We start from the raw sequence: 121,896 nt of genomic DNA on the forward strand, positions 1-121,896 counted from the left end.
CCCTCAAGGCATCATTAACTGGCCAGGATTATTGCCATCATCTATAACTAATAATGCAAAGATGATTAGTTTTGTTTCTCAAAGTCATAAGGCTTGACAGCAACACACGCAGCCTGCAAGGTACGGCTCAAGTCGGGATTTTTCTCGACAGTTTGGGTGACGTTTCTTTTTTGTTTTAAAATGGAGATCATCAACACAGCAATTTAAACTATGTGCTTGTATGATCACTAGCAGTCTGGATCGCAAAAAAAAAACCAAACCAAAACAAAAAACCACCCAAAAATTCACAGTATCATTTACTTCAGACTGTTTGTACTGTTGACTTCCTCTTGCTTCTGTCGAAGTGCGTGCCTTTCGTTTTTCCCTTCCGCAGAAGCCCCAGGCGTGTTTCGCCCCCGCCCCCTCCCCGGCTGCCACCCACAGCCGCATCCTGCCAGCGCCGGGGCTGCAGACCGACCGGGGCGAGGTCTGGCTTCGACATCCCAGCGCAAAGCCCTTCGGCTGCTTTAAAAACGTTAAGGGAAGCTTGTTGGGTACAGGCCTAAGCTTAATGATGACAGTGGGATCGGGGCATTGCTATTTTTTTTAACCCTTCGTTTGCTGGGCTGCATGTTGTTATGCTTTTTAAGAGATGTGATCGTCATCAAACGATGCATACACATCAAACGATGCGTAACATCAACAAAGCTGTCAAGACCCTTTCTAGGGTGCACATCTCTGAGTGGGGTCCCAGGCATGATTGGGAGCTCTTTTTCTCACTGCGCAAGGTATTTGAGAGGGAACCAAGCTGGTGCTACGAAGTTACGGGTGCCTTCCCACTTGAGATATCCTATGATTCTATCAACTGCCAAACGTGTTTATAGAGAAGAAAACAATTCTGAGAAGTCCCACCACGGCAGTTCCCCGCTCTTGGGCCAGCTGGCTGGGCTTGCTTGAGTGTAAAATACAATAGAAATGTAAGCAGACAGACCGTGCCTCGTTTTACAGGACACAGACACAGGTTAGGGAATCCCGCTCCTGGCCCTGAGCAAACCCTTCAACGTCGGTGTTGCTAACATCAAAGCCGAGACCAGCATCCCGAGGAGCCCGAGGCACAGGTTTTTTACACAGTGATTTCTTTTCATCTGCTGACCTGTTTTCCAGCGCACCAGGTGCCACACAGGGGGTGAGGACACAGGGCCCAGCAGCAACCTGCCCTCACCCACTGCAGGTGCTCTCACCCCCCTTCCAGCCAGAATCCAGCCAAGATAACCAAAAGCCTCTTAGCAGACTCTAAGAAGAAAATTACAGACATTTTTGTATAGGGCTGAGGACTACTCAGTGTCCATGCTTCCCAGCACGGATCCTGGGGGAGTTCAGGCGTCAGTGTGTGCTGATCCCCTGTGGACATAAGGCTGGGACAAAGACTTTGGTGTTCAGCGTAGACAAGGTGGGTACATGGAGGCTCACACAATTTTACATTCCCAGCAAAGTTTTCCACTCAACCCTTAGATGCCTGTGGACTTGGAGCTACTCAAGTACCTTGCAGATGTTACGAATCACATACTTGAATTTAGGTACTCGAATGCCACCGAAGGTACCTGTAATGCAATCATTTCCATCTTTGGATCTTGACTTCTGTGTCAGCTGCCTCATAGCGTTGAACTCCTGCTGAATGGTGGTGAGTGTCTTCAACTGCTGTTGCCTTTATGCCTTTTTTTTTCCCCTAAGAAAACTGAAAGCAGATTTCCAGGAAAATAATACTGTGCTCCAAAATAAAACTTTATAAAGGAAGCTTTTTAGACCATTAGCTACAGAGGGAGACCAAGGCCTCCAGACTAATAAAGACCTGTCAATAAAATATGTCTTCTATAACCAAAGCTTGACAAAAGACCTAATTCTGCAAGATACAAACTCGCAGCTATTCTAATGTGATCTCCTGTGGCATTTAGCAGACTTAGCGAAGACCAGAAAATGCAGCTCACTATATTCCCATTCAAACATAATTATAATTTACTGAGTGTTTCCCCACTGGGAAAAAATAGTCAGGTTTTGAGTACACGTTGTACAAATACATACACATAATATGCATATACAAATACATGGTACATATTGTCCTCCCTGGAAAACAGCTTTAAGGGTGGCAAGGTGGCAGTAAGACTCTTAGTGTCACTCAGCTTGCAATGGTTGTGCTGGAATGAGCTCCAAAAAGGAGCAAAGTCATGGACAAAATGCTGCTATATTTGTGAAAATGCTGTACTCGGAGATGCCCAGGTCTGACTCCAAGCATTTCTCCGACAGGAAGTTTGATCTGGATCTGATCTGACAAGACTCTGGAGCGCGTTTGTAGATCGCACTACTCCCTCCCCAGGTACCAGCCTGGTATTTAACCTCCCCGAGCCACTCAGGTGCTCTGGCGGAGATAAGCATAATTTGTGATGACATCTAGGCTACACCACAAGATAATGCTTCTTCTGGTGCGTTATTCAAAATACCTGCCAGGAGACTTGCTTCAGCTGCTTAAATATGCATCTACAGTGCGTCTGTGGCTAAAGCTCTACTCAGAGTGGCAGAACTAAACTGAACTGCCACCCTCAGGAAAACTTTATTAGAACCATTTCACATTAAGCAGTTTATGTAACTAGATCTTAAATAGACTGGCTTTCTAGAAATGTTGTCAATCCTTATCTGTAACAAACTTATCCTTAACAAACCCATTCAACTTTTTTTTTTTTTAAAAAAGGAGTACCTAGAAATATTGACCATGCAGATTTCTTGAAATCATTGCACTGGAGCAACTCTTCAACCTGCTACAGATTTTCTTTGAGAATGCCATTTCAGATCAAAATGCTAAAGACATCTTGCCTTGAAAATCAAATCCTTAGATCTAAGTTGTTATGGGTGCTGGAACTTTGAGCAAAGGCAGACTGTATATTTTTAGTGTCACCTGTAACATTAAGTCTTGACTTGAATCCTGTCTGCATGTTTTGGAGAGCACTAAGCGGTTCTTTTGTCCTTGTCTTTTTCTCTGGTACGTAACAAATGCACCGAAGGGGGCAGTTTGGGTCTTTATCATAAGCTTAATGGACAGTTTTCAAAGTAAAAATTGACTGGTCTGTAGGGAAGCAGAAAAAAAAACCCAAACCAGGGTACTTTGGCATATATCATCATCTTTTGGGCTGTAAAACAAAGCGTGTCATACTGACTTTCGTCCTGACAGGTATTCAGGCTTAAATATGTCACTGGGTCATCAAACTCATATTCTTCAACCCAGACAAATCATCTGCTCCAAATAGCTGTCAGAACACTGAAACATATTTTTTGGTCTAGGTGTTCATTTTCCTTCAAATTGCTTTGTTCGTATCTAGTCCTACCCTTTGTGGCTGACTTTGAACTGAATCGCTTTCTTACATATCAGAAAAAAAAAGATCCATTACAGAGCAAACACCCCATATTCGCTTGAGAAGGACGTGAACAAGAACATGAGTTTTGCAAAATTATTGACTTTGCCAGCTTCCAAAAGAAATGCTTGTTTGTTTTTTTTCCTTTTTTTAAAGTCCTTGAAACCACGATTCCCATCATACAGAGGAATTCCAGGCAATGTCAGATTTCCACCAGACAGAGGAATTCCAGGCAACACTGAACATGCATTATGCTGCAGGGTGTACACCAATCCTTTAGGACTGTTCTTTTATAGGAGGCAGAGGTGACACCAAGATATCGTTAATGGTTAGTGTTTTGATATGGAGCCACAAGGCCAGTCCTGTGGCATTCACTGGTTCACGCTGTGTCGCCTTAGCAAAAGCTCTGCAACTGTCTAAACACGCTTAATAGTCACTTTGTGCTGCTGGAGTAGAAGAGAATCTCAGCCTATTTCTGAAACATCCAACTATTTTTAAATAAAACTGCTAAGTATCAGTAGCAACATAATCCGTTTTCAGCATGTAAGAACTTCCTGCTCCTCTTACTCTTGTTTTTTCCTTAAAGTGTTTTTTTTTTTTGTGAGGAAGAAACCAAGTAAAGATAACCAACTTTACACAGATATGAATGGCAAAAGTGACATTGCTGTCACTGAGAGAAATCTCTTGAAGCGGAAAGAACACCTCCAGCAAAGCTTTGGAGGGGAGATAAGAAATAAGCAAAACACAACATGTGCTTTCAAAAATCATTCCAACATGAGAGGGGCATGGAAAAGATAATATCACATACATTTCAACCCTTCCTTTGCTCACGTTCCCAGCAAAAACCTACGCTCATAAGAGAAATAGCTGTGAAGTTTAAGACGTTACCACTCCTCGCCAGAGGTTACTCAAACCTGCACCTCAGTGCATTCACCGCTTAGTCAAGACCGCTTTGAAAAGCATGTTTCTCTCCAGTCACTGGATTTTGCATAGAAACAGCTGAGGTGAAGTGAGTATGTACGCTCCACTCCATCGGTTACTGCACCTGAAGTTACTCCTGCTGAAGACATACAGCGGTGACATCTTAAATTGTACCAGCTAGATTTGCCTGGAGCCCATCTAACCTCTCTTCGAGGTTCCACCATGCTCTTACGTAGATGGAGACTGAATTAGCTAAGCTGCTCTTTCACTAATTTCCCAGCATTACCATAGGCAGATAACCGCCCTACTGACAACTCTTTTATGCTGTTGTCAAGGACCTCTGTATCTTCCTACTTCCCAGCAGTCAGGAGAATGACTTGCTATTCTGGAATCACTGGTGCTCCTGGCTGACCTACAAACTTCCTTCAGACCCATGGCTGGCGAGTTCATGAACACATCACATGGGAGTTCTGATTGTCCTACGGTTTCCAAAAATAGGTAAAATGCCTTCCCCATAGTTGGCTTTTCTATTATCGTGTCAAGTGCTCCAGGAACTACACCTTCTGTCCAGGCCTTGGTTGTAGAAATTATTTCCTTCACAGAGGCGTGGTCCCAGGCGTGTGAAGCAATGTTAGTATTCAATTTTCTTTGAAAAAAAATAAATTTGAAATTAAGCCAACAGTGCTTGCATATAACCTGAAGTGAAGAAGCCTACACAACTCTGGGGCCAACAGACACATTAAGCATTGCACTAAGGGCAGGTTCTTAGATATACATCCTTGTTCATGTTGTTCCTCTTCTGCTTTCAGAAACAACAGGGAAAACGAATCTCAACTCCTCTGGGCAGTACAGTCACACTCGCCTCTGGTTGTTACGGATTTGTTTTAGTGCCAAGTTTCTCTGTCTCCTTCTACATGGTGTTCCCAGAAGCTCTGCATACATTTATTAGCATGGTTAAGAGGATAAATCCAAAATGAGAGAGACTTAAAGGTCTCTTCGCAGTCGTGTCTCTGCTCCAACTCAGCACTGAGCCTTAAATTTACTGGTGGTTTTTTGGGTTTGTTTTTGTTTTTTGACTAGATTTTCAAAATTGAGGCCCCTTCAGTCCTTAAAGGGCTGTCATGAACACGCACAGAGAACTATACCCTAGCTGGGGCAGGCTGGTGCCCTCCCGTACCAAAACCAGCATCTCAGACAATCACAAAGCACTCGGTATCCGTCAGCATACTCAGGCTGTCCTGTGAACCCAGACAATGACTCAGGCTTTCACCAAAATAGAGGCAGAGGAAAAAACAACTGTGGTTATCTGGTAACGCAGAGCTGTCTGGTCTCACCCCTAACGCAGAAGGCCTGGGTCTCAGTCCCTCTCCTCTCCACCTGTGGAGCACAGGGGTGCAGGCACTTGTCAGCTCAGGGCTGGAAGCAGAACAGCAGCACTGGAGCGACAGTGCACCGGAGCCAGTAAGCTCTGCCGAGCCCCTACCCTGCTTCTCCGCTCTTGCTGGCTTGGACCCAGACAGCTCAAGTTTCTCTGCATATCACTTCCCTGCTCTCCAGATTCTGGGGCCAGCACAGGCAGAGGCAGCCCAGATCTGTTTGCACACAGGATTTAAGCCGTTTTCCTGTTGCGCGAAGTAGAGCAAACAAAGATGAAAGGGGCAGCAGCTGGAATTACACAGCTTTGCGGAGATTCCATAACCATGCATGCATTTCCTGTATCGGGAAATAAGGAGACACTTTTCAAGCATTTTGCACTTGTAAAAGGCTGCTAAGTGCAGGGAAATTCACCCATCCTGCAACTTCAAGAGCTGCGGCTGCAGAGTGGAGGCACAGAGCAGTAAGCAGTTTGCTTACCCACTCCCACTTTCCTCATGCAGCAACTCTTTCTCCCTACTGGAGGAAGCATTTTCATCCGCTAAGAAGAATTAGCAGCAAGCTAGAAAACAATCAAAAGGGCTTTTTTTCCCCCCCACATTCTGCCTGGAGTGATGTAGAGAAAGTATGATTTCTGTGAGGAAAATAATCACAACCTGAAGCTACTATACCATGTTCTAGTTAACTCTGCATGAAAGCATTCAAGTAGCTCCTTGCCCACTTCCTTCAAAAATCTAGAAGACTGAAAAATGAAAGAATATTACACTGCCAGAGATGAATGAGGTACATCTACCATTCGTGGCTTTTTGTGCGCAATCTGGTCACTCCAAAGGACAGTCGTTCGTCAGTTGAATCATGCTGCAAAATTATTTCCACCTCATTGTCATGCTGTCTGTACAGTTACTTAACTATGTTCTTTACAGGAATTCAGTTTACTTTCATTTCAGATTGCAAATAAAAAGAGAAACAACAGAAATAAGAATTATATAAATTTGAGTATGTGCTTTTATTTTATACTTTCATGGCACACTTTGATTTGTAAACGTTAAATTACCGGTCCCCTTCTTCATATGTTGAAAATAACCACCAGGCATTTGAGAGCATTACCTGAGATTTTTTTAAAAAAAAAAAAAAAAAAAAGATCTGGCATCTTTCACCTTACTCACATACAGTACCATTTCATGAAGAATTACAAAAGGGAATGTTTTCCAAAATAGGACAGTTTCCTTTTGACTATAAAGATATAGAAAATACACCAAGACACCTTAGAATGATCAGCCTTATTCAGAGGATGTTGCAAGTCACTGTCTCAAACAATTCTATTAATGCATAGCTGAAACACTGCCATCAGTCCTGCAGCAGCATGATATCAACATTGTCATGAACACCTTGTAAAAGTAGCTCCCCTTGATAAGTGACAATTTTCCGTCGTTTTGCAGCCTTAAGAGTTCCCACTAGGGCTTCAAAGAGGTTGGCACACTTTTCGTCAGCAAAGAGCACACCAAATTTCACGCTCACTTGGCCATCAGCATCTAAATCAAAGATATAACATGAAAACACATGCAGATTTTCTTTCAGTTAGGAGATCAATGGGAAACAAAGTAACAAGCAGCGAAACCATTGAAAGTAAACCCCATGGTGTGTCCCAACTTACTGGGGAACGTATTACGAATGCCTATGATAAACACCAGGCAAAATTCCTGCCTGGTATGACTTTCCCTTTTTTCCAGAGACTCATATCAAGGATCAAACATCTGCTATGTTTATTTTTACTGATGACTTTGTGAAACCTATGACCAGCATAGGCTACTGAACCTCTTCAAAGCGTAAGGAGGAAATTAGTTTTATATCATTAAAATGTTAAAAATTATTTTTTTTTTTTTTTTACTTATTAATATTTAAAGTTCACATTGCAAAAGGTGGAATGTGAATTCATTTCTCTCACAAAGCAAGAATTTTAAGATACATGTTAAGGTTATCTAGGTTATTCCTAAAAGGCAGATGTAGTCATACAAATGCAAGACACAGGCATTCGGCTTAGGCTTTGAAAAATCAACTGAACTGAACTAAATTGCATTGGAACCAAAATATACGAGCAGGCAACACATCCACAAACTGCATAAATATTTGTAAAGAAAGAGGAGTTTTAACAATCTTCAGAGAAAAGGCTACCTTCTAAGCAAGTTCAAGGAAGGTTGGGACTACACCTGTAACTCCTGGGCTAGTTTTAGGCATACAGATCAATTCCTTCCAAATAATACTATGATGAACAGAATTGAAGTATATGAATTCTGAAGTTCAGAAGTTACCAAGGAAGGAAGTGGAAGGAAAAGATGAAACTTTCTTCTTTGATGGCTGTAGGAAGCATTGAAAGTCTAAAGAAAAAGGTAATTTTGCAGTTGATTTTAATGGGAGCAGGATTTCAGGCCTACATCCTCTGTGCTGCAGAGGCTTTAACTTCGTAACAGAACTACTTTAAAGGATGGGATGCAGGGAGTAGCATACAGTCCAACATTAAGGCTATATGCAAGTTTTCAGGTTACCTGAGCCTCTTTAATTAAATTTGCCACGTTCATAGGTTAATATAACATGACTATATCTATGACATGTATGTCATACACATACATGTATGTATAACATGACTACATCTGTATGGTAGGAGATATTACAATACTTACTTTTGGTTCCCAAGCGCCGAATCTCCTCAACTAAGAGGCTAATTTCATGTTCCACGTTCATTGTGGTCTAAAAAGTAAAATAAATTTTGACAAAGTTATTAGGAGACCCGTAAATCCTTTGCACTGTCCTGGGCTGTTCACAGTTCACCAGGAATGTCACAGCACTTGGCAAATCCCAGTAGCCTGGAGACACACGGCTACGGGATAATCTAAAATTTCAGTCCTGAACGGATAAAGAGCCTCCACACCTTCACATTTGAGAGTAAGTGAACAGAAACTACAACCTAAGTATCTCCTTATATTTGTGTTTAGAATGTAATCTCAAAATATGAAAAATGTGTGAAGGGCAGGGCAGGGGGGTTTGTTTGTTTTAAAGAATGAGCTCAGACTGCCACAGAATCAGAGCATCCTGGTAACATCACAGGTCTTTAGGGGTTTTGCAACTTTTTATCAATGCCCTCAATAAAAATGGAACATCTTCCTTTGAATTCCTCTCCGGGATACATGGTAATTTGGCTTTTTAAGCCACACCACAGCTTTCTGTTTATCCTGGCAAGATACCACAGACATGCAGCTGGTTACAGCAGGTCTGGGCACACGGTGCCTGAAAGGACAGCAGCTACCACACGCCTGCTACTGACAGCGGAACTGAACCAGAGATGAACTATGCAAGCACCCCAAGAAGGCCAACATTTATTTCCATTCGTAGTGACCCCAAAGAACTACTACACTGACAAACTTACCCTGTGAACCTCTTTGCTGTGAAACACATCAATTTTCACCAATGCACAGCAATGCCTTGCAACACTTTAGCCATACGCAACTTTGGAAATGGCAGCACCACAATCACACAAAAAAATATCGCGCTACAGAGCATCCAGGTTAATAACTGCAGGCACCTGAAGGGAGTTTTGGGATCTATGCCAGGCAAAACAGCATCGACACAATGAAACCTTTAGATGAGGAACTCCTTAGGCAAAAACTGGCATCCAGGTAGTCACAAGAAACTGGGCCTCACAGACAAAGCAAAGCAATGCAACAAATACAGCTTCCGCAGGTGCTAACGATGCAGCCTGGAGCAGAAGCTGTAGAGAGAGCTCCTGGGGCTGAGCACTCAGTGAGCACCGAGACCCTCTCTATCGCTCAAGAAACCAGGATTTCTGCACAGACCTGGTAAGTAAGTAGAGTTCAAAAAAACAGTATCTGAATGGATCATGAACTCTTCCTAAGGGAAAATCTTCCCCTCATTTTTTTTTTTTTTCCTCAGTTCACATAGGTAAGAGTGACATAGTTCCACCTCCTGACCCCTCATGAGGGAAGAGGCAAAAAAAGAGGCAAAAAACCCCTTGGTAACAGAGTCTCATTTTCAGATCCCGAATTCACTTGCAAAAATCTGTCTTTTTGACATACAATAGTGAGCAAGCTTAGTATCAAGCATGGGCTTCAGGCAAAGCCCATCCAAACCAGCGTTTCACCCCTAACGCGTGGCATCAATCCAGGCTCAAACAGTGGATGTTAACGGGCTAACATATATGTGTGTAATACCCACAAGAGGATGCGGTGAGGCGGTCCCAGCTCTAAAAAGCTGCCTAAAAAGGGCATGGCAGCAGGGCCGCGGAGCGTTAATTGCCTCGCATGCTTGCTACAAACTTTTAGATTTTGTTTAACTGAGCGCTAAATATATTGTTACAAGTCACAGAGGAAAAGATGACCCATCTACCGAAAAGCTTATGCTATCATTATTAATTTGTCAAGCTGCCAGTTTTAATATTGCTCATTACAATGGCATTATTAGCTTCTCTTTAAAGATGCTCTTTTAAGTTTGAAGGCTTTTTTACTTTAAATTCACGTTAATTTAAAATTATTTTCCCTCATACACATGCACTGCCAATTTAAGCAGCAACATTTAGAATTTTTTGAAAAATAATTCATTATTATGCAACACTTTTGAGATCAGAGAACCACGGCTGTGTAAGGACTGAGGAAGAAGGGATTCCAGGTATTTTAAGCGTACTTAAATATTTACTTTATATTGTCATATATTCGACACGCCAGCTATTAAACTCTAGTATTTCTGATGCCAACACACTGCTGGAAGCCGGCGTAATTTTTCAGTACGCGGCAGGAAAACGAAACTTTATCTGCTGGAAATCCACCTCACGGCTGCTGAGCACCGTCACATCTTCCAAACCAACCGCACCGACCCCTGCCGCTGCGGCTCCCGCAGTCCCCCGCGATAGATGGCTCCCCGGCGGAGCCGCCGTCGGAGGCAGAGCGCGGTCCTCCTCACACCGAGCTCCCCCCGCAACGCCTCCCCGGGCTCTGCCGGGGCCCGGCGGGGCCGAGGCTCCCCCCGCCGCCTGCGCGCCGGGAAACGGGCCCGGCCGACAGGCAGCCGCCGCCCGCTGCCCGGGCAGCGCCTCTCTCTCCCCGGAGCGGAGGAAAGCCCGGCTCCCCCCGGCCCGCTCCCCGCCGCCGCCACTCACCCGCTGCCGCCGCCGCTCTCGCCGCGAGGGGCCGCCGCCGGCGGGAGCCGCCTGAGGCAACACAGGGGCCAGGCGAGGGGCGGGCGGCGGTTACCCGCCCTCCGCCGGGACCTTGCCCCGCCCCGGCTCGGCCCCGGCGCTCCCCGCCGCCCCGCTGCGGCCATTTTGGGTTCTGCCGTTGCTTCCGCGGCGGGAGCGGCGCTGCCCCGCCGGGGGTCCTCTCCCCGTGGTGTGCCAGGGCCGGCGGGCACCCCGCCTCGGGCACCGAGCCCGGCCCTCCCTCGGCCCTCCCTCGGCCCCTCGCAGGCCGAGCGCTGGCCCTGCATTCCCAGTTGAAGGGCTGTGCCGTTCTCCCCCCTCCCTGGGGAGGGCCTCGCTCCTTTCCACATCAGTGACTCCTGGCTTGGTGCCATCTACAGCTTTCACCTCGTTTTCTCCGTGAGTGTGTTCGGTAAAACGCCTGCCAAGGCCAGCCCTTCCCGAACGGCCTCCTTTCCAGTGGGTCTGCTCTCAACGTAATATGCTGTGTTGCTTCAGTCGCTTTCTGTCACTGTACCATGCCTCGTACCCTTCATTTCCACCCGCTTCCTCCGAGGGACACTACAGAATCATAGAACTGTTAGGCTGGAAGGGACCTTTCAGATCATTGAGTCCAACCATTAACCTAACACTGACAAAAAACACCACTAAACCACATCTACCCACCTTTTAAATACCTCCAGGGATGGCGATTGAACCACTTCCCTGGGCAACCTGTTCCAGTGCTTGATAACCCGTTCGGTGAAGAACTTTTTCCTAATATCCAGTCTAAACCTCCCCTGGCACAACTTGAGGCCATTTCCTCTTGTCCTATCGCCTGTTACTTGGGAGACCGATCCCCACCTCTCTACAACTGTGCCACGTTCTTTTCTGATGCCCCTCACATTTGTTTTCTCCTAGAAAGACGGTTCTCTTTCTAGAGAAAGCGAACGAGCTGTGTTATTTACCTTCAATAAATTCACGTCGTGGTTTATCTAATTTTTCATTCAGCGCCACGTCCTTGCACTCTGCACCATGGAGAGTAGGCAATTTAATTTCTTCCGTCTTGTATCTCGGTATTCGTTACTGCTCTTGTCTCTCTTACTTCCTCTTCACCTCACTGAAATGTTTACATCTTCTCTCAAGGACACAGGCACTAAACCCAAGAGCTGCATTAACTCCTACAGAGCAATGAGTCTGCCGCCAACCCGTTCGTCAGGGGCAAGACTCACACCAAACATCTCCGGAAAATTCTCACCAGCAGAGCTCAAGGCATTGCCGTTCCCGGCTGTCTCTCCCACCTCCTTGTCAGGCATGACTGCCCCTGAAACAGAGCTGGTATGAGAAGCTATTTCCAGCCCTCGCCATTCACATTCTCATCTGTTAGCTTCTGAAGGTGAGACCGAGATACTTTCTCAGACTGTGAGCTGCGCCAGTTAGGTCTGGTCCCTTACTACAGCCTCCCATCCCTGGTGTAAGGATGAATAAATAGCTAGCGGCACCTGAAACCACTACAGCAAGCTCTGCTAGGGCTCGTTTGGCAGAACCTGCAGCTAGATAAATCGATTTGCACAGTGGAAATGATGCCAAGAAGATCACATTTTTATCACTGCAGGGACGTATAACTAGAGTTCAAGCCCTTTCCTTTTCCGAGGGATTTTTCTGATGTTGGTGTTTTTGTTAAAAGATTAACTTTTCCTTAGAATAATCACTGTTTATCAGTAACAGAATCTTTGGTTAGTCAAAAAAAACCCATGCTGCTTTCTGCTCAAGGAGCTATGTATTCAGCAGGTGATAGCGTAGCAAAACATTTTCCCGAACAGATTGGCTGCATTGAACATCAGTAAGGGGTGCTCTTTTGAAAAAAGCAAACCCTGATAGTTAGGAAAACAAGTTAAGATTGAAAGGGCTACATTCCGAAATCGATAATGAAATTAACGAAATTTGAATCTGTTTAAACTGAATCAAGAGACAGTGGAGAATTCTCAGAAAAATGTAGTGTGTGAAGAGTATTGATGCTCTGTGCACATGATGGCATATGTGCTCGTATTAAGGCATACTGCTTTTCCTAAGATCGTCATTTTGTTGGCCAGCACAATGCTAAATACTACAGCAAAAAGGATAGACTTTTAAGGAAAATTTGAGATAAACTTTTTAAAAGAGAATCTAATTAGTATGGTAGCAAATATGGCAAATATTCCAGTTATTTAGCAGTATAGAATAACAGTGCTTTTTTTTCTGGTTTTTTTTTTGTTAATAATATGCCTTCATTTGCATAACTCACAATCTCTAGATTTCTTAATCATTGGAACACCATTACATTTGCACAAATAATGTAGGCCTTTGCTCTGCATAATGTGATTGTTATTATGGATAATTTATGTTTGATCAAGTAATAGTTCAGACCAAAGGTATTATTACGAAATCTATGTTAGAATTTCTGTTCTAAGTCTGTTTTGAATCATAGCCCCTAATTTATAAGTAGATGAACTATACATCTGAGAAAGATGAACATAAATTTGTAATTCCTTATCATTTTCTTTTAGCCCCTTTTTTTTGGAGGAAGTACAATTTATTTTTTTTAAATTCTGTCTTTTGAAACGAAAGTGTCACATACTCAAGTGTTGGTCCTTAGGAACACATGGGGAGATTATCGAAATGTGGTATGCTTTCATTACTGTTTCTTTCATGGGCCTTCCCTGTCATGTAATATAAAGTAATTCTAGGTAAATCAGTACTCAAACCCATCTGTTACCATGACAATTAAGGGAACAGTGATGCTGCCAAAGTACGAAAATGAGCTGGGCAGCATCGGGACTAAGTGACCGATTATATCCTTACAGGTGCTGCAGCAGAGAGCAGGAAATGTGAAAATTATGGAGATGGTGAGTTTCAGTCATTCTGCTTCCACAGAATGATACTTTAAAAAAAAAAAAAAAAAAGAAGTGCAAAGCAGTCTTTTACAAGCACAGAGGACAGACATGGAAATATTGCTCATACATATTTCATATCACTCGTTATGATCATCACCAGACTCACAATTCATATTCTCTTTTCTGCATTTACTAAGAGTGCTCCCCAAAAGTCATGAGATTCTGCCTTAAAACAGACTATTGTAAGTTGACCTTCCTTGGCATCTCACTGTACTGTTACTGTTTCGCCCCATGCACAGTTTTACATGAAGGCAGACAAACACAGGAATTACGCAAGGTTTAAAAAACATAGCTTGAAAACACCACAGTAGACGTACTGGATCTGATCAAGGAATCAATTTAACCCAACATTTTGCCTCTAGCAGTGACGAACCGCAGGCATTTGGAAAACAGTATAATCAATGAAAACTATCAGTTGATCCCCTGGCTTCTCTCCTGTCTCCTGGCACTCATTGGAGCAAGTAATTTTCCATCTTCTCCCTTCTCCATCATGTTCATGCCTATAGCTCATCTTATTTTCAAGCTGAAGAGCCCTAGTTTTATGTAATCTCATGTAAAATGAATGCCTTTCCATGTTGCTGATCCTTCTTGTTGTTCTTTATAATTTTTCAAATAATTCCACGTTCTGTTTTGGGATTGAATGAGTAGAACTGTTAGCATTATTCAGCATATGGATATAGTACATAAAATGACATCGTGATGTTTTCTGTTTTGTTCTCACTCTAATAATTCTCAACATTTTACTTGCCTTTTTGAAGAGCATTGAGCACTATCCACACTGGTTTCAAAAAGTGTTTCCAAAGTGGTAGTAATTAATTGTTGTTATAGATAATTAGGATTATTTTCCCCCAGAACATTACTTTGCATTTTTCAGCACCATCAGCTGTTTTACTGGGTGATTTGAAACAGGATCACACAAACTTTGTCACGTCTTTTCCCATGTCATCAATGACAGCTTTGAACAACACAGGTTCAAACGGAGATGGTACTCAGAGCATACTAGTAACCTCTCTCCCTCATGAAAGTTGACCATCATCTCCTCCTACGTTTCAAGCTGTTTATTGATTCCGAATGGAGCCTGTCTTCTTACCTCATGAGAAATTAGTTTTGTAAAAGTATTTAACATTTACAGTAAACATGTTGTAAACGTATCTGTTGTAACATGTTTCTCCTGAGACAGATGCATAGAAGCATAGACCAAGCCTGAAAAATGTAGGAGAAGGTTAAAAGGTCATTTGCTCAGTAATGGCCATCTTTTTCTGTTTTCCAGCATATATTAACTAAATATTCTCACTTTACCAGTATTTCTTGATAACCCATGCTGTTCTTGTTTTGCACAATACTGTTTTCTTGAATTTTTGTTGCATTATATGTGCTTGTGGATAGGCAGACACGTGCACCACACGTGCATATATGCAGTTTTCTGTTGATACCCTCACCAGCTAAAAACTGGGGAACTGACACCGTGATTTGCATATTTCACTGATAGAAGAGATCATCTTATCTGTCTTCTTACATAGTCTGGGTCTTACTTTGTTCTTTCAACACATTTTTGTTTGACTTGTTGATTTAGTAGAGACATGAGTTCCTGCCACATGTGCCTGTGTCCAGCCCCTTTGCTTTAACATCAGCAACTTATACCTGTGCAAATGCCCGAGATTCTTCTTCCCGTCTCCAAAGCTGGACGGAAACTACAGTGCTGTGATTCAACCAGGAGTGTGCGTATGTGTCTTGCCTTAGCCCAGCCCCATCACGTATCTGTACCGTTGACCTGCTGTGAGTCACTGCTCCACATGGGTGTGCCGTATGATGCAACCCACAGTAGGGTTACGACTCAACATGAAGTTGTAAAGCCACTTCAGCCCAGGCTAAAACAGGTCTTTAAAAATACGTCTTCGCATGATTTAAAGATTTCAAGTGGTAGAGGATCTACTGCATTCCTTATCCCTGCGGACTTTGTAACACCACAGAAAAAGTAAGATACCTTTTTCCTAGAACAAGACATGGTCTTTGGCTGCAGTAAGAAATTAAAAACCAGAGCAAGTCAATGCTGTTATAGAAATCTGAGGTGAGTAAGCAATATTCAGTTGTTAGAGATAGTCAGAACAACAACTATATTGTTGGAGACAAGCCAATCAACCAGGAAAATAGCACTCTATTCTCTTACGAACTCCATATCCAAAGCATCTCCATCACTTTTGGTCCAATCATTAGTCTTACTTGGCCACTCTTTCTGTCTTAAGTCAGCAGTTGTTTCAAGGGAGAAAATTATTTTACCAAAATGAAAAGCATAGTGATGCTCTGGAAAACGTTCCAAGAATTTTCCTGTAAAGTCATCTTTTAAAATGTTAATTGTATGGGCTGTTAGCTTTACTTTTCCTATAATGACCAAAAAAGCCCAAACCACAACCAAAAGAGAACAACAAAACCCCCCACTTTCTCTTTTTTCTCTCTCTCAGTGAGTTGAAAAAGTAACCTAACAAAACATAAGCATTTCTTTTAACGTAATAGCAAACACGACAGACCAGCCTCAGAACAAGAGAGACTACAAATACAAACGCTGTGACTGCTGACAGTCTTGGCACTTGAATGAGCACTTCCACTGAGGTAAATGGAATGATTCACTTATATCGTTACTCCCCTGTGTCTGTCCAGGAGAGGGGACTTATTTCAGAAATGGCCTCAGGGCATCACACCCTTCTTGTTATCCACTACGCTTCTTCCTAAATTAAGCATGTAAATCTTTACTACAGTTGAACACAAAAGAGAAGGACTACTTAAAATCTTGATGTAAATCACCAAAATTACTTGCTCTACACCTAGGCCAAGAGTAAACTTCTGTATGGAATGACAGAAAGATGCTGTATCAAGTACAGGCTAAAAGAGGGGGCCCGTAATGTTAGTGATACAGCACACACTGTAAAAAGAACTATGAGGTGACCCTAACCACGTGTCTGAGAGTAGTTACTTGAAAACTGTAAGACTGAACTCAAAACCTCCCTAAATATGCACAAAGTCAGAATTAGCAGGGGGCTTATTTTGAGCTTGGGTGATGCTTTCCTGCACAAGAGGATGTGAAGTAAAGAGGATGTGCAGTAATGTCTTTGGACATTCCTGTGTTACGTGTACTATGCATACTATGTAATCTGTGAACATTAAAGTGTTTGGAGACAGTTTACAAAGTGAAAAAGAAATATATATAATATATACAGCTGATATATATATCTGAATCAGCTGAAATAGCTGATTGTATTCAATGTGTTTTATGGTGCTTCTTGCTACAACAGCTGAATATTTGAGAGAGAGGAACATGAAGACTAATTTCTTTCTCAGATTCCTGGTATCAAAAAATCTCTTGTAGCAAGGAAACAGCAGTACATCTCCTGATCTCCAGACAGTGTGGTAACAGCTGAATCATCCAGTCCTTCTGTCCTCTGGTATGCGTCATGAAAAAAAAAATCAGCTTCCCTTCTCCCTTTCCCTCTACACTTATACGTACACGTACTGACATTTTGGGGACTTTTTCAGAAAACCAAAAATACTGGCTTTGCATAAAGATGTCAAATAATGGTAGCAGAGATGACAGTTACACTAACACAGAATTACTGTTCACATCCACATCAAATACAGCTCTAGGTGTAATATCTTTATTTATTAGTTTCATATAAATTTCCTTCCTAAAGCTCAAGCATTTATAATGACTCACGACAGAAGTACATCAAATCTTTTCCCAAAGGAAATCTTATTGAAATGGAACTGTGGATTGACATTTGTCAGAATGCATTTACTTAATATATGAAATCTTGTCATGGCAAAAGTCATTACATTAAATTATTTTTTTTTAGTGAAACGTCAAAACCTCCTGCTGGCTGTGCAAGCATCGTTCACAGAAGTTCACAGTTTGCTAAAAACCATAAGAACACTTTCTTTATCACTGGATTAATGACAGGTAATAATCATTTAATGCAAAAATCCTGTTTACAAGCATTTTCAGGGATAAACCTGTAATTTTGCTAGCCCACATCCCAGGTTCTTAGCTGAAAAACTGTGTTTAAGGTGCACATTGGATCATTTCAATCTGATAATCTTCACAACTACACTGAATTTATACTATATTTTGAAGTCAAGTATAGGAGCACTTTATTGGTTCCTGCAAATGGGGAAGTGTATTTTTAGGGTCAAATTTATATATAACCAGCTTTTTAAGAATTCTTTTCTGGTTCCAAGATACAATGCCAGCTCTGAAATCCAAATGAGATTCAAATTCGTAACTGATCAAACTTTATTAATAATCTCACTGGCACTGCAGCCATGAGTCTTTTGATCCTAAATAATTTGATTTCCTGCTGTTTGAAATTGCAACACAGAACAACGATCAGACTCCCAACGGAGCTTCCCATAGAGCACTGCTAATGGCCTCACCTACTGACCTAATAGCCTAGCAGGAATTTCTGTCATGGTGTAGAACGTCAACCTGTATGCTGATTTCAAATAGTAGACAAATATCTACCAGGGAAGTACTATGAGAACATCACATTAATTTATGCTTTTAAACAGACCATATGGTTTGATAACAAATGATATGCCAGTTTTCTCCTTCATCTAACACCTAAGTTTTATGAATTTTCATGAATTTTTAATCTGCATAGTTAATTGTAATTGTGAATCCCAAACTTCTGGGATAAGTCTTACCCTTTTAAATTTTTCCTCGAGGAAATTTTGTCCAAGCATCTCTGATGTGTTGGAGAAGCTTAGATTTAAAAACATAGCTAAGAAAATTAAGTATAACCATCTTCTTGTTTGGCTCATAGTTATGCTATGTAATTGTATTACATGTATATAAATAATATTTGCTTCTCAAGGCGTTTTGATGTCACATTTTGAAGCAAATATTATTTGTTCTCTGTCAGATGAATAGCACAAATGAATCTCACTTCCCTTGTGTTTACTGAAGGAAGCACAAAAGCTGTCTTGCACACAGGCAAGTGTTTTTGTGAACTGTTACAGAAAATTCCCAATGCACTTCCTCTGAATCCAAGCCTTCCTTACGTAAGTGTAGACCAGCTTCAACTTCCTTCCGCTATTAGGAACCAGCACATTACTCCATTTCATAAAGTTCACCTCCATTTTGAATTTAATGGAAGTTTATAAAACAATATTAGATGACACGGAAGAGTGCTACTGATGGTCTGCAAATTTGGCAGAAACAAAGGTGGGGGGAGGCCTGATGATTCCAGAATTTCTATATGTATTTCTGCTCTAAAAACCATAAATAGCTGTAATTACAGTGCAAACAGGAAACAGAAATGGGAGGAGTAGTTTTATTTTTTCTTTAGACAATCAGTTGCATCATAGACTAAGGAAAGTAAAACAGCGTAGCATGAGGACTTCCCAGCTACATAAACCAGGTATGGATGTCCATCAGAGGGAAAAGGTACATGTGGTCACAGGTAGAGTACTTGGGATAAGGAACAGAGGAAATACTGGCCATTTTCCCCAGAAGTACATTCTGGAGAGGTGGGGTCTTAAAATGGAAATAAAAAACAAAACAGGGACTTATTCTCAATTATTTCACAGAGTCACATGACTGAAGCTGTATGACAACACTTGACAAGTCCTCTGGGAGGAGGAAAACTGGAGAAACAGTCTCCAAACAAAGGCAACTGATCATTAGGTCAATCACTGGATCAGTTCTGTCTAGTACTAGGGAGGCATGCAATGCCAAAAACTCCAGTCAGCCAACTTTCCCTCTTTCCTCCTATTGAATTGTTTCACTTGGCAGTGAAATAAAGGAGAAAAGAGATCTGATGGGAAAATGTAGTCAGAGCCTAACCTCTTGTTTTTTTCTTAAAAGGGTGTGTTGTGACCTTTCATGCTCTAATCCTTTAGAAGATTTGCCTTGACCTCAGCTGGCGTTTTCTCAGGGCACCTTTCAGAAGAGAGACTGACTATGATGAACACTGTTAAAATGGCTGATGTCGCACTAGGATGTACATCAGCCACGGAAAACTAGCAAAGTAAGACTGCTGTGAACTGCATAGAGAAAAATTAACAATCTCCCTGAAAATCATTGGGTAAAGTGCAGTGGCTAAGATTTTGGGTAGGAGTTGAAAGATCCCTAATCTTCAGTCAGGATTTTAAATTGTATTACGTGTGCATACATCTTACACCAGTATTTACCTCATCAGACTTTAGCTACCTGAAAGTGAGGTGTCTATTTTAAGTTGGTTACTTGACTAACTCTCTGCATGTATACATTGCTATGTCTCTATAGTAAAGGAGAGAGAGAAATACCTCACCTTCCAAAAAGCACCGCTATAGAGAGAGCTTCAATAAGCAGGTCAGAGATGATGACTAACTTTTAGATAGCTGAAGAGACATGGAACAAATAATAGTTCTTTTGTCACAGCTGTAGGCTAAGAGACGTATAAACTAAAGTACCAAGGCTGTATTGTTGACCCCATTCTGTCAATTAACCAAAGATTCTCTAAGCAAACACACAAATTATCGTTAGCATTAACAGCTTCTCACAATAGCAAATAGTCATCAATAAAGACTTGCTACATCGGTTAACTGATTACTACAGATGAGAATGTTTCCACCACAGAGTCTTTGCACAAGGTGGAAAGACTAGTATCTCATCTTTTCACAAGGTGGAAAGAGTAGTATCCCACCCCAGAAGAAATGCAGGCATTTTTTCATTCACTTACTTTCTAAGGAATACACCTCCTTCATTTCATTACTGGGAAATAGAGTCTGTATGTGTTCCCAAGCTACAAACTGACTGCACAGGCTGTTTTTCTCACAGGTCAGATGTGAGGAAACAGAGCCATTTCACTTCCTTCAAAATCTCTATATAAAGAGAAGAGGAAAATGGGACCAGACCTATTGTTCTTACAGTTTCCTGCCTCCTTTTTCACTATACTTCATTTGAAAAAGCAAGGGTCTGCCACTTTGAGTGCATCATCTCTATTCAGTGTATTTGGATATATAGCAATATATAATTGGCTCTTGTAGTACACAGAAAATATCAGAAAAGCCTTTGTTTGATAAGAAGGTTGTACGTCAAAGGTAGCTGTTGCCTCTGTTTTTCTTTTATATAAAATATAGCAGCTCTTCATTCAACGTGTTCTCTCTCTTCCAAGACATTAAGATCAAACTATACAAATAAATAACCTGCCCACAAAATCTCAATAAACTAGTTTTGTGTTTCTTTTTCTCAGATATTTTTCCTAAGTCTTCAGTCATTTGAATGGCTGGAGTATGATGATCAAATATAAACAAGAGAAAGGTTTGAGTTATGAAGTACATTTGGCCCACTCTTGGCTACCCTAGTCCCAGGCTTTTTGCCAGGGTTGCAGCAATTCTCAGTGGAATGAACTGGGAAGCGGTACAAGAAGTTTCTCCTCTCTCTCAGTGACGAGATGTAACTGGAGATCTGGGTAAGCAAGCATGAGCCCACTGTATGCTCCCAGCAAGCCCCGCTTTGCTGTCCAGTGCTATTTCTTCTATCTGTACTAGATCCTCCGCAATGGAATTACAGGGATCGTGCCCAAGGCTTGTCCTGTCTGTCTCTCAGCCACCTATAAATACAAGCACTACCCAGACATTACCCAAAGCTGGCCACGAGGTAACCTACTAGGACATCTCTGGATCAGGTGAGGAAGAGAAGGATGTGATAGCCTGCTACCTTTTAGCACCTGTTCAAGCTAGGAGATGCAGGCTGCCACCACAGCTAGGTAACAGCAGTGCTTGGGTTCCCGCAAAGAATCAGCGTTGCCTTTTATCACAACTGTTGTTTGATCTATTGGGGAGTACAGAAGAGACACAACAAGGGCACACACAAGTTAACAGTTACATGAAAAAATGCATGAACAGCAAAAGATGCAATTGTCTCTCTGTATTTATGCACATATATATTCATTCCAGCCTGCTAGTTTCTAATACGCTCATTTTATGATTAATTTAAAGAACTGTAAGATATGAACCTTCTTCTAGAAGGAACAGGGAGAAATAAAGTACTTGGCAATGATTTCACTTAAATTCAGAGCCATAGCATTATGTAGGCTTAGCCCCAATTCTACCAAATATAGTCCCTCTGAAATGACTGGAACAGAACATGATGTTTCAAAAATAATGTAATTTCTTTAGAACATTTGAATGTGTGTTAATTAAGTATATTTCCACTCTGCTCAAATAATAGGTTTAGTTCAAATAACATTTATTGATTTTACATTACAGGACTGTCATTAGCATTTGCTAACTGAGTCAAGTTTAGCAGGAAGTTATCATGGTAAGAGCTTTCCTTCAGGAATTATTTATACACTAACAGGAAGACTACATCTTTCTTCTCTGACATCTTGCGTCTTAATGCAAACATAAGAAGTTCCAGTTCTGTGGATGTTGTATATATCTTATTGTTGAACTCAAAAAATGGGGTTTCTGTGAATAGGAATGCTACCATATTTCAAAATCAATTTCTGTTCCCAAGTACACTAATGTAAATGCAAATTTATACTCCTCAGTGCGATAGAATTATTCTAGTTTTTACAACAACATATGTAAGCTGGGGACATGGCAGTGAGGTCAATGACCTAAAGGTTAGTGGGGGTCTGGCTGTAGTGGTCAGGGCCAGACACCAGACGGCTGCTGGAGGGGCAGCCGCAGCCAGGGCCAACCTCATCCCATGGGAGCTGCAGCCCCACCGCATCACAGCCCTGCCTGTCCCTGGCCCTGGGACGCTGGTCCAGACCTCCCAGCCCTGCCTGGTGCCCTGGCTGGGGGCGGCAGGATGGGACTTTTGTTGGCAAAGATGGACATTGCCTGTCTTGTCATCACTCTTGGCTCCCACCTTCCCTTGCTAATGCCTGACAATAAATGTGGATAAAGAGATGTAACTTGAAATAGATCTTCAAAATAAGTCAAGATGTTCAGAAAGAAAAAAAAGAAAAACACAGGGGACAGAAAAAAATAACACAAAAACATAAAAATTAGAAAGTGTGAAGAAATGAGAGTCTGTAAAATGTATTAAAGCAAAGCTAGAGAGAGAGACCTTTAATTATTAGACTCCTTCCTACAGCCACCACAGATAGAACGTGCAGCATTCTTAATATCCCTCCTATACCTGACTCAAACAGCAGAGAAATGTCATAACAGTGTCGTTTTTAACAAAAGAAGCAGATTTGAAAGCACACTGGGGTGTTTTTGATCTGGAGGACTCTAAGAAAAAGAAATAAACTAGATTATTGCTATCTTAAACAAATATAAGACACAGAGGGAGTTTTACATTTTATTTATCTTAACATATCAAGAGCAGCCCACATCATCGTAGAGAAAAAGGAAGGGATTAAAATCCTTGGGAAACTGATCTTAATGGAAAACAGCTAAAAGAACAGGCTGAGTCAAATTCTGAACAAGAGGCAGAATCACACCGTGAAATAACAAACTGGTGAATCCAGAACAGATAAAGTACCACAGCATAAGGAAAAGGTGAGCTGGAGTACAAATCCCAAGACTATCAATATTGTGGAGGATTGTATTGCTAGTGTGAGGAATAAATATGTAGAAAGAAAGGTTAAAAGGGGGAATTGAAATCCTTCAGTAACTGAAGATAACTGAAAACTGTAAAGGAAAAAATAGTAAGATGGAAACAAAAATATAAGTGAAATGGAAACGGAAAGATACATTTATACATACAGCTAAAAGCAGAGAGTAAGAAAAGGGAGGGTTGAGTATGTGTGTAATATGGGAGAGAGAGATGTGAAATTTGCTTTCAGGACTTCTTCCCACCTCGTAACCAATTTCTGACAAAATCAGTAACGTGCCAGAAGTTTCCTGAACTAGCCATTAACAAGCCTCCCAGATGGAGATCATTATTCAATGGAATAATGATCCATTAGGAGGGGATAACATCCTTCTCCATCAGCAAGTTATAGTGCACTTCCATGTTCAGGAAGCAAGAGGAAAGAGTAATAAGTACGAGAACAATGAGAACTGCTCAAGAATCCAGGGAGACGGGAGCTGAGTAAATAAAGGTAGTGAAGGAGGTATGATCTTTTCAGACTACCAGGGGCTTCAGTAATGTAAATTCTAGGACTTGAAAAAAAAGAAAGATACTGAAGGACTACAAAGGTAACCCAAATCATTAAGAAAAAGTAATTTTAATATAACCTTATTGTACAAGGCAATTGTTATCAATGTGTAAATAATTTTATGAAGAATTATGTATGTTAGTGCCAAAAGTACAAAGAAAAGTTAAACTACCTTATCCCTCCTGACTCTACAAAATTATAGAGAATATATTTATAAAAGAGGATGTAGGCACTGTCATGCATGATCTGTAAATAAATATGGCAGCAAGACCAGATGGATTTATAGTTAAACGTTGAAAAGGCTTTAAAAGGAGTTTTAATTTCTATAAGAAGAGAGTTATTTGATAGTATCATGCAAGCAGGAGACATCCTCTCCTTTTGGAAGAAACAAGGATAGTTTTAAACTTTAAAAAGAGGTGGGATTTGACCAGCTGCTCAGGCTTTTGAGGTGCTGAGGTAAATATGAAAAGTCACTCTCCCTTCAATTCATTCTCTGGAACCTACCAAACACATATAGTTGTGCTGGGGTGAGAGTAGATGCCTCCCACCTTCTGAGATGCAGAAATGAAATCTCATGTAGAAATCTGCCAAAATCATACAGAAGTAAAGGTTTCTCCTTTCCAGTATCTCTCACTTTTATTTTTTTAATCAAAAAAGTTTTCCTTTAGAGGTTTTCATTTGACTGCTTACTCCTTTCAATCAATTGATGTATTTGGATGAAAGAGAAAAGGGGACAATTTTTGAAATATGTGCAACTTTTACAAGGACCATGATAGAAATATTTACAAATTAAAAGCTTAAAGGAGAGCCTGAGGAAAACTGAGCAGGCACAATGGTGAATGATATGGAAAATATATTATTCATTCTCCATTGAAGAAATTTACACAGATAAATATTATTAAATACTCCACATATAGTAGATATCTCCAGCCAGGATCCCATACATATTTCAGTGGTGACACAGCACGCTAGGGAGGCTGCTTAGAAAGAAGCTATTATTTTCCCTTCCGGGATGTGCCTGCACAGAGGTGCAGGAGGGACCAGAATGACCACATTGTGGTGAGTAACAACATCGCTTTAGATCCATCATTTGCTTGCTGAACGCTCCTTGCAAATGCGCTCTCCTTGTACAGAAGGAAAAAACCAACACCCCCCTCATCGTTACTGTCTGCTACATGGCTCTGTGTGGAAAGGATTTTTTCGTCCACCACAGAAAATCTCATAGCCTTAAATATGGGACGCCCTTTTGATGGAGAAACAATCCCAGTGGGACTAGTAGAAGAGAGGGTTGCTTCTTTGAAACATGGATGCCATTTCGTAGAAGGTAAAATCAGCAGCAGGTGAAACCCGACCATGTGACAAAACTGGTGTTTTTCAAAATTGCAAGAATGTAAACACGAAGGTTGGAAAGAGGTTGTAAACTGTAACACACAGAATATACATGCAGAAATTTACAAAAGTATGGGTACAAACATCTGTAAAGTGGCTATATTTGCATTAAAGCGTTGCTTCTATACAAAGGAAATAAGGATGCTTTTAGAAAAGCATAACAGGGACTTCTTTCATTTGTAAGTGTTAACACCATCAAAACATTCTTCTGTATGGGAATAAAGTACCCTACCTCCAAGGGTATCTTCTTTTTTTAAAAGATCAGGCAGCAACAATAAAACAGCTCTAAAGTCTGAGGCTGCAGGTATTTTTAAACATCTCCCATTCATTTCTAGTCTTAATCTACTTGTCTTCCCACTAAAGAATCAGAATAGAACAAGTTCCCATAACTCCTGATGCAAGTAAAGGAGTATAGTGACAGAGACTGTAAAACCTGCTCCACAGCATTATGTATGCGGAAGAATTTAGAAAGGCAATGACAAATATCCTCCGGCCATTTTTCTAAACTTGGGGAACGAGGTGCAAGATGGAAAGTGGACCCAAATACATACTTAATAAGGCTGAAAGTTATTTGAACATGTTTTAATAAAAAAAAATTTAAAATCTGAGCCTATAGCTTACTTTAGTGCAAATAAGGTAGTACAGTGAGACCCACTAACTGTGGTAAGAACTCAGAGATTCAGAGACCCATCAAAAGGAGATAGATGCTAGGCGTGGCACTCCCATGACACTTGATGAAGACTAGACCCTGCATATGTGTATGAGTTTATTTTTAGAAATAAGTCTCAGCATGTGTAAAAACTAGTTTTTAGAAACCAATATTAATTTCACAGCTGATAAAAGATACTGAAACCTCAGCAGTGTTTTAACTAGCATTTGCCTTAAATGAATAAAACATTGCTTTTTTTTTTTTTAGTAGCAATAGGTATACATATTTCTGGTCACATATCAAGTTGTAAAGTATTCCTTTTCTAAAAAAACATAATGTTTTATTGATGTACAATTTGGCTCTGATTCTAAGAGTTTTTATGGGCAGCAAAACAACCTTTCACTTCCTTCCATCTGGGTCATCAGACTTGGCCGTCCTATGACAATGATGATTTTATCTGACTTTGATCTCTCAAAAGGATAACTGCTTTGATATCAAGATATGTCATCTAAGAGTTACTTCACAGAAAATAAAATGCAATAAAATTAGGCGCCATGTGGAGAACAGCTTAACTCTTAGCTATTCAGAGCTCTGAATTCTATGATACATTAAAAAGAGAGAATGAAAGGTACAATGCCTAAAAAGCCAAGAAAAGTTCCTCTTCTTGCTCTGTTTAAATCATAATTCAAGGCAGTTAAATCAAGTTTTTCACGTACCAAAGTCTGAATCCACTATATCAAAAATGTATCACTAATGATACATTTTGGTGGGTATTTTGCCATAAACCTTCTTCTTTGAGTACATAATTTGAGCTCTGAGAAATGCTGTGATAGAAATCTTTCCAAACAAAAAGAACTAAAAATAGAGATATGGTTTCATTGTTTGGGTCAGTTCCACTGAAAAGTGAATACAGAGAAGTTAATATATCTTACAAACATTCAGGAATGCTATTTTCCTCAGTTTGTTCTGTAGCAAACAGGTAAGTTTATGGTACAGGAGTTGGAAATGAAACTCAAAAACCTGTTTTTCAAAATAGCTACCTAAGCAGCTTCAGAGTGGTGCTATACACAGTGAAAAGCCTGGCATATTCCCCCAAAACATACAACTCTCCAGTAAGCAGTGGTGTGACTTTTTCACATGACACATCATGTGTCATGTTGTAGTTGTAGTGAAATATACAGTTATTAAACTTACTTCAGAATTGTCTGGCATTTGGACATGTGTGAATAGTCCATTCTAGGGAACCTCCTCCCTGTATCATTCCTTGTGTCTTGTACAAACTGTTGCAGCCAAGTGATCACCATTAATGTCAAAAGAGTGCACCCACTGCAAAAATGAAAATAATAAAATAGCAACTCAATTAAAATAATAAGATGTTCAGATTACTTTTAGACATAACTCAAAACTATTTTGACAATAGAAGTATTTTGTGGTCCTTATGCTAACTTACGAAGAACTTTATAGCTACAGATATATACATATATTAATCTTTCAAACTCCAGTGCCCAAACTAGCATACTGAACCTGTAAGAAGCAAAGGCACTTGAACCCAATCATCTGCTAATAAGTGATTTAAAATCCTCTTCTACAAATGGCTCTGTATAACTAATAGAATTGCAGTATGCAATTTAGCAGTGGAGGAAAGGTTATATTCGTTTTACTTGCAGAAATACTGATGTGACAATAGCTCAATTAAGTGACCTACTTAACCGACCTAAGTTGTCCTTATCTAAGTCTATAAAATCATAATAACTAGACATAATATTTAAAAAGTTAATTATTTCTTCAGTATAGGCTATTTTGAGGAATTTAAACTAACTGAGAAATGTGATCAATCCGTGTGGTTTCATCATTAATATAATTTGGGGTTGCAAAAGCTCGATAATGGTATGTTTCTGGGAAGATCCTTTCACCTGCTATTTTAACTACAAGTGAACATATCAGTGGTTTTCAGAAACTTTAGTTAGCAGAAAAGGATATACTGTGTATTTCAAGAGGCAAAGAAGATGAATCTCCACTATAAGTTCAGAACATAACTATCTTAAGAGGCAGAAAAAAAGGAGATGCTTAAGAGAAGTAGAGCAGTTGTCAACAGCGCTCTGGAAAGACAAAAACTGTAAGAGCTGTGAAAGAAAGTAAAAGGAAAAAGGGAAAAGATAAATTAAAAATGAGAGGATGCCTCTAAGTGTGAAGTACTTGACTGCCACCTTAGTGGGATTTAAATCAGATCAGGTAGTCAAAAGGGTCTAGCAGGAGATCGTGGCATTCTACATCGGCCAAGTTACTCTGCCAGGGATGTTACACTCCCTGCAGAGACCAAAGTAGCTTGGAGGGAAGTAACTTTGTTGGTATAGTGCAGTGAGAGCACAAATTTAGCCAGAGAAACACACAAAATCCAGGAAAACGCAGCCAAGAGACACACAGAGCGAGAGCTCTGGCTGAAGAGGTAAGTGAGCTCCTCTGTTCTTTCTTGGAAGACTGATGTACCGAGTTACTGTCCAGGCCACTTCTTGTTGCATGTTAGGTGGTGCTGCTGCATAAGCCATTGATGGTGGGGAGGGACAGCATACTGAGAGAAGTAATCATTTATAGCAGGGCCTATGCAGCAGAATGGGTAATTCTTCACTGGTTACCAGGAAAACCTATGCTCCCAGCCGCGCAGAGGACAGCAGGCTGGGGCTGGGGCAGCCGCTCTCGCCTGATTTCCAGATCCCAAGACCTGAACGCTGTGGAGCTTCTTTTGCAAGCACGGCAGGCGACCCGCAGAGCCAAGGCCGCTATCCGGAGGAAGGCGGAGTCTCCCCCGACAAGAGCCCGGGGTCCCCCTGAGGCGAGCTGCTGCTGCTGCCGCCGGACCCGGCCCGCTTCCCCGCACCGCCATGCCCACAGGGGGCGCTGTGGCCCACCGCACATCCGGGCACCCGCAGCGGCTGGTGGCCCTCTTTCCCCGCTAACCCCGCCCGCCGGGGCCCGCCGCTTCCGCCGCCGCCGGGCGCAGGCGCTGTGAGGGGGAGGGAGGCGCGCGCAGGCGCGCGGCCGGGTGGGCGGAGCGGGTGGGCGGTTGGTGAAGGAGGAGGGCGGGCGCGCGGGGGGAGGGAAGGAAGGAAGGTGTGAGCAGCCGCTCGCGCGCGGCGGTTGGCTGGGGTGCGCGGCGGCCGGCGGCGGCGTCCCCCACCTTCCCCCCCCGCCCCGGCCCCGCGCGACGGGCCGGGCGGCGCGAGGCGGCCCCGCGCGCTCTCTCCCCCCCCGCCCCTCTCCTCCCCCGCCCGCTGGGCCGCCGCCGTTGGATGCGGGGCGGCGGCGGCAGCGCGGAGCGGAGCCGGGGTGTAAGATGGAGGGCCTGACGCTAAGCGAGGCGGAGCAGCGCTACTACTGCGACCTCTTCTCCTACTGCGACACCGAGAGCACCAAGAAGGTGGCGTCCAACGGGCGGGTCCTGGAGCTCTTCCGCGCCGCCCAGCTGCCCAACGACGTGGTCATGCAGGTATAGCCGCCGTGGGCCATCCCGGGGGGCTGGGGGGGCTGCGGGCCCGGGCACCGCCCCGCCCCGCCGTGACTGCCGGCGGGGAGATGGCCCCGTCCGGGGCTGCCGCCCCTCCCCTCCGCAGCGCTCGCCCCGGCCGTCGCCCCCTTACCCGGCCCAGCAGCCCTTTGGGCAGGGGTTGTCCCGCCGGCGGCGGGGAGAATGGAGCGGGAGCCGCCAGCACGCTCGGGAGCTTTGTCCGGCCACCTGAGCCCCGGCGGGAGAGGAAGGCTGAGCCTCTCCGGCGGAGAGGGAAGGGCGGGGGGTGCAGCTCAGTTGCTGCGCCGAGCATGGCTGTAGCAGGCCCCCGCTTGTGTGCTTGTGGGGCCTCTGGCTACGAGGCTAGGAAGGGGCTGTTGGTAATGTCTGCTGGCGACCTCCAGCAACTGGTGGGGAAGTGTGTTGTTTGCCTCGTGTCGGCAGAGGCCATCCAAAGCACGAGAACCCCAAAGCATTTTGGGGATGCAGGGGAGGTTCGTCCCACAGTCTGCTGATGAAAAGCACCGCAGGAGGAAATCTGGGTTTGTATCGTTGAGGGCTACTGACACTGATCCACTTCACCTAAGCCACGCAGTCTTTTTTGGACATCAGTTCCCAGCAGGTATTAACTTATCTGTAGTCATCAAAACATTTCTAACAATGAAAGATGTGGTGTTGAGAATGACACGGGCCCATACTTGCAATACGTATGTGTACAGTTTTAGCACTTATTTTCTTGGCCAGGTTATGTCTAAAAGGTGTAGCAGTATTGCAGAGCTACCGACATAGAAAAGGAAGAGTCTGCTCTATTCTGTCTGTGTAATTATCTGAGGAAAGTATTCCCAGTGAATCTTCTTATGAACAGCTATTTGTAATAATTTGCTGCTTCTGCAGTTCCCTCTGTTATTGTTCAGTGCTTTAAAGTTTATGCAGTGTTTTGAGCTGCTGTGGGTAAAAGCGTGTCTAAAGAGCCCTACTGCCTTTTATGTAGTTTCATCCTCAGTCTAGTGAGATAAGCAGCACTTTTAACAAAGCATTAAAGTTACTGTAGCCAGAAATACAGTACACGAATTTCGGCGTTCTGCAGTTTGGTACCAGATTTCATGAGAGTACTTATACTCAATTAGGGCTACTGTTGATGTCCTTTGGGCTCCTAAGAGCAACTTGGTTAGTTAAAATGAGTTTAAGATGCAAAAAAGTGGAAGAGGGCTGAATAAGAAATGATTCTTACTGGTAAAACTAGTAATCTTATTTGATGACTTGCTAGACTGGGCTTAATGGTAAGAGAGTCTGTGCGCTCAGTATTATGAGTGAGGTTTCTTGAGGGTCGCCCACTGCTGCTTTTCACGTGTGGCCAACCAATTTCAGAAAAATCATCTCAGGAAAGTTCAATGTTTGCATGTTTGTTGTATTTAAAATCTATTTTCCATCAAACTTGTCTGGATCACTGTAAAGATAAAGTAGTCTAGTGCTAAAAGATTTTATTTTATGCAGGGATTTAGTGCAAGAACTTGGAAAGACTTGGAATCTTGAATACAAGTGGCCACGGATTATATCCTTATCTGTTGCAGAGGAGGTCAGATATTTTCTTGCAAAGTAGATTGCATCTGAAGACAAGAAACTACTCAGGCATCATTCCATGGGTTCTAAATAAATTAACTCAAGCAGCAGACCTGGCTTATCACTGTAGTGATCTTAAGGAAAGCCTTGCAGTTAAAACAGCAAACAAGATATTAGATTGCCTGAGGAATGAGACTGTAAATAATACAAAGAAAGTCAAAATGCCCTTAGCAGCCTGACCCATTACAAATGTCTTGTGCAATCACTGTTGGTCACCTGTAAAGTACCCTGTACTCGTGAGGGAGAGAATCTAGTTGTCTAGTTACATTATGTTCTCTTCGAAGTGTGTCTGTACCTCAGGTTAACACAGGCATGAATACGTTGGATGGGGGCTCTTCCAAGGGAAATAGCATCTGATGCTTTGGAAGCTGCGACTATGTCACTAACACCCCTAGGTGATACAGTTTAAGAAATAAGGAAACTCTGTGAAGGAGGTGTAATTTTCTTTGGACCATGTGGTGCTATGTTCTTACCTCTTCATTTGAAGCACCTGATGCTTGTGGGGAAAGGAACTTGATTCAGTTACACAATTCTTATATAATCCTGGAATGCAAGTGTTGTACTAGTCACATGAATGCTAAGTCCCTTCGTAGGTGTGCAAAGCATAGTACAAAATTACCGCTCTTGAAACTCACAGGGTCTAAGTAGTCCCAAGGAGCTACCTTGAAGTTTTTCTTCTTCAGTAGTACAGGTCTGTAGATTCCTTTGAATGATTCAGAACTAATTCTGTTGGAAATGAAAGTGTGTGCATTTTAAGACCCACAACTTGTTTTGCTTGCAAATCTGTTGTTTAAAGGCTGGACGCACATGCAACCTTTCCTGCAAAGAGTTATGTTTATGTGAGATATCTGTCTTGGCAGCAGGAAAAATTAATCCATGTGGCTAATTGTTCCTAATCATTCTCATTTCTGCCTCTAAGGGACACTGTCAGCTGCCTGTTAAATGGGAACAAATGAATGTACAGAAGACTGAAACAGTTATGGTTGCTGTATACAAATCATATGCTCACAAAGCGACAAGACCCTGGAAAATAAAAGCTGTGTGTCCACTCAGTGTACACATCTATAAAAGAACAGCTTTCTTACCTGAACAAAAATACTACAAATTGTCTTATGTCCTTAATTGCACATGTGAGGACACCAACCTTTATTAACCCATATTTCTGCCTTTTTGTGCACATCCTTGAAATTAGCATTAAGGTAGAAGATTTGCATAGAACAGTGAGTAGAAGTAGTATGTTTGTTGGGAAAACAAGTCCATCTACTTCACAAAAGTTATATGAGTCTTTAAATTGCTTGCAGGGTGTGGTTTCACATTGCAGCTAAACCGATCTAATGGTGAGTTGCTACTGAAGAAGGTGGTTCAACCTTCCTTCTTCCCCCAGCCATGTGCTCCTGTTGCTGCTTTGCCTTGCAAAGGCATTAGTCCTTGTCCGATGCTGTTGTACACTGTCATCAGGGGCTATGCAGGTAGAAAATGAATCACAATTTTTTGTTGATTTTAACTCTGCATCAGCTAACAGTGGGATTGAATGAATGTCAGTACTGGCATGAGGAGGGAGGCAGAAAAACCATTTGCTGATGGAGGGGAAGAGGAGAACTTTCCTCTTTCTAGAGCAATTCAGCTGTGACCTGGCATGGGTTTTATGGTAGCTTAATCCACAAGAAGCTGGAGGTGCCTGATGCTGGCACAGACATTCATTTGACAGTGAGCTGGTTCAGGGAACTTGTTCAGCCAAAAGTTAGGGGGTTTTGTCAAGTTATTTTTCACTTGATTCAGCTGCCTGAGCTCGTGCCTCAGTTGCTTGTTCATCAGTGTTTGTATTTGCAAGCAGTGTGACACAACACAAGTGATCCCAAGGAGCTGCCATCCACTCTGTGTATTTATTTCAGAAGCATTTCTTTGATAAAGTTCTTGGTCCTGTAGACTGAATGCTAGCTGAGATTCATTAGGTGCACTCCTAGGGTGTATCTTATAGGTTAGCTTCATGCAAAAGAAATCTAGTTGCCTGTTCTGGAGTGGCTGCACAGTATGAACCAGAGCAGTGAGGGTGATCAGGAAATTGACTTCAGAAGCATGTTTTGCTTCTGACCTAAAATGCTAATGTAGGTATGCTGTTGAAATCAGTTGTTGGTGCCTCTGTACTGGTGGTGAAGTTGCTTGTAAAAGCTACAGTCAGCCAAAAAACGTATTGTGAAGTTCATTACTTGTGCATGGGATTAATATAATAGCTGTGACATTTTTTCAGTTTGTAGAATTCTTATTTAGGTGATTTAATCACAGAACATTTTATGAACTTGCACTTATTTCTTTGATTATGAATCAGAGAAGCTTTACAAGATAAGAAGCAAATCAGTTGTGCATATGATACTCATCTGAAATTGAGTCAAAGCATCTTGCTTCAAAATACATCACTAAAAAACACCAAATACGCAAGTATTTTAATGTACTTTCTCTAAAATGAATGAATTGTCATCTTCAGTGTTGACATTGTACAGTAACATTAACTGACTTATAATTTAGTGTTAGAAAGTCTTTGAAATGACAGATGAATTGTACAGTTATGCCCAGTTTCTTCAATTAACAATATGCTTGCATTAGCCCATTAAAAACCTAGTCTAAAGCTTATTTTTGAGTCTTGTTAGCCAATTTCAAGCTTTTTTTTTTTCATTTCTAAGAAGTCTTTACAGACAGATTAGTTTTGATTGTTCTTGTGTCATTGATGAAAAAAAATTACTGTCTCTGGTTGTCTACCTCAACTCTCTGTTAGAGTTTGCTGCCTTCGCATCAAAAGTTGTAAGAAAGTGCATACCTGTGATGTAGATGCTTCATTGTAAAGTTCAGACTCTTAGTGTAAAGCCTTATTCATCAGGTACAATTTCTGCACTGTGCAGAAAACTATCTGAGGTGCAGGCATATGCTGTCGTCTGCTGTTCTTGGAGTGACAGCTTTTGGCAAACGCAGGGAAATGGATAACATGGAATGGTAGTTTCCTCAGATGTCAGAGCTCATCTGTGTCAAGTGGCGCAATTATAATTGGAATTATAATCCATAGGCAGAACATGGCAAAAAAAAATTGCAGGTTCTTGATTTAAAATATTGGCCTCTCTGTTGGAGAATGAATGTAGAGAGAAAGGGATCTAAGAAAAGAAAAACTTGTTCACAGTGATTTTATTGTTGCAGTTAGTGTTTCAGTGAATTTTCCTACACAAAGAGTACCTTTTTATCAAATCAGTAGAATTTACTAAATGCCAACTGCAAATGGAAACTGAGCCATGCTCAGGATTACCTGTGTGGTAGAGACATGCAGAAGACTCAGCCTTGTTCTGATTAATTTGCTGAATTTATTATCTTTTCAGAACTGGTGGGGTAAGAAGTTATAATTCCTTATACACTGCAAATCTCATGCCTTCTTTTCAGTGTATATTTAAAAATACATGGCACTTTCAGATCTTTAAAAAAAAAAAAGTACGCTGTGTAAAAAGCTTTTCTCTCCTAATACTGATCTCTACCTAATCTGCAAACAAGCTGAAATTTTAAAAAGAGATCACTTAATTGAATCCAATCCATACATTTTGGGTTTATAGTTTTTTATTTTAAAGCTTACAGCTTTTCCATATGACATTTTAAAATAAAATTAGTTTAGATTTCTTCTGAGGCGGTACTCAAACAGGTCATTACTAAGGCATTCTTCCAATGTAGAAATGTGTAACTATAGCATTTTTCTTACTCATTCTTGGTATTTTGTTAGCCTGAGCACCATAATGTTGATAAGTCTGTAGCCTTTTAGGATTACAATCATATGTAATTTATATATAGCATTTATATATAGTATTTACATATTTAAAGGATGTTTGTATATATGTTATGCTGTATCTCTTTTCTTGTTTAGGAAATAACTGTTAGAAATCTGTTGTAAATACAAACAGTACCTGGATGGGCAGTTAAGAATATCTGATTTGTGAATTACATATTTATTTTTTCCCCCTCAAATGTTATTGTAATAGAGTATTTTTCTTTTCCTCTCATCTGAGCGGTAGGTTAGTTTTGTTCCTCTGTAATGATGAGATATATAAGCAGTCGTACTTTCTGCTAGTGCTAGAAATGGCTCTTAGTCTGCTTTGTATCCTGTGAACTGTGCTTTGAGTTTTCTGCAGAGTTCTAGTAAAAATGTTTACTTTAATGTTACCTTCACAGAGACTATAGTGGGCTGCAAACTGTGTTGTGTTTTGGTTTTTGTTTTTTTTTTACAGTTAATTCATTTGAGTAGTCTCATATCTCAGCAGTGTTTAGTCAGAGAATAATCATTGTTTTTGAAACGAAAGGCAGGAAGTTACTGGTAAAACTTTAGTACTGTAGATTAGGTCTATTGGACTTGTTTTCAGCTGATTTCTCAGTGTAATTGACTGGCATTCATACTGTATAGTCACTTACATAGTAAATAATTCCTTCATAATTCCATATGCCAGCACAGCACTCAGCTAATTTCAAGTATCACAACTCAGCTTTGTTTGAAAACAGTTTATTTTTTTCTTTTTAAATGTGCCGTCAGCTGACAGCAGGGATGATTAATGTCCATTCTGACACCACTGGGTAGAATTCTAAAATCTCTTCAGAAATATCAGGGCCTTTGGAAAATGCAGCTGTCTTAGAATCAAGTTAGCTGTACAAAATTATGGATTGTAAACTTGATCTTTTTCATGTAAAGGTGATTCTTTTGTATTAGAAGTTTTGAGCACTTCACTGACTGCCTGTGAAAATGGCAAACATGCCTTCATCTTAGTCTAATCTTCAATAAATATTACTGTAGATACTGTGAAATTATAGGACTTTGCTGGCAGTCTCTATGACTTTTCAATTATATTTGGTAGCTTTCAAAATATTAGTCCTTACAGACAGGTCATAAATATTTGCTGTTTAGATTAGTTCTCCTTGTAGAATTCCTAGACTTCAAATTGGAGTTCTGCTCTTTGGTTACATGAGTTTGAAGTCAGAAGTGAGTGTGGGAGCAATAAGTTGACTACCAGCTTTTTCTTGCTGGAGTTCCAGTAATGATTAGTGTTAAGAATACATTTCCCACTTGTTCTTTTTCCTTTACCATTTCCATAGGGATATTATTAAGCCAGTGGTGTCATTCTTTCTAAAATAACATACTAAGTTGGTGATCATGTTTGTCACTTGCTTGTTTTTCCACTAAAGAGTTAAATTATCCCCTGCACTTGTTATACAAAAATACATTATAACTTAGGCATACCTGTCTGTGTATAGGAACTGTGTTTTGATAGCTTAAAGGACTTGGAAAAGATGACAGACTGACCTGAATTTCTGGAATGATTGACTTCTGATGTCTAAAATGCTCCTGAAGTATGGTAACAGTACAATTAGTAGACTCAGTTTCAAATACGTCGTTCAACTTCAGAAATCCCAGAAAAGGGTGACCATGACAGAGCTGTGTAGAATTTAACATCAGGTGCTAACTTTTTCCTGCTTTGGACTATTAGTTGTGAATTTTGTAGAAAAGTCTGTTCTTACTGCAACAGTGTGTACGACTCGTTTTTTTCTGAATTAAAATGTCTGAAATCGTTTAAGACCTAGTGTAAGCAGCTGTGTTCTGAGTCTCAAATGTAGCTCTATAAATGTGCAGTTTTTAGAATTTTAACTAAGTTAAACTTTGATAGACACATTGTTAAGACTTGTTAAAGCCTTACTGGGAAAAGGAGAGCAGTGCAAAGCTAAGTAATTAATTAATGCTGGTCAGATTGATCCTCAGAAGAAAACAGATTGAGATGGGAAAGCAGTGTAAAGTAATGGGCACAGTAGCTTCAGGTGGACTTGTATGGAAATGCTCTATTTGGCCAGGCCACAGCAGGACCACTAATTCTGGGATTAGAGTGTGCCTTAATCTTCATTTTACATTAGCACAAAACCAGAAGCCTGTGTCCATTCTTGGAGGCCTTTATGTCTTACATTTGTTCTGGCATAGTGATAAAAGGTGATGTGTGGAGAAAATATTAAAATCAAAAAAGTAAGAAATTAATTATTAGCAAAGGATGTCAGTCACTAGAGGTCTGAAAGGAATCAAAACGTCTATATAAATGCCACTGTCTTCAGCATTTAGCACCTAAGTAGAAATTTTGCAGGAAGAATATTCAACTTAATGCTGCTTGGCAGGAGCATCCACAATTAGAATATAACATGTGACCTCCCTTGCATTATTTTTTGTTGCAGTGGTAATTTGAAATACTAAATATATTATTGCGGTAAAATACCTCTCTAATGCCTGCTGAAGCTAGGTGCTTTCTTGGCACTTATATGATACTTTAGCTGCTCCTTTTTGTTCCAGAAAATGCAACCACTTGAATGTTAAAGAGTCATCCTGGAGTCTCAAATCATCACAGACTGGCTTGGGCATTGACAGTTCTTGCTTAAGTGTGTTTCTTCATCTCCTATTGTTTGAACTCTTCATGGCACCACCAGGAAAAAGGAGACACCCTTGTTTTGAGAGCAGTTCTTATATTCATGTATCAGGCAGCTATCTTTCCCTTCTAAGGAGGGCTTCTTTGGGCAAGGCAAAGAAGGTGGAGTTGCAAGTGCTCTTGATGAGGTGTTCTGTTCAGGTGCCTAATTTCAATGCATTCCACCCCTTGTAAATGCAAAGTACACAACTTTCTTGAGGCTGCAGCCTTACAAGAAGTTTAGAGTCAAATGAACAAATAATTGCTACCAGACACATGTTCCCATGTGTCTTGTAGCTGCTGAGGTGTTCATTGGTTGTACAGTAGACAGATTGAGTTTAATAAAAGAGCAGATAAGTGACACTAACTTTTTGCTGGCTTATGGAGTGGAGTCGTCATGCTGTGTGATCAGACAGATGAGCAACAGCTAGTGCTCAGGAATGGGGAACTATGCAGCTGAGAGTAGAGAAGGGAGGAGCTATTTGGGTTAAGCAGTAATGTAAAATTGCATAGGAAGAGGAGAAAGGTATGTGGAATATCTCCTTTTAAAAGAACCTCTTGTTATGTATTGAGAATTAAAAATTATTCTTGTAGGTCCCCAGGCTGTCTTTTGCTGCTTCAGGTTTGGTGTTTTGTTTTTATTTCCAGTTTTTCTTGCTGCTTTATTACCACTGCTGCTCATAAGGTACCTTCCTCATGAGCACCGACTCTGCCAGAAGAACAGGAGAGAGAATCTTAATGCAAGCAAAGATAACTCTGCCTTGAGGTCTTCCAGCTATGGCTTTTTACTTGGGAGGATAGTAGTTGCTTTCTAGTGAGTGTTCATCTGGCTGGATTTTCCTTTGTTGGTGCTATTGAACATGTCAGAAAGGAATATGCTTATTTATTCTGCCCTTTTTTTGAGGGTATTTGACAATAATTTGTTTATGGGTTATAGTAGAGTAGGACAGTCTAGATCTTCGGAGAAATGGGCCCTCTAAATCAATATCTTGAACTGTTTTGTAGTTGCACGTAGGGTGCATCTACCTCATCTTTGTGGATTAATTGATGGTGTTTACCATGTGCTACCAAATCAAGAAGGGAACCACTGGAGCTCTGCAGGTAAGATTCATGTGTTTGACTTGTAACAGCTTTTGCAGCAGCTATTAGCAAGATCACAAACTGATTACAAATGGAAAAATCAAAGCTACTGCATTAGGAAGTGTCTCTGATAAGTGAGGCTAATCCACCATGAACATATGTGCTACCAGGAACAATAGAAGATGCTGCAGACCCCTTTTGGAATGGGTTGAAGTCAGGAATCACACAAAATGTAACTGGTTCAAAAAGTACTACAGTAGGTAAAAATTCTGTGGGGTTTTTGTGTGTGGTGTTCAACGTATTCACTTGTGAAGATACATATTTATTACGTGCATCTGTCATAAATCCGTTTTAAATTGTCAGTGGTTTTTGTTTGCTGCTTTTCTATTACCAGAGTGAAAGCATGACTCTAAATCTGCCAACCCTTACTCAGGGAGTGGACATCCTTGTAAAACAGATCCCAAAGTAAGGGGCAGAATCATTCTTCTGAGGCTTAAAATACTGGTTCATTTTTTGACCAGCTAATTAACTTCCTTCCTTCTGATGTGATTAATTCTGAAATTTCATTTGATTGAAACAAAAGTATGTTTGAACTTCAAATGACCTTAGAATGGGAAAGTTTAGTTCTAAGTATCTATAGAGAATTAATTATCAGAGCTGATGAGTAGGGGCTTTTTTCGTGATGGTGTTTTAGCGGTCTGCTTCCACTGTGGATACATGCAGTGTGAAAATCAAGGGTGGAGAAGTATTAGGAGAGGCTCAGACAGTAGGAGACTCTAAATAGTTCATTGCCAGAGAGCGTGTGTTGTCTTGGAAGTCCTCCAATACTATTGCTTTTATTTCTTTAAAGGCCTCTGTTCAGAAGCCAGGTTTGTGGCATTGACTGAGATTCATCTTCATGGAACAGTCAGTAAGACTTAAAAGGAAGACCTTACAATTCGTTATGCAACAAAGTACAACATCCCAAATATACCCTGTGCCTGGGAGTTCTTAGTATCAACTAATTAAGTATATTTACTACTGTGCTTCTTAAGTACCTAATAAGATAAATGTATGTATTAGTGGTAATGTTATTCTTGCTGTTCAGCACGTGAACGTTTCCTACTTCACACTTACTGAATTAAGTATAGCAGTTCTTGATATCCTTCATAAATGCATTTTGCATATGATCTTCGGATAGGTGTAAGACTGTTTAAATATTTGTCGTATACTGCTATTCTTGCTGAAAGATAGAATTCAGAGCAATACTTGGACTGCTTTTTAGTGGCATTTTTTTGTCCTGTCCCCAGCTTTTTTTTTCTTGTGTGCCATCATGTGCCAAGGTTGTGGAGCCTTGCAGAGAACTGGGTCAGAGACTTGACTTGGTTAAAAATAACTGATCAAAAGAAGGATCTTTGTCAGTTCTGTCTTGTTCCTATGCTGTCAACAACTGTTGTGTCTTAGAAGCTACTTGTCAAGTGAGATTTTTTTTTTCTGAAGAAAAGTTGAAAAATCTTGATGAATAATTAATCAGTAATGCTTTGTCCAGTTGGTGATAGGTGAGAGGCTGTAGTTAGAAAACTGTGTGAGGATGTGGTTTGCAATTAGTGAGACAGATAGAGATAAATGAAGTGACAGGAATTGATCTGTTGAACAGTGGTTGCAGAGTAACAAGATTAGAAGGTAGCGAATTGTCAGGAGAGAAATGTATTCAATCTAGGAAAAAAAGCGCAAAGGAGACTTTGATATGTAGTGATGGTCAGGTGTTTTTTTCCTGCTACAATAGCAATGATTAGGAAGTACTTTTTTTTCAATTTCTCTTACACATCCTGATACTACATTACACCGTAGAGATACGGTTAATTTTTGCTGTAGCTGAGATGAGTGGATTACATGAGTTCAGGCAAGCACTTTGTAGGACAGCATATTCTAGTACCCAATTTGAGGCTGTATTCCAATAAACTTTTAATTTGGAAAACATCCTGTCATATCTGTTTAATGCTTAAGTTTGCGAAGAGCTTTAGAATTTTCATCAATGAATTGATTCTTATGGGATACAGAAATAACATTGTGGACGTGATAATGTTTTTAATTTTAAACTGTGAATCAAAATCAATCTGTAGTCAGTTACATTTTTGTTAAATAACGTAAAACTGAATGTAGGTTATTCTGTTTAATTTTTTACCTTTTTTATCTGAAGTAAACTTAGCTTTTTTAAAATGTATTGCTTGCTTTCCATTAAAAGGTTATTGTCAATATGCACAGTAAAACTCAAAAATCATGTACTAAATACTGAAGCACAAATATATTCATATGGTCTGGTTTAACTCAAGTTTGTATCAAATATTGTAAATGAATGTGAAAACTTGTTTTGCACCTCTGGTGCATGATTTACATGCTATTGTTCATGGGATTGTTTAATTTAAATGTAAGAGAAAACTTTCTTACTGTAAGGGTGATCAAACACTGGAAGGGGTTGCTCAAAGAGGTTGTTGAGTCTCCCTCCTTGGATATACTCAACATACAACTGGACATGGTCCTAAGCAACCTGCTGTAGCTGAGCCTGCTTTGAGCAGGGGTGGCGAAGTGGATGATCTCCAGAGGACCTTTCCAAGCTCAATTATTCTGTAATTCTACATAGGGTTTCTTTCTGTTCATTAAAGAAAAAAAGTCTTACACCAACAATACAAGCACAAAAATTCCTGCCAAGTCACAGTAGGACTACCAGAATACCTCAAATTAAGAATGTGTTAATAAAATCAGGACCAAAATGTATATTCTGAATCCCAGTTCTTCTTTCTTGCTTTGTATCATTATGTGATTTTTTAAATTTTTATTTATTTATTTTTAGTGAACAGTCTTCCGTTAATGTTCTAGTTCAGATGAGGTGATACAGAAGGTCCTCCTTTGGCTTTTTCACTTCCCCCTCTTGTCAGCATACACCATGTGTGTTGTAACTTCCAGCCTTCAAAAGTTGTCTTAAAGTCTTGCCTCTTACCACCCTCTGGTATGGGACAGTAGGTGCTTCAGTAACTGTCTCCAAGCAGGTGAAATGTTTTTATCTTTACTGTGTAGGTGGCATGCGTGTTGCTTCATTTATTGTTTTACCATTTAAGTAATCCCTGCTTAAATACTGTTGTACTTTTGCATGAATAATGTTTACAGTTAATGGGCTTGATTTGCTGTGTAGAAGAAACTGGGGGTGGGGGGAGTGTGATATTCTGGAAAGACTCTCCCAGAGAGGTTTTCTGAGTTCTGGGAAGTGTGTTTCACCACATTTGATAGAAATATGATTTGTTCCACGTCACCTGGAATTTCTAAAGGTTCTCAAGTCTTAGTTTTTTTGGTTCACAAACCTTTCCAAGTTCAAGGACCTCTTACTTGAAACCTGCAAAAGTTCTAGAAGGTATGTGCTTGAAACAGTGCCCTTTGTCAACATATTGCTTCCTATGCATGCCTGATCTGCACCAACTCCTGATATTTTTGGTGCTGCTGTTAATTCTTTGCAGTACGATGACGGAGCATGCAATTTCATAATTTACAGCTGCTGCACTGAGGTTTATTTTCGTTGTATCAATAGCTTCCAGTAATTCTAGAGCTTCACAGAGTTGTTTGCCTTAATCCGGTTAATTGCAGTAGTGTGACCTCAAGAGCTTCATATCTAGGGAGATGAAAACAGTCATGGAGCATTTTGTCTTGAAGATGGCTCTGCATTCCTTGAAGAGTTTAAGGAAATTCCTTATCCTCTCTGTTTCTAAGAAGATGAAAGCCCTAAACATAAATCTCAGAGAAGCAATCCCTTGATTATTTTTTTTATTGTTATTCCATCCCCCCTCCCCCATTAGTATAGCTTATTACCTGTTGAATGTTTAAATCCTCCTTCAAGAAGATTATAGGTAGGTTGTTTTGAGTATGTTCAAGCATGCTGTCACTCAGCAGAGGGGTCTTTGATTAGATGTTTACATTTAATGGTTTTACTCAACCTTCAGTTGTGTTTCAGATTGCATTATATTCTGTGTTTGAAACAGAGGGCTCCTTTAGCTATCTATGGATGGCTTTGACAGCAACTTGTTCAGCAGCATAAGGGCATTCTTTTTTGTTAAGGGTTTGGGGTTTTTTTATCCTTAGCTTTTTGTTTTTCTTGATACTTAGATTTGGCATATTTTCTACATTTCTATCTATTTACTTTGAATCCATGCTTGTCTTTCCTTTCTAATACTTACCTGCCATGGTAGCTTAATTATTAATTCAGTTTTTAACCGAAGTATTTTTTCAATCTGGCAGTACTAACTAGCTCCAAACAAGATAATTTCTAGTCCAGCACTGTCTTTGAAATTGCCCAAAGCCATTACTGCCTAATGATTCCATAGGCTCCAAATGCCTGCGTCAGTGCTTCCTTTCATAAGAAGCTTTTCCAGAGTCCGCTCAGTTACTTATCTGTCAATGCTAGGCCACTGGATCCACAAGCTTTTTCTGTGTTGGGTGTAGTCAAGTATATGGATGTTCATCAATCTTCTAGGGTACAGCGCTTTAAAAAAAGAAATCACTCTTGCTGTCACACTGGTTTTGATTGCTAGCTGTCTCTTGAATCTCCACTACTTTAGTTCTGTCAGTTATTTGAACGTAGTGTAATTATTTTTGGCATTAGATTGGGTACAGGCAATTTATTTTAGATGTTGATGCCTCAAAATTTTTATTGCTTGAGTTGTCAGTTGTCAATTTACACGGTCACTTCTTTCCTCATGGAACTTTTTGTAGTCCAGCCAGCTTATTGAAACTAAAGTATTCAACTGTATTGAGTAATTTTCTTTTAGTTAATGAGCTTCAGAAAGTGCCCTGTTATCCCCTGACTTCTGTCCAGACATCATGCTGCAGAAATACTATAATGGGAAAATACAATTAACACAGGTGCTGTAGGACAATGTGGGAAGTGTAATGCAGACATAGCCAAATGATTTAATGCAGCTAGTTTCTGTCCAGCAGGATTTGAGCTGCATGCACAGCCCTAGAGCTGCTGATCCTCTTGGAAGTTCTTTGGGACTAAGTGTGTGTCAACTTCCGACACCTTCCTGTGACAGGTTTTACAACAGCTTATTTTCCTGAGGCCTTAGAATCCTGGTGCATGGTAAGGAAATACCCAAGCAGCTTTTTGTTGAGCCATATCTAGCTCAAGTGTTGTTAATAAACCCATCTGTTTGATTGTACAGAGTTACCAAAGTCTGTTTCAGCAGTGCTGAAGCATACAGACTAACTCCTCGTTGATAATGTTGTTCAGTTGTCGCTATGTGAAAATGTAGTTGACTTCTTCAGTTGGAACTTGCCTGCAAGCAGGCCTCCTCTGCCCTTCAGAACTGTGTCCTCTGAAAGCCGGGAAATCTTTCAGGACAGCCTTCTCGAAGTCCAGTATCAATCCATTCCAGTAGTTAGGAAAATGAGCAGATGTGTCAAGAGACCACATTTGCCAAATGGGGAACTTAAGACTGAGCCCTGGTAGGAAGGGTGAGGAGAGAAATTAGTGTTGGTGGATGTAGATGAGACTGAGATTCTCAGTGCCTTCTCTGCATTGATCTTCACAGAAAAGGTCTCATGGGTCTTTGCGCCTGGAGATGGGATTGAAGGAGGAGAGAAACTACTAGTACTGCAAGAAGATTGATGGATCTCTTGAGAAATACCAAGTTCATGGGATTAGATGGGATGCTTCTGAGGGTGCTGAGAGAGCTAGTTAATGTCATTGCAAGCCAGCTTTCTCTTTGAACAGTTGTGGAGATCAGGGGTGGGCCTCAGTGACTGGAGAAAGACATGTTGCAGCCGTCTTCAGGAGGGGCAGGAAGGTTGATTTGGGGAACTGCAGGCTGGTCAGCTGCACTTTGGTCCCTGAGAAAGTGTGAAACAAGTCTGCTTTGAAGCCATTTCTAGGTACGTGAAGTGAAAACGGTAATTAGGATTAGCAAGCATGGATTTACTAAGGGTACCAGATTGTCTGATGTGATGGAAAGACTAGAACTGTGGTTGAGGCGAGAAAAGCAGTATGTCGTCTACCTTGACTTCAACGAGGCTTTCACAAGGTGTCCAGGAGCATCCTTGTGTCTCATTTGGAATGTTACAGTCTAGATGAGACTGCTAGGTAGATAAAAAGACAGTCTGGATCATTGAGCTCAGAGGGTCCGATGTGGGACATGTATGCTTGGTATCTTATCAGTGACCTGGCACAAGCAGGAATGCAACCTCGGCAAGTTTGCAGGTCTTTGAATTTTGTCTGAGAATTATTTAAATGTCTTCATCTTGTGTTTCTGGATTACATCTGACAATATAATACTAAAATTTTTGAATACTATTCCTTTCTGTTGCAGTTACTGAAGACAGACAATATAGCTGCCTAATGGAGTAGCTAGTAGTGACATAAGATGTTTATCGTGTGCTTTCTTGGTGGGTTTCTGGGTTTTGGTTTTGTTTTTTTTTTTTTTTTTTAAATGAACGTGGCCCCAGTTACTCTCTGTTACTCTACCTGACATGGACTGTGTAGAACCTCTGAACTGTAGGTGAAAGAAAAGGTGTATAATTGTGAAAATATTAAGTTTTAGACTTTGTACTTTTGCTGGACTCTGACTCATGTCACATCATATTTGGAGATTGCACATGAAGTTGTTACTGAAAGATTGTATACATGAAGTAGTTACAAACACTTAATGCAAGGCATGCTGCTCTTCAGTGTATGAAATCACCTCTGTAGAGCAGTTCGTGTTTTAAATTTCTTTGTACAAGTAACTATGTGTTTTGTTTCAGATTATGGAGCTCTGTGGTGCAACAAGACTTGGCTATTTTGGAAGAAGTCAATTTTACATTGCTTTGAAACTTGTTGCTGTGGCCCAGTCTGGTCTCCCTCTAAGAGTGGAAAGCTTAAATACAGGTAAATCACAGAATCGGGGGAATTGAGTCGCTAAGTGGAATTATTGTACTTGGCTCACAGATTCTTGTTGGGTAACCTTGTAAATTAGGGTGGTATGTCTTTTTATACATGTTGCAAACTTAAAAAAAAAGTGGGGAAGTGGGGGGACTATGAGGGAGTGTATTCTTACTGTACAATAAATACGAGGTGAAATTCCTTACTTTTACTGAATAAGTATTGTGTTCATCACAGGGTAAATGAACAACTACTACTGACTATTGTGTAGGTACAAGTTCATTCTATAAGTTACTAATGTGAGAACTTGTGTGCTATATCTGCTGAAAAAGGTACTAGTAGGACTAATGTGAATTGGAAGGAAAAGAAGAATGCAACATTTGCAGGCTTTTATAGGTGCTAGTTTATGAAGTCTCAATTGCAACAAATGAAAGGTCGTATTTTCTAAAGCTGTGTTCCTTTGCATTTGGCTTGATGGTTTTCTCCCTTCTTAGTGCAAATATGCAGATTAGTCGTTTAAGATTTTTTTCTAGTGAAAAACCTGACCTGTAAAAGATCTTTGAAGTCTGTTATCAGCCAAAATACCTGTTATCCTACTTTTCAAAGGTCAACTGTGGTGTGGGTAGTGAAAAAGGAACAGGAGAAAGATTCACTCTTGGGAGATGGTTGAGAACAGCAGAAAGAGCTTTGTTATGTGGCTCTGCTGTAGCCTTCCGAGTGACATAAGTGGATCCATGTCAGTGTTCCTCTGCAAGATTAAAAGAGATTTAGCAAGATGAAATAGTGAGTTTTAAGCCACTGTAGCCCTTTGCAGCATAATACACAACTCACAACTTATAAATATCTTTGGAGCTCAGCTTTGCCTTAAAGTGACTTCCCTAGTAGATTTTATGTCTTTAGAATACAAATTATGATATAATTTTTATATGCTAGGAGTTAAAAGGAAGTTTTGGAATTTTTTGTGTCTAAAGGATATAGATTAAACAAAGTAGTTAAGGAGACTGTTAAAACCAATCTGATAGGACTCAAGTATTTGAAAAAGATATATAAAAAAAAGTAATTGTAATGTATACTTTTATAATGATGTTTATTCTAGGCTCATACAAACAGCATAAACTACTGTCATGTTTTTTTGTAGCTTTTTGGAAAAGTGCATTGTTTCAGTCAATGTTTTGCTAGTATTCAAGTTCCTTTCTGCTCATAAGCCACCCTATGTTTATAGTCTCTCTTCCTAGTTTTCCTGATGAGTGTTCCCAAATCTAAAGCCTTCAGCAAGCTGTAGCTGATTGCTCTTGAATCAGAAAGTTGGAAAAGGGAACTTCAACTCTTAATATCTGATAAAACTGGGACTTGATATAACAATTGTAGGATTTCTCATCAAATGCCTGTTGAAGAAGGCAAAGACTAAAATGTATGTAGCTTTTTCAAGAGTTTTTTATATGCTTGATTTTATTTTAATGCAAGATACATTAACTGGAAGGAACTTTTCTATTTGAAAAAAAGAAGGAAGAAATTTGAAGGAAGGAATTGAAGTTACAGAATTGGTTTCAAAATATAAAATATATTGCTATAAAATTAGCAGCCGTTGGAACTTTCATAATGGACAATCTTTCCTTGATTCATGGCAATGCTAGAAATACTTGTAATGGTTTCTGGACTTCTAGGAATAATATTCTGTAACTGCTTCCAAACCTACTAAATAGAACAAGTACAATTGACAGAACATTTATTTTTACTCTAACTGTTTTTAGCTTTGGTTGTCTGTTGCCTTGGTTGCAGTGGTTCCAGTCCTGTCTATGAAGTTCCTGCTCCTAGGGTGATTCAAGTGTTGTTGTAGCAGCTACTAAACAGCTAAAATACAGCAGGCTGAAGACGCATAAAATGGTTGTGAGCTTCCTTTGAAAACTGGGGTTCAGCAACCTGGCCAGCTGGGTTCTGCCCACAGTTCATCTCCAAGAGGTCTTGAAGAGGAACTGTTAGAGCCATCCTAAACTAAACCGTATACTCTTTCTCTCTTCAAAGTAAAACATTTAGTTAAAACTTAAATTTTAGGACATCTACCTTTTAGCTCTGCATTCTATGGATGTTTTATTTAATGATTATCTTAATGTTATTCACTCTTTTATCTTGCTGTTTTTACTGCTGCTCTTGTTTCTTTTGCCCTTTGGTTCAGTGTGTGTCTTCAGTAGACAGGAAGCTTGCTTTATGTGAGCTGGTGAGTGGAGACTGCAGTCAAATTTTGAGTACTAAGTCCATCCAACACAAGTGTCATCTAGTTGATTCTTAGTTAAATAAGTGCTTTTTTTGATTACTCAGATGTGCAATGTAGTAAAAATACTGGCTTTTAATTATTATACTACAAGCCTCTAAATCTGTTATTCCTTTGTCCCAGAAAATTTTCCTTGTAGTAAGCTAAAAATTGAGGAATTCATGAACACTGTCTATTCCAAAGTAATGTTTACTTTCTAAGTATGGAATACAGTTTTGGATGGAAGAAAATGTTAACAAGGTTGTGGACATAAAAAGTACAGAGAACTTTCTAATTTTTCAATATCAAGATTTAATTCCATTCATAACAGCTATTGCATTTATAATTGAGGGATTTCTGAATGGTAACAAAGGTTCTAGTGTTGAAATGGGACTTTCTGCTGCAAAGACACAGGAGTGGGGTAAAAATGGCAGATTTCAATTGGCCACGTAGAAACATAGTACAGCAAAACAAGTTGATTTATGCAGTCTTTTTTTTAAAGGCGGTAATAGAGTATTTTGTGTTCCTTCTGAACCCTCTGTATTGTTTTGTGAAATAGTGCTAGATATCTCACGCCAAAGCCTCATGTTGGAACAACCGATTGCATAGACTTCCCCTGTGTCAGTTGGATGTTCTAGTGTCTGCGTTATCCCGTTTTGCAAGAATACAAATTCTCACTTGTACACAGTGACTTTTTTTACTTTTTGTCTGGCTGTAGGTCACTGTTTAGCTACATTAATAACTTTCCTAGTGCAACATATGGGCTACAAGGCTAATGTGAAATGGACACCTACGACTGAGGAAGGCATCAGGAATTGCTTTAACAGAGTTTCCATGTGATGGGTAACCACAAATTTAGCAAAGAGGCTGTGTTGCATGCTCCTTCCGTGTGATGAAAGCTGGTTGGCACTTTGAAATGTGCTTGTGACAGAAGCTTAAATCAAGAATTTATATTCTTACTGGAGCACTGTTCTTTAATACTGGATACATAAAGATATCTATGGATACATAAAGGTGTCTACAGTTGCTGAATGCTATCGATTCAAATGACGCTCTTCAAATACAAATCAGCTTAATGTTTAACTTTTATGTAGTAAACTGTATGCAATTTCACCTCATATTTTAATATAGTTAGTAGTACCACTGACTCATTTTCAATACCAAAAAGTAATCGAGGTAAGCAGCCAGCAAGAGAAATTAAATTTGATCCATGCTTGTAAATTTGTTTTGTGTTAAAAAAATAATTTCCAAGCAAGCTGTACAGCAAATCCACAATTCATTTGTATTCACAGGGGACCAGTAAGAAAGTTGTGGTTGGGATTCAGAAGAATGCTAGAAATCATGCAGTGAAAAATTGAGGATATTCATATCTTCATTTTTATCTCAGACTACTCTGAGCCATGGTACATAAACCTAAGGACCCCCTAGCATTTTGTAGAAACTTTGCTTTGTAGGTGTTTGTAACAAAGTGAGGTGACATCAGAATGCTCCCAGTTGTATCCCAGTAAAACAGCTAATTTAGCTTCTGTTGTAGAAAGGTATATACACCTTTTTACATGTGTTTAAGCAATAGTTGCAGTTTTCGCAGTAAGACTAGATCATCTGTTGTAAATATAAACATGACAGCTCACTAAAAGATGTTGAATATAGTGCAGTATTTTAGCATTTGTTTTGTTTATGAACAATTTTTTATGAAGACTCTCTAATTATATATATGTGCTAGAAATGGTAGATGAGACTTGAAAATCACGCTTCAGTAATTAAATGTTGGCAAAACCAAGGGAAAATGAGCTAAATCCAGTGTTGTGTGAAAAGGGGCAAAGCGGTTTTGGCAGAAAATAAACCCCCTTGCATTCTAACACTCCTCACCGAGGTGGGAGGCTAGGTGCGGCTAGGTTTAAATTCTGAGTGATGCCCAATCCAGCACTATCAGTCCAATCATGTTTAATATTTATTAAACTATTATGATTTGGATACACTAATAGTGGACTGCACCTTCAGTCTAGTTGTGCTCCTGAACTAGCATGGCCACTCTCGAGTCTTTGGTCGCATTCAGTGAGAAACCGAACTGACTAGCTACTTAAACAGTGCAGTTTATTTAAACAACAGATATATAGGTTCTTAGGATTGCCGGTGATCAATACACTGTCTGCAAAGCACGTGCAAATGAAAGTGTTGTTACATATACAAAACGCACGGCAAAGTTATAAAGATACAGCCTGGCTATAAATGTAGAAAAGAGAGTCTCTAGAGAAATTTCTAAGTTTTCCGAGGAAGCACTCGGTATAATCTAAGTCTTACCCAAAGGCGTCCCTATGGGGGGAAGAGAGGCTCAGCCCGTCGACTGATCCCAGAAGTCAGTGATGTAATTCTTTGCGATGGTGTCTTCCCTGGGTATCTCCCCTCTCTCAGGCTATTTTTTTATACTATTTGATATCTTTAAGGTGGAGTTTGAGTGACTTTAGTCATACATACTTTTACCATGATTGGTGTAAATTTTCCTCGCTTCACAATTAAAGGTATAGTTCATGAGAAATTCAGGGTGCAGGCTCAAGGAGGAGTGGTCGCACCTTGGAGGCAGGTAGCCTTCGGGATGGAGGTGTGTTTTGGTATTATAATGACATTATAATGAGCAAAGTTCGCACAAAGGACAGCATTTCATGAAAATTTGACAAAATGTTGGCTCTGAGTAGCGTATAGGCTGCTTATCTGTTCTGTAGTACCATCTCGTTCCCATACCTGCTATACATCACAAGGGAAGGCCACGGAACAAGCGCGTTGCGTTCCATCCCTCGTGTAGCTTCGTCTTGTACAGGGGATTGCAGATGTTGCATTCTTTGCATACCAGCTGCGGCTGTATTCTACCTCAGAAGCCTCTTGATTTTATAACTTTCCTTAATGTGTGAACAATGCTATACTTTTGTATTGTTTGGCCAATTTAGTAATTATTCCACATCCAGATTATCTGATTGCTACTGCATTTAAGGCAGAGTTCTAGTGCAAAACTGTTATGGAGCTATGTGAAGTCCTCTGTATACCACAACCAGAACTTGGGTAACAGAATCGCAAAGGTACAATGCAAAAGGGTATTTGCTTTTTTTCCAACTGGCAAATATTGGCTTGATTATAGTAGCAAGCAGTCTCAGTAATTGAGGCAACTACAAAATAGAACCGCATTATTATTTTTAAGCATCATACTTCTGTATGGTAAATGGCCTGCTCTACTTTTTTTTAACAGTAAAGGACCTTCCTCTTCCCAGATTTGTTGTGTCAAAGAATGAACAAGAATCAAGACACACAGCCTTGTATTCTTCAGATGCTGATAACCCGGCTTCATATTCAGGTGTGATTCCTCCTCCACCTGGTAGGATACAAGTCAAAAAAGGCTCTGTGAGCCATGATGCAGTTCAGCAACGTACATCAACTGACCAACAGGTAAATTAACTTAAAAGGTTAAATGGGACTCCTAGCCACTACTTGGCTGAATAGATGTCAATTTGATAGGCCTTCTAAGCTTTGTTACTTTCAATATAGTTTATTTAAAAAAAAGAAATCATACTGGTGTATATTATACATAAAGGACACGTATTCTTCTGAAATATTTGCACATAGGAGACATTTTTTTCAATGAAGTCTTACAACGTGTGTTTAAAATATTGGTGGTAATGGACAAAGAATTGAGACAGAAAAGAGAATCAATGTGTAAGATATGGTAGCAAATATCAAGTTGAATTCATTGTGATGTTAATACCTCGTTTATTAGGTAGTTCACATAGGCTTCCTGGTCATTGGAACAGTGATACTGAATACCATGGTAGACTTGATTTCTAGTGCCTCAACATGCTCCAATACCTTTAAATCCCAAATACTTTATTTAAATTTTTTTTTTAAATCTCACGGTTACTTTTCTTTGCCCTACTTTTTATTGTTTGGCTATTTAATTGTTAACTAGAGACAATGAGAACCAGAAAAAAGACAGATGTTTTCACATTGCTTTTTATTGTGCTCTAATAATGAGAAAACTGATTTCCTTTTGCTCACTGGTTCTTTCATCTTCAGCTGTAGGATATCTGAATAAATGAAGACTGTAAAGGCTTACAACTCTGTGCTTCCTTATAATTCCTTTTTTTTCTTTATAGCCTTTACACTCTCTTTCCATGGGGAAATCTTTTCTGATTGTCTTTTCTACAAGCAAGAACACTGAGTGCAAATATTAAATTTTGCTGGGTGTATGTTTGACTGTGCATAACTGCTGAATGACCTGTTTTATTCCCCATGGTATGGTCTTTTCTGGGCTTGTTTTGTAAAGAATCATGGAACTCACAAACATCCCTTAATCTATCTGGGAATCAAGGAATCACTTGTAAACATTTATTAATCTCTGTGGAAATAGCCCAGACTGATCCAATATAAAGAAAAAGAAAATTAGCAGAGGCCATCCATAGTCAATGTTTAGCTGCCACTTCCTTTCTCCCAAACTGGAGATGGGGACTGTAATGAAATGAGGGCTGGCAGTAGATCTGAAGATAGCTTGTCATTGTCTAGTTTTGGATAGGTGTGTTTGAGAGAGCTCCTAAGTGCTTCATGAAGAAATCAACAATCGCAGATCTCCTTGATCTCATGTTTTAGTTTGCTTGAAATAATTTTTTTGTGTGCTTCCAACATGGTGTGGATTTCTAGTGAACAGGTGTAATTCAATACAGGAACCTGTACTGGTGTAACTTCAAAATAACTATTCAAAATATCTATTGCTTGAGGTCTTCCAAGTTGAAGTCACATGTTCACAGATATGTGTACAGAGGTGTACGAGCATCTAAATTTCATTTCTCCATCTTGGCTGATAGAAGCAGCTTGGTATCTCTGCTTCACACAACTCTGTATGGGATCATCAGAATGAAGAAGTTGTGTGTATAAGTCCTTTGAGAGATCTGGCCCACAAAACAGACTTGGAGCAAATGTAACAGACAGCACAGCATTGAGTCCAGCAGTTTTAAGCTGTATTCATGGTCTAGAACATCAGGGAAGTATTGTGTGATTTTGTACCCTGTTGTAAAACTGAATTTTCTGTGTCTGATTCTACGTTTCTGACTGTACAATGAAGCCATTCAAGCAGCCTTCTTGTCCCAGTGAAATATTTATTGATTTGGACACCATGTTAGAAACAAACTGAGAATTTGAATCCGCTTAGGCTGAGAAAGGGGTTTGAGCCCAGGTTTCTCACTTAACCCCAAAAATATTCTACTTTGGTTATTTTCCAAAAGATGGATACAGCTTTTAGCCATGTTTTTGTAGAAAGTGATGATCAGTTGTCTTTACGTGGAGATACCGCTCAGATTTATAATATCTAGAAAGAGGTTCAGACTGAATCCTCATTATATGCCACCTCTTTCAGTGATGAGGATGAGAAGAGCTGAAGTCTGAGAAGTAAACTACAGCGTGTCATTTTCCTAGGGATCACTCTTCTGGAGGAATTAAAGTGTCAAAGTTAAGCATGGATATTTCACTCTTACAGCTTGTCATGTAGCTGTTAGATACTCCATTAGTGAGTTTGGGTTTGGGGATTATTTTTTTTTGGTGTTTTTTTTTCGTAAAGCTGTTTACTGACTTTGATAATACACTTGGCACTTCAAAATACATTGATTTCTTAAAATACTGTAGCTTAAATATTATTTCTATGAAATCATAAGATATCTTAATCTTCATTTTTAAAAACTGGGTTCATTCATATGCAATTTTCCATATTGGTGAGATTTGTCTTGCATAGGTTAATGTCTTATAATTACAAATGTAACAGAATTTAACTTAGAATATTGTCTACTGAAATTGTCCTAGCTAAAACTATTTCTTTATCAATGCATTATTTTGGCAGTTCCCCTCAATGAGCTTCACTCGGAGGCAGGGCAATTGGGTTGTATTTCCAAAAAGTAGCTATAAATGAGGTCATCTTATTTATTAAGTAAGTGTGAGCTAAGTTCAGTAACATCCTTATTCTATGTCTAGCCAATTTTGTGGTGGCATTTTTAGTTTATAATGGCTAAGTATTATGTAAATATAGCACTGGCCAGAAGTTTACATCTTTTTAGTATTGTTAGTGTTAATAGGAGCTGACTGAAGTTGCACCCAGCTGTCATGGAAGCTGCAGAACTGATTCTAGGAGTCAAGCCAAGCAATGAAAGATGCCTTTACTCAGTAGGCGGCATGTTGACTGCACATCCTAGTGGAGATAAAACATTGGGGGAAAATAATTTTTTCTACTGGCATAATTTCTTCTTCCTAAATAATAGAGGCTAGGTAGACTTGAAAACTTCTGCTGACAATGTGACATCTATATGAGCACTTTTATTATCATACATATGTTAAGCACGGTGTATATATATATCTGTATGCCTTGGTAGTAGCAGCCATGCTACTAAAAATGTTAATGGACACCAGTCTTGAGAATCTAGATTCTGTTGAGTTCTTGGGCTTTTGTAAAAAGAAATCCTCCTAGTAGAATTAGGAGCTGTCATTGTAGATGGAAGCCTTTTTGGCTTTTTTTTTTTTAAAGGAGTAAGACAAATGTACTGAAAGCAGTTTCTAAGAGGAAGCTGCAATATTGGGATTGGGAAGTATTTTCTTTCTTCTGAAAGTGACTAAATGTTCTCAATATGAGTCTGTTAGATATTGTCTTTGGATGTTTTGTGTTTTGTTGTTAAATCCAAAAAGCAAATACTTCTTCCAGTGTCTTTAAGTGTTGATCAGGTACTGCTTTAGGATACTTTCACCTGGTTTGCCACCTTTTCCAGGAAAGGGGGGTAGCTAGTTTCAGTAAATCTTGGTGCTCTAACAGCTGCCTTTGATCCAATTTGAATTTGTTCTTATTGAAAATATTTTACTAGATTTGTATTTAGTGTTCCAAGTAAGATCTCGCCAGTATTAATACTATTTTGTAGGGTTCTTCCCCACTTCTGCTTGGTATATCTCAAATCATAGACTTTAGCAGCTGTGAATAAAGTGAATCTGTCATATTTGAAATATTGTAGTAGTCCAATAGTTGACATGTGCATCCAGTCTTCTGTTTTCAGCTGATTGATTCTCATTATGCACTTTGGTATTAATTTCCACTGTGCAAGTCATTGTATTTTGTATTTTTAAACTTGATAGTTTACCATAACCTATGTCCTAAAAGGAATCCATCTGTCTGATGCCTCCTTACATGTGTTGTCAGAATTCATCAGCATGCGATTTGGTGTGCATAAACAGTTACCTAAAGTATCAAATTAGGTCATTCCCCAAATCAGTCATTCAGGAGCATTATTAGAAACTTCCCTTCAATCCCATTGTTCCCATTCTAATACAATTCAGCTTTGTTCCTTCCGTAGCCTTAGGTTCTTGTATTAATCTTCACATTGTTGGAATTATCTTGTGTGGCACCCCACTGAAGTATGCTGAGGTTCAGGTTAAGTGTAGTGCAGTTCCTTTGTCTAGAAAACTCACAAAAATAACATCAGCCAACTGAAGTAAAATTTCTCATGCTGTGATTGATCCCTTTTCCATTTGTCTCTGTGTTTTTAATTGTTTTTTTCAAAACCTAGTCTAAAACTTTTCAAACTATTGAGGTCAGACTAACAAGTTTGTAACTGGCTGAACAGCACCCCCCTTCTCTAAAAATATGTAATGCTGCATGTGGAGAAGTTCACATTGAACCTTGGACTGTTTTGTTCTTCAGTGTGAATGCTAGTTGATTACAAAAATGCAGGTTCTGCAATGCAGTTACCATCTCTAGCATAATCTTTCTTCATGATGGATGTGTTCCCTGACTCTTATGCAGGCTGTGTGGTATCAGGACCTGGATCACAACACCCTTAGAGCTACCCTTCGGATACCATGTCTGGCTTCATTGTCTCTGGAATTCTCCTTTAGGAGGCTTTCTTCTGGCCTGAGGTGTGAGATCCAGGAAAAGGTTTATAATCTCATTTGATTCATGTATGCTTGCAATGCTCTTTTGAGGCTGAGATCCTTCCAAAGTTACTTTAGCACAGTATTGTGTTGCCTTATGCCAGTTTGACTTACCTTCACTAAGGTTCTTCTTTTGGAGACATATATTATATCCCCTTTTTGAATCAACATGCTATTTTCAGTAACTGCTTGTCAGTCCAAAAAAGTCCAAGTTCTGAGTCCTTCATAGTGTCTTGGTTTCTTAATTCCAGTTTGACAGAAATCATTATTTTTTTACAACTTCTTAAAAAATTTTTTTTAATTAAGGTTTGCTTAATTTTCGCCTGTAGGCGACAACCTTATTTTTTGATTAGTTATTGAGAAGAATGTTCTCAGCAGTTTGATTTAACATGAAAATGATAAATAGTTATTAACTATTTACATCAACATGCTTTTATTTAGATCTGTTTTGTGGAATAACGTAAAGAGGAAAAATAAATGTCATAAGATAGTAAAACCCAGAACATTGTAATTGCTATGATTTTTATTGAGGTTTGTTTGGAGAGAAATTAAAAGCTAGTGTTTTATATGTTTAAATATAGTTGCATTGAAAGTGCTAGGACAGTTTATCAAGGTAAGATTTTAATAGCAGCTGATCTAATAAGTAATACATCAACTATAGTATGTAGATGGTGAGTAAAATTGTCAAAATTCTTAAAAAGATTTCTGTTAAAATTGGTGAAATTCAAAATCGCTGAGTTATCAGTAACCCAAATTAGGGAAACTGTTGTAGTTGTTGCATGTTAGGATTTTGAAGAGCAATTAAGTTAGGTTCTGTACCCTAATGCTCTCAGAGAAATCTCATCCTGGATATTTCAGGCTTTCAAAATTACTTTCTTTTATTAGTAGATCGAACAGATGAAAGTGAACAACTACTTCCTCATCTGTGACATACTCTCATAAACTCTCAAAACACTCTCAGTTTATGAGAGTGTATGTTGCAGCTGAGGAGCACAGGTGGTTCTAATGAACATACTGTCTCTGTTTAATCAAATGTGAAGCTCAATGCAAAGTTGAAGTGGCAACTCTGTACAGCAAACCGTGTTTTCTAAGCATGAGTATATGAAAATGACAGCTGCTTACCCACTGCAAAGGCAGGTACACAGTTGATGTTAAGCTATATATAAAGGGGTGAATGAACCTGTATGTAATTACAGTTTCAATAAATCCCTACTCATTGTGTCTTTTCATGACTGCTTTTGAATCTGAGTCAATGTTTCTAGTCGTGCATCCTCCCCAGTCTTTTCTGGCGTACATCTTCATACTTTACACTTACATCGAGGTATCGGTGTTTTGGCTAAGCCATTTTATACACACACACACATATTTCTGTGTGTATACAAAAATAGATGAATATATATGTATTTTAAAAAAAGTTGAGTTTAGCTCTCCTAAGCTTCTGGTAAGCTAGATCAATGAATGCCATGAGTGGTGTGTGACAGTGACTCTGATTGCACAGGGGAAAGATAGTGCTAGAGTAACACTATCTAAATTTTGTGTAAGCTGCTTTGGGAATGTGTGCCTTGTAATAAGGTAAAGCTGAAGGTGTGGCTTGTCCCTCTTCCAGAAGCTTTGTGACATCAGAGATGGCGACACACTTTTGCTGTTTAATAATTTTGGAGTCTGTAAGCTGAAGCTCCAGATCAATTGTGTGAAATCTGTTAATGTTCAGAATTCTGCTATAACATTGGCTGGAACATTGAGAACAAGTTAATTATTTATTATGCTTGTACTTCTGATGATTTTCAGGCTTACTGAATAGTGACAGTTGTAAGCTTCATTAGGGCAAGGCTACTTCATGAGGACTATGTGTCAAGAGTTTTAATGTTCACATGGAGTTACTAGAAGTAGTGAGTGGTTTCCTTTAGGTAGACAAACTATTGTATGTTTGTCTGCCGCAGGTTTTTTTTCTGTGTCTTTCTGGACCATCTGACTTACCAGAGTAAGAATCCTGGAGTAAATGAATAGTGTCTGTTACTAAGCATAGCTTTCCCTAGGTATACTTCTGGTATTTTGTCTAAAAATTCAAACATCCTTCAAATCTTGTTTGATAAAAGATGGCTTATGTAAAAGCCAATGGAATAGGAAGCTTTTCATTGATTTCAGTGATGCATCATCATGGTTCTTAGCACCTGCTGCACTATGCTAAGCAGACTAACCATTCTACCTGCAAATGGCACTCTGGATACCCTCACTCCTTCCCCTCTTGCCCCCACATACCTGTAAGGGTAAGAATATACTGTCATCTAAAATAAACTTCTTGTCATCTAAAATAAACTTCTTGTCATCTAAAATAAACTTCTTGTCATCTAAAATAAACTTCTTGTCAAGTAAGATGCTAAGAGGAGGAATCTTCAGGCAAATTTCCCAAAGGCACGTAACTGCAACAACAAAATCTTGAACTGGTGGGAGGTACTGTGGAAAAACAGTGATTCTGACTGTGCAATCAGCTGGTCCCTGAATTAAAAGTTGAAGTGAATTAGTACTGCTTCTAGCCATTTTGTAATATTCTTTGCCAATACACATGGGCATCATTTAAATGCTTTGAATGGAAAGTTCAAAATCTTGCAGCCTAGGAGCTTATTTAAAGAAATCTGACTCAATGATCAGAACTTTCAGAAAATACTTCAGTTGCAGAATCAACCAGGCTGGCCCTGTGTTCCAGGAAAAAGGAAAATGAGAGTGGGGGAAAAAAGTGACAGTTTATATCAATGTGTTAGAAAGTAACCAATCATCATGGCCCTAAAACTTTTTTGTTAGGATGTGTATATGTACTTTCCTTGGAGAAAAGCTTGTTTATGGCACTTTCTCATTGAGTCTTAGACTTTTGCGGATGTAATATTGATTAAAAAGCATAATGACCTTTGAGTATTTGGTAAAGTAAACCAGTTCACTTTTGGGAATCATGTGAAAGTCTACATACGGTCTGGCTGTTTGTACTTGGTAGGATGTTAAGAGTTGTTAACACAGAGAAACAAAATTTTTTTTGTCTATTGATGAAACGGATTTTGAGATTTTTAGCTTTGTTTTTACTTTTCAGGAAACTCGGGAATTCAAGCTTTGCTTTCTTGTTGTACTTGTTTTCGCTAATACAATTTAGTTCAAACTGGGAGAATCTAGCAAACAGAAATTGCAAAAGATCTAGATACAGGGAGGAAATTACTTTCTACTATATAAATACTTTGTAAAATATAAGTTTTTCCTTTATATTTTTTTTTAAATGAAATAATCTAGTAATTTGAATGTCTTAGGTGGAAATGGCACATGTGATTCTCTGTTTTCCTACCTGTTCAGGGAGAATAGAGTACAATGAGGGATTAAAGAGAAGATTGAGCCTTACATCAGGGCAAGTTACCTTGTAATCTGTACAGCAGAGAAATAGATGGCATAATTCTTTGAAAAAATTACATCTATGTTTTTGCATATTAAAAAGAAAAAAATGATGCGGCCTGTCTAGTGATTTTTTTTTCAGTGTCTAATTCTGGTTTGTTTTTTAAATGAAAATAACTGATTGTGAATCACTTGATGAAAATTAGGTATGATAATAAGTTGTACAGTAAGTAATCTTTTCTTTTGAGACCTGGGTTCAAATGCAACTTTTATCACAAGTGAAAGTAACTCTTATAATCTAGTTTCCTTTGTAGCTAAGTCATTTAACTTGGCATTGCTGTTTTCTTAAGAATGCCAAGTTAAAAGTATATTAGATGATGCTGTTTGAAGTGAATGTGTCCAGTGCAAGTCATATTGTATCTGAGTTCTCCTGTTCCCTCATTCTAATAAGTACTAAAATTTTCACTCTCTAAAATAAGAATTTAACTGCAGTGATGGTTGTTCCTAGAAATAATGGTTTTAGATAGGCTTTTATGTATTTAGTTATTTAGTAAAAAACTTAAAAGGTTCCTTTGTTTTATTAGGAGTCCACATCTCCAGTTGTTTCACCACAGCAATCCCCACCAACCTCTCCACATACATGGAGGAAGCACAACCGCCATCCCAGCGGAGGGAATAATGAACGACCTCTTGCTGGACCTGGGCCTTTTTGGGCTCCATTTAGTGAAGCACAACCAGGTATAAATGTCTTCTGTTATGCTTCAGCTGTAACCCAAAGTTATGGAATTCTTAAATAAGTATATTAAATGAGTTTAGGGCAGTTGATATTTTCCAGTCCTGGAAACTTTCTTGCAGATTCAAATGTTCATGTTGATGGCAGCACTGTGGAATCTGTGGTCTTGCACATGGTGAATCCATTTCTTAGTGTGTTATGGGAAACGCTTAAAGTTTGGAGGGAGGGAAAGAGAGTATGAAGGTTTCCCAGTGGAAAGTTTTCTAATACAAAACTGACATCCTATTGAAATTGTGCAGGAATACCCAAAATGTGGGTATAAAAGTGTCAGTATACCCAAAAATGTGGGAAGCTCAAGGGAAAGCAGCAGATAATGTATTGTTTGTTTGAATTATGTTTCTGGTAGAATAGATGAATTGTCAGAACAACTAATTCTCTTAAAAGTTTTTTTGCTTTCTTGAAAGTTTATGTAAGTGTAACTGAAGCTACTGTATCTCCAATCTGTCAAGGTAGAACCACTGGTTTCAGTACAGCTTTTCATCCTTTATTGTTCTTTGTTTAACATGAAGACCCTCCCTGTTGTTTTAGCACTGTGTTCAGATTTAAAAAGCTTTCCCCTTAATATCTCATTTCAAAAAGTTCTGTTTTCTGATATCTGATAGACTTAATAAATATGGGAACAGCAGAGCAATTCTAATTCAGGTTCTCTTTTTGATGATACTGATAAATAATACCTTGCATGTTGTAGGCTGTAGATTCAGATTGAACTGTGTTTGGTTTATTTCAGTTGTGATACTACAAAATTCATCTGTTACCTTTTCAATTTATTGTCACTCGGTAGTTATAAGCATCCATGGAGGACCAGTGATTCTGTTGTTAGAATTGGTTGGATAAGGAAATAAAACTTACTTTAGAAGTGAAGTGGGTTGTATGCAGAGGTTTATGTCGGTGTCCTGAACATTGTTTGCTAGTAAGTGCTAGTCAATTCAGAATAAAAAAATAAAGATTATTAGTCTGCTTATTGCATATATGATCACTTCTAAGAGTTCAGTCCAGGCATTGTAATTTTGTAGCAGTCAAGTTATTGACCTTTTTCTTGCATAGTTTAGTTGATTTGCTTTTCTTGCAAGCTGAAATACAAGTTTGTCTGGTAGATGACTTCTAACTTGTGAAGGTTTTCTAACTTACGAAGTCAAGGACTCTGGGAAAGTATGCAAACTATTCCTACTCTTGAAGAGTTCAACATTGTCCTCTTAACGTGGTATTACAAGTTTATTTTAATATTTCAGTTTGGGGATGCTTTCCCTGTGCTGTCTAATGGATAAATTCTTTCAGTAGTTGTCTGAAAACATTTATGAACTAGCTCAATATTAATTGATTTTATATTCCACACTGAAACACATTCATAGTGTGTTTAAAGTAATTTGGAGATACTGTTACAGAAGGATTGTCTGTTCTGCCAATGCTAATGATAGAGTGGATTTTTATAAATTAGTTTAACAAAAATTGTCATCCTGAATCACTGTGGGTGGTTCTTTGGCACTGCAGGTGATTAATTATTCCTGTGAATTTCAACTGTTCTAGACAGGTCGTCATTCTTTTTCCCTCTCTTGAACCTACTTTTTAAGGATAGTATTTTGTAGAAAAATGTTCTGCTGGCACTTAGGTAGAATCAGATAGGCTGTTGGTTACTTAAAAATCAGCTTTGCAAGCTCATCTTGATTTCAATGCAGGATGTTCTTGAGAAATTAGGTACCTTGCAAGTACATGATATTTTCAGTAGGATTTAAGGCAGGACTATACCATTTCACTTGTGATCCAAGAAAAATAAGAACCCAGGTCTCTCTGCTTGTATTTCACATCATGCGAAACATTGTTTGAGGGTAATGGGATTGTCAACAGAAAGCATGGAACCTCAAGTGTGAAAATGTTTCTTGATGGGTCTAATAATAAGCAGCATGTTGCCTTAAACCAGAAGGACAAAAATCAAAACATAAATCTTTTGTTTGGAAAAAGATATGTTTAAACAGGAAGATTCTTACTTATGCGTAGGACGCTTCATTGCATCAGCATACTCCCACCATAAACAAAATTAAATAGTGCTTTCTGTATCAATTTGGGCTGTAGAATAATTATTAGATAATGACTCCGTTGTTGTTTTTTAAAAATCTTACACCTTGTCTTGTATCAGAAGTCTTAAGGATAACTTACAGCTGTAGCTCTCAATTTCTTGAGGAAGAAAACCTGTTCTGATCTCAACAGAGCAAAAGAATTTGTATTTTACAATTTTTTTTGCCACTGTGTTCAGTAATTCAGTTAGGATAGTGTTAGTGATCATAAGTAGCTGGACTCTGAGGCACTGTCAGGACTAGGTCAGTGTGTTTACACACATGAAATCTGAAGCTGAGGCTTGTTACCATCTTTCTTCAAGACTTTTTACAAAAAGAGACTCAAAGGGTGCATGTATTTTACTTTAATATCAAGAGTTCAAAGTTCAGTGACAGACATTGGTCACTTGTGGAGAATCATGTTTATAGTTCCTTCAGGTCTCATCTTTAAATGTCAGAGTCAATTCTATTAAAACCTGAGTCTCTCAAGGCTTCCAGGTGTCTTTGATTTAACAGTTTAAGATAAAGCTGTTCAAAAATCATGTTATGCCTTAGTTCTGGCTTGCATATCTGGTCTAGATCAGTCTTCATAGAATAGTACAGTGGATGAGTGAACCCCTTGTAGGAAACAGAATTGTATATGAGATGAGAGCCTCCTGTTCCTATAGTTACAAGAGAAAAAAACCCAAAACTCCCTGCTTTTACATTTTCAGCTCATTTTGCACCACAGCTTCAGCTGCTGGAAGGATGCTGGCTGTGACAAACTTAGGAGTAAGAACCCCATCCTCACTTCAAATAATAGTTGAGTAGCATGTCAGAATATGGGCTAGAAATTATGTTTTATGACCTTGTAATCTATTCAGAGTGGAAGCAAAGCAGAGCATTTATGTTGGCGGTATCGAAATAATGATTTCAAACTAGTAAAAAAAAAAACCTAGTCTTCTGTTCAGTCATAGGACCTCTGTTAGATTTCTTTGTCGTTACATCAAAGTTCTGTTTTGATGTCTGAATCTGTATAAGAACTTGCAGCCATAAGCCACACTTCTTTTTCTTCATTGGAAGAGATTTTGCTGCAGTTCATGAAGTCAAGAATCAGAAAACTCCATGGAGAGAAATGGAACATGTTTACTATACTAACAGTTCACTTGCATCTTTAGAGTCCTGAGATATTTACTGTGCTTGCAGGGAACAAAATAGTCCTTTGTCTCCTAGTTACTGCTTCAATAACTGCTGATAATTGGCCTTGTTACAGGTTAAAAACTATTCTTACCTGAATGTGATTATTAAGGGAGGGAAGAGCTCTACAGCATTTTGTCTTATTGCCAAAATTGTACTCGCTTTCTGGCTTTGTTTCATCACAAATTGGTGGTAAGGTGAACTCTTGCTAGTTTACAAAGTTAGTTGAAAATGTAGTTCTCTGAGTAAACCCACATTTGTATAGTTATTGAAAAATACAAGCTACTCAGACCATTTCTTACACTTAAATCTGTAGCTTAAAGTGAGGGGTTAACTTTTATCCCAAAGGAAATAATCATTTTCCACAAGTTATCAATGTATTGGTAAGATATTCAAGCTAGAAGAGAAGGATACAGAGAAGCCACAGGAATTCAAGTTAGATCTTCATGCTAAACATAGCGCATTAGACTTCACCAGCTAGTTCAAATCTGATAATTGGTTTTAGGCCTACAACCGTTCAGAGTGCTGATAATGGTGTTCTCACTGATAAAAATACACAGAGACCGTTGGAGGTAGTTTCTTCCTTGGGTTGCAAATCATAAAAGAAAAATACACTGATTGTTCTGAGTCTTCTCTGTGGCCCAGTTTTATTGCACCATCCCTTCTACGTCAGTGTTCCCAGTCTGGTTTTGTAGTTTGAGAAGGAAGTGAGGGGTGCCTATCTCTAATTCAAATGTCAATTAGATGTAGTTTTAATGATTCGAGAATTGAGTTACTGGCTGGTGGCAGTCCATGAGTATGTCTGTAGATCCAGTTACTAGTAAAGTAATCGTTCTCCAGTGTTCTTCAGCCTTCCTGTACTGTGTCTTAAAACATTGCATCACAGAGTGAGTAACAGGAACAGTAAATAAAGCGTATTCTTTGTGGGATGATTTGAACAGAAAGGAAGCAGTTCTTGTAGTACTTGTAAAGTACTCTGAAGGTATGACAGTTTGATGCTGCTGGCATCTCCATTGCTGTCAAAGTACTGTTTTGGAAGAGGTGATGTGCTAAGTGAGGTACAAGCTGAACTGTACTAAGATGAGCTGTTGGGAGAAGTAAAGGCAGAGTAAACATATGTAAGGCTAGTGGTAATTATGTCAGTGTCTAAGGGGCAGAGAAGGGGGGAGCCATTGTATCAAAAGTAAAATTTGAGCGTGGCATATCCATGGGAGAGAGGTGAAGGACTTGTCTGAGTCTGTCTGTTAGCCCTGTGCTGAAGGAGACCAGGTGGAGGGAGGCTGAAGTTTTCTGCATGTTTCTTTCCAGTGTTTTAGAGTTAGGTCAGCTACTGAAGAATTGGCCCCAAGGCAAAAAGCATTGTCGAACACGTTGCCTTTATTATCAACAATTTTGGATAAAGTCACTAGGAGCTCCAGGCCACATCAGGGGCTTCCAGAAGTGGAGGACAAATTTGGGAACAAAAGGAGTAGTTAATAGTGGCTTTTTATACTACTAAAGCTAACTTTAAAAACAAAACAACAAAAAACCCAAACAAAACAAAAAAAAAATCCAAAACCCTTGGTGGTATTCTCATATTTTGATGAAATTGAGAAATAATGTAACCTCTCAATTTTGTATATTTGACTTATCTCCTTCTTCAAAAAAAATCTTTCTCCCCCGGAAATCTCAATTTTTGTTCTATGTAATGCAAGATTAAATGTGTTGTGCATAATTATGGCTATTGTATGTAGGAGAAGAGCAAAGATAAAGCAGTTCTAAGCATTTCTTTTATTACCTTCTCCTAGGAAAAAGGTCATTTATGGAGTGAAAGACTAATTGCATACTGGCAGATATTAAATAGCAATCTTGTATACTAACAGTGCTACTGTTACTTTAGATGTTAGCCCTCAGTGTGCCTCGCTGATTCTCAGATTTCCTGCACTCTGTTTACTGCAGATTGTGTATTAGTAGTATCATCAGTCTCCAAGAAACTGAAATTGTTTATATTTGTCAGCTTCATAAATAGATTGCCTATATATAAATGGACTTCTCATAGCAATATTATTTAGTCAACCTCTTGACAATAAATTCTTGGGGTCTATTGCTTCAATTTAGATCTTAGTGGCAGGATTAAAATTATGACATTAATGTCATCTTTCTTGTCTGTGGATTGTGTGGAGGGTTTACAGAAACTCACAAGAAGTTGATCTGCATTTTAAAAGAAAATCTGCTTCTATATATGAGGCAGAAATTCCTATCTAATTATGACTTTATTTGATGTATTTCAAGAGAAAGCATTTAGTTGTGCAAGAAGAGTAGATTAAAGTAATCAGTTTCACAGCTGCTGTTTGGATTTAAGGAGTTCAGCATTTCTTTTAGGTGTCAAAGAGTAGAATGGAGTCCTGGGATTCTTCTAGGCTTGTTCTAGATGGTTTACTTCCCTTCTGATCAGTTCCTTAAATTTTTAATTTGCAACTGCAATTTCAGAGAATTTTGAGGGTTTTGTACATAGAGCAGTAGGTGGACAAATCTTTCTATAGTTGCTTCATTGTTATTTTAATACTAAGACATTGAACATCGGCAGTACTTCAGAAGTAGCTTATAACAAGGCAGTGAGTGAATCTCAATTACTGTGTTCCAGATAGAGTGCTGACATCTGCAATGTATTAACTATATGGATGCCTTTTACTGTTCTTGGCCTGTTTTTAAGCAACTGAGTTAAGTTAGTCTAGAAATAAATTAGAAAAAAAACTTCTGTGCCGAAAAGCCTGATTCTTAAGAGGAATTTTCAAGGCTTTGTTTTTTGAATGGCAAACTAAAACCTAAAAAAGGAAACAAGTTTAATAATAATGACAATAAAGTTGTGTGTTAATATTGTATGCCACTTTTAAATAGCTGATTGTCCATACAAGGTGTCGCTCAGTGCGGTGAAGTGAAAATGGAGTATTAGTTAACTCATTCAAAACCCATTAAATGGGTAAAACCCAATTTACATTTTACACATGTTGCAATAATCTTGTTCCTCACTTCTGTCTTTTTAGTACATATTTAAGATGACCTAATGTAAAAATCTACAGGAGTGAGTTGTCAGGAGGTGGGCTTTGTCAGCTTGGTGCGATTTGGTTTCCATTTTCTTACCATTCTAAAAGTGTTTATGTGCCTGACAGGAGCATGTGTTTCAGGATATTTTTTTTTTTTACTGCTTTCCATACCATAGTTCTTACTCAGTTTTCGAGGTTGTTTTTTGAAAAGGAAATGTTTCTTCTACTTTCAGGCTCATCTACTTCTAGTGATCCCATATGGTCTGGCCATTCACCACCACCCCATCAAGAAAACTGGGTCAGTTTTGCAGATACCCCACCAACCAGTGCTCTTTTAGCCATGCATCCTGCTTCTGTCCAGGTGTGACACTTTATTGGTATTTGATTTGCTTCATTCAGATTAATGTTGCAGTCCTTTTTTTTATATATATATAATTTTCATTGCAGATGTTTACTCCATATCTGTGCAGTAGTCTGTTCAGTGCTCTTTACCCAACAGATACTTGTTTCATTGAGTTGACTTAATTTGGAATGATTAACTGAAAGCTACTAATTTAAAAAAATGTCAAAAATTATGGCTTTAAAACATTTGTGTTTAGCTTTTTTGCATTTGTGCCATTTTTTTTTCCTGCTTACATATCTGCAGTCATGCCTATCCATATGTATCAGTGTGCAAAAATATCCTGCCATTTTCCTGTAGATGCAATCTGATGATAGTTTCCTGCAGTCGTTAAACTACTTTGAGATTTAACTATGCTTTATTTTTTGAAGGCAAGAAGTTGAGAATTCATAGAAGCATTTTAGGTAGATAATACTGAGGAAAAATATTTCATTTCAGGACCAGACAACAGTACGAACTGTAGCATCAGCTACAACAACAAATGAAATTCGTAGGCAATCAAGTAGTTATGATGACCCCTGGAAAATAACTGATGAACAAAGGCAGTATTATGTTAATCAGTTTAAAACCATTCAACCTGATCTAAATGGATTTATACCAGGTAAGTTACTCTTTAAAAAATATAACTGTGGGTGCAGCAGTTTTGTTACAAAGACTTTGTTATGTACTTAGGTTTGCGTACCATTTTGAAGAAAGTTCTGCGTTTTACTGCTAATGGTCTGGTAAACGCTAGTGTAATTCAAGAAAGGACTTGAAACCAATTTGCCTTTTTCCTTCTTTAAACTCCAGTAATTAGTGCCATTTTCCCAAAACCTTTGCTAAATAGCTCATTTTCTTTACCATAGCTCTGAGTCTTCTAATGATTTAACTTGCTCTAAGTATCAAAAATGGTTATTATAATTTTTCAGGATCTGCAGCTAAGGAATTTTTCACTAAGTCAAAACTACCTATTCTTGAACTTTCTCATATTTGGTAAGTGTTATGTGTCTTTATTTGGGGTAATTATTTAGAAAGATGACAGCTATTGGGCAGTCATCTAATAATCTACTTACTAGAAGGTGCTACTAGTACTCTAGTATGTTCAGTCCTACTCATATTTATGCCAATATTACTTAGCGGGCTTTAATGGGTGACGGCTGGCACTATTTGCAAGGCATTTTGAGCTTATGAAGAAATTTCAAACACTTCAGAGTAATTATTTGGGGTTTTTATTGTTAAAGATGCATTTACATTTAAATAGTTAATTCTTTATCTATATTTACTTATTCAAGTCTTAAGTTTAAATGAAATGTAGAGATGCAAATATTTTTAAATGCACTTACTGGGACTTGATGACAAATTTAGCTTTGACGTGCAAAGCTTGTTTTTCATTGTATTCTGGAATTTGTTCTGCATCATTGCATGCTGTCATTAAATGGCTTGCTTTGGCAGACTTAATCTTTCTTTCAGTGTAATGATTTCTAATTCAGGTATTTTCCCATTTAAAGTAAATTACATTGCCTCAACATTATCTTTTCTATAGTATACTTTGCCAAAAATCTGAGGCCAATAATATTGTGTAGTGTTGTCTCAAATGAGTTAAAAACCTGGAGAGATAAAAGTAGGTTAAAATGATCTTTAAGCTCGAAGAACTGTTATTAATGAAGGCTCATCCTTTTGAAGAGTAAAGCATGTAGTGCTAATATGAAGTGTTTAATAGGGTAAAATGAACTGTAAACTGCATTCTTTGATCTTCGAAGTAGCATAACAGAAGTATGACTTTTGGAAATAAAATAAACTTAAGAAACTGTATTTATGCTAAGTTTTCCTTTCTAGGGAACTGTCAGATTTTGATAAAGATGGTGCACTGACATTGGATGAGTTCTGTGCTGCATTTCATCTGGTAGTTGCTAGGAAGAATGGGTATGATTTGCCAGAAAAGTTACCTGAAAGTTTAATGCCCAAACTGATTGATTTGGAAGATTCAACAGGTAAGACATGCTTCAACACAAATTTTGCTATTTTCAAATTATTGTATAGTTGTTGCAGTATATCAGCAGATATTTATAGGTTTGTATGAGCATAACGCATTAGTCACTATGAAGTAAAGCAATGTGCAATTTTTAGAAATCCTAGTACTTAGAGCTAATCTGAGCATGTACTTGTTTCTGTATAGGGAGAGCTATTTGGGAACACTACACATATTGACCATTACATTTGGAAATATTGCCTGTGTCCTTTGAAGGTTAAGGAAAAAAAGAATTCTCGCAGTGTGGATTTTGTTCATGATCAGCTATTATATTCCAAATTCCCAATCCAGCCATACTTCAAACTTGCTTTCAAGTGAATATGCTTTCTGTTCACCCTCACTTCTGCAAATATGACACAAGTTTCTAAGTCTGAAGGTATTTAGAAAATATTCCCAGATTCAATGCTAGAGGTAGGACTGTGTAGTTTAAAAGTATAGGATCAGTAGCACAGATTTTTTTTTTTCCAATTCTACTCCTAACTTGACAGCAGGGTTTATCTTCCATTGCTTTGGCGTTTAATCTTGCCTTGCATAGTCCTTTACCTTTGGATGCTCCCAGACAAACCATTGAATGTATGAGTTTCGCTTGTTAATATGTACCAAAACCTCAGTCCCATAACTAAAAAGCAAACTACTGTTCCATGTGAAAGTGGTGTTTAAAAACAGGATGTTTGTGACCATCTTCCTTTTTTATTTCAAAACAGATAAACAAAACTGAATATTTTAAAACTGCTTTAGATTACTTTTTAACAAGCAGTCTTTGCTTGGAAAATCAGGTTATGCTGTGGGTGCACAGGTACTGTGACTTCTAGAATTTTATTTCTTTTTACTAAATACTTCAAAGGGGTTCTCTTCATACTGTGTTTGTAGGGTGTCAAAGACTTTCTTCTGTCAATTATTGATGAGTTCTTAAACTAGATACTCTGGCTCTTACTACTTCTGCTTTAATGATTAAACTGTTTTCTGTGGGAGTCTCTTGGCTCCTCAGAGAACCTTTACAACAGCGGTCAGCCGCAACTGAAGTGTTTTCAGTATGAGTAAACATGTACCTGGTCTTCCACTGCCTTTATTGGTAGTAGACTTCAAGGCTTTTATCATTTAACTGAAGTTGTCTGGAAACTTTATAAATGGGATATTAAACCAAAAAGTGTTATGTGTATGTTTTTTATTATTTTACAGACAAACTTTGACTTATTTTCATGAGGTACAAAGTGGTCTTAAAAGTAGTTTTTCCTGAAATTTAAAAAGTAGTTAAAAAAAAAAGTTTTTGTATTTATTTTTTTCTTAATTTGGGCCACCAGTATTGGAAATAGCTAATCTGTTCTAGCACCTAGCACAATTTATCAACAAAACTTGTATGTTAAATTATTTTAGGAGAAGCTATTGACATAGCTTTAGTTGTAGTTAACAACAGTCCAACTCACCAATATACATTTACTATTTTAATCTAATTCAGAAGTTACTCAGAGGTCTATGTGCGGACTAATGTGCATGATAAATTACATGGGTTCAACATAAGGACTGTAAATCAGCCTAGAAAGATCAACCAGTTAAATTTCTGTAATAATTCTTTCTTTGCAGTTCCTATAAAAGCTGTATTTCAATAAAACTTGCTTCCAACAGCCTTCTCAGAAATAGACACTGTTAAATATGGCACCGGAGTGTCTTCTTGAGTGCACTTTTTTCATTGGCTACAACTTTCTCAAAGAAATAAATTGTTAGATTTTCTACTGACTGAAGCCACAGTGTGAATAACATACTTTAAAACTGTTCAAGAAGGTGAATTACTTGAATGTCGTCTTAAACCAGTGTGCAAGATAGCACTTCATTTCAAAAGTGTTGACAGTACCCTTACTAATTCTATCCTTTTGTTAGAAAATTTCCCCTTGATCTTCCACGCTTCTGCTCTGTGCTTGAAACTTGCTGCCTCTTCCCATTTTGACTTTTGAACTAGTGGCCAGCAGAAAGAAAAGTATCAGAGGGCTCCCTGCACCCTATGTCTCTGTTCAGACAGGGGGACGGTGGTCTACTCTGGTCTACTTTGGCAACCTGTCCCTCATCAGCCCCTATTATGTGCCTCTATATCAGCCTCTATTATGTGACCAACTGCAAGTGTCCCAAACCTGTTAACATATTGGTCTTGTCTTACGTCTGGTTTTGTGACCAGGGATATGTATTTATCTCACATGACATAGACCTATTGTATAATAAAGCATTTATATAGTTGGTTATTTTTTCTGGTATAGCGCTACGTCTCTACAGAGTTTTAATAGAAAAAATGTTAAGTGGGGTGCTAATATCTTTCTGATGAGACCAGGGAGAGGAATTAGATGTTTTAAGTTCTTGAAATCATGTGGTAATTCTACAATATATTTGAATGATTTTAGTATTTTGAATTGGTTTGTATATTTCAAAGAAATATTTGGATTGTAGCAGCTCCACTTAAGATTTAACATTGTGTTGTGGTATTTGTAGATAGATAATGTCAGCTTTTCAGAATGAGCAAGATTTGTCTGCATAAGAACAGCCTGTAGAAGAAAATTGCAGTGAATGAAAACGGGAGCATGAAGTCATGCAGTTGTACAAATACGTCTCTAAGTGCTTATACATTTATTTTGTGAATTGAATACTGTTGATAACATCTGCATCTGTCTTGGCAGAATTTAATCTGCAGCTGAAAAGAGTACTAGTCTCTCTTCCTGTTATGTAAATAACTGTAAATATTTCCCTTTAAATTTAATCTCAGTTAGTAAAAGCTACCAAGCCTTTACAAAACTCAAAGCAAGTTTTTGCTTTTCTGTGAATTTGTTTTTTGTTTGGGCTGCTGCAACAATGCCACTTCTTTGTACGAAAAAGTATCTGCCATGTTATGTGTCTTACTCAATTAACTCTGAAGTTTTCTTACCCATAAGACACCTGAAGAAAGTCTTATTCACGTTTCATGTAGACACTTGCAAAATTCCATGAATTATGGGTAGCTGCGTAGTCTGTCCACAGCAGTTTTCAGTCTTATCTTTTGACCTCGCGTTTAACACTAGTAGTTAGTTCAGTTATCTAGTGCACCACTGCTGAAATGAGAATTTTGAGTGTGTTTAACTCATTAGAAAACTTTTATTCATATTACTCTTCAGAGCAATTGCTATGCAGTATGCATTCCCAAAACTTTACCACTGGCATATTTTGAACTTAGTATATTATTTTGCGTACAATGACCACAGTATGTCATCTTGACTACTTGGTGCCATCATTGTGTCTGTAAATATCGGCTTGATGTAGCCTGAAGCAGGTATTGGATGCAGTTTCTATCTGGAACAATTTGTAAAGCTATTTTCCCTAAAGGATGGTAGTGCAAGATGCTAGGCAATGTTTTGGGAACATTGAATCTCAACCTGATGTCTGACTATTTACAGGAAGTTTAAAAGAGTTTTGAAATTTTGAGTTACTGGTTTCTGTGTGTGGCTTTTTTCATGCCAGTAGCACCTCAATTGCTCCTGGTCTCAAGGTGGGACAATTAATTTATTTCTGGACTTCAGTGTTTTGGTTGTTCTTTTTAGGCTGTGCCTCTTGCTGTCCCCAGCAGCACCTTGGAGACAGCAATGGCTTGTTGTCAGTTTTCAATGATGCGGTTGGTCACCATCAGCTATTCAGGTGTTTCCAGTTCAGTTTGACACTGTATTTGTTAAGAGTTTCTTCTGAATGGAAGACGGCAGGTGGAATATTGAGCTGTCATAGCAGAAGAGCACACTCAGCTCTTCAGGAGCCTGAAACCAGTCCTTGTTATAAATTTTAATCAATTTTTGGTACAGTGTGTCACACATTTTTGTGGCAGTCATCTTGAATCACATTTCTATCAAGCAGTCCTTTTAATGGTAATTTAATTGAACCATCTTTTCTTTTGTGCAGTACTTTTGTCTTGATCAGGGTTTTAATTCTACAAACATCTTGTTAATATGTCTAGCTACTTATCAGTCACTCTGTCAACTGTTCTGTTACATTATATAGTTGTAATCTGAACTTCAGGTTTTTGAGGCATTCAGTGCATTGCTTTAGTTTGTGGTATCTAGCAAAACAGAAGACGCTGTAAGCAGGATTTTATTGTGTTATGCAAAATGCTTAATCTGCTGTTCAGATTTACTGTACCAATTTTCTAATAGTTTGGATAGAACAAAAATAACTGCTGTATGATGGAAATTTGTACAACTCTGAAGGAGGAGTGTTTCTGCAAGGCACTGTACTTGCTGAGAGCTCAGAATAAACTGAAATAACAGTAAGAATGTACAGTTGCAATGCGACAGCTGCTACACTTGTTCAATGTGCAAAATGTAGTGAATGGAAACACCATTGTTTTAGTGAGGAGACTTAAAATATTCTTTGAGGAATAATCTACGAGAATGGTTTTCTTCATCTCTGTCTTCATATTTTTGGTTTGTGTTTGCATTGATATACTGCTTTTGCTTTAACCTTTCATATAAGGAAGTAATTTATTCTGTAAGATAAACTTCTCGGTGCTGGATTTGATGTAATAAACATTAGTGTGAAGTTATTTCCTCATATGTAAGAAAGAATTATTTTTTTCTACATGCCATCAAAATCTAAAAAAGGTATTTAAAAGCCAACGTACAGGGAGATAGTAAGATACAGAGTAATCTTCAAAGTCCAATTTTCAGGAATATCCTCAAAATAAGAGTAGCACCTGATAAATAGTATATTTGACTTGAATGAATGGTTGGTTTGGTTTTTTTTTTGCTAAGTATTTACTTGGAAAAGATGAAACCGAAAGGTACTTTGCACTTTCCATAAGATGTGAGCAGCTCCTCTGAGAATAAACTGAATGCATGATTTTGGTTTATAGTGATTCCTCTCATTTCAGAAGTTGGGGAACAGACTGGTGAGGTAGGTTACTCCAGCTCTCCAGCAGAAGCACCTCCAAGCAAGTCTCCATCAATGCCATCCCTAAACCAGACCTGGCCAGAATTGAATCAGAGCAGTGAGGTTAGCACTTTTGAGTTATTTCATTGCCAGTCAGTAATTAAATTGTGTGTGCATCCATAGTTCATCATAAGTGAACTGTTGATTACAAATTGTGAAAAAGTTAGCAGGACAATAGACACAGGAAAGTTCTACATGTGTTAAATTGTAAAAAAGGTAATGTTTTCCTTCTCACTTTTCTGTCTCATTGTGAGATGAGCTACTGTTTAAAATGTTGTCACTAATGGTAATTAGGCTTTATATTAATCACAAAATGATCTCATAGTATTTATTGGAAAAGTTGAATTAATTTCTGTGGGTGTTTTTTTCATTTAGGGTGGGTTTTTGGTTGATGGGGTTTTGGTATTTTTACCTCTGAAGGGCTATTATAGGCAACGCTTTTGCAAAACTTCAAAATAAGTTTCTGTCAGATCTGGACACTGAGACTGATTTCTAGATGTGATTTTTACCTTGAAATATAAAATATCTCACCAGTAATGTAGAGAAGTCATAGCTCTGGGTTTGTTTCAGAAGCAAAGACTCAAATTTGAATCTGAAGCCAACCATTGGCTAAATTTATTTAAATTTTAAATTTTTGCTGTTATGTACTTATGCTTTATCTTTCTTTACCATATGTATTTGCTGTATAAGCAGTGTTATATAGTAAAGCTGTATTTTGTTAGAATTTGAAACGGAAGTTACCAAACAGGATATTAATATTTTTTTTCACCACAAATGCCCATTGTTTAAAAAGCCTGTAAGAGATTGATTCCTAGAGTTTTTCATGTTACTCTGTTTTGACATTTTTGCCCTTGACTTAGAATAAACCAGTATTTTATTCTAAGAGCGGCTTCAGAGACTCAGATGAGTTCCTGATTGCAACCATACTACAAATATGATGTAGGCTTATTTTTTGTTATAAGGGGGGGGAAAGGGGAAAAATATTGAAATTATTTTTGGAAAACTCTTTTCATTTAATAATCTGAGAGACTCAAGAAGAATCTAAAACTTGTTTTAACATCTAAGATAGTACTGTCAATAGCTGAGTATTATCTTACCCACTTCTCTTACTGAAAGAGCTCTTTGTGGCTTTCTTCTTTCTTTATTACACTTCAAGTGAATAGAAGATTGGTAGTAAAAGATTTAGACAAGCCAAAGGAGAGTCAGTATGAAACAGAAAATAAGCAAATTTTTAGGATTAAAGTTAGGAACGGAGGAAATTTTCTTCCTCTCAGGTGGAAGGACTTTGTGAAGTCTGCTGTTCATCTTAAGAGCAAATGCCAGCCTCACGTTGATGTCCTTACCAAATAAAAAACGTAGGAAGTGATTTAGTGATTCTTAGGTGTTGTACTTGAGTGACTCTTAGACTGCTGGTAGGAAGCTATGTTTTAGGAGGCAGGTGAGCAGATATTCACTTGTTGCTAACTAGCTGTAAACGTCTGCAACTGTATTAAAATTTGCATTGATACATTCCCTCATGTTTGCAATAAAGATTTAATAAATTAATGATTTGTTAAGCTACATTGTAATTGAACAGATTCCTTCAGTCAGTATCCAATGCAACTTAAACCAATTGAATAAGGTAATTACAGTGGTGGAACAAAGTTAATGACCATTCTCTGTCAGCCAAAATCTTGTCTTACAAAACTGACTTTGTCCATTCAGATAGGTAATGTGGTATTTTTCTTCTGAAAATCTACTAAAACTTTAAGAGGTTTGGAAAAGTTCTTGTACTAAATATACTACCAGATACTAACTATACTAAAATGAGTTGAACAATTATTAAATGTTAAGAGTTTTATGTTCTAACACAAAGGATTTTCTTATTTTTCAGCTATATTGCTTGCTTCTTGCTCCTCAGCATTTTCTTCTCAGCATGAGTCAGGTCAAAGTCCTCGAGGTTTTAATGCCATGAAAAAACTTCTGGTATTACTGCAGGCACCAGTCTAATTGTTTCCTCTTTGAATCTCTTAAAACTGTCATCAGCAAATGAATTGCATGAAAAAGTTATGCATCTTTGGATCATTTGCCTTTCCAGGCAGATTCATCCCCATTAGTTTCAAAACTGTTACTCTGTCTTTTCTAGCTCATAGTTGGTTTTTAAATTCCAGTTGTTAGGCTCAGCTACTGTAAGCTCACAAGTATGGACCAAGATATCAGTCTCAAACCTCAAAATAAAGAGCACCATGACAATCCACCTAACTCTGGATACTACATGCTTCACACCCTCACCTCTTCACTCATCACTCCTTTCTCACTTCAAACATCTTTTTCATCCAGTCTCAAGGCTGAGCACTAGGTTCTGAGAGCTTTAAAAAAATTGAAAAACCTACTAAATTCTTCATATGGTCATACTAGTTCTGACACAGATACGGAGATTTGCTCTTGAGTTCACAACAGTTTCACCTTGTTTCAAATGTCTTGGTGGTTTTTTTTAGTAATGGTTCAGGTTTCTGTGAGTTTTAGTTTCTAGCAATTAACCTTTTGAAAGTATTTTTGAAATATTTTTGCAAGTCCAGAAAAGTATTTTAGTTTCAGCTAGTAGGAGTTTTATCCTAGCGAATCGGTTGTATTGTCAGTGCTCTTAAACCTTCCACAGGATTCGAGATGCAGTCCAGTAGATCCTTAATACATGTAGCTTTCTATTAACCAGGGATTTATCAGTAAATAGCTTCCAGTAATATTTCAGGATGGAGCACAAATAGCATATTCCCAAGAGCAGTCAGAAGGTGTTGGTGTTCGTTTGTGTGTGGCCAGCTAGGCAACCTGAGGACAAGTAATAAATGTCCTGCGGTTTGGCTTCAGGGGAGTAGAATAAGAGATAAATTCAGCATCCTCTCTAAAAAAAATAATATTTTAGCATTGATCTGAACTATAACACAGATGCTGTACGCCTTTATGGAAGTTTTGAAAAATTAAGAAACCGTATTTCTGTAATCAAATGGTCCGTTTGCCAGTCTCATTAGTAACTTTGAAGCCATTGGGCAAACTGAGTTTAAAAGGGTAGTAGTGGTAGTCCTAAAATAAATATTAATGCATGTTTCATTAAAATGAGCAGGAAGAGGCCAAATCAGGGGAGAGGCTGGCAGAACTTGGCCAGTTTCTGACTTGGTAAAAATTGGATCACTCAACAGTGTAGCTCCAAACTACTTGCAGCGTGGCCCCTTCATGAAGGAGTGGAGTGGGAGACACGGAGGTGAACTGTTTAATACAAGGAATGGACAGAGCAGTTAATAAGGGAAACCATACATCCTTACTAAAAAGGCTTCATTAGATTCTGTCCATGAAGAGGGTAGTTTTATGTGTACAAAACAAAAAAATAAAAACAACAAAAAAAAACCACAACCAAAAACACAAAACCAGGAAAAAACCCACTCCTCAAAAAAAAAAACATGAACACTATCCCATAATCTTTGCCTTAATTTAAAGTTTGAAATGAGGAAATAAGGCTCTGTCTCTGCAAGGAGCAGCACCGTGCATTAAAGCACTTAAAAGTTTAGTTAATATTTTTCTGAATTTAATTTGTGCTGATCGAAAACAGTTATTTAGGAATTTCCATAAAGAGTTATTTTGGAAATAACTGTTTTAGACTAGGTTTACCTAACAGACGATTCATTAAATATAGATTGGTGTAGAGGAGAATGTGGAAGGAGGTTGACTAACACCATATAGTTTGTCCTGTATCTTCTAGAGTCATTTACGTTTATTTGCCTATAGCGATGGGACAAGAATTTTGACAAACTTTCTGAGCACTAAAAATTTTGTATTTGTAATTTTTATTGTAGTGTTTGGAACTTGGTTAATATTTACTTGTTGTTTTACCAAAATATAACAAATTTAGCATTCCTGTTGTGATTTGTGATCTTGTTTCTGGATCACAGGCTAATTTTATGTACTTTGGTACTTTGTTGATCTGGTTGTGGCTGTAGCTTGACTTAATAAGCATGAGGACTCTTGACAACCATATATTGATGCAGCATGCCTATATCTTACAAAATTGTTCAGAGACTGATTTATTTGCTTTTAGCAATCAACAGTGTTTTTGAATTTAATTCTTTGTCTTGACAGTGATTTGGACTTGTAAAAATACTCTTTTACAGCATAGAATCACTTCTCAGGGGTTGCACTGGCAAGCTGAACTGGTGTAATTGGAGTACTCTGCTCAGTGTTGATTTGTCTGGGATTTTGTAAGAAAATCGGCATTTACAAAAGTTTGAAACTCAGTAGCTACAAAGCTGAAGAACCTTTCTGTGGACTTTATAATTACACGCACAATATGTGGCACTGATTTTTATCTCTACAGTATTTGAATGGCTTAACCAGTTTTTTCACTTGTATGATTTGCATTGGCAAACATGAAATCTGAAGGTACTTCTTTGGTGACTGTGCACCTGTATCTTCATTATGGGATGTGACTGTAAAGATTAATATTGGCAGATAACAAACTTGGTCGCACAACAATCTCAGACTGAAATAGAAATGCTTAATGTGTATTAGTGTCCAAGTCGAGCACTGTCCAGTGCAAATATAGTACTTTCCAGTGCAACCCCTATGCTAAATCTCCTCAGTGATCTTTTACTCCCATCTTTTTCATCATGCTGACTTCTCTCCTCTGTCTGTTCAGCAGTGGGAGACATTTAGCGAACGCTCTTCAAGCTCACAAACTCTGACCCAATTTGATTCTAACATTGCACCAGCTGATCCTGTAAGTCAATCACTTAGCTTGCTTGTTTGAAATTAATTTTATTAACACTGAATTTCCATTCATTGTATTTAGCTGTTAATGCATGATTCCATGGACTGCTTTTTGGGGAATGGTGGCAGGCTTCTTAATTTTTGTACCTATTTTAGGAATTTAAATTTTCTAGTACTGCTCATGTTTAATATCTGAGTGCAAAGAATGCTTTTTTCCCTTGATTTTGATATAATACAACACTGCTATCAAAATCTGTATTACACGAAGTATTTAAATGTAATGGTTTTTTCAAAATATTTATAAGTCAACATAAGGGCCGCTCCCAGTGATAAACCGGTCTTGCTTTAGATTTTTGGCTTCAGTGTTCTGTTTTTTTCGATTTGCAGAGCTTGATTTGCACAAACTCTTAGGACTTGACAATGCCAACTTCACTGAAAAAACTACTGGGCTTTAATGGGTGTGGTATTTCATATTCTGAAGGTTTTCACCAAGCTCCTTTTATTAATAAGGCTTTTAATATTTCTGCAGCTAAACCTATATGTTTCTAATGCTTTACTCGGTGAGGAGTGCTCTGGAACATTATGTAGATAAATATCTTGCCAAGTTTGGGAGCCAGAAATTCACTACAGTGTTTCAAGTTCTGCTGGTTTTAAACTTCATAGCATGTGACATTGAAGCAGTTTTGAAATGCTTTAAATTATTTCAGTATTTAGCTGCTGTTTTCATCCTGCTTTTCTTACAAATTAGCACTGTTAGTGTCCATTTTAATTTAATTAATTGCAGTATTAGTGTCCGTTTGATCATATAAAATATATAATAGGTGTACATAATACGCATTTAAATGCTTTTCGTATTAAAAAGGTCACTTCTGAAAAGATATAATACATAAATATACATATATTTTAAGTACATCAGTGCTCCACTCTGAGTTAACACGATATTTATGTGGAAATAGTATTTCTAGATGGTGGAAGCTAGAATTCAATCTGCACTGTTCTCTGTGCTCAGAATTGCCCTTAGTAAACATTAAAAACAAATGAAAAAGTCATACTTAAAGTGAAAACCAGTGAAAGTGAAACCCTTTTCACCTGAGAGAGATTTTTTTTGTTTAAATGTACTGTATTTTTATGTTTTAATGAACTAAACGTGATGGAAATCAGTTTATAGTTGTTTCTTACTGTATATAATTGCTTGACAGTAAAGAGCTATTACTGTCTTGTCTCCACAATAAGACAGTAGTTTATTTTTACACATAATTATAAATGACAGAAATCTGAAGTTTGAAACTTTTTCCCATACATTGTTAACCTAGAAATTAGAAACAGTAATGATATATGGAAAACTCATATGTAGCCATATATATTTGTGTGTGTGTGCATAAACAGAAATTCAACAGAAATGCAGAAAAAATACTGGGAGATCACATTCTTGAGTTGTTTTCTTACAGTGCTTGTAGTTGTGAGAAATTTTAAAGAATGGTGAGCATCTTTACTCCTTGCTAAGGTAACAGACTTTGGGAGCAGGTACTTCAGGGTCTTTATTTGCATATGAAAATAAGTACAAATGACAGCAAATTTTCAGTGTCAGTGTGCAGACTTGTAATTTTAGCAGTCTCAACAGTGATGCATAGGACTGATTTATCGAACAACTGCTTTTCCAAAGGAGAGAATCCGCTTTCTTGAGCAGTTGTTAATAACTGACTATAGAGTAAATTCATAGACCAGTTCTTTTCTCTTTTTGGTGGAAAAGCAGTTGCTTTGAAGGTAAAAAAAGTGGAATGAGTTAAAACAGCACATTCATCCCCTGATATGGGAACATAATTTGCCTGTTGTAAGTGAAAGTTGGTAACATGTTGTTTTGTGTAAAATTAGATTCATTATCTGAATTATGAATTAATATGCTATACAAAAATATATTTAAGATCTTTGCATGATAATCCCATTGCAGGGGGAAAAAAGGCAATATATTTTAAAGCCATAACTATTCCTAAAAGCCTGGTGCAATAAGAATGTTTGAGCTGCAACTAGAAAGTGGTTTTAAAAAGTTTGTATTTGCAACAAGAGTAGTGCAAGTCATTTTAATATTTTCTAAAACTGCTTAATGTAAATTATTCTTGATGACATTGATCTACTTGAGTAGGCAGAGCAGATTAAATTTCTGATAGAAGGGTAGTTTTGAAACTTCTTGTTGTTTCTAGGGTCAGAATATAATCTGGGAATTTTTTTTTTCTGCTCTCATTGTTCCACCCATTCATATATTCTGAATATAAATGACGGGAAAAAAAAAAAACAAAACTCAGACAGGTATGTCCATGTTTTTAGGTAACGAACAAACTTGTGAACAAAAGTAGAAGCTTTGAGATTTTTTTAAGCTATCTATGTGGTTATCTACAGAAACATTGCTAGTGCCCTTTTTAAGTAGTATGCTAGGTTACACCTTAAAAGTTGTTACAGAACCTTCAGCTTATAGAGCTTTGGTTTTATGGGTATATTCAATTCCCTGGAACTGTGTATAAGATAAAACTATTAAATTCTGCTTAGAAATTACATTTCGTATGGTGTCAGTGACTCTAATAGAGCAATTTAAAACTAGATTACATCAGTTAACTCTAATCTCCTCCACAGGACACTGCAATTGTGCACCCAGTTCCCATAAGAATGACTCCGAGCAAAATCCACATGCAGGAAATGGAGCTTAAAAGAACTGGAAGTGGTAGGATATTTTCTCTTGCTAACAAGGAAAGTTTTGTAAAATTAGTTAGTTTTGCTTCCTTAGACGTGCTGACTTTTTTTTCTTCTCCTTAGGTGAATATATCTGGAGTTGTAACTAGCATAATTAATGAGATTCGCTGAGTTAAGAATTAGAGTAAAGATTAAGTAAAGATTTCTCAGTGTTAAGAGCTGGGAATAGAAGTAACACTGTTACAATGTAAAACTTCAAAGCTAAAATAATTCATACACCAAAAGTGTTAAAATACGACAACTTCAGTCTTGAGTGCAGCACTTCAGATAAGGGCAGAAAACTAATGTAAATCTTTGGCATCAGAAGTAAAGGCTGGTTCAGATACTTTTGTTTATTTAGACTTGTTTGTCTGTCTAGATCATGCCAACCCTACTAGCCCACTACTTGTGAAACCACCTGATCTCCCAGAAGAAAACAAAATGAGTTCATCTGTAAAATTTACATCTGGAAATACAGTTAGTAAGTATCAAAGTACTTTCTGATCTCATTTTTTATGTTACATAAAATGTAGATCTGATACATTCTTCAATGAATGAAAACTTCCTAGATAAGGTAAGTTTATCTCATTTTAGAGCTTCTGCTTAGAGACATTTATGATATGAAGTGTATATTAAAAGTAGTAATTTTAAAAGTTCTACTGTTGTCACTGGAGATGTTTTCCTGCCATATGTGTTCAAAAAAGTTCGTTTTTGTCAGCTCTTTTCCATCTTCCTGTTTTCTCTTTTGATCTTAGGATGGGAAATTGAAATTATGGGAAGTGGAATTGACGAAGTAGCATTTGATGCTACTTCCTCAGAACCATGTCACAACAGGTTTTCTGAAGAGTGAAAACCTGTTGACCACAAAATTTTCAGGCAATTCTCATCTGGTTTAGCTACTAAGAAAATGCGTTAGACTTCTAGATTTCTTTAAGTACAGCTTTTCAACTGGTTATTTACTGAAAACCAAAATGGCTTTTAAGAGAGTCTCCTGTGTCAAAACATTTTGCATTATTTTGATTTGATTAGTCTACTTGTCTAATATTGAGAAAGGTCCCAGATTAAATGTAGCCTGATGGAGTCTGTTTCTGAGATTTTTTTTGTTTTATTTAAACTGGGAACTTTTCTTCAGTAAAAATAATGTTTGAAGAACTCATTTTTTTGTCCTTTGCATTATTAAGATAGTAGTATTTTAGTTGGTTTGTAATACAGGAATAATTTAGAAAGTGCCTCTTCGTGTTTTGTTTTTCTCATGAACTCTGTTTCAGTGGCACTCTTTGTTCTGAGCAATGTCTTGAGCCTGTCTGTCTTTTTCTTTTCAAGCAGAGTTCTGTTTTTACTAGGTAGTCTTCTGATGAAAAAGAAAGAATGAGCAAACATGGTCTTTTAGTGGAGAAGCTGCTACTATATGCAGGATCTAAATTCTGAGAGCCCTTCTGTACCCTGTTTTCCTTGTCTGAGTATAGCTAAACCTTTGATAAAGGGCCTGTAACTGTATTTATACCAAAAAGTATTCTTCCCTCAGAGGAAGAATGTAGTGAAATAAAACAAACCTCATTGCAATGTAACATAAAGTCACCCTGTTCCTTTTTCCGTCTTCTAAGGTTGGTGACAATCCTTCAGCACTTCTAAAATCAAGCATGTCCTACTCCTTGGTGTGGTTGGTTTTTTTTTTTTCTTGGATGTCCCTTAACTCTTGTTGGCTAGATGGTTGAAGTGCTAGAATGTCAAGTGTTTAAAAATTATTGCTTATGAAACTTATATTTTGTATTTTAGATATAACATTATTGTCATTGTTTATTCTTCAGTACATCCCAGTAGTAACTGACAACTCACGGTATTGGGCAAGGGCGTTTGGTTTGTATTGGATCCTTCGATTATTCAGACTCAAGATTTTTGAATCCTGGCCAGATGATACCTTACAGGGAAACAATACAAGGACATAAACATTTTTAAAAATAAAAATTGGGTATTTGAAATCATATATTATCTGTATCTGTTAGAGTATATTAATGATGCGAAACAAATATGAAACTTTGTACTTTTTTTTTTACCAGCAGATGGTTACAGCAGTTCGGACTCCTATGCTTCAGATCCAGAGCAAATTGGAAGCACTGTAACGCGGCAACGGTTAGTAGAGTAGCAACTGCAAAAAAAAATAAATAAAAGGTGTTTAAAGAAGCCTGTTCTGAGCTTCTGGTTGTTTGACAACTAGGTTGTAAAATGATGGCTAAATAGATTCTTAACTTTAACACTCAGGAATCTGGAGGCAGTCTGTTTTCTAATGCGTTAACAATGTATTCCATTCCTATTAATGTGTAAAGTGAAAATTCAAAAAATAATGTAGTCTAAAAAGCTGTTTGATGTTGGCCAATCAAATGAAACTCCACATTCACTCAGAAATCTTAATAAAGACTTTCTCCTTAAACTCAAGGGAATGTAGGCACAGGAGATCTTGATGTTACTTGAAACCAATTTTTTTTAAAAATGTCCATTAGGCATTAATGGAGAAGGACCTTGTGACTTTGTAGCATAAAAGAATAAAACATAGATTAGAAATATCATGGCAGTAACTCAATCTCCTTTAATAATGGACTTTTATAAAATGAAGGGCAGTCACAGACCCAACATAAATTAAGGGATTGGAGGAAAGCTATGCAAGCACATAACCAACAACTGTATCATTTGACATAAAAGAATGTGCTGTACTAGCTGGTGCTAATTGTTCCCATTAAATCTGCCTGAATAGGATTAAAAACCAGCTACGCCATTAACCAACTTACAATCAGTTTTGGAGGTAAGTTGCAAAACAAAAATAATTAGGGTGACTTCAATAGCAGAGAAAGATTTGCAATTGCCTCTTAGTACAGCAGCTTGAAAATTTCTTTCCTCCGTTTTTACTTACTGGCAAACTTGATTGTCCTGATTCTATGTGTGGTTTTGCCCTATCAACATGATGGTTTCGACATGTTCTTTTCATCTCTGATCTTGGGTTGGGTTCTTTTACTGAACTTGTGTAGATGAGTGAAGCTTTCTGATGAGTTGGCGCGTTACAGCACAGGTAGCTTCTGTCCAGATCTGGCAGTTCTGGCAGTGTCCACCCAGGAAGTTTTTCTCTCACGTCTGCTTTTACTTCCTTCCACTGATAATCTCTTCTACCAATTGCAACTTTATCCATAGAGATGGCATTGTCCTTAATGCTACCATTAGTCCAGAGTACTTCTTGTATTTTCAAAAAGCGAAAACTGGCAAGGCTGTGTCAGATAATGATATTTCAGGAATGTCCTTAAACCACTTTCTCCCTTTTTTAATCCTAGTTGTGGCTTTTATACTAGACGAGCTAGAGGGATGACCCTAGGAGTCAGTGTAATTAGACTTGTATTTCATCACTTGGAGAGTTACATACCGTTACAGAAGCATTGAGCTGGAGAGTATATTAAGAAAGCAGATTTTCTGTCTGGACTTACACATTCAGGAATTCTAGGGTTTATGTGAAACTTAAGTACCTCTTACCTCTCCTAGTTTTATATTTTATGATAGTTATAGAAGAATATTACAGAAGTCAGTCGTGGAAAAGATTTTATCACGCATTCATGAGTTGAATAAAAGAGTAGCTGTAGTCATGTCAGTGATTCAGTAAATATGTCTTGCTAAAATTGGACTAGTTATGAAGTTTCTGCAAGCTGTTTTTAAATGGAAGCTGCAGAAAAATTCTGCATGCAGTGAATCCCACTTAAATGGCTCTTAGTGCAGTACTTCATCCTTCTATCCTTTCTGAATGTGTGCTCGATGAGCTTACAACAGGTGTCCACTAGATGGTGATCCTACCTAAGAATGAGTTCAAATTTCTGAAGATGCTACCAAGTATATAGATTTGGAAAATTTTAGGCAGCGAATTAAATAACTGTCTTGTACACTGAGATACTCCTTAAGCTTGGTATCCATGGAGGCAGGTCCAACAGAAACTTAATATTCTTCTTCAATGACATTGAACTTAACCCATTTAAAACCTAAGTAGGATGTTGACTACATGTACTTTGCAAATTATAGTGACTACCATCTGGGTGGAATTACCATATTTAGGATTCTCTGTTCCTGAACTATGATTATTTTGGGATGTGTGTCAAGCTATTGGTTTCCAAAAGATAAATTACTTGTGGTAATGTAACAATAATCTGGATAATGGGCGTTTAAATAAATAGAAACATAAAACCAATGTGAAATCAATGAATACCAGAAGGTTTACAACTGATCTTGCAGTCTTCAAAATCAGTGGTGATCAGGCTCTTTTCCATCTGTCAAACCTTATTTTCTAATTGTATACCCTTAAGAACTTTAGAATTTTAGTTCTGTTGTAGCCACCTAAAATCACTACAGAAGCTTATATGTTTTGCAGATCACATTCAGGAACATCTCCAGATAACACTGCACCACCGCCACCCCCTCCAAGGCCTCATCCTTCTCATTCTCGATCATCGTCTTTGGATATGAACAGATCCTTTTCAGTTACACCAGGTATACTGTGTTCCTAGTGTTTTTCAGTACATATATTCCTCAAGCAGACAATTTGTTTTTCCTCTGAAGAGATTTAGAGTGTGTTTTTTAAAACGCTGCTTCTGAATGAAAAAGCTGAAAATGTTGTTACTCTTCCTGTTTGTATTAAAACTTACAGTCCACTTTGCTTAAACAGATCATTTAGAAGTAAATTCTGAATGCTGGCATTGTGGTGCTTTGGGTGAATGTGGGAAGCAAAGTTGGGAAATAACATTTTGGTAGAGCACCCACATGCAGTGAATTGCACCTGCCAGGAAATTTTCAAGAGGAGTTCTTTTGGTATCAGGTGTATTAGAGACAGGTGTTAAGTATTTAACTTCAGAGGGCACTTCTGATGCTCTGCTTCATGGGGTTTTTTTATATCTTTTTTTTTTTAAGTACTTGTCAGTACTTTTCAATTCAGGATCACAAAGTATGAGAAAATGTTGAGTTTATAATGAGGGTAAAAGAAGAAAAGGACTAAGATCAGAAAAGTATGACCATGTCTGTACTTTGAGCTGGAACAAATTGCAAGGCCCATGTTCCGGTTCTTTGTTTTGTCTGTTCATAAATTTGAAAGGAGATGACATTACAATTATGGTCCTCAATATGACAGGTTAGTATGTAGGCAAAATGCAAGATTTCTTCATGTTGACAAGTCAAAAAAATAGATAGCACTGTAATGTCAAGAGTAATAATCCTGGCCAAACTCAGTGCCTCTTTTACAGGACAGCAACAGGCTGGAGTTGTTGCCTATCCCCCTGCAGTGCCTCCAAGACCACAGCCTTCACAGGTGATGTTGTCGCTTTTGGAAAATCATACTCTAACTCGGTGCATCATTTTTATCTAACTCTGAATTTTACCTTATCTCTAAAATGAGTAGTATTGCTTGGTAATTTTTTGAAACTGCCAGGATGTGAACGATGGCAAAACCTAGACTATAGCCAAGTATTAGCCTTTGCTGAATAAAGAATTGTTTCTGGTGGAACGATGGGAAGGGATTAAAGTAGAGATTGAGGAGGCATGAGTGACTCTGGAGCTCTGAGTTGTAGGAGAGAGAGGAAAGTTACGCTTCCACATTTCTTTCCCTGTGTAGCTAATAGGCTGTAACACAGACCGTGAGAGCAATCTTTTGAAGTTTTGCAAAATAGGTGTTTGTCTTCCGTCCACGTCTGGCACAGGGTATAGTTTTACATAACATGCCTGCTCCCATAAGGAGTGATCCCATTTCTTCCTTTGTCACAGGCTTGGTGATCTTTGCAGTCCTGGTCTGAGTCAATTCAATGAGCTGATTTGGTAGAAAACAAATCCTGTGAAAATTATTTTTTCCTTTGTCTCAGCCATCTGAATCCTTCAATTGCTGTGCAGGTCTGACGTGGGACAGATAAAATTGCTTTTCAGTTTTTTAGCAGCAGCTACTTGTTAGAACCTGAGTTACCAGAAGCTGAAGTCAGTCAATGGATCCAGAAATCATCTGCAAAGGAGGGTACAATGACAGACATACTCCGTACAGTGTGATCACATAAGCCAGTTTCCCTATGGAACTGGACTAAAAATCTATATCAAGCCTGACAGAGCCAAGCTGGACTGTTACAGCAGAAACATCTACTGTCCAATGAGTCTAGATAGTCTTACAGTGCATCCATCTTTGGTGTCATTCTCTGGATAATAGCACATATGATTGAACTTCCTTTTCCCTTAAATATTTCTGGTTTTATAAATACAGATTGGTCTGTCTGTTTGGGTGTTGGATGAGGTGCAGTTTGTCCTACTGACAGAATGTAAATCTTTGCCTACTAAAAAGGCAAATATCTTTAACGTTGTCACAAACTGCTGCTTGGTGAGATTCTTTGCATGAGATGACGGTCGTAAGAACAACATCACTAAATATTTTTGTTGTTTTATTTGCAGGGTGCAGGTCCTCATGTGCATCGCCCAGTAGATGCTGAAGGTCTAATAGCTCATACTAGTACCTCACCTCAACAAATACCAGAACAGCCAAATTTTGCAGACTTCAGCCAGTTTGAGGCATTTGCTGTTTCAGGTGTAAACAAAGAGGAAGAAGATGAAATTGAAACGCACTCAGAAGTCTTGCAGGTGAGCAGAAGTGAAGGTCTTGGTGGTGGTATTACACAATTGACATAATAAGACTTTGGTAAAGCCTACTTCTGCTGTTTTCAGGTGGGTTTTTTTATGGTGTCCCAATCCACTGCGACAAGGCAGTTACTTTACACGCTGCTACACTTATTTAGTAATTGCCAAACAGCTAAGCAGAAGAAACTTTTGTTCTCGGTTCTTGATTGTAATTCAAAAGATTTTGTACTTAATAGCATATATGTGCACAAACATAATTGTATTGGTGCATTTAAGTTGTAGCACAGGCAAAATTTCTCTGCTCGCTCTTGCCAGCCTTCCAAATGACTTACTGGCAAGTTTTAAAGTGGTCTGTTGAGATGACTGTCAAGTATTGTAAACATCTGCTAAAACTTCATTAATTTGGTTTTGTTCAAAGCCATTGGACAAACAGCTAAAGTGAATAGAGCTCTGGCATCCTCATATAATAGATCATTACAGATGTTTACAAAACCATGTTTCCTACTATAGACACTGGACTTAAAAGTTTGGAAGCCTCAGGGTTTATTCCTATTAATGTCATAATAGTTTACTGCTATTTTATTAATTACTTCATGTTTTCCTTTCATAATTTGTAGCCTTCATCCAGATTGCAAGTTCTCTGGGGCACTTCGTCATCCTCAGTTGCAAAAGTACCTGTGGTGCTTTGAAGTTCTCACAACTATCACCAGCATGTTCTTGCTTCCTTTAATCAGGAAGGTCAATGACGTAGAACCATTTAAGCACTCTCTATATACCTCATTGCAAAATCAGCTATGTTAGCTTAAGCTGCCACTGAAAACTGCTTAAGTTAAGCTTGCTGATTGTTTTGCATTGAGGTGGATGGGGAACGGTCTCATTGTGTTCCACTGGAGGGATTAACCTTTGGCAGTAACAGATAATGGTGGTAATGTAATAGCAGAAATAGCTGTAGCAGTTTATCATCAGGCCACAGCCTCTTTTGTACTATACAGTGCCACATAATGTTGGAGATTTGACTTTATTCATAGGTCTTCCAACATCTGGAGTACAATGCTTGAGAGCAGAGTATTTTCAAGTAACTATTTTGTCCTTTTTTTCATAGTGATTTTAGATTCTGTATTGAATCTTAATTTCTGTATGAAGAGATGGGTCTGACTATTGATTCTGGAAGTACAGCTTTTTACTTATGTGCCTTCTCTGCAAGCTGCTCCCAGGCCAAAACAGTGTTTGTGACGAAGATAGTTTTAGATGGTTTTGCTCCAAAGCAGGTGGTGGTGGTGTATTCCAGCTTGTGCTTATAAAGAAGACTTGAACCTGGAATTTTAGGTGTTAACTGTATTCATGTATCAGAAAAACAACATACTTGTATTTATTTCAACTGTTGCTGAACGAAATACCTGTTAAGAAGTAGTTTTCTAAATATAGTTTATATCCCCTTAGGTTGAAAAGCCCTCTGATTCTGCAAGTTCTCATAGAGGTGCCAAAGCAGATGGAAGAGTTGAAGACAAAGTACCTGCTAATGTCCCCACTAGTGCGGTATGCAAAGTGCACTTGGAAGGAGAGCGCAGTTGTCTGATACATGTGAAATTATATGTCTGTTTTGATTTGCAACAGCAATTGTATACGCATCCACTTGAACCCAGTTTTCTTAGGTCCAATATGTGCTTGAAATAGGCACGTGTGTGGTGAAGTTTTGCATCAGAAGGTGTTCATGATTAGCTTTATTATCGAGATAGAAAATTAAGATACTTGTAAGCGTTCAAAATTATGAAACAGAGCAAAACTTTTAGTGCAGAACTTGGTTAACGGCTTTTTTCTTAATGACACGACACATAATTACTGGGGGGGGAAGCATGCTCTGAAATGTTGTGTATTTGCAGTTATCAGTTGTACCATGGTGTTTCGGCTTGCACGGTTCTTTGTCAGTGTGTAGCAGCTTACTGCCCTTTCACCAGGGGGTAGGATAAGTTGTTTTTTTTCCAGACCATATAAGAATGCAGCTAGATGTCCATTGAAAAATATCTGATGGGTTGTAAATTCAGTTAGCCCAGTAACTGGCTTTAAGAATATGTAACACAAACAAATTTCCAGATTGTAATCCAAGTAAAATGGAGTTCCTGAGAATTAACAGGCTGTTTTCCCCTTCAGGGTAAAGGCACTACCCCACTTGCTCCACCACCAAAGCCTGTTCGCAGAAGATTAAAATCAGAAGATGAGCTAAGACCTGAAGCTGAGGAACATACACAGAAAACAGGTGTCATAGCTGCTGTTCTTGCTTCACAGCCATCTATTCCTAGGTAACCCAAGAAGTGTATAAATACATCTGTTACTGGAAAGTTTACGTTTAAACAGCATACACGCTTTCTGTTCTAGGAGTTGCAAACAATTTCTGTGTGTTTTGAATTAGATTAAAAAACAAAAACCTTTAAACTGTTAAATTAAACGAGATCATCCTGAAGCCTCTACTACTGGGAGACCTTTTAGAGATATTGAACTGTGGAGTGTGAACTCTTTTTAACTTCTGCAAGTATGTTGGAAATAAGCGGTGGAAGTATTAAGGTGTAGTGATTAACTTTAAATAACGGTCACTGCGAACAGTCCAAAATGTGTAGTCTTTGTGTCCTAGCGTGAGATTAGACTGTTACGTTAGCCCTTTGAGGTAAATGAATGTGGTATGGTGTGTTGGGACTTCAGAAAATTGATTATGACAAGTATTTCAAAATGTGTTGCTTGCTGTTTCTTTGAAACCAAGTATGTGTGGCTTCCATGCGAACAAGGTTAATCAAGCCAGGCAGAAGAGGGAAAATTAATAATGTAACAAGTTAAAAAAATTTGAAAAGAGGATTCTTCTCATTTAAAAAAGAGGAACTGTAAATGAGCGATTCAGCTAAGTGACAAAATGACTTATTACAATACTTTAATATATTCTCAGATCAGTGGGGAAAGACAAGAAGGCAATTCAGGCATCAATCAGACGTAACAAGGAAACCAACACTGTTTTGGCCAGACTGAATAGTGAACTGCAGCAGCAACTAAAGGTAATTCCATAATCTTTGTCTAAGAGAAGAGCCTGAAAGGGCAAGATGTTAGTAATGCACAGTAACCAGGCATCTCTGCAAACCAATGATATGTATAGTAGAGGATATTGATATAAAATATTTAGTTGTTTTTGTAGATCACTGAATATACCTTTTTGTGGCAAGCTTTGTGAAATTACAACAAACATATTTTTCAATGTATTGATTTGCTTTCAGCTACACAAAAATAGAAAAGCCAAAATCTTAACTTAATGTTAGTAATTTGAGGTAGCTGTTGTCATCATGGGATACCTTAAAAGCAGTATTGAGAAGAGCAGCTGAAGTGGCTTGCTTTTTTCTGAAGGAACAAGAAAACCTTCAAGTCTTAGTAAAATTACAGATATTTTTAAACAAATATAATAATCTGGAATGCAAAAATTGCAGCTTAATAAGAACAGTAGTCATTTGTTCATTTAGGTCAGCTATTACTGTTTTGGATTTATCTGTAGGCACCATCTTAACATCTTTCTCTGGCTATCTTAGCTTTTACCTCTGTAATATTTCAGACTTTGTTTGAAAATATTATAGTTGGCTTTGCAGCTGGTTACAACTGTTTGGCTTTGGGTGATTTGAAAGATATGAAGGAAATACTAAATGGCCTCACTTTTGAGCAAGTATTGATTTTCATTGATGAGACATTGCTAGCTAGCCACTCTTCTATTCAAATTATGGGAAGAGTTCTCCAGATTCTAGAAAAAACTTAAACGTTAGTTCTCAAAACTGAAGCTGACCTTTACCGGTTTTGATCGCATGAGGAAATTTTTAATATTCATTCTCTCTCTGTGGACAGTCAGTAGAAAATCTTTCTTTTGTAGGATGTTCTTGAAGAGAGAATCTCCCTGGAAGTCCAACTGGAACAACTTCGACCCTTCTCTCACCTCTAAGCCTACTGCCGTTAACTGTGAATTTACTAATTTTGAAAGGGGTATTGGTTTAAAAGCCTATTTAAAGATCCATGCATCATCTAGCTCAGTGCACTCTATTCTACATTAAATGTTGTGGTTCTGTTTTGTCAATTTGTCCACTTTTGTATTTAAGTATTTTAATTTCAGTACAGAGAAAGAAAAAACTTTTTCCTGGAATGTGACACTGCCTCTCATATCATTTTCTGTGAGCATCCGTGATCTTTGTTGGACTTGAGTTTGCAGATTTTTGTCGCCAAAATTTCCAACTGGAATTTTTTAGTGGTTTCTTTTTTCCCGTTGAAACATCTTTGCAGAAGAGGATTGCTAATCAGTTGACTCTAAACTTCAAGCACGTAAACTTTTCTTTTGCTATGGCATTTGTTTTATTGTGCCAGAAAAGAGGAAAAACTAGTAATCTGTCATCAGCCAATGTTACTTCCCAAGCTGCCTTTCACAATTGGAAAGTTGTTCACAATTCTGGACAGCCTGCCTCTTTGCAATAAACCAACTTATTCAGGTTGACAGAGTTCTTGCAGGCTGTTTGCCACGTCAACTGGATTTGATTTTGTGTTTTTGTTGCATACATTATAGAGTATGTAACCACAGATTGCCAGGTGTTCACATTTTGTCCATTCATGATCCTGATTCAGCCGCATGCATATAAAGATTTATGGTACAATTGGTAGTCTGTCAAACAGACCCTTTTCAGTCCTCTCTTTTGTGAAAAGAGTTGGGTGTGAATCCCCAACATATTAATTACACATTACCTAAGCACCACCTGTAATTGCATGTTTCACACATTACCTTTTAATAACAGATCACATCCACCAGTCTTCACTATAACAAATTGTATTGTCAAGTAACGTGTCAATACCTCTATGAACTTCTAATTCCCAGCAAAAAAAAAAAAGTAAAAAATAAAAACCGAACAGTTTGCTTCTTAGGAATTCTGGGGTACCTTCTGTCATCTTGTTTCCAGGCCTTATTTCTCTGGCATATAGACAGGCTTCACTATTAACAGAGTTCCCTGAGTGTATCCTGCTATTCAGGTTGATGTACTGTATTAGGATTTGTTGTATATTGTATGATACACACCTTTTGATCTCATATGTAAATTTGCATTAATTGCTGACTAACAGCAGATATTCTATTTAATGGCTTCTTCTGGCTGTGGGATCATAGATGTTTAACTGCATGGATGTATCTCTGCAGAATCAGAACTAGCAATTGTGTGATTTTTACACCAATAAAACAGCACAATATTTTAATTTTGTTGATTCATCTTTACCTGGGAATTGAAACTAATTCAAACAGGAGGGAGGGTTTTATTACAGATCCAAAGGGAATTTTTGTCATTTTATGGCATGTGTGAGAACAGTTGATCATAATCCCTTGACCATTTTCTTCCCTCATTTTTTAGCTGTTGGTCAGAAGTGATCAAATTCTCATGGTAATCTGTGGCTATACTCCTTTTGTATCCTCCTATAAGTAAATTTAATATAGTTGTAACTTCTAAAAAGTGAATGTTAAGTACTGACTTGTGTCAAAGAAATGTATAGTTCTTTAATCTTCATTTCTAGTTTGATTTCCTTGAGAGTACCTTTCCAATTAAAACTAAATGGATCGCCTGTTAGCAGTCCTTATCTTCACTGTCTGTCTTCTGTGCTTAAATGAAATTCCTGTAACATCTGCTTTCCTTACAAAAGTATAGCTCAAGTCAGATTTTTCTGCTGGATATGCTGTTTGTTACAGTGAAAAAGGAAGTATTTATCTTTTTGGTTATCTTATACAGACTGCATAATTATGGTTAATTTTTATTACTATAACTATTCCAAGATTTTTTCAAATGTCATGGAAGTGTTGCAGGCAGCTTATGTATATAATCCAAAGCAAGATTCCCTGGTATGAAAGACATGAATGTCATAGCTGCATGAAAGACAGTACTTTCTATTTGCATGTAAAGGGATTAAGAAATGATAGCTAAATGGGCAAACGGTTACATATAAATTACATTTCAACTATGTCTTGCCAATTGGTAGATAAAGTGCAAGGCTTTGACTTAAAAAAATAAGGCATAACTAGGAAAATGCAAAAAAAACCCAAACAAAACCAAACCTAAAAACCTTGAAGTTGATGGACTAATCTCTTCTATTATAACTGCCAAGTAGCAAGAACTGTATTTAAAAAAGTGGGAAAAGTGGATCACTTACTGTAGTCAAAGAATGTTAATTTCAAACCAACTGTATCTTGTCCATAGTTTATTTTAAAGTTAAAAGTACATTTTTAAAATAGAACTATTTTCATATTAATATTTAAGTATTAAGCCTATGTTTATAGCCACAGGATTCTTAAATCAGAATCTAACATTTTAAGCTTAAATGTAAAAAGCCTTTTACATTTAAATGTGACGTGTACATATGAATTTCTGTAACATCCATATCTTTCTAGTAGAGTGACAAGTTAGTGTCTCAAGTGAAGAACTTAGGCAACCTGAACATTTTTGTGTCTTGCCAACAAGTCTGTTTTTAAGAATTCGTATGGGTTACTTTTAATGCATCATTCAGTGCGTTTTAAACCAGTTTTTCATGATCAGAAGAGCTTCTAACTGAAAAATTACTTATGTCTTAAGAACATCACTGCCAATGATGTTCAGAAGTTACCTCACTTAGTAATGTAACCCAACTTTGATCCCTTATAAAGTTATTTCTGTCTTTTCCATTTGTTTGATCTTGATCCGGTTACTGGATGCATTATTTTTTACAAACTTAGATTGTAAGCTCTTTGGGGCAAGGAATTATGTACTGTACGAGAGGCGTGCTTTCCATATTGCAAGTATAAATGTAGACTACTAAATAGTATGGAGTATGATTCATGTACCCAGCTAGGATGGATGGACGGCTCCATGCATTTCTAAAACACCTGCAAAATGTGTTTCTTTGGACTTTATGATTGGAGGAGTGGCTCTTTTCTCGTCGCATTTGCGTTTCCTTTGTTTCTCCTACTAATGTGCCTCTTTCTTCATTCCACCTGCTTTGGAGTTGTTTTTTTTCTCCATTCATTGCCTGTCTTTGGACTGCAGAGATTTCCAAAATGCAAAGGTAAAAAAGCTGAAAAGCCACTTTTTTTGAGTAGCATTTTAAGTCTACCCAATGTAAGCTAGTATTTTCAAGTTTTTTGTATTTCACATGCCCCTCATTTTACTTGCAATTGTACATGAACTAGAGGATCTCTTATTCCTGAAAATGTCTTATGTGGGATAAACAAAGTTGAGGTTATAAAAACTTAAAACTAAAGAAAATAAATTTGCAGCATTGTTTCTTGTGTGAGATGTCTCTGTCCCTTATGGATGGGGTGTGCTGTGTGTGCTCTACATTTAGGGCCAAGTTGACTTACTCTCCTGGGTTCAGCTATGCACAGATTTTGTCTCTAAATGCAGCTTTATGGATGACCTAGTCTGAATCACTTTCATAAAAAAACAAAATAAAAAATTCACTTTCTCCTGACTCATTCTAGTCTTAGTTTCTAGCAGAATGTAGTTTCACGAAATGGTAATATGTTACAAAAACATGTTACTCCTAAGTGAGTAATAACAATGCAATTCTTACTCTCTGTGGAAGATTAAAAAAATAACTTGTCTATTTTAAACATATTTGCATGCTTAAGTTGCTTAAATATTTTACAAAGCAATCCCTGTGCAGTTGAGTATTCAGCTATACTCCCCAAAGTTCCATTTTTTTGAGACCTACAACTTAATTTCATAAGCAGAATTCCAGCATGTTTTTCCATGCATATTGATGTATTAATCATTTATAATACAGCTCTCTAGAAGAAAAGGCATGGAAACCAAAGACTTTATTCTGTAATAACAAAAAAAAAATTAAATGTTACATTATTTTAAGTCTTTCAAAACAACTAACTATTGGTTGTACGAAAATGTCTATATACTAATAACCAAATGAGACTACAGTGTTGTCCTGATAATTAGTACCCAAGCAAAATATGAACTTTTTCTTTTTCACAGGAGTCTTCGAATTAATTGCTTGTCTAAATTCAGTTATGGGTTTGGGGGGAGGGTTTAATACTGTGTAATTTTCTTTCAGTAATATTTCTTTAAATTAGCAAAATGGGTTTTAAAGGTGCAATTCCTGCTTTAAATGTAGATTGTACACTTACTGTACCTGAACGGTACACTGCTGATCGTACATAATTGTACCTGGCTGTACACTCGTTCTGTACTCCAAAGTGATGTTACAGTACTCTTTTGCAGCTTACTGATATATAGGTATTCCATCTCTTGCATTTAAGTTATGTCAGAAACAGCCCTTGTTTCATTATAATACTCAAAAATTCAGAAATGTAGCTCTACAAAATACTAAGTTTGTGATCTCACAGCTGATATCCAAAGTTTTAAGAAGACTATTAGTACTATTTGTCACATTTGACAGCATGCTGTAGTATGGAAAGCTACATTAATTCTCTTCCATCTCTGGTAGAATATGTTCTTGATGCCTTCACTCTTACAGATATGAAGAATGCATCTAATCTGGAATCAGTTGAAATTACCCTGTTTTGACTGGTCTTGATTAAACGTGACAATAAACAAAACAAAACATCATAAGTAGTGAAAGCAATTTAAACTGACATTCCGGGGTATATTGATGAAAACCCAAATTCTAGCAATACTGCTGTTGAATCTCACATGACTGGAGTATCTGTTTCTCAGTCTGCTGAGGAGCTCACAGAGAGAGAGATACATCCTGCTCTAACAATGCAGGTAAACTCTTTGATAGATCCCATGTAGCAGCAACAGTGGCTTCTGCTTTCTGTTATCTAACTTCAGAGGTCTAACTGTGTTTCTCTCTCTGGCTCAAAAAAGACTGCATTTAAACTGACAGAAGAGGGTATGGTCCATGGGGTGGAAGAAGTTAAATGTAAGAAAAAAAGCAGCACTTCGAAGCGAGAATGTCTCCTGCAAGGAGCCTGTTGTTTTTGGTATCCAGTTGAAAGGCAAATCGGAAAGAATGCCATTTGAAAGACAGTTGCATTATTGAGAAAGGAGGCACTAAAATCAGAGATTCGCCCTGACACGCAGCTGAGGGAGCGGGAAGCAGAATAAGCATTTCAGCAGTTGCTGCAAACACTTGTGTATGTGAACACTTGTTAGGGGCTTCTGAAGGTCTGGCATATGTGATCGGCTGTGTCAGACTTGGCGAAAAGGTAGGTATGGCAGGTGGCTTCAGCAACGTGTGCTTTTTCAGCAGAAGTCAAAGGAAATACTTTGGGAAGCCCTATGGTAGCTTAGGAGTGTGTTTCATTAGTACAAAGTGCTGTTGTGCCTTACTTTGCAGATCTTGAACTGATACAGAGCTTGAGTTCAGTCTGACAATACTGTATGTATTTCAAGCAAAATATTATGAAAGTTGTTTATGGGAAGTTGTAATTCAATGTATTCTATCACAAAATGCAGAAGCGATACGCCTCCAACTTTGACTTTTTTTTATTTCCTGTTATGTATCCCTGCCCTTGGAAGAAGAGTGCTGCGATTTCCAACAAACCCCTTTCCTAGAGCTTCTGTGCCATTGTCTTTCACTGCCATCGTGAAGGAAATCAGTCACCTCCTTTCTGATCAGAAGGAATGAAGAGGTCATAGAAGAATCAAGAGGTCCTTTTGCAGTAGAAGGGTACTTAAAAGGAATATATTCCTTGGTTTGCTCTGCACTTTGGGGATAAAGTAGTGTCGAAGCAAGAAAATTCCTGTGGAAAAGCAGTATTAATTCACATGTCATTTTATCAAAATTAAGAGGCTAACTATTTTGATGGATTTTATGGTTTCCACCAAGTTGCTTCCATAGGTGGACTCGCTAATCAAGAAACACGCTAAAATTTGTAATCTCTTAGAACTTTTAGTGCCAAAAGTATCAAATGTTATTTTCTGAATGTTTGGGGGTTTTTTTATCCTTTTCTTTTGTAGCCTTTTCAGACAATGGAATCTTTTGAAGTTTTCAGACTTCCTTATTGCAAATAGCTATGCATGTAGAATAGCAGAAAAAATTTTGTTCTACTTGTGGGGAAAAAAATTGTATCCATTTAAATCCGTGATTGAAGTGGGGTTGCATTTCAACTGTCACAACTCAAGACTGTCCTGATCTGAATTAATACAGGGTGACTACTACCAAAAATTGAACTGAAAATAGATATGATGTTGATTCCAATCTAGAATTTTGGATTTCAATTTTTGATAAAGAGGGATTGTGATGTTCACGTATTATTTTATATTTGTGTCCTCACACTTTAAAACCACCAGTAAAGATAAAAGAAAAATGGGGGCAAATAGGTTGAACGCTGGATCCAAAGGAAGCCTGCAACTGTGTGTGTCAGTAGGTATAGATGTAGTGCTATTGTCCAACCCAGGTACTTGATACCGTGTGCTTAATTATAAGTCTGAATGCATGTTTAAATCAGGTAGGAACAGGGTTGAGATTTGCAGTGATAGGCTCTTGTGTAATAGCATTCGACTTTATGCTGCATCCGCATGTTTGGATGATCGAGGTGGTAAATTCAAAATTAATTTACTGCGGGAGCCTTTCAGTAAATTACGTGAATTTCTGTGTACTCCTCTCTTGGGCATATAAATTTACCAGTAGACATGTGAAATCGTGCATGCAGCTTGCTTTCTCAGCAAATCCGTATTTTAAGTGCATTCCTGAAACCTTAAGGTGAAAGTACAGCCTGATGCAAACTCATAGTAGTACAGTACGTCTAACTGCTGTGAAGTTGCATAAAGTTAACACTCTTAGTACAAAATTCATTCTTGTGTCATGTGGATTTGCAATCTGCTTGTAGTTGTCTTTAGAAATTTTCAGTTCTGACGTGGGATCCTGTGGGATCAAACCTTCGTTCAAATGAACTCTTCTATCCAACAAGCTGTAAGAAGTTCCTTTTCATTTCCAGCATGATAAATGCGGACTTCCCGCTGTCGATCTCGACTTCACCCTGCAAACTGCTGAGTCTGCAGGATAAAGCATGTTCCTGAAGAAGTTTGTACGTGTTTGAGATGGTAGACTGAAATTAATAATTTGCTTAAGGTCTGGGCTGACTTCACTCTGGAAATGCTTCTGTGAGAATATTTGAAACCTAGGTTTCAAATGAAAACAAAAGAAATTGTTATCCTGTAAAATATAAGCCAAGTTATTTAGCGTTTTTTAACTTTTTTAAACTAATTTTACTAACCTAAAACTACTTCTAGGCTACTTTGTCTTTCTAGACTGGCGCTTAACGTATGTCTGTAGTGTAAGACTATTCTTTTTTATTCTTGAGTTAGGAACTAACCCAGTGAGAGATTTCTGGGTTTGTTGTTAAAATCCTTAAGATCTCTATAAATTCAAGACACTTTATAAACGTACAGCTTTGATCTCAGACCTTGTTTGATTTGGTAGCCTATTCAGCCCCTTATTACTGCTCTGAAAGTATTAAGGTGCTTACAACTTTTAGCCTGTACAAAGTAAGAAAAACACTTTTTCTCAGCTAGGCAGCATATTCTTTCATGTACAACCAGTGAAAGTTGAAGCAGGTCTGCCAAGGTTACATTTTGAACTGGCTGTATTGCCAATGTTTAAAACTAAAATACAAAATGCTTACTTTTTTCTTGTAGTTTCTGTGGGGGTTTTTATTTTATATTAGATTAGATTGAAAATCCTGATACAGAAATGTAAATGATTTTTATTAGTTGCTGTGGTAGTCTGAATGGTCTAACGTACCCCTATTTTCTTTCACAGGTGCCTTGCAATTTTAAGGGTTCCATATAAATGTTTCTTGTATTGGCACACGCTTAACTGTTAGACTGCAATCGTTCTGGTGTTTTGAAATTTTCAGTCATTTCGGTATTTTGGCTTTTGTCTTAGTGCTGCTGCATTGATCAGGGTGGTCAGATTATTTGCAGCGTACTCTTTTTCTTTCATTCGCTCTGGTCCCAGTCTGCCAGTTCGTGGGAAAGCTTGGTTTGTTCTTGGTTGTTGCCTGCTCGGGGTTTTGTTGCTTTAATACTGTTAAAGACCTGTATGTTGGAGGTCTCATACTAATCTTGGTGTTTCTAAATAGGAGGGGGGAAATTATGATCTATTGCAGTGGTTAACTTTTTAAGATTCAAAACTTAGATCTAACATCAGCTACTAGAAATGTCATATGGAGGATTTTGGGGTTAGAATGGAGAGATTTACAGCTCTCGTGGAAGCGTGCCGCAAGTCTCTGTGTAAAGCCTTATTGCAGCAAAGTTCGGCACTAATACGGAAATGTGCTGTGTCAGGTCTCATTGCAGAATCAGAGCCGTCGTCGTCTCTGAAACACAGAAGCTTTTGACTGGCGTTATCTTTTGCTGCTACAGATTATCCTTAAAGAAAAGAAAAACAATAACCTTCCAGCGACAGGGGTGTGAAAAGCCAGCGGTGTGAGCAAAACTGGCTCCCGGCTCGGTGCAGTGCCCCAGGCAGCGCGACAGCTTCCAGTCGCGTGAGATCAGGGATACTGCCTCGGCAGTGCTTTTCAGCAGATTCTTGCTCGCCGCTCGTAGTTGCTAGGGCACGCGTAGTTGTAAGATCCTGCTACCAGAGAAGATCGCTTGAACATTAGCATGACTTCGGATGCTGCATTCCATGGAAACCTCCACAGCTTCCGGTGTGTGCACGTAGCTCTTCTCGCTCGTGAGCAGCTCCCTGGCAAGCTTGCTTCGTGTGTCTGCCGTGTCCGTGCCCTAAAATCAGAGTTAATTGTTTCAGACAGCAACTTCATATTGAAGGTCTGTCACTGGTGGAGGTTTAGGACAGTAAATGAAAGGGATAATAGACAATTGCTTTACACAGCTTGAGAAGAAAAAGATTTTATTTTTTTTAGACACTTACGTAGTTGTGAAACAGAAGGGTGATGGCCACATAGTTGAAAAGCTGTCCTGTAGTTATTCAGATACAATTATTCCTTTAATGCAGAGATCCTGAAAAAAAAACCTTGTGTTCTTTACTAAGTAAATACCAGGGCAGCCTGTCAAATCAACAGCCTAAACTTGCGTTTAAAACTGTGTAGCAGCCCTGGCCATCAGTGAAATATTTTTATTAAAACATTTGAAATTTTATTCTAGGGTAGATCAGAAGTTATAGTGAAAGATATCGTGTTAATAGTGTTTGAAGAAAGACGTATTTTCTGTATTCCTGCATGGAGCAGGACTTCACTCTGCAGCTGAATAAAATTTTGGTGCTGTGAACTCAGTAGTGTTAAATTTCTGTAGTGTTGGGCACTAACAGCTAAAATGCAGCAACATCCCAGGTTTCACTTTGTTCTGATGACGGTTTAAACAATGGAATGATTCTAAAATATTCCTTTTTTTTTTTCTGCTCTAGAATATCTATAGATGTTTTTTCTTTTGATCAGAGGACAAGACCATCTTGAGAATTGAATTCAAAGAAAGGATCATTTGTTGTCAAAAGTACACAAATCAAAATTACGCATTCATTGAGGCATTCAGCTCTGAATTCTGCTTACAAATTCCAAAATAAAAATGGTCTCTAGGCACCTGCTTAGCAAAAAGTAGCAGTTGCTACAGAAATACTGGTATGTGCGTTTCTGTCTGTTTTCTTGGTCATGTTTTTCTTTTAGAATTTATATAGTAAGCTGTAGCTTAAAAAGATAAAGAAAACAATGTAAAATAATTTTACTCCTTATAGCCTATATCTGGTGATTTACATGTCGTTCTTATTCATCCTGCAGCTAGTCCCGTGATTCAGAGATATCTTATTTTCTGTGGTATGTTTTGAGAATTATATGGAAACCTTTTTGCATTTGAGTAGGAAATACATTGTTTAAAGTATTTACTTGCATTAAGCTTTTAAAATTACTCATCGGTCTAGCTACTACTATAGTTTCTGCCAACCTATTTGGCTGACAGAAGCCTTAACTACATGTTGCAATGATTATGATTATAACGATTACAGTAAAAGCTTTTGAAGTAAGTATTAGGAATGAAATCAAACTTCCTGCAGTAACAAACTCCTGAGAAAATGCTTTTACAGGCTCTGCGTCCCCAGCCGTAAGTGTCTGAATTCATCCTGCGTGATGGATTTTAGTTACAAAGTGGCAAACGTGGCTCACGTATCCTCATGCCTCTCTTTCTTGTAAGAGCCCAGCGGCAACCTGCGTTTCTCTTGAGCGCCGCTCCAATCTGAGCAGTGTTTGTCCGACAGAGGTGCGAATGGTGGGCCGGGAAACCTTGATTTCACCTAAAGCAGAGGAGGCTAAAGCCCAAGAACTGAGGGGCGGGAGGATTAAGTGAGCAGCTGGCCTCCGGGTACGCCGTAGGCATGGGCCAAGTCACGCTCCCCGCAGGGAGAATTTGTCAGCTCTGTGTATATAGTAACTGCGTAGTAGCGGGGGGAGGAAATACGAGTTGGTTTTCCTCTTTAGTAGCCAACAATAACGTAACTGCTTTATCCCCGAATGAGTCGATGTGACACTTAGTTGAATTAATCATGCAGTCCTTATCCCCTACTGTATGTGGTGACTTCTACGTGCTGTTTGTGTTGAAGAGCTCATAAAATTTAGCTGAGCTCATAAAATTTAGCTGTGCTCATCCATTTCTTTATCTATTTGCATGTGTTAAAAGCGCTTGATGAGGCTTTAACAACTTGCGGATTCCTAGTCCAAACTAAAAGGAAATGAGCTAAATCGTAAGTAAGAGCTAAGCTAGTAACACTATTCTCTTCAAAAAAAATGTTCCATATTAATAGTCAGACGCTGTTTATTTTGGGACTTGGAAAACTAACGCATTTCAAGTGATAGTTTAACTAGGCAAAAGCAGACAATGCAAAACTGTTTTATAAAGCTGGTTTCAGATGAAAATTACAGATCAAGCTAAAAATTATCAAAACTAAACTCTTTAGAGAACCAAGTGGCATTATAGGCATCTGCAGTTATTTCAGAATCTCAGGCTTGCTTAAACAAATCTTAAAGTACACTGTTATTACGGGAAGTTAGTATTTATTGTATTAAATGGGGTTGGCCTTAATTCCTTAGCAAGTGTCATGTGGAGTGTGTCACTGGTTTGTTGTTTTGGGGTTTGGTTTTTTTTTTTTTTCCAAAACCTAGCTGAGGAGGATCATTAGGAGAAATATTAAATTAAAACTGATTTTCTTGGATGTAAATCATGAACTGCAACTTTAATTTTTATTGTTCTTCAGGATCCAGACGTCATACACTTAGCCTGGGAACAAGACCGTCAATCGAAGCATATGCCTGGAGTACGCCATTCACTGGGGAGCAGACAGATGCCTTTTGGAACGTTTAATTATTTTGGTAGTTTTAACAGGAAAAATCTGAGTTTGCTTGCCCAGGAATTCAGGCTCAGTTTTACTTCAGGCCTTTTGTACAGAAAGGGGGTGAGAATTGCCAGGTGAGAATCCCTTGCTCTCTTGTCTCTCAGCCCTAGCGCCGCTCTGGCTGGAGCGGTGGTCTTTGTACTTGGTCAGTCTTTTACACACTGACCTTCTGACCAGAAGAAAAAACTTTTGGCAGGTACTCATCGGAAAGAGACTGCTCGTAATGGTTCCGGTCTAGGGAGAAGAAGAGAGGGAATGCCGTGGTATCAGTGCCAGGGACAATCATCTAGCTAAACATTGCGTAAATATGTATAGCACAACAAAATTGTTAGTGTGAGAACAGATTTGAAATAACTAAGCGATTTTTTTTCCTCCAGGTATTAAGAAATACTGTTTTACTTGTATCAGTTTTATCTGACCACGTTCAATTAACCCCTCACTCGCATCTGTTCCAGCTCTGGCCGAGTGTCATTCACTGCCCGTCAGCAGCAGGCAGGTGTTCCACCACTTCCAGGAACGCAGGGACTCGCCTCACACAGCAGTTGCTTTGGAAGACGAATGCCATAACCACAAACATCCCCCCTTCCTCCTTCTTTCCCTGAGCTTGTGCTGCTCAGGTCGGGAATATCCCTTTGGTCAGTTGGGGTGGGCGCTCCTGGCTCTGTCCTCTCCCAGCTTTTTGCCCATCCCCAGCCTACTCGCCAGGGGATGCCTTTGTCGCCTGCTCTGCGTTTTCCATTGCAGTGCTGCAGTGGCACCGCTTTCCCTGTGCCTGCTTTGCGCTGCGCGTTGGCTGGTACTTCTGGGAAGTCAGCAGAGGATTTGGTATGTACGCATTCATACGGAGGATTCTGTCTTCTTTTTATAGCGAGTGAAGAGGGCTGTGATAATAAAGCCCATGTTTTGTGATGACGATAGCCAGATTGCTCAAGGCATAGATCACTGAGAGTGAACTTAGTTATTTGTAATTAAAAAGGAGTGAATTAAATTAAATGAATTAAAACGGAAGTATTGCTGGCTAAAACGTGCGTGTTAGTAATCCTAACCGGTCTCTGAACTCAGAACTGGTTCCTGTGTGTGACATTTGACACACAGCACCAGATTTGATGGCATGAGGAGCGATGAGACGCAAGTGTGTTTAGAAGAAACAACTCAAAGACGCAGTAAGGCTGCTTGTGTCCTTGTGTGCTTTGGGATAGCCTAGGACAAATTTGTCTGCCGTCTTCATTTTCAAGAAGGGAGCTCTGTCCCCAGTTCCCTGCGATGGGTAACCTCTGAGCAGCTCCTGTCTTTTTAGAAAAAAGTACCCTCAAAGCACCTGTTACGCCCACAGCAGTCGGGATTTATACAAGGGAATAGCTGGGGGAATTACCCGTGTGAAAACAGGAGTTTTGATTTCTCATAAGAGGGTGTTTCACCACCCTCACTGTAAAAAAAATTCTTCCTACTACCTAGTCTAAATCTTCCCTCTTTTAGTTTAAAGCCATTAGTCCTTAGCAACAGGCCCTGATAAAAAGTTTGTCCCTGTCTTTCCTGTAGCCCCCTTTAGGTACTGGAAGGCTGCTATAAGGTCTCCTCAGAGCCTTCTCTTCTCCAGGCTGAACAACCCCAACTCTCTCAGCCTGTCCTCACAGCAGAGGGGCTCCATCATCTTCCTAGTCCTCCTCTGGGCCCGCTCCAACAGGTCCATGTCCTTCTTGTGTTGGGGTCCCCAGCACTGGACATGGCACTCCAGGTGGGATCTCACGAGAGCAGAGGGGCAGAATCGACTCCCTCAACCTGCTGGCCACCTCTTTTCCACATCTTCTCTAAGACACTTTCCTTTCCTATTAGTTTTTCTTCCTGACTTTTATTTTCTCTTTTTTGTGCATTGAGATTCCACAGATGTCTCTTGGAGTGAGGTAATCTACATCAGTGACGCAGGAAAGAGCCGTCGTCTTTCAAACACTGTATCCCTTTATCAGTGTGAGTTCAGGCCAGGAAATACTCAATGTCAATACACTTTTATCTCCATAAACAACTCTTCAGGAAACAGGATAACAGAGAAGCTCATTTTATGCAGCCACTTAGGTACTTTTATAATTACAGGACTCTCCACAAATACGTTATAGTATTTTTTTTTTTCTTTTCCTGCAAGAGCCTAGAAATGCGATTAGTTTATTACCACCTAAAGAGAAGCTCAGTCTCGCAAAGATGTTGCTACAAAATTTTCTTGTATGAATCCAAAAGATAATGAGCGTGTGCTATTAATGGATTGTGTAAAAGACGCAAATGTGTATCCAGGAGGAGATAAAAGAATTTTAATTTCCTAACTATTTGCAATTAGTGCATTCTTTGTGACTTGCAATTGCCTGTGGGCTTAAGATGGTTGAAGAAAAAGGTGCTAATTCTTGTATAACTCTAAACAGCTGCTTGAGAAAGGTATTTGTTAGTCTCCATATTTTGAATTGTACCTATGTGTTATTTACTTGCATAAATTGCTACAAAAATGATCAAGACACCTGCCAGCCCACACGATCATAAATTACTTGAAATGTGTTTGAAGTTGTAAGCCTAAGCAGATTTAGATAACGGAGACCAAAAAGGAAAAAGAATTCTCTTTGTTGTAGAATAGCTTAAGCTATGAAAACTGCTGGTTAAAAGTATGTTTTGGGACCACTATGCATTACAACGCTGCAATATACAGCGCTGGCAACAAGCTGCTCCTGAGGGTACAGCGCTCCTCCTGAATCAAAGTGAGCTGCAGGAATGTCATTTTCCTTGTATTAACCAGCTCTGCTGGTGACCTCTGCCACCGAAAGTGGCCTGGCACCTTTACACACCTTGAGGCGTGAGGCTAAAACATGATGGTTTTTTGCTTGATGTGCAGAAGTCTGCATGGAAATAAGGCCATAGTGCTTACAAGGAGAAGTTACTGTGCAGAAAAGGGTAATTGCCCAACTACTGGTTAAAGAGTGGAAAAAAAAAAACCCTTGGCTTCCTTTTGTGAGAAGCACGCTGGTATTCTAGTTCTCCCAAGCTGTCTTTGGATTTCATGGTACGTACCCAGCAGCAGGCTGGGACTTGGGGGTAACTTCACCATCATGCAAAACTTCTAGAGAATCTCAACAACGGAGACAAATCATGTAAAGAACAAGAACATCCTAAGGAAGAGCACAACTGGGATTCTTACCAGTTCGTTAACCATTGAGACTTGCCTGATAGGTGAGGCAGGGAACGACAGTGTCTGAGGCTGAATTTGTAGGCAGAGCATGCTGAGCTGTTAAAATGATCTTTCTGTCCCCAGCTGCACAGCACAGGCTTTGGCACTTTGTGTGATTCTGAAAGGAGCTGGAGCTCATGGAATCCACAACTACATCTTGTGGCTGAAGAAGCACCTTCTCTGAAGATGCCAAACAGCAGGCGTCTTTTGTTCCCTGGCCATGGGCCCACTTTGGGCCAATGAAAGCTTCACTCCCAAGTAGAAGGATACAGGTTTCATTCCTGGCGCAGTAAGTATATACAATATAGAATCTGAATGTATTGCCTAAAAACTGAATATAAAATAAGCCTAGAAGCAAAGGCATAGCTGGATGGACCAGGATAGAAACCAGCCTGATTTTACACAAAAACAATTTTTTCTCTGACCGTGAACATGAAGATGACACCAATTAATACCAGACTACTTATAACACAGGAACGACTACAAAATTGCATATTTGGATTTATTGAACAATAACTGTTTACTCAATTTTGGAATTTCACAATACTTAAATTATGGGGAGTGCTAGCAGGTATGATAGTTCTAATTTAGTGACACGATTATTCACAGTAATGAAAAAAAGTAAACTCTGCAAACATTCAGACCATGCAAGAACTTGTGTCTTCTTAACACAGCTGAAGAGATAGCAACTTCTTTAAAGGAAACGTCATATTTAAAATGTTTTACTTTATTGTTAATAAATTAATCTGTGGCATCACTGATCAACAAAACACTTAAGATACAGTGTGCAGATTGTCTACATACTGATCAGACAGGCAACATCATCGCTACCTTCAAAAAAATTGGAGAAATGCTAATGAACTTCATATACATATATCATTTTCAACCATATGAACAACACAGCAGAAAAAATGTACTTCCACGTTTCCCCAATTTTTCTATTAAATAAGGCAATGATAAAAAGCATAGTGCCACAATAACCTACTTAAAACTCTAGATGCTGAGTCCTGACATAATGCAGCACTCAGAGGAATGTGCAAAAATAAACACTTGGATTTGCACTTTGATTCTTCATTGTGTAAAATTAAAAAAACAACCCAACCAACAACTGTTCCAGATTCCACTGTCAGGAAAAACAAAAGAAAAGCTTCTGAAAGAATCCAAGTTGATAAAGCTGTTCTTTCAGCCCGTGGCACCATTTGGAATATCTTGAGCATCTGCTAAATGCAATTTTTGGCTGAAGCAAACCATTAAGGAATAACACCTTCACGTGTAGATGAGGTATAAACAAGAGTTTATATATAAACTTTATATATAAACAAGTGTTACACGGAACTAACCTTAGTCCTGTCATGGGTATGCACCAGTCCAGAAGAATTCAGTTCTATTAAATCCTATGCTAGTTCTCAAAACAGTAGATTAATCTTCCTTGATGAGACTTAAGCATTACATACCTCCAGAATTAGCTGGTGGATCAAGGGGGATGGCAGATTATTTTTATGACTATTATGTGATATTATTATCACATTCCACTTGTGTTCTTTATGAGACCTAGCCTTAAAAGGCTTTTTACGGGCACAGAGAATGTATATACCAGTGCAGTATCTTAAGTCCCAAACCGGAGTGCCACCTTCCTCAATGCATACAGAGTGTGTAACATCAGAAATAACTAGACTGCAGTATAAACTGAATGTATCACTCCTCAACTGTATCCTTAGCTTATCAAAAGCATGACTTAAAAGACAAGCTAAGACATTTAGCTTTATCTTCTTCTGGGTGGGCTACGAGCACGCATTTGTTCAAGTACCAAAGCTCTGCTGAAGTATTTGACTCAACCATAGTCTGACCCTAGAAATAAAAAATTAGGTAAGTCCACTATTCACAGTAAAAGCAGTGATAAAAAGCTGCACTTATTTCTAGAAAAAAAATTGGAAGGTAATAGGATTCACCTATCAACGGGACACAACATTGCTGAATACTATAGGAGGAATGTTATTATGTACGTTTGTTCCAGAATGTCTCAGCAAGACGCATGTAGAAAGACCCTGCTTCTGATGGGCTTTGTGACTGTCAACACATTGTCTAACGTGGTACACGCTAGCTAAGTGAATCACCACATGAAAAAACAGCCTGTAATTGGAAGTGTTAAGATCCAGTCACTTACATATTGGAAGAATCTAAAAATCCATACTGTGTAACAGTGCTAATTTAAAAAAAAAAAAAAGGACATTATTGAAGCAATCTGACTCCTATAAAGACAAGAGTTACTGGGGAAATATACTGTGATTTGATTGCAGTTAATAATTATGATGCAAAACAGACATTTAAGGAAAAGGATACATAGATGAATTCAGTTCTTCTAGCTGCAATATAAGTGTAGAAAGTATCAGAAATGGCATTTCAGTTAGTCAAATGCAACAATTATGCTGATATGATAAAATAAATACATTAAAACAATGAAGTAAATCACTAATAGTTTGGGCTGAAAATTATGATTTTTATTACATAAAGCAAAGCAAACCTGCACTGAATTCTACACCAACAGAGCCAAGTCCCAAATTAAATTTAAATCTGCTTATCTCAGGAAATTTAAAGAAATTTTAAATTTGGGGTTTTATGGACATAATACACTAGAGAAAGAAGAAACTGGAAGTATGGAATATACACATCTTTCCTGGATGTAGGAGGATGGACCACAGGGAAAATGGTCGTAGTTCCCCGGTACCTTGGCTGTCTCTAAACAGGCCTACATCCTCAGGCAGTTTACAGCTAGGCTGCTCCACTCACCAAAACAAGCCTACAAAAAAAGGCAACAAGGTACTGTGTTTTCCCAAAACCCAGATAAGGGCAGGGCTTACATCTTGGTTCATTACAGAACTGTGTTCTCCTCAACTGTAAATCACTGCCCACCCACCAGTGTTTGTTTTCCTGAGCCAAGTTCTGTGGGCAAAGTTCCATGTTTTCTACCTTCCCCATACTTACATCTGATAGCAGCCTATCCAGGTTGGAGTCGCTGGCTAGTTTTCTTTTATCTTCAGGGAGTTCTTCCAGCTCCCCATAGAGCTCCAGATTGAGGCGAGCAAGTTTCTCCTGCATACTCCGCACATGCTCCATCTGCTCTATGGAACATTCATTTCCTAAAAGGATGAGCAACAGCTTCAGATAAAGAAACCTGAGAGAGTAAATGAAGGTGTGAAGATGCAGCTTTTTGCATCAGAGGAATTTAAACATCAGATTTTCAAGTTAATTTGCTTTCTCAATGATTTCTCCCTGTTACACAGACTGAAGTTTCTGTCATCCTGTCTAGTGTTATGTTGTGATAAACTTATGACAACTATCAAATGTACTAGACTGGTTTTTAGAATATATGTTTTTTCTATTCTCTGAACTTCTCTCTGATTTAGGAAGGCCCTGTATTTTTAACTTGAAATGTGATCATGATAAACCTTCTTTCTAATTTTGATTAATCTTGGGGGTTTCTTGCAACTGATGCTTTATATAATACAGGCTTTTCAGGTTCTCTTGTAAAATTGGTGTGGAACCAATGTGTTCACCTAACACTAAACTTGCAAAAGCATCTTTCTACTCAGTACAGGGGAAAAAAGGAAGCAGAAGAGTGTCATGTTTTTTCTGAAACCTCCATCAGTTGTGACGTAGTAAGAACAGTAAGATGCTAAGTCAGAAGAGTAAGCTGGGTAAAATGCAACTTACATTGGATTACATAAAAGTTGTTACAAATAGTCTAAAGTGTTAATATGCAGCAAAATCAGGTGTTAAATACAGTTACTTCTTAATATTCCTAAATATCATAAATAAGTGGTTTTAAATTTGGTATCTTCAATCCATAAGCCAAGGTACGGGCTTTGGTAAGGAATGCTGGAAGGTACAATGAAACGTTATTTGAGTAGTCTCACAACAAAGACCTTACAATAGGACTATAACATCTATTAATTATATTAAACTTCATTTCATACAGCAGAGACCAACATGACAAACTGGCAGGCTGTCCATACAGCACATTTCTTTGCAAATGTTACCATTGTATAGCTATAAAAACAATTATTGTATACAGACAATTCATGCACTTACCAAATGCTTGAAGTTTGCCAGAATGGAAGTCATTCAGGAGACTCAGAAGTCCCCTTTCCATTTCCTGGACATCCGATACATCTGTGAGAAAAGAATGCTGGATGGGTGCTGCCTGTGCCCCTTTTGCTTCACCTCCTGGAGGTTTTGCTTTCTCTTTTATTACACTGAAAAAAAAAAAATAATTAATAAAACCCAAAAAGATTACTTCCTACTTTCACTGAGAATCTGAAATGTAAGATGAGTTTACATCTGGGCTTTGAAAATGAAATGGAAAATATATAATACATATTTCAATCACTCCTTTTAAGTTAAAAAATGGATCACCAGTTTGTCTTCAGAATAAAGAACATCATCACTACCTTGACAGTTTGATACTGCAAAATTAAGAATTCCAACAATGTGGTTTCCTATTAATAGTGGGAAACATCAACCAAGCACATATACGTAATGGCCACTTAATTATCTCAAGAGGACCATCACCCAATAATGACAGATGGTGCATGGGGCATTATCTACATTAACATCACCCCAAAAGTACCTGCAAGCTTTTTTTAAGCCAGAAAGAAAAACCCTCAGCAAAAATACGCTCCTGTTGTCACAAACACCTACAGACTGCAACCAGTGTGAAAAACACCTCGTTATAATCTATACAGGAAGGTGACCTTGCCTCCAGATAAATTTTCTTAGAGCTCCTTCTTCCCACTTTCAAATAACATCCACATTTTGTAAAACTCACCATCAGAAGCAACCTCCCAGTCTTCTAACACATACCAAATGGAACTAGTCCGTGCCTGAACAAATGTTAAACGTGCTGAAAATCCTCTACAGCCCCCTCTGCAGCAAAACCATCAAAATTCCTGGATCCCCACACATTTTTCTCTAGACATAAAATTTATTCAGAGCACCATGTGCCCATAGAAACTACATGAATGACACTGAATAACCATTATAGGTCCAAATGAACACACAATCGATATGGAAGCTCAACACTCAGTTACCAGTAAGAAATAGCATATTCCATCTCTGATCCACAGACAGACAGACTGCATCCTAACCTAATACAATTCGGGTAAGGGGCTGTTTTCATCCCCGATTTTGCCCATCCATATGCGCACACAGCCCTCCTCTCACGCTGGCATGGCTGCTTCCGCAGCCTCATGGTGAATCTGTTCAGAATCTGGTTCAGTGAAAAATTCAGAGCCTAAGAATTCAAATTCAGAATACTATGGGCTATTAAAAAACAAAATGTAAAAAAAAATCACAGGCTTAGCAAGGAGGTTTTATTTAATTCGTGCAGATAACACTGCTTGCAGAATAACAGGCCCCACCCTTCCCTTGAATACTCCTGGAAAATTTATTTCATTAGATTCTTGTGGATGAAGTGAAAACTCATTAAATACTCCTACTCCATTATCAAAACAGCAGTTCATCCTCACATTGTTATGTCAATTACCACTCCTGCTGGACTCCAGTTCAAGAAGTTGTCTGTATTATCACTGCTTGGAAAGCTTCACTGAACAATTGAGTAAGAATGTCCTTTTCCAAAACTTAAAGCAAAAAAGACATTTTCTTCTCTAGCCAATACTGTGGCCTACAAGAAATGAATTTCTAGTGCATTCCAGAACAGTGTTGAGACTTAAGTAAAAAGTACAGTCAGCTGCAGAAACCACCGATTTATAGCACTTCAGCATTTATTATTGTTTCTCTCAAAATATTAATACATTTTCCCTGAAAAATAATGTATAGACAGACTTTACGTTGCAGAAATTCATTATTCATCAGGCCAATACTGGATCCTTCAAACAGACTATCTATCTGTGCCAAAGAGGACAGTTCAGTACTTAATCTTCAGGTCAATAAACTCAGCTCTCTCCCTAGCTAACATTTCACTTTAAAAATCCCTCTTTGCTTATTTATCTACTGTATCTGCCATGGTCGAGAAATATATTTTCAAACATGCAGGAAAATTAACATTCTCAAATTGAAATAGATGTATCATCAATAACACCCAAACTATTCCAAAATGGCACTTCCTAAAGATCTGAATGCCTCTCTGTGCGCATGAGTATGGCCTGGGAGCTACCGCTGCCCCCACTGATGGGTCTCCAAACAAAAACACCTGGAAATGCCAGTTCTAGCTCATCCTGTTCAATTTATGTCCTTCATTTCCTGCCCTGTCAGTTCCAACCTTGCAGTCGTGTAATATTTTATTTGTTCCACACAGCTGTACATCTGAGGGTCTGCTGTCTCCTATATGATGCTCACATTTGCCATATTTGATCACACAACTTTTGTCTTTCACCAGTCACACCAGGCTACCGCCTCTTCAGCTATATTTTTATCAGTATGAGCCTACAGCATTGTGTAACATTTTATAAAGCTTACAAGAAGAGTATCGAGCACGTTCCTTTTCTGTAAAATAGCCGTTATATTGCATTAAACACAAATCGTTTTGCAAAATAAAAGACAGGTCATCAAAAATTTTCATGAGTCTGAAGTTCTTTCTCTTTATTCCCAGACAGTCTAAACACCCTTTAGGCTGTTTGAGCATCGGCAGGTTTCTGGCTCCCACTTCCACTGAGCTTGCAAGATGCTCCCAAGCTTACCGTTTTAACTTTGGTTTTTGTACCGCAGGCTGTGGTGTGGGATTTGAAAATGCTGTACTTTTACTGACTGGCACTGAGCTTTTCTTAGAGTTTGCAACCTGAGCAGGGTGACTGGTAGATGATTTGGGGCTCCTCCTCTTGATTTTCCTTTCTTCCATTTCTTCCAATTTACTGCATGTTGACTAATTTCTTGTCCTCCAAAGGGAAGAAAAAAAGTAAGAAACATCCATTAAAACTGGCATTTACAGTATAAGCAAGGGAAAAAACAGGTCACAGTGCATGGAAATACAGTTTTATAGTTTCTTCAAAGATGAGCAGTCACTAATTTCTTCAAACAAGAGAATCCAGTTTTCTGGAGAAGCTGCCCGGGCCTGTCTGATCAGCAAAACAGGCAGGAATTAAAATCTTCAGCATCAGCTTCAGCCGACAGGTACCTCAAAACAATCTCAACCTTTGCGTCCCATGGATTATTGCTAGAAAATAATCCTGTAGACTACTCAAGCCCGTGACAATCAAAACACTGAGAAATGACGACGGCATGAGGAAGCTGTCACTCACCCTTGACAAACAACCTCCTCTGAAGGGAGAGGCAACGGCCTTGTCAAAACTCAGTGGATGCCCAGTTGTTATTGCTACTGTATATGCTATTGACGGGTGCCACCCAATAACATATAGGCTGTATTACTGCTATTATACATGCTATTAGCGGGTGCTGCCTAATAACTTCCTCGCCTTGGGAAACGCCTCCCCCGCAACCCACCGCCCCACGGAGACGGCAGTGGGTGCTGTCAGGGGAGCGGCCGCCACGACTGACCCGCTGAGGGCCGCTGCCCGCTCCGCGCCCGGCGCGACCTCCTCTGCCCTCAGGCCCAGCCAGCCCCTGCTACGCGCCGTCATTTTATTACCACAAAGACTCGCGACGCCGCCTGTCGCTCCGTGAGGAGAACGAACGACCACCCTCCCTCTCCAACCGCCGCCCGCCGCCCGTTAAACGGCCGCCGAGGCGCAGGCCCCGCCCCCCTTCGCTACCTGTGGGGAGGCCCCGCCCCCGCCGCCGCGCGCGCGGACCCCCGGCCTCACCAGCCCCTGGGGAAGCGGCGGGCTCGGCACTGCACGGCCCGCAGGTCACATGACTGCGGCCCGGCCCGCCCCGCCCCGCCCCGCCCCGTCCCGCCTCGCGGAGGTGCATTGTGGGAGTCCCCCCGCCTCCGGATGCATTGGCGGGCGGAGCAGTAGCGGCCGTTAACGGCTAAAAGGGGCGGGGCCTGCAGCACTCCGAGGGGCGGCCGGGGGAAGGGGGGGTTATGGGACCCTCTCGGCACGGCGGCTGCCGAGATGGGCGACTGTCTTCGGCCTCGGTGCCTCCACAGGGGCGGGCGCGGCGGGGGGGCGGCAGGCCGCATGTCCGCTGCGGAGAACCCCCCGCCTCCCTCCGCTCCCCCCGTCTCCCTGCAGCGCCTCCGTGCGCTCCCACTCCGGTTTGCGCATGCGTGGCAGGCTGGGCGCGGAGGCAGGCTGAGCGCTGAAAACGCCAAGTCCCGTGGCTCCGAAATGTTGAAACACGGCAGGAGAGGAAAAGGGACTGTCGCCTCCTGGGCAGCAGTGCGTTTCACGCCCGATGGGACTGCGGGAGCTCTGCCCGCGTCCCCCGCGGAGGTACAGGGAGCTCCAACATGAAGGTTTTTTTGAAGGTTCGGGTGCCAGGCGGATTCTCGTCGGTGGCGGGGCCTGTGCTGCAGGTGGCACCATCGCTTCGCACGCCGGAGCTCCTCAAGCCTCGGCCGTGCTTCACCTTTCGCTTTGCAGCTGTTGAGCTCTCTGTTCAGAAGTAGCGGCGGGGAAAGAACAGGCCTGATAAAAAAGGAGGACCCCCGCCTCTGTCACACAGCTTCATCGGGATGTTCTCGGGGGGTTGTAGGTCCAAGTTAAACGAGGAGGACCCAGCTGCCACGTTTAGTTTGATACAGCTCCAATTCTTTTCCGATCTCTATTCCAGTCTTGAGTAGTTGTCTTACAGGAACTTAATTTTCAAGGCAGGCAATATTAGCAGGGTGTGCCTACCTGGCCTTAGCGACTAATAAGTTCAGCCCCCCCTCCAGTCTATTTCCTGTTATTTTCTCTATTGTAGAGGAACTCAAACAATTGCATTTCAGGTCATCGCTTGTCTCTTGTGCTCCCTGTCAGTGATGGCTTTGTGGACTTGAATGCTTGGCACATCTTTCCTAGCCATGGCTGGTAGCTCGAGGTGTTTTTCCCCCATGTGACAGTAGTTTGTTGCTTAGAGAGATGAGCTTACCGACTATCTCTACAATTTGTCTGTCAGCTTGAATTTCTTCTACTTGCAATGAGATCTTAGTTTTTACCTAAGAAACACGTTGTTTGTAACTGTACATTTTCTGATGAAAACTCTCGGACATTGCTTACACACCAGCTGTGAAGAGTGGTATAATCCGCGTCACCCAGGGCGAAAGCACTGGCCAAAGGCTTTACTGATGTTTGCAAGGGTGCGTTTCAATATAAAGCCATTGTATGACTTAACAGAGGTATGCAACTAGGGTGCCTGACTACCTCTGTCTAGACCTTTTGTGATATCAAAAATCTGATTCGTTAGTTATACCCTGATCCGGAGCTGCCTTACAGATCTTGAATTAGACTCATGGGGCTATTAGATGTAACAGGGCCTCATCACAACTTTTGTGGGACATTGCAGTTGTGAGACTCAGTGGTCACTTTGAGTGTGAAGAGGGGAGCTGTCACAGGGAGACTGTATTTGCAATGACCCTCAGGTGAAGGACAGGGACCAAATGTGCACTGAAGGTCATTCTGCAGAGAAAGTAATTCCTCATAGCAGGACACAGCTTGGATCTGAGGAGCTCGATCAGTTCTGAGATCTGTATCAGTGATACACTGACAGTTCACTCATGGGAATAAACAATCTTGGGGTTTTTACGTGTAAGCTACAAGTCTTGTAAGAAAAAAGGCACAAGTGGGAAGAAAGAAAAAAAGAAAGGAAGAAAGAAAAAAGAAAGCAAGCTCTGTAGCGTTAGAGATACATTAAACAAAAAGGTGGTGGTATAAGATTTAAGGGAAAGGTAGAAAAGCAGAAACATTTGTTCACTGTCTTTTTGATTCTGTAATACAATCAAATCTGATATCTAGTTTGGCATGCATTACAGGGACACAAGACCTAGCAAAATTCGCACAGGCTGTAGCCAGTCATGAATTCTCAGCCATAGGGATGCCCAGTAGAATTCTTATTCACACACACATGTGTATGGGGGCTACAAAAACTGTAAAAAGCAAGATTTACAGACAGATAATAACGATGTAGATAATATCAATACTTTTGAGATTCGTATGAGATAAGGACTGTTTCTGCAGGGTAGCTTCAGAAATGTTTGTGTTCATTCAGTTCATTTTTCACACGCTCTATGAGCAAGTAAATGTACCCACCTTTTGTATGTAGAGGTGTGGTTTGTTTTTTCACCTGTGATTAAGGGTGTTCTGTGTGTGCAGAATAAAGCAAAGAAGTTTGGCAGTTAGGATGGAGGGTGACTAGGTATCCCTTGTTTCTACCACAGCAGTTGAAATAGAATGTCTTATGGGCTGTTTTTAAATAAAGGGAAAATCTTTCCATCACTAATGCAAGTGTTTTTAAAATAAAATTATATTCAGAAAGCAATTGATTCCACAGCCAACCCTGCTGAAGTTTAGTCTCTCAGTATGAGGGATCAAGTACAGTAACTTAGTTACTTGCATAAGAACAGTGCATGATTTCCCTGGGACACCCTAGAAAAGCCTTACAGTCAGTTTTAGCACACAGGTAATGTTTTGCTCCAAGTACATTTGTTATCACTGCACACTACATGATATTAGAATTATTATTAAAATATCTCAATTACTCACTTCCATATCTGATTTAGGAGAGCCTACAAGGGCAGATAATTGGGAAAGCATCAGACTTTATTGTATGTTTTCATAGTTAAAGTAATTTTATAGTGAATAATTAATTTATTGTAAAAGATAATAGTAAGTTAAGAGCGAAGAATCAAAGGTAGTGTGATCTTGATTTGATACTACAAATCCTATTGCAGATAACACCATTGCCTGGAATCAAATAAAGATATCATACATTCACCAGGAAAAAAAAAAAAGTGTTTTGGATTATCTCCACTTAGCTGAGCTTTTGCATAATCTTGTATTGTAGTAATGATTCACAGTTTGGAAAATGCTTTTTTCTTCCCTTATAAGGCTTTTTTCTGACAACACCAACAAGCGTTACAGTGGTAGTGTGTATATATACTTGTTGACTGAAGTGCTCCAAGGGTAACAATGTTTTAATAGGAACAATGTTATTGTTAAAGAAGCAAATTAAAAAGTTAATTGAACCTGATTTTATTTACGTGTGTATCTCCTTACAAACTAGAGGCCCACCTTTGAAGATGCTTTGAAGAAGAACTTCAAAGAAGTTTGTCTGTACTTTGTATTGAGATATGCATGCAAATAAAATCAGATTCTCCTTTTTGAAACCCCTGTTCAGTTAACATGAGATGGCAGGTCGGTTCTAAACGCCTCCAAGAAAGTGATGAAAGCATCCGGTTCTTTAGCTTCTATAAGTAATCTCAGATGTATTTCACAGGGTGGCACCTTGTACTTATGGAAGAGTGACATTGCTGTAGCATCACCTTCCAAAAAAGAATGTAGCCTGGGACATACCTGTTCATAGGAAGTAAAGTACTTATTTTATCTGTTTTGTCACCAGCAGCATAACAAGGTGTGCATGTCTCTATCAGCCAGCTAAATGTGCAGAACAGTGCAGCAGAGTTGAAATTATATAAAAAGAAAATCAATTAACACTGGAGTAATATGGATGTAGAATCGCATGGGTTAGGCACATGCGTGTTCTGCTTTACAGAATGATGACAGATATGCCCTCAAGAAATGTCACTGAAAACATGTCAACATGTATACTTACATTGTATCTCTCTATATGTATGTATGTATTATTTGGCTCGGTGAATGATTATAAGCATATATAAATATTTAGACTTCTGTATTATTACTAATCAGTTTCCGCATCTCTAACATGAACAGTCCATTGAAGTCAGCACTATTACACATGAGAGCAAGTAGCTTAAAACCCCCACCAGTATTACGTGTGTATCCAGAGTCAGCTTACTGCAAAAAAAATCAATTCTTGGTTATCTACCAAAACATGAAATATGTGACCTGCTTAAAACTAAACACATCTTTTGCCAGAATGTGGATGTTGAATAAACCGCCTCCTTGGGTCAGCAGTATGGTAATTTGGGCACCCACAAAGCGGTAACGAGGGGAGGAAGGAAGGAGAGCAGAAGGGACTTGCTGAATCACTTGGAAAGCAGAATCTTCTCGGTTACACACAAGGCTGCCTCTGAAGTAGGGTGGCTGCTCAAAGCTTTTCCCTTCACTTTGCCCCAGTTTCCTACCATACACCAACCTCTAATAGCTCCTTGCTAATGTCCTCCTGGGACTTTCTCAGTCAGTTTTGTTCCAGCCTTCCTCACTTCTGAAGGTGTCCACTCTAGTCGTGCCCCAGTTCCTTCTCTTTGTCTGTCTTCAGTTCTCTCCAGCCCTGCTTTGGCCCCTTGCTCTTATAGTCCCAAAGGCTGTGATGATCTCACTAGGACCTCAGCACAGGAAAGACATGTACCTCTTGGAGCGTATCCAGAGGAGGGACACAAAAATGATCAGAGGGCTGGAGCTCCTCTCCTAGGAGGACAGGCTGAGAGAGTTGGGGTTGTTCAGCCTGGAGAAGAGAAGGCTCCGGGGAGACCTCATTGTGACCTTTCAGTACTTAAAGGGGACCTACAGGAAAGATGAGGACAAACTTCTTATCAGGGCCTGTTGCAATAGAGGAAGAGGTAATGACTTTAAACTAAAAGAGGGAAGATTTAGACTAGATAGAAAGGTTTTTTTTTTTACAGTGAGGGTGGTGAGCCACTGGCACAGGTTGCCCAGAGAGGTGGTAGATGCCCCATCCCTGGAAACATTCAAGGTCAGGTTGGACGGGGCTCTGAGCAACCTGATCTAGTTGAAGATGTCCCTGCTTATTGCAGGGGAGGTTGGACTAGACGACCTTTAAAGGCCCCTTCCAAACCCCAGTATTCCATGATTCTATGATAATATGACCTGGGAGATTCCCTAGGAATGAAAGCCAATTCTTCCTATTATGGGAGCTTTGATGAATTCCACCAACTATAAAGACAGCTCTGTTGGTCAGAGCAAAGGTCCATATAGCCCAGTGTCCTAACTCCAAAGCAGCCAATTGCAGATGTCCGCAAAAAAACATAAGAAGCTGGCAAACATGGTGATGCCCCTGAGTATTTCCCAGTCTGCAGCAGGTTTGTGGTTCCGATGAAGTTTCTATGCACACAGCAATGTTATGTGGCAGTCACCCCAGGAACTAGGCCTCTAGGGCCTGAATGGCCCTCACCAGTCCTACCTGAGTCTCTCGCCCCGCTGCCCACGGTTCCAGGAGTCGCATTTTAGCTCAGCCTGGAGCCTTCAATCCCTGTCAGAGCTATGCTGAAAGGGTCTCTAGCTCTCTCTCCAGCTCCTGGGTGGACCCCTGGGATGTACGCTGTGGTCTTGTCTCCAGAAAAAAAAAAAAAAAAAAAAGATTTCTTTATATGCCTGGAAAATTATGTTGAAAGAATGTTATTAACATGTCCACTAGTTAGTCTGCATTTCGTATTCACAGAATCGTGGAAATAATAGTGGTTGGAAAGCAACTCTGGAGGTCATAGCATCACAGGATACTTCAGGTTGGAAGGGACATCATGAGGTCTCCAAATCAATGTAGGGTCAACTGTATGCTCAGCCCAGGTTGCCCAGGGCTTTATCCAGCCTATCTTGAAAACCTTTGAGGATGAAAACTGCACAGATGTCCTGTAGCACAACCTCCCGCTCAGAGCAGGGCTACTGCCACATCAGGTCAGCTGCGGCTTTGTCTGGCCAGGCCTTGAAAACTTTGAGAATGGATATTCTACCCACCCCTGCAGATAACTTGTTCCAGTCCTAGTGAAGAAGTTTTCCTTTATGCAAGTTTTAGTTGTATAAAAAACATGCTAATATTCTATATTTGTTCAATAGATATGCAAGTGATTGTACAGTTACATTTACCTTCCTCTAAATATTTGGTTTAAGTATTTGTAACGTGTGTTAGGATCCTCAAAGGAAAAAGCACTTTGGAACTGTATAATAGTTGTTTTAATAACCCAGATACTCCAGCTGGAAAAAGAAAAAGTCTATCACTGGCCCTGCTGGCACACCCAGTATTTCAGGTATGCTCCCAAACCTAATACAGTTTTTCAGACTCTGTCAGGGATGTAAAACTAAGGTTAGCGAGAAATGCATTGGCGGTTCACTAGTGTATAATGCGTTCTCCTGTAGAATTATTTCAAAACATTTCTCCGTGTTTTTAGATGCTGGCGTGTCATAAAAAGAGTGGGGTTTTCTGAAGGATAAGGCTGTGAGTCGCTTAAACGAAATGTGGAGGGGAAGCAGGGAGGGAAAAGACTTCTTGTGCAGGATGATTGCTAATCTCCATCTCTCACCGTTGCCTTGCCTGGACAGTGCTAGTTCACATGTTAAAATATATTATAAACAAATTATTCCATCTACCAAACTGTTTCACTAATTTTATCATAAATAACCTTTCCCACAGTACTCAGATGACCCACTGACAGGCTTGAGAAAAGGCTAGGATAATATGGCCCCACTCCTTCAAATGCTTGCATGCATGTTCAATAGTAGACAACAATGAATTTGATGTCTGCCTTTAAAATAAATCAAAATAAACCTTGGGCAAATCCTTCCTCCTCAGGCAGCCTGCTGAATTATTTTTGAAGGTACTCATTGAGCTTCTCACCGGGAATGTAACGATGTTTACAATCACTCTAAGATCGGCAGCATGATATTTACAGAATCCCATCGAGGTCAGCAAAACTGAACCCTTGTGAATCAAAGTGTGAAGTAAATTCTAGAAACAAGACCAGATTGGAAAATACGTGGCAAAAGGCTTTTCTTCTGCACAGCTGGGGATGTATTAGTGCAGAGCATGGTTTCTGACGTATATTATGGAAATAATATGTGGAAAGGATTGTTGTGTTTTATTTAACCTTAAATTTGTAACACCTGTTCTTGGCAGGCACCTGCTCTTTTCCCCTTTTAAATATTTAAATATTGAATAATGTTTATGATTAATTTAGTACAACAAGATAGAACACGCAGCTCGTATCACAAAGAACCAAGGTGCATCTTTTGTTTTCTGTAGGCTGCTTTTTAAACTCTTCAGTAATTTATCACAAGAGGACCATAGTGGAGTAAGACCTTTCAGAAAAAAAAAACCCAAACAATCTTAAGGTAGCAATTGAAATAGAATACTTGCTCAGTTGATTTAATAGTTTGGCTAAGTGCCTACAAAAATTGTTTTATTTTCTTTGCCAGTGTTTGTTCTCAATGTCAGTAGGAGAAACTACTGTTCACATTCTCTCTATGAAATGCCACTGAACAGTATTGCTAGCACAGAGTAACCCAGGCACGCCAGGGAAGGTCCAGTAAATAAAGTTTAACTTTTCAAAGCAACTTCAGCCTCAGCTCTAGTGTGCACAAACATGGGCTTGTGGGCACAATCACCTGCCCACACCTCTGAATCTTCTCTCGTGGCCAAGAATCGCAATGGTGCGAAACTCTCTGCAAACTCAGGGAGAAAATAAAGGCAATTCCTACCCCAAAGATCATGCAACAGATGGATACAAGACAAAAGAGGAAAAAGAAAAAAGGAAACAATCCGACAACCTGGATCTATGTGGTCAACCAAGGTTTAAGCACAGCAGCAACCTAATTTTTGTGAAAGGTTCTGCTGGCACTGTGGGCAAGGATGAATTTGTAGCTCACAGGAAAGAATTTGTAGGTGAATTTTTTGGATGCATCCTTTGGCTTAAAAGAAAACCAAGCAAGCTTAAAATTTTCTTCTTGAGCCACACAATATAAAACTAACTTGAATATACTTCTTTTTTTTTAAATATGGTAAACTCCATATGCAAAATTATAGGCCGCATTTGTAAACTTTGATTCAGCTCAAGGAAAACCCAGTAATTTTTCTAAGTGAGAAGATTTGTGAAGATTATGCCTGTGAAGAACTGTG

The 121,896-nt window shown here is 38.8% G+C and overlaps 3 protein-coding genes across 26 annotated transcripts; 1 reads left to right on the plus strand and 2 right to left on the minus strand.

Annotated features, from left to right (window-relative positions):
- Positions 1-6,657: 6,657 nt before the first annotated feature.
- Positions 6,658-10,977, minus strand: ABRACL (ABRA C-terminal like). The gene is made up of 3 exons (XM_074578281.1): positions 10,840-10,977; positions 8,354-8,420; positions 6,658-7,207 (listed from the first exon to the last, which is right to left on the minus strand). The coding sequence occupies exons 2-3, from the start codon at positions 8,412-8,414 to the stop codon at positions 7,023-7,025; spliced, it is 246 nt and encodes an 81-aa protein (XP_074434382.1). The 5' UTR covers positions 8,415-8,420; positions 10,840-10,977; the 3' UTR covers positions 6,658-7,022.
- Positions 10,978-29,017: 18,040 nt separating this feature from the next.
- Positions 29,018-92,720, plus strand: REPS1 (RALBP1 associated Eps domain containing 1). Of its 21 annotated transcripts, none has more exons than XM_074580566.1 (20): positions 29,018-29,403; positions 45,339-45,462; positions 50,943-51,139; positions 59,596-59,749; positions 66,285-66,412; positions 66,890-67,052; positions 67,360-67,423; positions 68,267-68,421; positions 73,312-73,451; positions 78,052-78,132; positions 80,748-80,835; positions 81,223-81,324; positions 82,901-82,973; positions 85,240-85,358; positions 86,105-86,169; positions 87,288-87,473; positions 88,911-89,006; positions 89,619-89,767; positions 90,403-90,508; positions 91,363-92,720. In XM_074580566.1, the coding sequence occupies exons 1-20, from the start codon at positions 29,251-29,253 to the stop codon at positions 91,429-91,431; spliced, it is 2,412 nt and encodes an 803-aa protein (XP_074436667.1). In that variant the 5' UTR covers positions 29,018-29,250; the 3' UTR covers positions 91,432-92,720. The 21 variants fall into 21 exon arrangements, with proteins under 21 accessions (XP_074436667.1, XP_074436683.1, XP_074436669.1 ...); XM_074580582.1 differs by having other exon boundaries at positions 89,619-89,724; XM_074580568.1 differs by having other exon boundaries at positions 82,904-82,973.
- A 13,779-nt stretch (positions 92,721-106,499) lies between these two features.
- On the minus strand, positions 106,500-113,867 carry CCDC28A (coiled-coil domain containing 28A). Of its 4 annotated transcripts, none has more exons than XR_012586213.1 (6): positions 113,736-113,867; positions 112,707-112,901; positions 110,101-110,264; positions 108,994-109,148; positions 108,352-108,808; positions 106,500-107,248 (listed from the first exon to the last, which is right to left on the minus strand). XR_012586213.1 is itself a non-coding variant. In XM_074580591.1 (6 exons), the coding sequence occupies exons 2-6, from the start codon at positions 112,862-112,864 to the stop codon at positions 107,194-107,196; spliced, it is 555 nt and encodes a 184-aa protein (XP_074436692.1). In that variant the 5' UTR covers positions 112,865-112,901; positions 113,736-113,867; the 3' UTR covers positions 106,500-107,193. The 4 variants fall into 4 exon arrangements, 2 of the variants coding, with proteins under 2 accessions (XP_074436692.1, XP_074436693.1); XR_012586214.1 differs by having other exon boundaries at positions 113,612-113,741; XM_074580591.1 differs by having other exon boundaries at positions 108,352-108,374.
- Positions 113,868-121,896: the final 8,029 nt, after the last annotated feature.

This window comes from Larus michahellis, chromosome 3, assembly GCF_964199755.1.
Source record: "Larus michahellis chromosome 3, bLarMic1.1, whole genome shotgun sequence".
Classification (NCBI taxonomy): domain Eukaryota; kingdom Metazoa; phylum Chordata; class Aves; order Charadriiformes; family Laridae; genus Larus; species Larus michahellis.

Bases quoted from the DNA above. Each gene is read 5' to 3' on its own strand.
- ABRACL (XM_074578281.1), bottom strand. From the start codon at position 8,414: ATGAACGTGGAACATGAAATTAGCCTCTTAGTTGAGGAGATTCGGCGC. The intron at 7,208-8,353 runs GTAAGTATTGTA...TCTTTGATTTAG, and splicing joins TCGGCGCTTGGGAACCAAAA to ATGCTGATGGCCAAGTGAGC.
- REPS1 (XM_074580566.1), top strand. From the start codon at position 29,251: ATGGAGGGCCTGACGCTAAGCGAGGCGGAGCAGCGCTACTACTGCGAC. The intron at 59,750-66,284 runs GTATAAATGTCT...TTCTACTTTCAG, and splicing joins ATTTAGTGAAGCACAACCAG to GCTCATCTACTTCTAGTGAT. The intron at 90,509-91,362 runs GTAATTCCATAA...TTTCTTTTGTAG, and splicing joins AACTGCAGCAGCAACTAAAG to GATGTTCTTGAAGAGAGAAT.
- CCDC28A (XM_074580591.1), bottom strand. From the start codon at position 112,864: ATGGAAGAAAGGAAAATCAAGAGGAGGAGCCCCAAATCATCTACCAGT. The intron at 109,149-110,100 runs GTAAGTGCATGA...TCATCCTTTTAG, and splicing joins TGGCAAACTTCAAGCATTTG to GAAATGAATGTTCCATAGAG. The intron at 107,249-108,351 runs GTATCCTTTTCC...GGTTTGCTTCAG, and splicing joins GAAGAACTGAATTCATCTAT to CCAAAAATTGCATTTAGCAG.